This window comes from Arvicola amphibius, chromosome 2 (assembly GCF_903992535.2).
Source record: "Arvicola amphibius chromosome 2, mArvAmp1.2, whole genome shotgun sequence".
NCBI lineage: Eukaryota > Metazoa > Chordata > Mammalia > Rodentia > Cricetidae > Arvicola > Arvicola amphibius.
The window spans coordinates 114,118,640-114,261,998 of record NC_052048.2 but is presented as its reverse complement, the minus strand read 5'-3'; the positions used below and the strand labels follow the sequence as shown (position 1 = coordinate 114,261,998).

At 44.7% G+C, this 143,359-nt stretch overlaps 2 protein-coding genes and 1 non-coding gene across 3 annotated transcripts; all 3 read left to right on the top strand.

The window, feature by feature from the left end:
* Positions 1-46,224: 46,224 nt before the first annotated feature.
* On the top strand, positions 46,225-60,766 carry Epcam (epithelial cell adhesion molecule). The gene is made up of 9 exons (XM_038319451.1): positions 46,225-46,378; positions 49,418-49,525; positions 50,005-50,245; positions 51,805-51,870; positions 52,737-52,800; positions 54,207-54,308; positions 55,882-56,085; positions 59,973-60,017; positions 60,314-60,766. Exons 1-9 carry the CDS (start codon positions 46,303-46,305, stop codon positions 60,353-60,355), a joined length of 948 nt encoding a protein of 315 aa, XP_038175379.1. The 5' UTR covers positions 46,225-46,302; the 3' UTR covers positions 60,356-60,766.
* Positions 60,767-68,476: 7,710 nt separating this feature from the next.
* Msh2 (mutS homolog 2) lies at positions 68,477-122,839 on the top strand. Its single transcript, XM_038319068.1, has 16 exons — positions 68,477-68,747; positions 74,107-74,261; positions 76,441-76,719; positions 79,175-79,321; positions 83,989-84,138; positions 84,905-85,038; positions 89,262-89,461; positions 98,110-98,219; positions 108,429-108,552; positions 109,577-109,727; positions 111,004-111,101; positions 114,522-114,767; positions 115,907-116,111; positions 118,354-118,601; positions 119,824-119,999; positions 122,451-122,839. The coding sequence occupies exons 1-16, from the start codon at positions 68,537-68,539 to the stop codon at positions 122,616-122,618; spliced, it is 2,802 nt and encodes a 933-aa protein (XP_038174996.1). The 5' UTR covers positions 68,477-68,536; the 3' UTR covers positions 122,619-122,839.
* On the top strand, positions 101,844-101,947 carry LOC119808518. Its single transcript, XR_005284455.1, has one exon. It is a non-coding gene; the product is annotated as a U6 spliceosomal RNA (small nuclear RNA).
* Positions 122,840-143,359: the final 20,520 nt, after the last annotated feature.

Here is a 143,359-nt window from a genome sequence, read left to right as displayed (position 1 = left end):
TCACAGCCATAACTATAGCTCCAAGAACTCTGACACCCTCTTCTGATCTCCTCAGGCACCACACAAACACACATACACACACACACACACACACACACACACACACACATACTTGGAGTGCACATACATACAGGCAAAACAGTCCCATACATATCATGACTCTAAAAGACAAGTAAGCAATGTAATTCTTTATAAAATAGGTTCTATATAACCTTCACCTAACAAGATTAAATAAAATCTCAGAGATGTGGGGCTGGAGGGATGGCTCAGTGAGTTAAGAGCACTGGCAGTTCTTCCAGAGGACCTGGGTTCACCCACATGGCAGCTCACAACTGTTGTTTTTTTTAAAAAATGGGTCCCAGGCAGCAGTAGGCAGCAGAAATGCTGTAGGTCCTAAATGGTGGTAGCGGGCCATGTGGCGGCAGACAGCGGGTCCTGGGAGTAGCCAGTCCCAGGCAGAAACTGCTGCCAGTCCCAGAGTGGTGGCTGGTCCCAGGCAGGGAGACACATGGCAGGCAGGCAGGAGACAGAGACATGGATAGACACGACATGCAGGGGTTATGGAGAGGGAAGGGGGAAGGGGGAGGAAAGAGAGAAAGAGAGAGAGAGACAGAGAGGAGAAGAGGAGAGAGGAGAGAGAGATGGGGGGAAGAGGAGAAATGGGGAGAGAGGCAGAAGCGAAGCTGCCTCTCAGAGAGGAAGATGGAAAAGAGAGTGAGCTCAGGCCAGAAGTTGAAGATCAGCCTGCCTCAGTGGATAGGGAGGCAGTGGACGTGGCTTGTCCCTTAAAGGGACCAGGGACCAAAACCATAACAACAACTGTCTGTAACTCCAGTTCCAGGGGATATGATACCTTCATACCAATGCACATAAAATAAAGTTAAATAAATTATTTAAAAAAAATCTTAGAGATGCAAGTTCACACAGCCAGTAAGGAGCAGAGTGGACTTGCATACAGGTCTCTCAGCCTGAGCCATCAGACTTTACTACTCCCTGCTTAGACACAGAAGATATTTAGAAACAGGAAGCTCTTTCCAGGGACCCAAAGTCCCAATGCTGTAGCTGATCCCCACCAGCTCTCTCCTAGCTGTGCCCAGCCACACCCATCTCCCACACTCTCTGCAACCGCAGTTGCCAACCGTAGCAGTAAAACACGGACATGTGACCTTGGCTATTACAGAGCCTGGATGAAGCCTTGGATCTTAAAGTGTTGACGGACAGGTCCAGAGGTCTCACCCTCTTTTCCCTTGCCAGGTGACCTTGAAGTCTATCCCTGATGGGAATAATTAATGACCAGTTTCCCCGTGATTTTGCAGGAGACAAGGCACACGAGATCATTCACCCTGAATGTCACCTGACCAAGAATACAATGTCCCTGAACCAGTTAAAGGTGAGAACAAGCTGCGGGTAGTGTGCTCGTTGTTTAAAGACCATCTGATAACGCTAAGTCTTCAAGAACAGGGACGACTGTCAAGCCAGCAGGTGACGGAAGGGTCGGGATAGGCAAATGTTTATGAACCAGAAAATTTACCTAGCATGCAAACCCAGAACAGGTAGTTTGGGTGTGGAGGTGGATGTGGGAAAGCTGGAACTCCCTGGGCATGCCTGAAAGGAGCAGGAGCAGGGAGAGTCCCAGCCAAGGGCAGAATCCATGTAGCTGACTTTTCCTGGAACAGGCTGAGTTCCAAGCTAGTTTCTGGAATGGGAAGACACCGTGTAGGTTTTGCTCAAGTGTTGCTTTGCTCTCTTGGAGTTTGAAAAACAGATGAACCTGGGAGCTGGGAAGAGCGAGGAGGCCAAGGCTGCCCTTGGGATTCAGAATCCTGGGAATGCCCAACAGATTTCCGTGTCTGAATATGGCCCTCAGAATCTTCTGCTTGCTGCTCCATGTGTGATTTACTTTGTCTAAAGCCCTGTGATTTGAAATGGCAGATTCCACATCTGAGAGAAATGAGTCTTGGGCCATGTTTCTTCTGGGCTTCCACAGGCTCTTGACAATACTGCCTGTTTTGGATGACGGGACCTTGGAATGACCCACCCATGTGTACAGCTTTTCAGTCTCTGTAATCACTGTTGATCAACTAATATTTCTAAAGATGCTACTGAAGGCCTGCCATTGGGTTCAAGCAGAGGATTGTGACTTTGTTCCCAGTGGTAAACTCTGGGAGTTATGGGATGGTCGGTCACATTGGGACTTGCCAGGAATATAAGAGAGGGAAAAAAGAGACAGAAAGAAAATCTAGAGGGGGCTGGAGAGATGGCTCAGCGGTTAAGAGCATTTGCTTGCTCTTCCAAAGGTCCTGAGTTCAATTCCCAGCAACCACATGGTAGCTCACAACCATCTGTAATGAGGTCAGGTGCCCGCTTCTGGCCTGCAGGCATACACACAGACAGAATATTATATACATAATAAATAAATATTAAAAATAATAAAATATATAATAATAATAATAATGATGATGAAAATCTAGAAAATTCCTTCTTCTGAATCGGTTTAAGTGAAATGATACCCCTGATGGCATTTGCTATGCCTGGAAGTATTTACCCGGAGATAACACTGTGCGGCACATGCTATCACATTGATTGGCCTTCATAGGTTGTACTGTCCTGTAGAGTTCCAAGCATGAGGGGCGGGACAAAGAACACAGCCTGTCTCCACTGTGTGCCAGCTGCATGTTGGTACTCTCTCCTCCTCACCAGCAGCTGGGTGGGAGATGGCCTCATCTTCCCTCTGGAATGGACTGCAGCTCCGTGAAGGGCTGAAGGCCTGTGGCCCAGGTATTTGCAAGCCAATAGGGAAGCAGAGCTGTTTCCAGCCAGCTCATGAGGTACCTGGGGGGGGGGGGTTCAGGGATGAGACTTCCCCCTAGAGAGAGACTGCAGGGCTCCTGAAGGGCTGTGGTGAAAGTCATAGGAACAGATGCTTGGCAGCTCACTGGCAGCTGTGCAGGCCGTGGGAGGACATGACATAATGCACAGCAGAGAAAGTGGCCCGGGAGGGCACATCTGCTGTCCCTCCTCTGTCCTTGTGCATACAGAACAGAGGTCTCTGGGCTCCAGGCTGGCAGTTCAATAACCCATTTTACAATTTTAGATGCAAGCCAGTGGGCCCCGGGTTTAATTTAGATTATCGGAAGATGGCAAATTGGGCCAGATGAGAGAGGAGCTTGCCGCGTGGGCACAGCACTGGCAGGCTGCAGCTAGCATGAGCTCAGTCTGACACTGAGATCAGGGAGAGCCCAGGGTTCCGGATCCTTAGCCACTCACTCACTCACTAGTCATAAGACATCTCTCCCATGCGTTTTAATTTCACCGTTGGAATAAACTTCACAGCCAGATGGTGTCTCATAAATGCAGACAGCAACAACAGAAGAAATGTTTCATCTCCCCTCTCTGGTAGGATCTTTGCCTGCTGTTTTTAAAAGGTCAGCACATTCTTGGCGGTCCATAAACACTAGCAAGTGTCGCTCCTTGAACCTAGTTGCATCACCGGCATGGCATCGTCTGGCTCTTCCTTGTGGAACAATACTGCCCCTCGGTGGATGAACGTGGAATGGCAAGCAGCAAAATATTCCTGCCCCACCCTGGATTCTATAAGGTCTAAGTCAGATTTGCCCTTCAAAGAAACTCAAGCCTGTTCAGATGACAGAATCCTTTGTCCCTGGTACTATAAAAACTCAATTCCAGGGAATTCTGAACCTTAGGCTAAAAGAGAACATCACTTCTTTTATGTTTTTTTCTTCTCTCTGTTTTGTTTTTGTTTTTTTTTTTTTTTTTTTTTTTTTTTTTTACTTTTGAGACAGGTCTTACCATATGGCTCCATCTGACTTTAAATTCTTAATCCTCCTGCCTCTGCTTCCCAGATACTGGGATTACAGGTGTGTGCCACCACTCCTGGTGAGCCCACAACCTTAACTAGTCTAGGCACAACCTTTAAGACCTGGTCTGACCTCCAGCGCCCCCATCCACCTCTACCAAGAATAGTAGGAGTTGAAAGCAAAATGCCAACAACCAAACTTCCTACAGCAAAACAGAGGCCAGGCGGTGGTGCCTGCCTTTAACCCCAGCACTCAGGAAACAGGCAGGCGAATCTCTGAGTTCAAGGCCAGCCTGGTCTACAGAGCGAGTTCCAGGACAGGCAGCACTACACAGGGAAACCCTGCCTCAAACAAACAAACAAACAAAAAATCCAAAGCAAAACAGAAGAGAGTCAGAGGGTAGGCACCACTAAGAAACATTCAGTGGGCATTCCTAGGTCTTAAGTCCCATACTAGATTAGAAGCACAATGACAGGGAGTTGAGGGGGAGCTATTTAGTTGGGGTAAAATAGGAAATTAACCTTTAATCCCATCATGCAGGAGACAGAGGGAGGTGGATCTCTGAGTTCAAAGCCAGCCTGATCTACAAAGTGAGTTTCAGAACAGCCAGAACTACACAGAGAAACCCTGTCTCAAAAAACCAAACCAAAAAAGGGGGGGGGGACCAAAACATAGAAAAAGGGGACATTAGCAAAATCACCTAAGCACATATTCCAGTTTGTCATAAGGACCTGTGATGGAAGAGAGTTATCTGTCTATGTTACTTTCATTGGTTAATTAATAAAGAAAACTGCCTTGGCCCTTTAAGAGACAGAAAATTAGGTAAGCGGAGTAGACAGAACAGAATTGTGGGAAAAAGGAAGCAGAGTTGGGGAGACGCTTTAGGCAGTCGCCATAGTGAGTCTCCATGCTTTTCCTCTCCAAGATGGACGCAGGTTAAGATCTCTCCTGGTAAGCCACACCTCGTGGTGCTACACAGATTACTAAATATGGGTTAAAGGAAGATGTGAGAATTAGGCAATAAGAGGCTGAAACTAGGGGCCAGGTAGTATTTAAATGAATACAGTTTCTGTGTAATTATTTCGGGTATAAAGCTAGTCGGGTGGCGGAACACAGCCCGCCGCTTCCTTCTACAGATCTGAAGGACCTGAAAGAAGGTTTCCAGGCACTAGCTCCACCCAGGCCTTTGGTATTCCCATGAGCCCTGAGCTCTGTGCACACCATTTAAATGCTCACTGCTTTTGAAGGTAGGTGAAGTGACTCTCAGCTACTTACCCCTCCCCTTTGCAGACAGGCACCAAGAAGGCCACCAAAGCATGAATAGGGTTCCCAGAAGCAGGGTCAGCAGGGTCTCCAGGGCTAGGATACCACAGACTTATCTTTGAGTAAAAATGACTAGTACATTGAAATCACAGAGCAAGGTTTGATGTGGGATTCCCTCTGTATGCTATGAATATGTTTTATTACCATCGGTTAATAAAGAAACAGCTTTGGCCTATAGCAGGGCAGAATATGGCAAGGTAGGAAATCCAAACAGAGATAGAGGAGGAAAGAAGGCGGAGTCACGCAGACTCCATGTAGCTGCCCAAGAAGCAAGAGAAAACAAACCACATACCTCATGGTAAAATATAAAAATAATAGAAATGGGTTAATTTAAGATGTAAGAGCTAGCTAGAAATATACCTGGGCCATCAACCAAACAGAGTTGTGATTAATACAGTTTTTGTGTGATTATTCATGTTTGGGTGGTTGGGAAACAAAAAAGCAGTCTCTATTTACGAAGGTTAATGAGATAACCCAGCTGCTAAAAGCTCTTACTGCCTGAGGACTTGGATTAGATGCCTGGAACCCACATGGGGAGCACAGGGAACCAACTCCTGCGAGTTGTCCTCCGACTTCACATGTGCGCTAGTTCATGCTCACATGCAATGAGCACATGTAATGGGGGGGTAATTGGCAGCCGGGGTATGATCTGGGCCTACTGGCAAGGGACCAAAATACCCAGCTCTCCTTCTTCAGCTTCAGCACTTTTACATTTGAGCTCTGCCTTTCGGGGCATTTATGCTTCCAATGACCCAGCTTCCTACAGTAGGCACATTGGTCTTTTTGCAGACTATGCCAATTCCTGTTTTAGGCCTTTCCCTTCACATACTGAGTCTCCAAAGGCCAGTGCCTGTCATCTAACCTCTGGGCTGCCTGTTGCAGCTAGAAGGACTTTGGTGAGCTCCTGGAGCTGTCTTTTTAAACCTTTCATGAGCTGTCTGTCTTCTAGGGTCTCCCTATTATTGAATACTTTCTCAGCAACCGCATGAGTTCAACCAACCTCTTACTTTCAAACCCTTCTAGTCTGCACCTTACAGTGAATAATAAATGGTTAACAAAAGTCAGGCTAACTGCAGACTAGTTCTCTGGTGCTTCCAGATCCAAAAGGGTATTTAGGTCTTATAAGCTTCTATCAGCTTCTCTAAGAATGTTCTTGGTGTTTCTTCAGGCCCCTGGCATACCTGACTAACTTTGGACAAATTTGTGGGCCACTTCGCTGTAGCCCAGAGAACCCCCCACTAGAATCTGGCAGTAGACTTGCTGCCTCTCCCTACCTTTCTCTATGTTGAAATCCTAATTGGGTCATGTCACACCCAATATTTATAACCCAACATATCTGCATTGGTGGCTAGTCTTCCATCTGGGCCCAGAACCAATTTCCAAGTCTCTGTTCTGATCCAGTCCCTTTCCTCAGTAGTGAAGATGACCTGGAACAGTTAGAAACAGTTATCCCAGGGCTGGAGAGATGGCTCAGAGGTTAAGAGCCATCTGTGGTTGCTTTTCCAGAGGTCTTGAGTTCAGTTCCCAGCAACCACATGGCCCCTCACAACCATCTATAGTGAGATCTGGTGCCCTCTTCTGGCATGCTGGAAATGTATACTATATACTTTAAATAAATAAATAAATAAATAAATAAATAAATAAATAAATAAACAACCAGGTGTAGCTATCCTAATATCTAACAAAATAGATTTCAAGCTAAAATCAGTCAAAAGAGACAAAGAAGGTCATTTCATATTAGTCACAGGAAAAATCCATCAAGAGGAAATTTCAATACTGAGCATCTATGCCCCAAATACAAGGGTACCCTCATATGTGAAAGAAACACTTCTAAAGCTTAAATCATACATTAAACTCCACACACATTTTTTTATTTTGATATTTTTTGCTTCCTTGTCAAAGATTAGGTGTTTGAAGATGTGTGGATTGATATCCAGGTCTTCTGTTTGGTTCCATTGTTTCTCCTTGTCTGTTCTTATGCCAATACCAGGCTGTTTTCAGTACTGTAGCTCTGCAGTAGAGTTTGAAGTCAGGGATTGTGATGCCTCCCGAAGTTCTTTTATTGTACAGGATTGTTTTGGCTATCCTGGGTTTTTTGCTTTTCCAAATGAAGTTGAATACCATTCTTTCGAGGTCTTTGAAGAATTTTGCTGGGCATTGAGTTGAATCTGTAGATTGCTTTTGGTAATATTGCCATTTTTACTGTGTTAATTCTACCTACCCAAGAGCATGGGAGATCTTTCCACTTTCTGATGTCTTCTTCAATTTCTTTCTTCAAAGATTTAAAGTTCTTATCATACAAGTGTTCCACTTGTTTGGTTAGAGTTACTCTGAGATATTTTATGCTTGCTATTTGTGGCTATTGTGAAGGGTGTTAATTCTCTGATTTCTTCTTTTATTATCTGTGTACAGGGGGGCTACTGATTTTTTTTTTGAGTTAATCTTGTATCCTGCTACATTGCTGAAAGCATTTATGAGTTGTAGAAGTTCCTTGGTAGAATTTTTGGGATCACTTATGTAAACTATCATATCATCAGCAAACAGTGAGAGTTTGACCTCTTCTTTTCCAATTTGTATCCCCTTGATCTCCTTTTGTTGTCTTACTGCTCTATCTAGTACCTCAAGAACTATATTGAATAGATATGGAGAGAGTGGACAACCTTGTCTTGTTCCTGATTTCAGTGGAATCACTGGGAGTTTCTCTCCATTTAGTTTGATGTTGGCTGTTGGCTTGTTGCATATTGCCTTTATTATGTTTAGGTATGTTCCTTGTATCCCTGCTATCTCCAAGACCTTTATCATGAAACGATGTTATATTTTATCAAAAGGTTTTTCAGCATCTAATGAGGTGATCACGTGGTTTTTATTTTTCAGCTTGTTTATATGGTGGATTACGTTGACAGATTTTCATATGTTGAACCATCCCTGCATCTGTGGTATGAAACCGACTTGATCATGGTGGATGATGGTTCTGATGTGTTCTTGGATTCAATTTGCCAGTATTTTACTTAGTATTTTTGCATCAATGTTCATGAGTGAGATTGATCTGTAATTCTCTTTTAAGAATTTAGTATTGAGGCTGGAGAGATGGCTCAGTGGTTTAGAGCATCACCTGCTCTTCCAAAGGTCCTGAGTTCAATTCCCACCAACCACATGGTGGCTCACAACCATCTGTAATGAGGTCTGGTGCCCTCTTCTGGCCTGCAGACATACACACAGACAGAATATTGTATACATAATAAATAAATAAATATTTTAAAAAAGAATTTAGTATTGTCTTTCTGTGGTTTGGGTATCAGGGTGATTGTAGCCTCATAAAATGAGTTTGGCAATGTTCCTCCTGTTTCTATTGTGTGGAATAATTTGAGGAGTATTGGTATTAATTCTGAGCTGAAACCTTCTGTTCCTGGGCTTTTTTTGGTTGGGAGACTTTTGATGACTGTTTCTATTTCTTCAGCAGTTATGGTTTGTTTAATTTGCTTATCTGGTCTTGATTTAATTTTGGCAAGTGATATTTATCCAGAAAGTGTCCATTTCCTTTAAGTTTTCCAATTTTGTGGAGTACAGGTTTTCAAAATATGACCTGATAATTCTCTGTATTTCCTCCATGTCTGCTGTTATGTCCCCCTTTTCATTTCTGCTTTTGTTAATTTGGATATTCTCTCTCAGCCTTTTGGGTAATTTGGATAGAGGTTTATCTATTTTGTTGATTTTCTTCAGAACCAGCTCTTTGTCTCATTGATTCTTTGTATTGTTTTCTTTGTTTCTATTTTGTTTATTTTTGCTCTCAATTTGATTATTTCCTGCCATCTAGTTCTCTTAAGTGAGTTTGCTTCTTTTTGTTCTAAAGTTTTCAAATGTTCTGTTAATTCACTAGTGTGAGACTTTTCCAGCTTCTTTATGTAGATGTTTAGTGCTGTGAACTTTCCTCTTAACACTGCTTTCATAAATTTGGGTATGTTGTGTGGTCATTTTCATTGAATTTTAAAAAGTCTTACATTTCTCCCTTTACCCATTGATGATTCAGGTGAGCATTGTTTCATTTCCATGTGTTTGTGGGTTTTCTGGAATTAGTATTGCTGTTGACTTCTAGTTTTATATCATGGTGATCTGATAAGGTACATTGGGTTATTCCAACCTTTTGGTATTTGTTGAGGTTTGTTTTGTTGCCAAGTATGTGGTCAGTTTTTGAGAAGGTTCCATGAGGTGCTGAGAAGAAGGTATATTCTTTTCTGTTTGGATGAAATATTCTATAGATGTGTGTTAAGTCCATTTGAGTCATAACATCTGTTAGTTCTCTTATTTCTCTGTTCATTTTTTGTCTGATTGACTGGTCCAGTGGTGAGAGGGGAGTGTTGAGGTCTCCCACTATTGGTGTGTGGAGTTTAATGTATGATTTAAGCTTTAGAAGTGTTTCTTTCACATATGAGGGTACCCTTGTATTTGGGGCATAGATGCTCAGTATTGAAATTTCCTCTTGATGGATTTTTCCTGTGACTAATATGAAATGACCTTCTTTGTCTCTTTTGACTGATTTTAGCTTGAAATCTATTTTGTTAGATATTAGGATAGCTACACCTGGTTGTTTCTTAGGTCCACTTGATTGGTATTTTTTTCCCAACTCTTTACTCTGAGATGATGTCTGTCTTTGAGGTTGAGATGTATTTCTTTTTCTTTTTTCTTTTGGCTTTTCGAGACAGGGTTTCTCTGTAGCTTTGGGGCCTGTTCTGGAACTAGCTCTTGTAGACCAGGCTGGCCTCGAACTCACAAAGATCCATCTGCCTCTGCCTCCCAAGTACTGGGATTAAAGGCGTGCGCCACCACCGCCTGGCCGAGATGTGTTTCTTATGTGCAGAAAAAGGATGGATTCTGTTTTCGTATCCAATCTGTTAGCCTGTGCCTTTTTATAGGTGAGTTGAGTCCATTTACATTAAGGGATATTAATGACCAGTGATTGCTATCTCCTGTCAATTTAGTTTTCACTGTTGGTGATGTTAATTTGTGCATTTTTTTTCTTCTTTGGGATTTGCTATTATGAGATCATCATTGTCTGTGTTTTTATTGGTGTATCCATCTTCCTTGGGTTGGAGTTTTCCTTCAAGTATTTTGTGTAGGGCTGGGTTTGTGGCTAGGAATTGATGAAATCTAGATTTGTCACGGAATATCTTGTTTTGTCCTTCTATAGTGATTGACAGTTTTGCTGTGTATAGTAGTCTGGGCTGGCATCCGTGGGCTCTTAATGTCTGTATAATGCTTGACCATGACCTTCTGGCTTTCATCGTCTCCAATGAGAAGTCATGTGTAATTCTGATAGGTCTGCCTTTATATGTTACTTGGCCTTTTTCCTTGGCAGCTCTTAATATTCTTTCTTTACTCTGTATATTTAGTGTTTTGATTATTATGTGGCGAGAGGACTCTTTATTTGGACCCAGTCTATTTGACGTTCTGTAAGCTTCTTATAGCTTTATATCTTTCTTTAGGTAGGAAAAGTTTTCAATGATTTTGTTAAATAAATTTTCTGTCCCTTTGAGTTGAACTTCTCCTTCTTCTATACCTATTATTCTAAGATTTGGCCTTTTCATGGTGTCCCATATTTCCTGGATATTTTGGGTTAAGCTTTTGTTAGATTTGATGTTTTCTTTAACTGATGAGTCTATTTCCTCTATTGTATCTTCAGCGCTTGAGAGTCTCTCTTTCATCTCTTGTATTCTACTGTTCATTCTTGGGTTTGTGGTTCCGGATCTTTTTCTCATGATTTCTGTTTCTATAATTCCCTCAGCTTGTGTTTTCTTTATTGTTTCTATTTCAGTTTTCAAGTCCTGAATAGTTTCTTTTATATGTTTGAGTTCTCTTTCTTGGTTTTCTTTAAGTGATTTGCTGATATCTTCCAATTTTTTGTTATTCTTTTCTTCAATTTCTTTTTTTTTTTTTTTTTTTTTTTTTTTTTTTTTTTTTTTTTTGGTTTTTTGAGACAGGGTTTCCCTGTAGTTTCTAGAGCCTGTCCTGGAACTAGCTCTTGTAGACCAGGCTGGCCTCGAACTCAGAGATCCTCCTGCCTCTGCCTCCCGAGTGCTGGGATTAAAGGCGTGCGCCACCACCGCCCAGCTTCTTCAATTTCTTTAAGGAAATTTCTCGTTTCATCTTTAAGAATTTCAAACATTCTCTTGAAATTACTTTTTAGGTCATTTTCTTCTGATTAATCCATATTTGGTTGTTCAGGTCTTGCTGTTGTAGGGTCTTTAGGCTTTACTGGTTTTGTGTTGCTCTTTGTGGTGTAGTATGTGATCATACCTTTTCTATTCATCTTTTCCTCTAATAGGTGTGGTTGGGGCTATCTAAGATTCTGTTGAATAATCTGCCAGTGAATCCAAAGCTCAGATGGTTGTTCCTTATGGTCCAGTCGGTGTCACAGTTCTAGTTACCCCTTGGTTACTCCGTGCTCCTGGAGATAGCTCAGCGCTCCTGTGCCTTGCTCTGCTCACTTGCAGTTTGCTGTCTCAGGCCTACTTTGGCAGGCTTTGCCCTGTTTCTGTAAATCCTGGTCTGGATTCCCTCCTGCAGAAGTCCCTGGGTTAGAGTTGGACCTGGAAAGATTTCTGGATCTGGTCTACTGCCTCGGAGGTCCCAGGCTCAAGTGCGGCCAGACCTGCAGAGGACCTGCTTACTCCCTCAGAGGTCCCAGACTCATGCTCAGACCAGCAGAGGTTCCAGGTTCCTGCCTATTCCCTTTGATATCCCAGACCAATGCCCAGACCTACAGAGGTCCTGTCTCAGGCCTACTCCCTCTGAGGACCCAGGCTCACTCCTGGCCCTGCCAAAATGTCTGGTTCCTGCCTATTCCCTCGGAGGTCCCAAGTTCATCGATGCCCAGACTGGCAGAGGTCTTGGTTCAGGCCTAAATCCTGGGAGGTCCTAGAGTCATGGCCAGACCCACTGGGGTTCTGGCTTAGGTCTACTCCCTTGAAGGTCCCAGATTCACATCTGGACCGTCAGCGGTCTCTGGCTCTGGCTCACTAGCTCTGTGGTTATTCCCCTGTACCTGTTCCGGTGGAGATCACTGACTCTGGAACTGGTCGCTGGCTCAGTCCTGATCTGCCAGTGATCCAGGACTGGGTTGGCTCCTGTGACTGGATTTGTTCCTTGCTTCTGCTCCTGGTGGAGCTTGTTCCCTTTTTGTCCTAGGTAGCTGGCTCTGTTCCACTCCGGTTCTGGTGGAGATCGCTGACTGAGTCAGGTCTCTGGTTCAATCCTGGACAGCCAGTGTCCAGGGACTGGGTTGGCTTCCAGGACTGGATTTGCTCCTGGCTTCTCAGTTTTCCCTTATTTTTATATTATGTGTATGGTTATTCTGTCTGCATGTATGCCTGTGAGCCTTAGGCATGCATGCCCAGGAAAGTCAGAAGAGAACATTAGAGTCCCTGGTAGCAGAGTTACAGATAGTTGTGAGCCACCATATAAATGCTGGATCTTCCTGAAGAGCCACCCTAAATACAGAATGCAGTCAGCTGAGTACAGCTCTCCCTGCCTTCCACCATGTTATACCCAGTCCACAGGGACCCCAAAAGACTGGCTCACCAAAATGCAAAAGAAAGGTTTATTGTATGCACAATTACAAGCCAGCAAGGACCTTCTCAAAGCAACTGACGCAGCAGCAGCAGGAGGAGGTACCCGATCTTCTAGGGGGCATTATTTAAAGGTAAAACCAGAAAAGTTAAGTTACATTAGCAGGGTGTGGGGTGATGGGTTCAATCCTCGTTGAACCTTTCAGAAATTTTATTTTCTTTTATTTTTAAAAGATTTATTTATTCAGCATACAATTTACTGCAAGGAAGGCACCAGGCCTCATTACAGATGTTTGTGAGCCACCATGTGGTTGCTGGGAATCGAACTCATGACCTCTGGAAGAGCAGCTCTTATCCTCTGAGCCATCTCTCTAGCTCCAGAAATTTTATTTTCAAACCTCGCCTTTTGCTTGTCAAGTTTTCTTTTTGGCTGACCTTCAGGTGGGGACCTTTGTTATCTGTACTATCCAGACAACTACCCTGTTACTTTTGCCCCTAGCCATTTCTGAGGACTGGGATGTTTTAGGGGAAACAGCTTACACAAGACACAAAATGGAGGCAGAGGACAAAATGGAGGAACTTTGGTTCTTCACGTCACAGCCCTTTCCCTACTTGCATGGGGCTGGACAGGGAGGCCCAGGTCACGTGTACACTTCCATCCTGCCATTAATGCCCCTGATGCTGAAACCAGACTACTAAGGCTTGTTATTGGTGTGGCACTTTCTAGCCACACATGAATGATCTTGGATAGATTGCTTATGCCTTGATGCTCTGGTTTCCTTATTCATAACATTTACATAACAGTGGAGGCACAGGGATGAGCATACATGAGCCTTAGCTAAGTCAGCTATGGTTATTTATTTTTCCTTCCAGCCCAGCTCACCCATGCTTTTGCTTCTGCCCAAAACTTTGGGATATCTGCATAATTGGAAATTTATAAACAAAGCTGTCTCCAAATTTTTGTGTGTGTGTGTGTTTGTTTTAATGGTTGGGTGACTGATTAAATAGTTGGTTAGTTGATTAGTTGATTGGCCAGTTGGTTAGTTAGTTGATTGATTGGGTGGGTGGGTGGTTGGCTGGTTGGTTGCTTAGTTGATTGGTTGATTGATTGACTGGCTGGTTGGTTAGGTGATTGGGTGGCTAGTTGGCCAGTTGGTTAGTTAGTTAGTTGTTGATTGGTTATTTGCTTGCTTGCTTGCTTGCTTGCTTGCTTGCTTGCTTGGTTAGCTAGTTAGGTTATTGGTTGATTGGTTGTCTAGTTGGTTAGTTAGTTGATTGGATGGTGGGTTGGCTGGTTGGCTGGTTGGTTAGTTAGTTGATTAGTTGGTGGGTTGGTTGGTTGGTTGAGTGCCTTGGTTTTCCCAATGCAGACATATTAGTTACTTTTCTATTATTGTGATAGAACACCATGACCAGGAAGCAACTTAAGGAAGAAATTTTATTTTGATTTACAGTTCCAGAGGGTTAGAGTCCATAATGGCAGAAACAGCATAAAGCAGGTGCTAGAGCAAGGAGTTGAGAGATCACATCTTCAACCACATGAGGAAGCAGAGTGAAATGGAAGTGGGGTGAAGCTATGAACTCTCAAAGCCACCCCTAGTGGCATACTTCCTCCAGCAAAGCTCTGCTTCCTACAGGTTCCACAAGTTTGCAAAACAGAGTCACAGAGGGCCAAGTGCTCCAACGCATGCACCATGGTGGATATCTCTCATTCAAACCACTGCTGCTGGGGACTCAAACCCTGGGTCTCACACGTTTCGGCAAGTGCTCTACCACTGAACCACATCTCCAGCCCAGCATGTCCTTATATTTGGAATAATGGACATGACAGACACCTTCAGGCTTTTAAAATAGACTCTACTACTTTAATCCTCCAGTACCTTAGATAATATTAGAGCTTTGTCCAAGGAGTTGCCTTGATCCAAGGCTAGTTTCCCCATCTGTGGTGCCCTGTGTTCTGCCCTCTGTTCTGTCCTATCTCTTCCCCAGCCAGCTCCCTTAGGCATCAATGGTTAAAAGAGAGAGAAAAGACCTCTTCATTACCATGTACAAGAGTTTTAGAAGTCTCAAGCAGTATCTGTACTTACACAGAGAAATGCAATGTGTTGATTGTTTCTGCCATACGGGGACCCTCCAGCAGCAGAGTGTGCATGTGGGTCTCCTCCTCTAACAATGTGGCTATGTAAAGAAAGAGTGGATTACCAGCAGTGGTGGCCTATGTCTTTAATCCCAGCACTCAGGAGGCAGGAGGATCTCTGTGAGTTCAAAGCCAGCCTGGTCTACAGAGCCACACAGCTGTCACACAGAGAACCCTGTCTCAAAAAATAAAATAAATAAAAATAAATTAAATAAATACAAATAAAGAGTAAACTAGACCCTGGGGCCGGACGGATGACTCAGAGGTTGAGAGCACCGGCTGCTCTTTCTGAGATCCTGAGTTCAATTCTCAGCAACCACATGGTGGCTCACAACCATCTATAATGAGATCTGGCATGCAGACATACATGCAAGCAGAACACTGTGTACATAACAAATAAATTTTTAGAAAAAAAAAAGGCACTGTGGACAACTGGAGAGAGCCTTCCAGAAGTAATGAAGTCCTTTGATAGCAGTTAAGACAAGTTGGGGGAGGGGATGGCTCAGCATCTCAAAGCACTTGCTCTTGCAGAGGACAAGGTGAGTCACAACCATCCATAACTCCAGCTCCAGGGGATCTGACTCCTCCTTCTGGTCTGCACACTGCACATGCATGTGGTACACATACATACATGTAGACAAAACACTCAGCTATATTATATAAAATAAATAAATCTAAGAGAGAGGGAGAGAGGGAGGAGTTAGCCGGCAAGATTCCTGCACCCTTTGTCTGGGATATTTGAAAAGGGCTCAAGAGGACAGCTCATGATCTTGAAGTAGTAAATTTTATGGCACTTGTTGGCCCTTTGGCCCTTTGGAGTGAGGAACCACAGGGCTTTAATTGTTTGCCTAAGGTCTCAGGAGCCACTGGGTCAGGCCTCCAGGGCTTAGCGAGGAGTTTCGCTTTTTCTTCTGGCTCTTTTAATGTTGTGCTCTTTGTCTCTACAGAGAGTGACTATGAGGCAGTTACAGGCAAGGAGCATGTGGCACAGCCCTCCACTTGGTCACCTCCAGACCACGAACAACCCGAAGAACTTAAGAATCTCCAGGTGTGGCTTTGGGAGGCTGCCCAGGGCCTGGAATCCAGGAGATGGGTGGGGCTGGCAGCCATTGTTCTTTGAACATTCAAGTTCCTGGAACCTAATCGGCTAAACTCCAGCCCAAGAATTAGATGTCCCTGTTTAAATTCAAAACAAAAGACACCCGGAGTTGTTCTCCGAGGCTCTTTCCGTAATTGTCCTGTTTCTTGTGTGACTTTCTTCCCAGATTAGGGGTCAGGATCCCCGTCACGTCCCCCCCCCCCCGCCCCCGCCCAACCCCCGCACACTTTCCAGCTGCTATACCGCAATACGGCCAGCAGAGGGCAGCACTGCATTTCAGAACGGCAGAGAACGACCAGAGAGTTAAAAACAAGAACTGGAGGCCTTGGTGCCACGCTCTGGTTTCATAATATTGCCCAGGGGAAAGAGTCCTTGTTTTCCTCTGCTGCCTAAATCTGGAAATCCTAAAGCCAGTTGGAAGCGATTCTGCTGCCTCTGTAATACGGAAAGCCGCTTTATTTCCTCATAGGGACAGGCATGAGCAAAACCAGACTATCCCACACGACAGATGCGAAGACGCACTCGCAAAGACATCCACACGAGCGCACAACACTTCCTCTTCCTCTCTCTGGTTTCTCTTCCCATGCCATTTTAAGTTTGCCCTGCAAGTCTTGGTTCCCTGTTGAAGGAATGCTAGGAATCAGGGAGTAGGGCAGGGCAAACATTCTCGGGAAGTACCCAGCTTGTCCACCACACCTGCTCTTAATCCTACCTTGAAGTCAGGTCAAAACCAGTTCCTGATTCCGGAGTTCCTGGTCCCAGAAATACAAGCAGCTCTAATCTGGGGCCCAGTCTCCCTGCCTGGATTGCCCCACTGCTACCCGGCCCTGACCCCACTTCTCAGTACTGACAGTTCAGACTTGTTCCTAACCAGACCTGTAGCCAGAGCCGGGCGGGACTGCCCCACATAAGAGCCAGAAATTTTCCTGTGTAGGACATTCTCCTTTGTCCTTCCCCAGTGCCGCCTTTGGACCTTCGACACTGCTGTTTGGGGACTGTGAGCTCACTCTGGCCTCCCTCTGCCTTTTGGACACTTCTGGAACCTGCACCTTTTCACTGGCTCTTGGGGTGGCTAAAGGGGCATTTCCATTCAGCCTGCTTTCCTCCCGTTCGTCTTCTGCAGCTCAGGTGGCAGGGTATGCTCTCCGCTAGAAGTCTGAATGAAGAGGGGAGAGAGGAGGGGAGGGGAGAGGAGGGGAGGGGGAAGAGGAGGGGAGGGGAGGGACGGGGTGGGAGAGGAGGAGGGAAAGGGAGGGGGAGAGGAGGGGAGGGGAAGGGAGGGAACCCATTCACCATTCATGATGACACGTTCACATTTAATAAGGGGAAAGCCCCCGAGGCACCGAACTGTAAATCGGACTCCAGCTTTTGGAGAGTGGGTCACCCAAGTGTTTGAACCCAGAGAACAACAACACACCTGGCCGGGTTTGGTAGGCAGCCGCCTGCCAACCACTGTTTCTCAGCTCACTCATGGTGACCTCACTCTAGTGTCCGTTCCCAGACTCCCACGAAGCCTTCGCTTCAGCTCAGCAGCTCCGAGTGTACACTGGGCTGAACTCCATGGAGTTTACCTCAGCTCTGTTTCAGGATTTTTCTTTCCACAGGCGTGGGGCCCAAGGCCATGATACCTCACTTTGCTGGTGCAGCTCATACCCTTGACCTAGAACCTTCTGGTTCCACCCACTCCTTCCAGCCTCTCTCCGTGTTTTTCTCAGGGACTTGAATGGGCTCCATTGAGCTGCACTGCATGCTGGGAAGGCTCATGTCAGACTTTATTGTATGTCCCTGCTGTAAACTTCTCAGTGTGATATTTACGTGAGCACAGACTCTCAACAGGAACTCCCAGCCATTTATGGACGTCTCTGTCTCTTTTAGCTTCCACGGGAACCCTGAAGGTAGAAGGGGTTTATCATTCTGTAAAAGAGCGAGCTGAAGGGAACCTCTAGGCCTTCTCTGTAGAAGAAATAACCTTTCCCATCCAATTTTTACTCATGACCATTTACCTGTGCTTGATATGGAGCATTTTAGTTTGACAATCCTGAGACCCTTCCAAGGAAACTGCACTCTGCACTTAAGACAATCCTGAGTCAGACAGTGAGTTTGAGGCCAGCCTGGTCTACATGACCCTGTTCCACATCAACAAGAGAGAGGTTTTGAATGTTCAGACCACAAAGAATTATCTGAGATGGGAGTTATGCTAAGTGGCCTGATTTGATCATTACATGATTTCAGTTTGTTTGCTTGTTTGTTTTAGTGTTGTTTGTTTGTTTGCTTGTTTTTTTTTTTTTTAAATACTGGTTCCTGTAGACCAGGCTGACCTTGAACTCACCAAGGAATTGAACTCGGTCCTTGAACTCCTGATTCTCCTGTCTTTACCACCGTAACCTGACTACCGTTGTACACATGAACTAAAATGTCACACTGCTCCGTTCTGTGTCAGCTAATGAATGAACACAGGCTTTGAAGAACAGCTGCACTGAGTTCCGTTCCCAGCACCCATGTGGGGCAATTCACAACCACCTGTAACTCTAATTCCAGGGGATTCGGTTCCTTTTTTAGCTACCACAGACACCTATACTCATGTAAGCAAACACGCATGCATGTACAATAAGTAAAATAGCCAGGTAGTGGTATCTTACACCGTGTACTCAGGAGGCAGAGGCAGAGACAGAGATAAGAGGATCTCTATGAGTTTGAGGCCAGTCTGGTCTACAAATCAAGTTCCAGGACAGCCAGAGCTGTTACACAGAGAAACCCTGTCTTAAGAAACAAAATAAGGGGCTGGAAAGATGGCTCAGGAGTTCAAAGCACTGGCTGCTCTTCCGGAGGCTCTGAGTTCAATTCCCAGCAACCACATGGTGGCTCACAACCATCTATAGTGGATGTGTGTGTGTGTGTGTGTGTGTGTGTGTGCTGACCAGGTGTGGTGACACACACAAGGAAGACAGATCTCTGTTTCAGGCCAGCCTGGCAGCCTGATCTACACATTGAGTTCCAGGATAGCCAGGACTGTTACACAGAGAAAATGTGTCTGGAAAAAACAAAACAAAACCAAAAGAAGTAACCCTCCTTTTGCAGTAGGTAGCCATACTGCAGACTCATGACTGGGCAAGGTGCTGAGACTAAGTGCCTATCGAGTAGGAAGTCCTATAATAGCCCTCCAAGGCTCAGGGAACAGGATGAAGGAGTGAAGGGACAGAATTGGGGAGCTGAAGCCCAAGGTGGAACACGATAGAACTCTGTCTTCCCCTGTCACCAGACCACAACGATCTTCAACTCTGAGCCTGTGATTGGTTATCTGCTCCAGACCAACTGGAAACAGAGCCCGCAGGCATCAGGCTGTGGGGCGGGGCAGGGAGGGGCTCTGAGGCCTCCACTCATCCTGGGGGGAGGGGGATATTTTCTTCAGTGATGAGGTCATGGGTGAGGTGACCATGCTCAAATAAATAAACTGTCATCATCCATGCTCCTATGAGTCACCCTGATGAAACTCATTCAGCTTTGGGACACACACACATCAAAGAGTGATTAGCTAGGAGGAAAGTGATCAGCTACAACGGGAGGGTCGGAAGAGGGCTTTCATGGAGGGAGAATGTGATCAAAATTTTATATATCTATAAAAATGTCAAGGAAATTGTCATTATAATAATATAAAATGAACAGATAAAAATATTTTAAAAATCTTCCTTTTTCCAGATGTTCCCAGTCTTTACCAGGTCGAAGAAACGTCATGGTCACTGAAGTGAGGGGCTGGCAGACATCGGATCCACTCAGGATCTGACCGAGGAGAAAGCAGAGGACACAGCTGACTGCTCTAGTTTTCTCAGTAACTTAGTCAAAGGACTGAAATCTACAGGCATTGATCCAGCCCCGTGTGAGGCTAGCCTTGCTCTCCCGGGGGAAGCCAGATGAGTCAGCTGCCCTCTGCCCGGGAGGAACCCTTTCGATGGAGATTCACCTGTGCCAGGTGTAATCAGTCAGAAATTAGCCAAGATGGGAGCAGCAGGCTGTGAGGGTTCAGAATCAGGAGAGTGATTCATTCCACCTGGGGAAAGCATCGCATCGAGTCACTTCCCTGCGGAAGCGACATCTCACTAAGCAATGTCTGGCCAGAGTCCTTGCCTGAGAGGGCGGCATTATGTGTCATGCCATTGAGAGACAAACAGAGAAGATACCTACCTACCCAGGAGTGGTGGGGGCGAGGGAGTTCAAAGAGTGTTCGGCTGGCCATGAGTTAGTGCTATCTCCTAGGTAGGTCATGGTAGCACAGGCCTTTAATCCCAGCACTCTGGAGACAAGAGGCTGGTGGATCTCTGAGAGTTTGAGGCCAGCAGTCTACAAAGCGAGTTTCAGGACAGCCAGGGTTGTTACACAGAGAAACTCTGTCTCAAAAGAAAAATAATTATTTTTATTTTATGTGTATTGGTATAATCTCTGTATGTAGTCTGTGCAGTCCATGTGAAATAGTCTCAGAGGCCAGAGGAGGGTGTGGGGTTTCCTGGAACTGGAATCACAGAGGGTTGTTAGCTATTATGTGGGTGCTGGGAATGGAATCTGGGTCCTCTGGAAGAACAGCCAGTGCCCTTAATGGCTGAGTCATCTCTCCAGCGCCCTCAACTATATTTTGTTAAATGGCTGGGGGCTGGGGGAAGGCCTTTGTCTAACACTTTCAAAATATGGCTAGCATATCTAAGCTGTACCTACATCACTAAGAGCATCAACAACAACCACTAAACACTAAACACAGCTATTGGCCCCATTTGGGCCTTCCTGAGGCATGGCCCACAGTAAAGAGAAATGACCCAAGGAGGAGACCTTGTAAATCTTGAGAGTAGAGTTGACTCACGTAGAGAACTTTTGTGTCCAGAATGTGGTCTAGGGAAAGAGCACAGGCTGTGGTGGCCACGGTCCTGTTGACTCTTCCCGGGAGAAAGAACATGGCTAGAACAAGTATAAAGCAGACTCAGTGAGGCCTGGGGCCTCAAAGGAGACCCCAGTTCCCCAGTTCCAAGAACTACAAGGAAACAGTGCTAAGCTCCACAGAAACTGACATCAGTTCCTCGTTTTGTCCCGGTCACTAGACCAACGCCAATCAGTGCCACTACCCAGTGTGGAGAAATCCCTGGAGCAAACTTATCTGGGGCAGGACTTCTTAATCGAGGGACATTTGGAGACATTTTCTGTTGTGCCTGAGTTCAAGGATCCCCAAGAACACGACCACGGAGCCACACTTCCAAATGTAAAAGCAAGGTTTTGTTTATTAAGTACGGGCTAACAGGGTCTTCTGCCTCACAGTCTGACACAGCAGATGGAGGGAGAAGGACCCCATCTACTATTGTAAGGGGATTATAAAGACAAAAAACACAAAATAGTCACAAGGTTACAGTTTCAAAATACAGAATTACTTACCCTGTATCACCATTGTCTAAAGGAGAGGTAAAGCTCGGCTGTTAGTTCCTGATAGGCTGTTAGCATCTGAGGGGGATAGCATAGCCCCCCTGGTTATGTCCTCCAGACATCTGCTGACCCTGTGCTAACTGCAGGGGCAAATGTGGTTAATCAGGTACTACAAGGACCTTTGAAGCAAGCAGATGTAAACAGATGTCATTTGAGTACCCTGGTGGGTCACTTTGACCAGGGCAGACACAGTTTCTTGGGAACGTTTATGACTTTGCTGGACTGCATTTAGCCCCCTATTTATTCCCTATCTAAAATGGAGTTCTTTTTCAAAATGGAGTTTGTTGTGCTCCTTCATTTCCCACCACACGTAAGCCAGAAGGCTAACAGCATGGCTCAGAAGGTCAAAGCATGTATTGCCCTGCCTGACGTGATCTAAATTCAATCCCTGAATCCACATGGTGGAGGGCAAGAACTGACTCCCACTGTCCTCTGACCTCTACACACACACCATGACATATATGTACACACCTACAAACAGACATAAGTAAATAAACAAACAAAAAATAAATTTATGCTTTTAAAAAAGCATGAGGCTGGAAATATGGCTCAGTAGTTAAGAACACCAGCTGCTCTTCCAGAGGACCTGGGTTCAATTCCTAACACTCACCTGCAGCTCACAACTGTCTGTAGTCCCAGTTCCAGGGACTCTAACTCCAAAGCACATAAAATTAAGTTTAATAATAATAATAATAATAATAATAATAATAAAAGATGTAGTAGGTAATAGTCAAGAATCTTAAAAATATCCTACAATACTTTCCTAAAAGAAAGTCGGGCTGGAGAGTTGGCTTGGTGGTTAGGAGCACTGGCTGCTCTTCCAGAGGTTCTGAGTTCAATTCCCAGCAATCACACGGTGGCTCACAACCATCTGTAATGAGATCTGGTGCCCTCTTCTAGCCTGCATGTCTATCTGCATGCAGAACACTGTATACATAATAAATAAATAAATAAAATCTTTAAAAAAAAAAAAAAAAGTCCCCAGAGTTTGTTCCTGGGAACGCATCCACGTGAAGGTGGAAGGAGAGAACGGGAGATCTACGAGGAGTACAGGAGAGTAAGAGGCAGGTGTTGCGGGCCTAAGATCCCAGCACTTGGGGGGTGGGGGTGGGGGAGAGGACAAGGAGTTCACGGTTATCAGCTGTAGTTTGAGTTCCAGACCAACCTGGATTACATGAAAACCCGCCTCAAGACAAAAGGAGAAGCAATAAAACAATTTGATGGTGAACTTGGGACTGCACTGTCAGACTAGGGGGCCAGCCTTTGGCTGCTCCAAGCTCCAGTCTAGATTTTTTCATCCCCCTTTCTCGTACAGCTTTGCCACCCACCACACCTCCCGTTCTCTGCCCAGAGGCCGCTCTCCATGTGACCAAACCCTGAATGATTGATTGATTTGACTTCTACAGTGGTGGGGAGGAACCCACAACCTCACACAAGCCAGGCAAGTGCTCTACCACCAAGCTATACCCCCCCCGGGGGGGGGGTTCAATGAAGTAGAGTTGGACGAGGTTTTTAACATAGAAGCACGGGGGTTAATAGGGCTTTTGGTTTTTGTACCACCACACCCCACTCTGAATGCCACGGGAAAAAAGCTAACTGTCTGGTTTTCTCTGGAATATAACACGCAAAGGAGGCTTTATACAGTCTAGAATATTGTTTGAAGTGCTTTGGTTGCATGTAAAATCAGTGTACTACTTGGCACGACCGGTACCTGCTGAGGCCAGAAGAGGGGCCAGATGCCCTGGAACCAGAGTTACAGACAGTTGTGGGCTGCCATGTGGGTGGTGGAAACCGAACCCAGGTCCTCTGGTGGAGCAGCCAGTGCTCTGAATAGCGAAGCCATCTCTCCAGTCCTGCACTGTCTTCCCAGGTTGTTCTGTGTAGGGCAGGGGAGAATTTAGTCTTAGGCTGCCTGACCTCACCGGCCATGTTCATGGTCTGGGATGTATATTTTGAATATTTTATCAAGTGTTTCGGCCTCCCTCTGGCCTACCCAGAAGATGGTTTTCTAAGACTCAACCCTCCCTACCCCATCCCCAGGCTCACGACTTTAGAAACAGCATATTACAGCCACTTACTTCTTCCAGACAAAAATAACCAATAACCGTGGTCCACGCTGAGCCTGTGTCACATAACTAGTGTGGAGGTCACAGGACATCAGGGACATCGTACAGGAACCAGTTCTTACCTTCCACAGTGTGTGTGTCTTCCAGGGATCTAATGTTTTCGGAGCCAAACGTCTCAGAAAAAAAACTTTTGTTGGGGGGGGGGGGGGGCGGGAGAAAACGGTGGCGCAGGCCTTTAATCACAGCACTCGGGACAGAGGCAGGTGAATCTCTGTGAGTTCGAGGCCAGCCCGGTCTGTAGAGCGAGTACCAGGGCAGCCGGTACAGTTACACAGAGACTCTGTCTTGGGAGGGGTGGGTGGGTGTCAGGTCAGGTTGGTGGCCCTTGCCTGTAGTCCATCCCAGCACTCTGTAGGCTACAGAGTGAATTTCAGACTTTGGCGGGGGGGGGGGGGGGGGGGGAGGAGAAAAGAAAAAGAAGCACACGTCGATGCAGAAGGAAGGGGATCCTACAAGCGCTGTCTTGAGGCTTTTCCTACGAACACTAAGCGGTGTGCACTCTTCAACATCTGGGGCAGATACTACAAGAGTGTGAGCTTTAGAAAGAACTGTTCAAAAATCGCTTTCCCGAGTCAAACCTTCGTAGTTTAGCGCTGCTTTTTAAAAAGTTTTCACTGACCTTAAAACCACGGAGAGCTAAGAAACTGGTGTCTGGAGTTAGAAGGAAGAAAATCCCAGGGCTGCGATTACGCAGCCACATTAGCAACCAAAACAAAGGGGAAATCCAGGTCCCCAACACCCAGGAACCGCCGCACCCCCACCCCCGCGTGTCACGTGATCATCCTGGAGCCTTCCTCCGAGACAAAGACGAGGGAGGAGACTTGGGAACAAAGAGCGAGGGCTGTAGAAACTAGACCTGGCAGGGAAATTGTCACCCTGTCTGAGTTGGTCTTCGTGTTTTACCTTCCCCAAAGAATATTAAAAATTAACTCGAGCTGTGAAAGGGTTAACTGAGCCGCTGCACCTGCCCACAAGCCCACTTAGAGGAGAGGGGCTCCCCCGCCCGCTCAAGCCCGGAGACCAGAGCCTCCTGGGTGTCCTTCAATCTGTCAGGCTGTCGCCTCCCACCTCTGGAGCTGTCTGGGCTAACTTCCTCTCCGCCTCAGTCTTCAACATTCATATATTTGGAGAACTACATTGCCCTGTGACAAATGGTTGTCACCAACAGAAACCTTGGAAAAGAGATTTGATGTTGTTTAGGAAAATGCAAACAGAATAATGAGAGTTGAAAACTGGACGAGAATCAGGATCCGCCCCCAACAAACAGACACCCAGAGCAGAGAGAGGCAGACAGTGAGTGAATATTAATGAGTCAGGACCTGCTTTCATACTGAGACCCATGTCCTCTATTACCTCGGACTTCACATCTACCTTTTCCATTATCTAGAATGTTTGTGGTGGCTGTCATAATACAGTTCTGTACTTCGAAATGAATGCAATTTATTAATACAATCTGTTGAGCAGACTGAATTTAAATTTTTCAGAAAGGAATAAAAACTCATTTCTACAATTCAGTGTTGTGCTTAATCTGCCTTGCTGCCTTGTCTTTTTCTTTTTCTTTCTCTTTTCTTTTTCTTTTCTTTTCTTTCTTTTCTTTTCTTTTCTTTTCTTTTTTTTTTTTTTTTTTTTTTTTTTTTTTTTTTTTTTTTTTTTTTTTTTTTTGGCTTTTCGAGACAGGGTTTCTCTGTAGCTTTGGAGCCTGTCCTGGAACTAGCTCTTGTAGACCAGGCTGGCCTCGAACTCACAGAGATCCGCCTGCCTCTGCCTCCCGAGTGCTGGGATTAAAGGCATGGGCCACCACCACCCGGTTTATTGTTGTTTTCTTTTGCGGTGGGATCTTTCTGTGCAGCCCTGGCTATCCTGGAACTCATTTTGCAACCAGGCTGGCTTTGGATTCATAGAGGTCCTCCGGCCTTGGCACCCCAGTGTTGATATTAAAACCATGCACCATCACACCCACCCTAGACAGTTTCCTTGTGTAGCACTGGAACTTGCTCTGTAGACCAGGCTGGTCTTGAACTCACAGAGCTCCGCCTGCCTCTGCCTCCCGAGTGCTGGGATAAAAGGTGTGTGCCACCACCCAGTCCCATAGGCAGTCTTACTAGGGTGCTAGCCCATATGCAACACCAGGCCCACAGCTCCTCTACCTCCTAACAGAATTCCTCAAGTCTCCAGGGTCTGGGCCACACATAGGCCAGCTAAAGGAGGTCAGCATCTACTACAAGGTACCCACAACGTCAGGCTCTGAAGGAATCAGAGTCAGGCCTTGCCTAGAATCAGTCCTCCTGGCTTCCAGTACGTCCTTGCTTCCATGAGTCTGGCTGTCTTTCCTGGCTGCCAGTGTGATGACCTACAGTGACCAGGCTAAACAGAAGCAACACCTGCTGCTTTCCACAAGTTCCCCCAATGTTGTGATTCTACACAGTCCCGACAAGTTCGACAATCTCTGCTCACCATAGCCCTGCTTCTCCACTAATATTGCAGAAGAGAGAAGCCAGCAGCCATGTGGACAGTGCATGGGAACCCCAGCAGGCCGTAGCTTCCCCGCGCCCCACGTGCTAAAACGTTCAGGACTGAGACACCTCAGTTTCTCCCACACAGAATCCTGTTCCTCCTGTTTCCTTCCTCCCTGGACCACATCTGACCACTTCTCCTTTTTACCTCACTTTATGAACTTCCTCAGGCGTCCCCTCCCATCTCGGGCTTACACCCCTAGGACGTTACCTGGCCCATCTGCTTCCCTGCAGGCAGCCTCGGTGCTGGAGAGAACCCCAGACCTGAAGACAAAGCCAATGACCGCATGCCTCCTCAGTGTTGGTTGGCCTGGTTGGACAGGCTCACCGAGGGTTATTTGGTATCTAGAACAAAGAATCCCCTGTGACTTTGCTATTTCCTGTGATTATAGCCCAGATACCTGAAGTTACATGTTAATTTGCAGGTCTTCGTCCAATGGAAAAAGTTTTGTTTTGTTTTAAGATGGCCTCACTCTGTAGCTGAGCCTGACCTAGAATTTACTGTGCTGACATACTCCAGCTCCCAACACTACTTCAGCCTGCTTGAGCAGGCTTGCGTGTGCTGCTATGTTCAGCAAGATACGAATAATTACTATCTGGTGGAAATAGAAGCTATGTTTCTACTGTTCTATAGGACACTGGCCATTTTTGTAACTATTTTTATTTTTTGGTTTTTCGAGACAGGTTTTCTCTGTGTAACAGCCCTAGCTGTCCTGGAACTAGCTTTATTGACCAGGCTGGCCTTGAATTCACTGAGATCCACCTCTCTGTCTCCCAAGTATTGGAATTAAAGGCATATGCCACTACCACCTGGTCATATTTAACATTTTTGTTTGTTTGGGTTTTTGGTTTTTGTTTTCTGAGATGGGGGTTTCTCTGGAGCCTGTCCTGGAACTCACTTAGATCAGGCTGGCCTTGAACTCATGGAGATCCACCTGTCTCTGCCTCCTGAGTGCTGGGATGAAAGGCATGCACCACCACTGCCAGGCTCACCTGCCAATTTTCTTTTTCTTTTTTTTTTACCTGCCAATTTTCATTGCTCAGAGTCTGAATGTTGAAAAAGTCGGATCATTGCTTTCTGGCAACACCAAATGAGAGCAGGGGTAAATTAGAACCAAACTGTGAGGAGCGCTGCAGGACTCCCTGAGAGTAGCATGCACCCCTGTGCCCAACAGACACCTTAGCATCTCAAATGCAATGTCGTATGCCTCCCTAGTCTTATGCTGGCGTTTCTTATACTTTTGTTTGTTTGTTTGTGAAAAGTTTTTACATCTCAATAAACCTCTCTGTTGACACAACAATCCAAATCAGACCAAATCAAACTGAATTAGAAGAAGCCCCTGTTTAATGGATACTTGAGCTCCCAGGTGGCCTTCCAGACCTCAGAGAGGAGACAGGAAGGAAGACCAGAAAAACCATGTGTTTGTTCTCTAGGGGCAGTTTAAATACCCTGTGGGAGTGGTCTTGAGCATCTCTGGGAAGGGGTCGTCATTTGGCAGGCTTTCTCAGAGGAGGAGTCTGGACTGAGGCAACTCCCAGGGGAAGGGGCTTGGAATGGAACTTTCCACTTAAACATTCCAGACTCTTTGGGTATAAAGAAATTAGGGGCTGAGGTGATACTTCCAACCAAACAGTTTGTTTTTGGTTTTTCGAGACAGGCTTTCTCTGTAGCTTTGGAGCCTGTCCTGGAACTAGCTCTTGTAGACCAGGCTGGCCTTGAACTCAGAGAGATCTGCCTGCCTCTGCCCCCGAGTGCTGGGATTAAAGGCCTGTGCCACCACTGCCCAGCAAGCAGTGAGTTTTCATTACTTAGGTGTATTCATTTTCTTTGTTAGTGATTACAAACTTGGGAATCGGTTAAAATAATTTAAAAGACTATTATTGAATAAGGGGGCTGCATAATTAGAGGGTTTTTTGGGGAGGAGGGATTTATTTAATGTGTGTGCGTGTGCATGTGTGCGCGTGCATGTGGTCAGAGGACATTCGGTGGGAGTCGGCTCTGTTATTTCACCAGGTAGGTTCCAGGAATCAAGCTCAGGATGACAGCCTTGACAATGAGCACCTCTGCCCTCTGAGCATCTCACCAGCCCCATAATTATGATTATTAGGTGAGGAAATTTTGCTTACTTGTAGTAGCAGATATCATACAAATTATACACCGACACCACCACCGTCCCCAGTCAGCTTTCCTTAGTGTTTGTGTATTTAATGTGGTCCAAGATAGTCCTGCTTTGTCCAATATGCCCAGAGAAGCTAAAGTCCTGGGTGTTGAGAATTAGGGCTTCCCACTAGGAGCGGCGGGAAGCCACTGCTGTGGGAAGGGAGCCAGCATGTTCCCCTCTGGTCAGTTCCCCTCTGGTCACCGTGCCAAGCATGAGGTGTTCCGCCCATCTGAGGAGGAGGAAGAGTAGGGTAGGGCCCAATGAGGTGTCCTAGACACCTGACCAAATATGACTTTGTCTCGCACCCTTCACTCCTCTTATGGTCCCTCTGCTCCACCTTCGTGGCGTCCAAACCCCGCTTCTGCCTCTCCCCCAGCCCTCATTTCAGTACGTCACTGTTCATCTTACCTGCCGAACTGGCAAGAGCAGAGCTCTGTGTGGGGTTCTTTCGCCTTGTTCTTTGTTTCGCTATATCTGTGGGGCTTGTGGAGGGGCTCCTTCTGGATTTATTTATTTATTTATTTATTTATTTATTTATTTATTTATTTTTTTTTTTGGTTTTTCGAGACAGGGTTTCTCTGTGGCTTTGGAGCCTGTCCTGGAACTAGCTCTTGTAGACCAGGCTGGTCTCGAACTCACAGAGATCCGCCTGCCTCTGCCTCCCGAGTGCTGGGATTAAAGGCGTGCGCCACCACCGCCCGGCTGGATTTATTTATTTTTAAATTTCATGTGTACGAGTGTTTTGCGTGCGTGGGGCAGGGTGGGGGGGGGGGACGAGCACACACTGCTCTGATGCCTGGTGCCTGTGGAGGCCACAACAGGCATTAGATCCTCTGAAACTGAGTTTCTGGTGTTTGTGAGCCTCCGTATGGAACTGGGGACTGAATCCAGGCCCTCTACAAGAATAACAAAGAGCGGGGTGGTGGTGGCGCACGCCTTTAATCCCAGCACTAGGGAGGCAGAGGCAGGCAGATCTCCGTGAGTTCGAGGCCAGCCTGGTCTACAAGAGCTAGTTCCAGGACAGGCCCCAAAGCTACAGAGAAACCCTGTCTCGAAAAACAAAACAAAACAAAACAAAACAAAAAACAACAACAAAAAAAACCAAAGAACTCTTAGTCCGTGAGCCATCTCTCCAGCTCCTGTTTTCTGCTTCTGTTGTCGAGACAAGACTCACATAGTTCATCCCGCCCTCTAACTCACTGTGTAATTCGTTCCTCTTCTTGCCTCAGCCTCCAAAGTACTGGGATTTATTGGCATGTGCCACACCCAGGTAAGAAGTACTCCTCCTCCTCCCTGCCCTCCTCCTCCCCACCCCCACCCACCCCCCACCCGAGACAGGGTTTCTCTTTCTCTGTGTAGCAGAGTCTTGACTGTCCTGGAACTCACTGTGTAGACCAGGCTGGCCTCTACTTCACAAGTGCTGGGATTAAAGGTGTGACTGAGGCTACAGGCTTTTTTACCCTATCTTGCCTGCTTATTTGTGGGAGGTTTTTTTTTTTCTACATTTATTTTTATTTCTGTGTATGAGTGTGTGTCTGAAGGAATGTATACCACATGTGTGTGGGAGCTCATGGGTCCTAGAAGAGGATATCAATTTTCTTCTCTTTTTAGGAACTTAATTCATACATGCTTGAAACATCAGCCACAAATCTTAACTTCTACTATATCTAGCTATCTACTTATATTTAAGAATTTTTTTTTTTTTTTTTTTTTTTTTTTTTTTTTTTTTTTGGAGTCTGTCCTGGAACTCACAGAGCTCCATCTGTCCAGGCTGGCCTCGAACTCACAGGCTGCCATGCCTGGCTCCGATATAATGTCTTTCATCATGCCAGTATCTGTGTCTCTGTGTAGCTCAAGTGCCCCAGGCTCACTCTTCTCTCCAAGCCAGGCTCCTCTCCGTCCTTACTCCCTGTCCTCGTGAGTGGGACAATTTACAGTGTCACCAGATCTGGAAAGTGGGAGTCATCCCAAATCTCCTCTCTAAGCTCCTACACTATGGCAGCCATATTTCCAAACACCACTTGACCCTGGTCCCTGCTTCCATGGCCGTCTCCATACCCTGTTAGCTCAGGTCCAGGGAGCCTTCTCTCCCCTGAGTCAGTCTTCCATATTAATACCGAAGGGATTTCTCCACACATCTGACCAGCTACCCATCTCTCCCCAGGTGAGTCACCAGTGAGATAACAGTCAAGCTCCTGAGCATCCGCCCTTTACCCTGGGCCACATCTCTCATTTTCGTACACTGTAATAATCTAGCTGCGTCCAGCCACTTTCAGTTTCCCGAACTTGTCATAGTTTACCTATCTTCGGTTTTTGTTTTTTTGTTTTTTCTTTTTTGAGACGGAATATTGCTGCGTGGTGGAGTCTGGTTTCTAACTTGAGATCTGTGGTAAATTGCTTGTGACTAGCTCCATGGTTGATCTTAGGAGCGATTGGGCCAAGGCTGGTGGATCACACCCATAATTAACAGTGGAGGCGAAGGAAGCAGGCCAGCCCAGGTTACCTAGCAAGACCTTGTTTAAAGAGCAAACAAACAATAAAGACAGATGACTTGGATAAGTCAGAAAGCTTAATCAAGAAATGTAGCTTTTCCCTGTCTCAAAAAAACAAAAAAAACAAAAAAACAAAAAAAAAAAGAAAGAAATGTAGCTTTTGTGCCTGGCACAGCGGTGCATTCCTTTAATCCCAGCACTCCGGAGACAGAGGCAGGAGGATCTCTGTGAGTTCGAGGCCAGCCTGGTCTACATTGTGTGTTCTAGGACAACCAAAGATGTGTAGAGACCCTGTCACAACATCCCTACATGTATAAACCCCAAAAAATTATGTTTTGTTAATGACAAGGTCTTATTCTGTAACCCAGGCTACTTGGAACCCACTATGTAACCCAGGTTGGCCTTAAATTTGAGAAAATTTCCTGCCTTATTTTCCAGAATACTGAGATTACAGGCATGAGCCGGCATGCCCAGTTTTAGAAACTTACTACGAAACAAAATTGACCAATAAATAAAAAGAAACCTAGAGCTAAAGTCTCAACAAAGGTCAATTATAAAATGTCATTAGACTAAGACCAGAGCTCATCAACTAGACAGGCTTCCAATCAAAATCATGTTTATTGAGTTGACACACATCAAGATTATGCACACACTATATCCAAAGGATGCTCAATTGTGCCACAAGGACATGTGCTCAACTATGTTCATAGCAGCTTTGTTTGTCATAGCCAGAACCTGGAAACAACCTAAATGCCCCTTGATTGAAGAATGGATAAGAAAAATGTGGTACATTTACACAATGGAGTACTATACAGCAGAAAAAATAATGACAGCTTGAATTTTGCAGGAAAATGGATGGGGCTAGAAAACATTATTTTGAGTGTGGTAACCCAGACACAGAAAGACAATTATCACATGTACTCACTCATAGGTGGTTTTTAAACATAAAGCTAAGAATGCCAGCCTACAAACCACAATCCCAGAGAACTTAGATAACAATGCAAACACTAAGAGAGACTTACATAGATATAACCTCCATGGGAAGTACAAAGTAGAAAAAGACAAGATCTCCTGAGTAAATTGGGAGCATTGGGGACCTTGGGGGAGGGCTTAAGGGGGAGAGGAGAGGCAGGGAGGGGAGCACAGAAAAATGTAGAGCTCAATAAATATCAATAAAAAAGATTATACAAACATTGTATATCTCTTCTCACTTCTTATTATATCTTATTTACTTTGTATGTGCGCGAGTGAACATATGTCATGGTGTTCATGTGGAGGTCAGGGGACAGCTTGCAGGAGTAGCTTCTTTCCTTTCACCACAAGGGCCAGGGATTTAACTCCAGCACCTCTGGTGTGGTGGCAGGCACCTGTTCCTGCTGTGCCTGCTGTGCCTGCTGTGCCTGCTGTGCCTGCTGTGCCTGCTGTGGCTGCTGTGGCTGCTGTGCCTGTGCCTGCTGTGCCTGTGCTTGCTCTGCTGTGCCTGTGCTTGCTGTGCCTGCTGTGCCTGCTGTGCCTGCTGTGCCTGCTGTGCCTGCTGTGCCTGTGCCTGTGCCTGCTCTGCTGTGCCTGTGCCTGCTGTGCCTGTGCTTGCTCTGCTGTTCCTGTGCTTGCTGTGCCTGCTGTGCCTGCTGTGCCTGTGCCTGCTGTGCCTGCTGTGCCTGCTGTGCCTGCTGTGCCTGTGCCTGCTGTGCCTGCTGTGCCTGCTGTGCCTGTTTTGCCACCTCACTGGCCCTCGTGCAATATTCTGATACTTGTAAACATTGTATAATATTTGAATCAGGGTAAACGTATTTATCTCCTCAAATATTTTCATTTCTTTGTGGCAAAAAAAAAACCCAAAAACAACAACAACAAAATATTTAAAACATTTTCTTCTAGGGGTTGTAGAGATGAGTTAGTGCTTAAGAAGAACATTGACTGCTCTTCCAGAGGACCCTCTTCAGGTCCCATCACCCACATGGCAGCTTTAACCTTCTGTAACTCGAGTTCCAGGGATCTGATACTCTCACCTGGCCTCTCCTGTCAGGCACACAAGTGGTGCACCTTAGGAAAATACTCATATGTATACAAATTTTAAAAAGAAATATTTTCCCAGCTTTTAAAAAACATAGAATGAATCTATAAACCCAGCAATTCAGAGTTTGGGAACTGGTTAGTTACACCTATCAGACCTTGCATTACTTTTATATTTAGTAGAAATTTCTCATCCAGAAAGCAAATAACTATCGGTCACTCTTTTCCAGTACTGGAGATTGACATTAGGGTTTGGCAGAAGCTGGGCAAGGCTTCTACCACTGAGCTATGTTCCTAGTCCTTGTCTAGATTTTCTTGAAAATGATTTTGTCATTTGAGGTGGAGTTAGTATCAGAACATCGCATAGGGACTTTAAATCAATGACTTCTTAACCTGCTGTGTGGGGTGTAGCACACCTGTAATCCCAACCTTCGGGAGGCTGAGGCAGGATTGAGAGTTTGAGCCCCATGGGGACTGCATACTGACACCATAGTGAAACAAAAATAAATAAGATAAAAATAACCCACTGGGGGGCTGGAGAGATGGCTCAGTGGTTAAGAGCATTACCTGCTCTTCCAAAGGTCCTGAGTTCAATTCCCAGCAACCACATGGTGACTCACAACCATCTGTAATGAGGTCTGGTGCCCTCTTCTGGCCTTCAGGCATACACACAGACAGAATATTGTATACATAATAAATAAATAAATATTAAAAAAATAACCCACTGGGGGGATGTATGTGTAACTCAGTGAGAGCACTCACCTAGCATGCGCACACCCCGGGTTCCATCTCCAACACCACAAAAATAAAGAAATAAATCAGTAAATATACAGTCCATGTTTTCTAACACAATTACATGAACTATCTATCTCTTTCCGGCAGTATGAAGGTCCCTTTATAGAGACAAACAACCAGTAACAAAGTCCTGCTGGGATCGATCAGAAGTACCTCTGCTTATTTAATATACAAACATTTTCCAAGCCTTGACTACTTGAGACATCAATATAGGGTTGACAAGAGTATTAATTTAGTCAATATACACACACACCAGCCACGATTTCACAAATTACTGAAATGCTGTGCTCTTAGGCACAAATCGCTAGAAGTTACTAAATAGATGAATAGAAACTTAGAACAGTAACGATGATGTTTAATTATTAGCCAAAGTACTTTTCCAGCTGCAACGTTTGCTCATTGGCCGGTTGTGGAGACTTTCAAATAATAATTATTCTCTCTGGTGCTCAGAGGTGATGTGTAGTCAACCGAACTTTGGAGCTCTGAAAGAACTGTAGTTAACTTCCTCTGAACGCTCCTCTGGGACCTGGTTCAGACTGGTGTCTTCTCAAGGAACTCTGAGTTGGGCCCTACTATTATTGCTCTTAATAAATACATAGCTCTTTCTCTTCTTTTTGATGTTGTCTCACATATCCCAGGCTGGCCTTGACTTCCTCAGCCTCCTGCAGTCATCTCTTCAATGCTGGGATCACAGGCAGGTAATCCCACTCCGCACAGTTTGTCCTCGTTTCTTTTAAACCCTCTTGAGGGAAGGAGGGAAGAGGGCTGGCGCAAAGGCTAAAGTGCTTACTGCCAAGCCTGATGGCTTGAGCTTGATTCCTGGAAGTCACATGTTAGAGGGACAGAACTGCCTCTCACAAGATGCCCTCTGATTGTGTTGTGGCATGTGTGCGTGCACGCATGCGTGTGCACGTGCGCACGCACACACACACAGAGGTATACACACATAATAAAAAGTGCAAACATTTGGGGGCTTTTGTTTATTTTTTATTTTTATTTTTTTTGAGACAGGGTTACTCTGTAGCTTTGGTGCCTGTCCTGGAACTCACTCTGTAGACTAGGCTGGCCTCGAACTCAGAGAGAGCTCGAGTGTTGGGATTAAAGGTGTGTGCCACCACTGCCCAGCTTAATTTTGTGACAAATTTCTATCAGGGAGTTTAGGACAAGGATTATGTCCAAGGAAGGAGTCGGACAAAGTTGACCCCACTTCAGGGACAGTGACCCTGATGGGTCTGAGTCTACTTCCGGTATCTATGTCAAGTGACTCACAATTGCTTGTCTGAAGAAAGAAAAAGTAGAATCGTGTGGGAACGGTTGAAAAGGCCTCTGAGTGCTGGGGTCCATACACAGACACACTCATGTCTGTCTGTTCCCTGGGGAGGGCCGCCATGTTAACAACAGCCCTTGTGTTTTTCTGAGAAGGCGGAAGTCAGCAGCAATGGAAGGGAGTGAGCTGGTGACAGCCACCAGGCAGAATCGTGTGTCTTCCCACAACACTTAGCAGGAAGCAGACAGGGAAGGTTCCTATGGTTACAAGGGTTATTATTCTTTATTGCTTTCATTCTGACTTTTATTTTTTTTTTACAAGAGGTAAGCAAAGTCCAACTGTTTTATAGCCAAGAGGTCAGAGAGACTGATACTGACGGGTGGTTAGGAAGAGGAAAGGCTCTGGAGAAAGCTGAGCCCTGATCCACAAGCTCGTAGGTTCTGCTGTAGGTTAGGGGCTGGTGTGGATCAGACACACAAATCTCTCTCTCTCTCTCTCTCTCTCTCTCTCTCTCTCTCTCTCTCTCTCTCTCTCTCTCTCTCTCTCTCTCTCTCACAGCTGACTACCAAGACACAGGATTCTGGATTGGCAGCAGTGAGGTCACATGGGCTCGTGCCTATAGGCTTTATAGTCCACAGACCTAGGACCAGGTCTTGTCCCCATGCATCAAATAAAATAGCTTTGAAACCAGTTTTCTTGTGTCATTGGGAATAAATGATAAATGTTCACATTCTGAAGACCGAGATAGGGAAGGAGAACGCTATGAGAACATACCCAACACTTTCTTCTCCCGATTTAGAAATGCTCGGCTGAGTGGACCAGTTGCTTAGAAAGATTTCTGACCAGTAGCCAATGAGGCCCTGAAAATCCAGGGTCAGGGGATCTTTTTATTTTATTTATTTAATTTCATGCAGGTGTCCTGGAACTGGAGTTACAGACCATTGTGGGGTGCTCAACGTCAGTGCTGCTTAGCATGGGTGGCCACATGGGTAGCAGGTCCCCAGGAAGAACAGTACATGCTCTCACGTGCTGAACCATCTCTCCCACTCTGGGAAACTTTTTTCCTTTTAATTAACCTTTAGCGCATTTATTTTAATTATTGTTGTGTGTGTGTGTGCATGGCTGTGCTGCTGTGTGTGTCTATGGAGGTCAGAATGCAGCTTGTGGGGTCAGTTCTCTCTTCTACCAGAAGGGTCCCAGAAATTCAACTCATATCTCAAGCTTGGTAGCAATGGCCTTCGCCTGCTGAGTCATCTCACTGATCCCAAGGGCACGAGAATCTTTGAGAAAATCTGTAATAAAGGAAAGGAGTATGTCTCATTAAGAATTATAATTATTTTGGGATTGGAGAGATGGTTCAATAGTTAAAAGCACTGGCTGCTCTTCCAGAGGACCTGGGGTTCAGCTTCCAGCACCCACCTACCAATCATCTGTAACTCCAGTTCCAGGGGATCCAACATCCTCTTCTGCATACTCACAGTACACAGACTTACAGAACTGCAAAACACCCATGCACATAAAATAAAAATAAAAAAATCTTAGTAAAAAGAAGAATTATAACAGTCTAGAACTGGATAGCGGCCTGACTGATACCAATTCTGTCTGTTTTGTGCACTGGGGTCTGGCCACTGAAGCAACAAACTCCTTGAGAAAATGTATAAAGACAAGAATACCATCTTATTGAACCCCAGTCCCCACAGAACTGCTTAATTGCTCATTAAAATGGAAGCACTTCAAATAAAGGCACAGATCTATAATCCCAGAACTCGAACAGCAGAGGTAGGAGGTATGAGACTGAGAGGCTAGTACTGAAAAAAAAATTTTGGCAGGGCCTGGTGGTACATACTTATAATGTGGTGATACATGGCAGTACGGGGAAGAAACGTAGAACCTGGTAGGGTCACTTCAAGGTTGAGACCAACCTGGCCTATATAGCTAGTCCCTAGCCAGGCTGAACTCTTTAGAGTAAGACCCCCTCAGAAATCAAACAAGACTTCTCTCCAGACTCCCAGAAGTCCCTTTCTTCTAACAAACACACCTGCACTCTTGATGTCTTTCTCCTCTTCTCTCTCTAATTCTCTCTATTCTTTCCTAGTCCTAAGGACTACCCATCAGGGGCCAGGGTAGTGACAGACAGGCAGACTTCCAGGGACATTGCCAAGTGCACACATTGTGAAGCAGTGACGTTTCTGTGTGGTTATCTGGACTATGACATACAACTCTGGCCTCCTGAGGAACAGTGCAAACTCAGTTTGTGACGTTTATACTTTTTCTTAATTTATCTTCTTTTGTTTTATGTGCATTGCTATTTTGCCTACATGTATGTTAGTGTGAGGAGTTACAGACAGTTGTGAGCTGCCATGTGGGCTTGGGAATTGAACCTGCAACCTCTGGGAGAACAGCCTGTGCTCTTAACCACTGAGCCATCTCTCTAGCCCTGTGATGTTTATGCTTAACAAACATCTTGGTTTATAGGGACAGCTCAAGAATCGGGGCGGATTATTCCAGGAAGGACACTCATCTAAGCAAGTGTTTTATTTTTCTTGTCTCCTTATTATGGCTTTGCAAACAGGCTCTCAACCGGCTTCATGAGAAACCATAGGGGCAGAGTTCTTTGCTGCTACATGGCTACTGAGAGGGGCAACTTCCTTGTAGTTCCCTGTAAATGCATGGCAGCGATACCATTAAACATGAAAACTGCCCTGTCTGAGAGTGTCAAGTTCCCTCAGGGCACACGCTGTAAATGACCCTTCATAAAGACCCACCCTCTCCAACCCTGATAAGACAAAGGTGAAAGTCCAATTCTTTTCTGCACTCTCATTTCCTTCTGCCTAAGTCAGTGCGCTCTCTGGAACCAACTGTGTGTACTAGGTGCCCACGGAGGTGGGAAAAGGTTGTCAAGTCTGCTAGACCCAGAGTTATGCATGGCTGCGATCCACCATGCGGGCCTTAGGAACTTGGGTCCTCTGGAAGAGCAAGTGCCCTCAACTGTTTATGAAGCCTCTCCCTTTCTGTCCCCGTGCCCATCCCCCCACTTTTTTTTTTTTTTTTTTTTTTGACAGTCTTACTACGTAGCTCAGAGAAGCCTCAGACTGGATCCTCCTCACTCAGCCTCTTGCCAGGTTGACAGCAAATCCTTTTTACAGTGTTGAAGAGTTAAATTTTACACCAAGTAGATAATTCTTTGTTTTGTTATTTTGAAACAAGATCTTACTATGTAGCCCGGGATGGCCCAAAACTCATGGCGGTCCACCTGTCTCTGCCTCCTGAAGTGCCTGCTCTGCCACATCTAGTTTCAAAAACTCATTCCCTTTTTGTTATTTGTTTGATTTTTTTGCTTGTTTGTTTGAGACAGGGTCTCATTTTGTAGCTCTGGCTATCCTAGAACTCTATGTAGACCAGGCTGATCTTGAACTCACAGAGATCCTGCCTCGGCCATCTGTGTAAATGCTGGGATAAAAGGTGTGCGCGACCACGCCCAGCTCTAATCATTCTTTTTATTTATTTATTTATTATGTATACAATGTTCTGTCTGTGTGTATGCTTGCAGGCCTGAAGAGGGCACCAGATCTCATTACAGATGGTTGTGAGCCACCATGTGGTTGCTGGGAATTGAACTCAGGACCTTTGGAAGAGCAGGCAATGCTCTTAACCACTGAGCCATCTCTCCAGCCCCTCTAATCATTCTTAATGATCACACGTGACTCAACCTTTCTAGCTCACTAAGGTGAGCCATCACCAGCTGCTTTCCCAGTATCAGATGCTCTCGGCAAGCTCGCTTGTGTAGGTAGAAGCCACCATCCCAGTGTTCTGCAGCAGAGAGTCCAACCTTCAAAATCCCCCCAATTGAAGCAGATTTCCCATCCCCCTCCAACAACCTTTCATGCTAATCCCACGGTGCCATATTCCCTCTTGCCCTAGCTATTCCCTGAAGGGTCTTCTAGTTCTCCAATACCAGTTCTGCATACTTAACCTATTTCTTCCTCTAAACCGATAAAGTCCTTTCTGTTCCTCACCCAGACTCCCTCTGAGGCCTTGGTAACTCCAGATCTGTCACCACCACCCTTGCCCAACCTACTGCATGTTGCTCTGACACCACAAGGCACCACAATCCAGAGGCTTGCTTTTTCTTCCCCATCCTCCTCTGTCTCTTCTTCCTCCTTTTTGAGATATGCTCTAGCCGTGGAGCCTAAACTGGCCTTGAACTCACAATCCTCCTGCCTCAGCATCCTAAATGTGGGGATTATAATTGTGTCACCATTCCCAGATACAGAAGAATGCTTGCTTGCCATCTCTACCAATGCTCATGCCGAAGGGGCATCCTGTCTCTAAGAGGTCTCAGATTGCTGCTGTCTCTGCAAAACTCCAGACTGAATGCTCAGACTGTATGCTCAGACTGTATGCTCAGACTGTATGCTCAGACTGTGTGCTCAGACTGTGTGCTCAGACTGAGTGCTCAGACTGTGTGCTCAGACTGAATGCTCAGACTGTATGCTCAGACTGTATGCTCAGACTGTGTGCTCAGACTGTGTGCTCAGACTGAATGCTCAGACTGTATGCTCAGACTGTATGCTCAGACTGTATGCTCAGACTGTGTGCTCAGACTGTATGCTCAGACTGTATGCTCAGACTGTGTGCTCAGACTGTGTGCTCAGACTGAATGCTCAGACTGTATGCTCAGACTGTGTGCTCAGACTGAATGCTCAGACTGTATGCTCAGACTGTGTGCTCAGACTGTGTGCTCAGACTGTGTGCTCAGACTGTGTGCTCAGACTGTGTGCTCAGACTGTATGCTCAGACTGTGTGCTCAGACTGTGTGCTCAGACTGAATGCTCAGACTGTATGCTCAGACTGAATGCTCAGACTGAATTCTCAGATAGACTGCATCTGAGCTCTTGTCTCCTCCACCTTATACTCCTTTCTCCTTCAGCCATATCACTCCTGTCTCCACCTCCCTAGAATTGGGATTAAAGGCGTGTGATCCCAAGTGCTGGGATCACCTTTGTGTAAACTCTGTTTCTCTTTAGACAGATTGAACCTCATGTAGCCCAGGGTGGCCTTAAACTCACAAAGATCCATCTGCCTTTTTCTCCCAAGTGCTGGGATTAAAGGTGTGTGCCACCACTACCTGGCCTCTATGGCTAACTAGTGGCTTAGCTCTGCACTCTGATCTTCAGGCAAGTTTTATTTGTTAGATTACAAACAAAATATTATGACCCATTATTACATCAATCCACTCATGAGAAAACATGAGATAGACTCCAACACTGATATGGGATTCCCCTCTCTACGTTATGAATATGTTTTATTGCCATTGGTTAATAAAGAAGCTACTTTGGCCTATAGAAGGGCAGAATATAGCCAGGCTGGAAGAGATATATAGAGAGAGTAGGCAGAGTCAGAGAGACACCATGTAGCTGCCAAAGGAGACAGACGCCAGATCCTTACCAGTAAGCCACAGCCTCGTGCTGATACACATATTAATAGGAATGGGTTAATTTAGGATATAAGAGTTAGTTAATAAGAAGCCTGAGCTAATAGGCCAAGCAGTGCTGTAATAAATATAGTTTCCATGTTATTATTCAGGTCTGAGCAATAGGGAAATGAGTGAGCAGTCACCGACTACACAGCACTGTTCAAAAACGAAAGCTCAGGAAAGGATAGAAAAAGACTGAGAGTCAGACATCCACGGACTGGATATGGCAGTGATATACACGCTAACACACGATACATGTAGAGAGCTTGCTTAGCATGTGCCAAGCCCTGGGTTCACTCTCCAGCAGTCCCAAGTCATAGGTAGGAGGCAAGGTGGTTCATGCTTCTAATGCCAACAATTAGGAGGTTGAGGTAGGAAGGTTGCCAGGAGTTGAGTTCAACCTGGTACAGTGAGACCCCCTCATCAAAACGAAACTAAATGAACGTCTTTAATCCCAGCACTCCAGAGGTAGCGGCAGGCAGATTTCTGTGAGTTCAAGACTAGCCTGGTCTACAAAGTGAGTTTCAGGACAGTCAGAGAAACCCTCTCTTGAAAAAAATCCAAACCCTAACCAACCAACCAACTCCCCCCAAATTACCAAGGTCAGGTGCAGTGATATTTTGTTTGTGTTCTAACAAATGAAGTTTGCCTGAAGATCAGAGTGCAGACCTAAGACACCAGAGGACAGGGAGTGGTGGCACACACCTTTATTCCCAGGACTCAGGATAAAAAGTCAGACATACCTTTATTAGTTCAACACCACCCTGCGCTACACAAAATTGATCCAGTCTCAAAGAGAAACGGAGCCAGGTGGTAGTGGCTCACATCTTTAATGCCAGTACTTGGGAAGTGGAGACAGGAAGGGATATGGCTGAGCAGAGAGAGGAATATAAGGTGGGAGGAGACAGGAGCTCATTGCAGTCTGAGGTTTGGTGAAGACAGATGCAGTCTGAGGACTGTATAGACAGGATATTCTCTTCAGTCTAAGGATTTGGTAAAGGTAGGAGGTCTCTCTAGTGGCTGGCTGCACTGCTTCTCTGGATTCTCAGTCTTCACCCTCCAATATTTGACTACAAGTTTTTTGTTTGTTTGTTTGTTTGTTTGTTTTGTTTTGTTTTTTTCGAGATAGGGTTTCTCTGTAGCTTTAGAGCCTGTCCTGGAACTAGCTTTTGTAGACCAGGCTGGTCTTGAACTCACAGAAATCTGCCTGTCTCTGCCTCCCAAGTGCTGGGATTAAAGGTGTGCTCCACTGCTGTCAGGCTGACTCAAGGTTTTTGTTAAGAAATATTAGAATTCTTGCTACAATCAGGCATGCTGTGTTATGTCTGTAATCTCAGTACTTGCCAGCCAGAGGCAAAATATTCAAGAGTTCAAGGTTATCCTTGGCTACATAGTAAATTTATGGCCAGTGTGTGCTACCTGAGACCTATCTCAAAAAACAAGCAACAAATAAAGACAGGGATTCTGGATTGGTCTTGATGCAGGGGAGACTGGGATCCCCTCAGGGTCCTTAGACTCACTAATCAAAGAATTTAAGAATGAATTCAACCAGAAGCTCAAGGACACTTTTATTAGAGTTTAAAAGAAAAATATCCCAGGGCAGGCAAGGTATAAATCTTGGCGGCTTTCCATGGAGGAGTTGGAGGAGAGAGATGGAAAAAGCAATGCCTCCGAGTCAAGCCAGCATAGGGGTCAGCTGCATGGAAGTTGGCAGCACAAGGTGTGGAAAAAAAGGAAGTTCCAGGTCTCATGAAAAGCATACTTAGGCTCAGACCAGCAACAGAAAGAGAAAGAAAAAAATTACACGTTTACCCAGCAGAACCTCATGGTGACTTGGTTAGTAAGGACTGTGGACTAGGGAGAGGGAATTCTGGGAAGTAAAGTACAATATCTCATTAAAGGACTAAATATTCCACCTCTCTATTTAGCCATACTTAAAGTGAACCCCCACATCCTAAAGGTGATCTCTTGGCCAGGCAATTGGCCCAGCACAATTGGAACGGTAGATCTCTACCCAGGTCACTGATTCTCTTGACCAGAAGTTTCCCCTAAAAAGGCCTTTATTGTTACTTTAATGTGGGGATGGGGAAAAAAATAATAGTTAAAAAAAAGTTGGGGAAGTCTAAATAAAATCTATAGTAAGTAATACTGCACCAATGCTAATGTCTTAGTTTTGATAAAGCTGCATGGTTTTGTAAGATGTCAACAATGGGAATGAAAACTTTCAGTTGTCTGTATCACTTCCGGTTATGGAAACAACTTCATCCCTCCTCATCCCCACATTGTTTCCTCTGCTGCTAACTACTTTAGTAGAAAGGGAATCATGCAAGGCACTGTGGCACATGCTTGGATCCCAGTACCCGGGAGGAAGGGGAGGAGGGCTACCTAGTGAATTTGAGTGCAGTCCCCATACGTAAGACACTTCCTTGGGGCTGGGGAGATGGCTCAGCGCTTAAGAGCACAGAAGACCCAGGTTCAGTTCCCAGCACCAACATGGCAGTTCACAACTGTCTGTAACTCCAGTTCCAGAGGATCTGATGCTCTCTTTTGGCCTTTGTGGGCACTGCATACATGTGGGGTACAGACATACATGCAGGCAAAACATCCATACACATAAAATAAAAATAAATAAAATAGTAAAAAAAAAGTAAGATATTGTTTCACAAAACAAACAACAACGACAAAAAGCACATTGTCACCTGTTCAATCCTTTCTTATACATCAGTGGCAAAGTGAGGGACTCACTACATAACCCTTCATGGGAGGTGGATGTGTCTGCCTTTTGCGTGTTTGTTTTTGAGACAGGATATCCCCAGGTAGTCCAGGTTGTCCTGGAGCTTAATGTGTAGATCAGGCTGGCCACAAATTCGGAGACTCACTGGCCTCTGTCTCCTGGGTGCTGGGATTAAAGACCTGTGCCATCATGCCCAGTTTTGTTTTCTCTTTTGAGTCTCAGATAGCCCAGGCTGGGCTCCAACAGCATAACTAGGATGACTTGACTTTTCCCAGTGCCACCAAGCCTAGGCTGTAAAATGCGGGAGGCCAAACCCAGGGTTTCAAATGCAGAGCTTCAAGCACTCTAGATAAACACCTTTCTAAGTGATGCTCATCCCAGAGGGCTGGGAATGTGTTCAGCTTCTTCCGAGTTGTGAGTTGAAATTCTCCTTGAAATGCTATAAAGAATATTGCATACAAAATTTTATCCGCGCTCTATGTAGAGATATCTAGTCTAATACTTTCCGTAAAACCTTTCTTTTTCTCTCCATTTTAGTGGGGAGAACCACTGTACTGGTGAAGCTTCACCCCAACCCAAGGCATTCAAATACCCAGAGTCTGGAATGTTTTCGTGGAAGCTCCACCCCAAGCCTCCTCCCCATCTCTCTCCAAACCCTGTTGCATCTCAGAAAGCCCGCCAAATTATGACCCTTCCCCCAGAGATGCTCAAGACCACGCCCACAGTGTATTTAAACTGTACTCCAGGAAACAGACAGGTCTTCCGTTTCTGTCTCCTCTCTGGAGGGTTGTAAAATCATCAGTGAGTGTTGTATCCATTAAACCTGGGCTCTTTCTAATTCGGTTTGATTTGATCTGATTTGGATTATTGCGTCGGTGGAGAGGCTTATCAGGACACAGAAACTTTTCAGCCACATGAATCAAAGAACTGACTAATGGGATTGTCTCTGTCCTACCTGGTGGTCCCAGGGCCTGAATTTAGGTCATCGGGTCTCAGTGAGGAACTAGGAGTTAGAAGATCTTTGACTCACAGACATTTAGGGAGGGGCCACAAATAGAGGATGTAGATGGCAAACTTCCGGCTTTTTCCTCACTTTCCCGACCTGAGACAAAAGCCAGGCAGCCAGCAGAGGCCTGGCCTCCTTTTCCTCCCGCCAGTAGGCCCCCTTTGCTGGCGGACCGGTTTGACGAGTTCAAGACAGGGATCTGGACAGTTTGCCCCAAAGTTGTGAGCCTATCAGCCTCACTGTCTTTGTTCAAACTGACCAACCCCAAATTAGGGGATAAGGACCTCCCTAAAGATCCTTACAACCCAGCCCCGGAGAAGTAGGACTTGGTTCCCCTCGACTTTGTGGATGCGCTCTCTCTCTCTCTCTCTCTCTCTCTCTCTCTCTCTCTCTCTCTCTCTCTCTCTCTCTCTCTCTCTCTCTCTCTTTCCCTGATACTTCCCGTCTCTCTCGAGATTTTTTTCTGCCTTTAAAACCTTTAATTGGCAGAGAAAAATGAAGCCAATCAAGACCCCTAGCAGCAAGTTTTTAATCCACTGAGCCATCCTGCCTGCCCCTAAGGCATTCTCATTCTGGAAGAGATAGGTAAGAATGCTCATAGGCTAAGGACGGTGTACACCTGTGCTCCCAGCACTTGGGAAGTGGATGCGGGAGCATCAAAAGCTGAAGGTTATCCTTGGCGGCATAGTAAGCTGCCACGGGACTATATATACTCCTGTCAGGAAAACAACAACCTTTACTCTTAGCAGAGGCAAACTGATTGCCGGCCAAGGAAGGAGGATGGCTGGGAGTTGCTAAAGGACAGCCAGGGCTGGCCACAAAGAGACCCTATCTCAAAAAAATGAGGCGGGGCGGGGTGGGGCTGAGATGGCTCAGTGGCTAAGGGAAATGGTTGCTTTCAATTTCACAGCCCTCTGTAACTCTAGTTCCAGAGGATCTCTGATGTTTTCTTACCTCTGTGGGCATCGGGCACACAGGTGATGCACATAGATCCTTGCAGGAAAAACACTCATACACACAAAAAAAGTTAGTAAATCTATATATTTCCAATTCTACTTTATTAGAAATTTGAATTTTGAGAATGATTTTAGGACTATATTTGGGTATGAAAACTCACAAATATATTCATGTTTTAAAAGTTATATATTTTGGTATGTGTTTGTGTTTGCCTGAGGGTAACTGCATGCAGTGCCAGCAGAGGTCAGAAAAGGGCAGCCAGTCCCCTGGAAAGAGGATACATATGGCTGTGAGCCATCCTATGGGCGCTGAGTAGCAAACTCAGGTCTTGTGCAAGATTCTAGGCATTCACTCTCCCAACTGAGACACATCTTCAGTTCACGTATTAGCACTTCAATAGTTAATAAAATCATCAGGTCATTACAATCATTCTAAGACTGTAAAAAAGAGTCTTAAAATGTCTTTGACTTCATTTCCAATGAAATAAACTGTCCTTTGTTTCTAAGACATTCCCTAAATTTTAGAAAAAAAAAAAAGGTTTTATCAGCACTGTTCTTTTTAATACGTATAGACCATGACTCTGAAAGAGAGCAAAGAGGGGTATATGGTAGGGCTCGAGGGAGGGACAAGAAGGGGAAATGACGTAACTACCATAATTTCAAACCATAAAAGAAATAATTTTAAATGTATAATAATAAAAACTGAAGCACTTTGGTTTCAAGAACGTATCGGGCTGAAGAGATGGCTGGAGAGATGGCTAGGCGGTTAAGAGCACTTTTGCTCTAGGAGATGACCCCGTTCCACTCCAGGTACTCACAAGGTGGCTCGCAGCCATCCTTAACTCCAGTTCCTGGGGATTCTAAGCCCTCTTCTGACTTCCGCGGGCACCAGGCAAACACGTGGTGGGCATACATGTGGGCAAAACACCCTACACATAACATATACTTTAAAAGAGTTTGAATAAGTCCTGGAAAGTAAACTGCCAGGCGTAGCACAAAGACCAGGCAGTGTTCGTTATTATTGTCTTTCGGTCCGGGAAGCTCTCGGTTTGACTTGGTATCTCTTTCGGCTTCACGTCCAGTCTCGTCATCCAGTCCGCGACATCCGGTCCTTCCAGGGTACCCGGGCTTGTCCCCGCCTCGCGTCCCACGCTGGAGCGCCGGGCGGCTCACACCTGGAGAGGGAGGCGGGGAGCGGGGCGGGTGACTCACCGCGGGGCGGGGCCCGGGGGCAGCAAGTCCGCAGGTGGCTCCCCGCCCCGCCGCGCGCCCAGTGCGCTTAGTCCCTCGGCCGCTGCGCAGCGCGTCTGTCCCCGGAGCTTTCCGTGCCGCAGCCCCCGCGAGTCCCCGCCGCTCCGCGCGCAGCATGGCTCGCCCCCAGGCCCGAGCCTTCGGGCTCCTGCTCGCGGTGGTCACGGCGACGCTGGCCGCGGCTCAGAAAGGTAACTGTGAGGCCGGGACCTGCAGCGGAGGTGTGGGGGTCCTGTCGGGCCGGGGATGGGGAGGGGGCCTCCGGGTGGCCCCGAGACCCGACGGCTCGGACCAGACGTACGCTCGCATGGGCTGCGGGGTACCAGGCGGGGACCTGGGGCCAGGGTGATGGAGCGGCCAGTGGCCCGGGGTCTAGCGGCTCCAACTTAGGGTTCCAGGTCCCAAAGCGCGGGCCTTTGTCGCTGCGACCCGCCAGTTCTCCCTCCTTCCTCCCGTACCTGCGGCGGTCCCCGGATGTGGGCCCCGGGAGGGGACAGGTAGCTCCCAGAGGCCGCTATGCACCTGCGCGTCGGAGGCGGGCCTGCTGGGACTTACCTGCCAGAGGTGTGTTTTTCCTTTTCTAAGAATCATGACTAATGCCATGTTTATTGTAGGGAGGATAGATATAAACTGTAAGGATCTTTTAAAAATCCCATTATCTTTCCACTTTTAAGAATTCCTTCGTTAAAAATTGTGTATATTCGTGGTTTCGGAATATAAGTAGATTTATATCGTGATCCAGCATTCATAAAGGAAGTTTTCCACTTCCTTTTGTCTTTTATTTGTGTGTGTGTGTGTGTGTGTGTGTGTGTGCGCGCGCGTGTGTGCGCATGGAGTCAGACAACTTGGGAGCCAGTTCCTTCCACCACGTCGGTCCTAGGGCCCAAATTCAGTTGGTCATGGGCCTTTATCTCCTGAGCTTCCGCATTGCCCTCGCTTTCTTTATTCCTTAGGAACTGTACTTAAACTGTGAGCGGACGATCTGTAGAGAGGAGGACATGGAGTTTGATCCTAGTTGTTCTTACTATAGAGCTGACAGCGACTTATGATTTATTTCTAAAATGGTGTCTGGAAACGGAGACAACTGAACAAAGCACGCTGGAAAGAATTCTTCCTTTGGTTTCTTCCTAGTTTTTAAGTTAAATATAGTTTAGCTTTGTTTCCTGAAAAGGATTTCGTCCTCTACCAACAGAGGTGGCCTATATTTGCTAATTACACTTTAAGTAACACAGTTTAATCAATTTATATTTTTCTAACTTCAATCTGGGACTAAATTGTAGATTGGGGACTGGCTGTAGAGTCCTGTCTTAGCAGACCCTGGGCTTGATTCCCTAACGCCCCATAAGCCAGTGTGTACCTGTAACCCCTAGCACTTAACTAGGGGAAGCAGGAGCATCAGAAGTTCAAAGTCATCTTTAGCCTGGCAAGGTGATGTGTTCTAGCCTAGGCTATAGGAGACTCTGTTTAATGAAGAAAAGATTGAATAGAAACCTATTGGGCCCCAAGGCAGGCTTTCCTTAAGAAAATTGGGTAAGGGAGGGATAAGAGGGAAGGGTCCATAGATCTCAGACTTGGAACTGAAAAGTTAAAGGAACGAGTAGACCCGGGTGTAAGGAAAGGAGGAAGACACTGGAAAGGAAGCTTCAGTCCTAAGCCCAGCACTTGGGAAGCTGAGGCCAGAGGGCAGTAGTGAGCCTGGGCAGTAGAATTAGACTCTTCCAGAATGGGAGGGTGTTGCTGAGAGAAGAAGGAAGGAAAAAAAATTTTTTTAAGCGACTGAGCCATTAAAATGGCCCAGAGAGTAAAGTTACTCCTGAGTTAAATCCTCAGGACCCACATGTAGAAGGGGAGAACGGACTCCCCAAGTCAGCCTGACTTCCACATTGAACTGTGGCATGTGTGTGTATGTGTGTGCACACACAAAATATATAGCTAAATGCACAAAGTAAATAGGTAAATGTTAGCTTTAAAAACGAAAGCCTTGGATTGCAAAAGCAAGGCTGATAAGATCTTTAGAGCGCTGCATTTAAAGCTTTGTTTCTGGCTTAGCCACGGTTGAAAAAGGCCAGCCAAGACTGCATAGTCAGAAACAAATTAGCAGCTATAGTGGTGCATGGGTGTGATCCCAGTCCTTAGGAGGCTGAAGCAGGACACTTGTGAGCTTGAGGCTAGCCTGGGTTTTGTAAGCAAGACTCTGCCTCAGAAACAAAATAATTAAAAAGTAAAAAGAAATCTAGCAACAACAAACTTGTCCATGGGTAGTAACCTCTCTTCCTAGTACTCAGGAGGCCGAGGGTATTCTAGTTTGGGGACAGTGAATGAAGGTGCTGTGGATCAGCCTGCAGACCAGAGTTTATCCCCGGAACCCTAGAGTTTTTACAGAAAGAACTCTGGGAGTTTATCCTCTGACCTCTGTAACATACCCTGATCCCAATAAGTTAATAAATGTAATACATTTAAAGAAGACCTGGGCTTGACCTCGGTTGTCTCAACAACAATGAAATACAGGCCTAGGGTGTAGCTCATTGGGAGGGGTTAAGTTAGCATGAGTGGGGCCCCGGCTTTATCCTCAGCACTGCCCCAAATTATTCCTCCCTTGGGGCTCCTCCCAGTCTGGGGACTGGCTTTCTCTGTGTAGCCCAGGCTGCCCTGAAACTCGCTCTGTAGACCAGGCTGACCTCGAACTCAAAGAGACCTGCCTGCCTCTTCCTCCCAAGTGCTGAAATTAAAGGTGTGCAAGCCCCCCCTAATAAATTTTAATTCACGCTGCTCCCCCCAAAAAAACCAACATACAAAAAAAGTGGAAGTGGGAACACACAGGTTAGACATTCTAGCGGCACAGACTGGGGAACGTAGACACGTAAGCACTTAGAGTTTAACTGTTGTCTCCACCATGTGGGCCTAGAGTTGATCTTGGGTCATCAAGCTTGGTGGCAGGCACCGTTAGCAGAGCACCATCTCATCACCAGCCCCAGGTCTGCCTCTTCCTCCTCCTCTTGTCCGTTTGCTTGTTTATTTGGAGACGGGGTTTCTCTGTGTAGCCCTGAAACTTGCTCTGTAGACCAGGTTGGCCTCGAACTCAGAGATCCTTCTGCCTCTGCCTCTGCCTCCCAAGTGCTGAACTGAAGGTGTGCTCCTCATACCTGGCCCAGACCCACTTCCTAAAGGCATGACTGAATTTGAGTTGAGGGTTGTAACTACATTTTAAACTAAATCTTTACATTTTCTAGACTGTGTCTGTGAAAACTACAAGCTGGGGACAAGCTGCTCTTTGAACGAAAGAGGGGAATGCCAGTGTACTTCCCTCGGCACATCGAACACTGTCGTATGCTCCAAATGTGAGTAAAAGACTCTTATTGCCTGGACGTTTAATCTTGATATACTTTCTAAATTGAGGCACCTTAAAGTTTTTTGTTTTGTTTTGTTTTTAAAGATTTATTATGCATACAGTGTTCTACCTGCATATGTCCCTGCAGGCCAGAAGAGGGCACCAGGTCTCATTACAGGTGGTTGAGCCACCATGTGTTTGTTGGGAATTGAACTCAGGACCTCTGGAGGAGCAGCCAGTGCTTTTGACCGCTAAGCTTTCTCTCCAGCCCTTGAGTTGAGTTTTACTGGCTCTAATCCAACTGTAATTTTGTAGAAATTATCCGACTCAAGGTTCTTATTTCCAGCCAGTAAATTTGAGTGTGGGAAAATGGAAGGGACGGTGAAATAATCTTTGGCCTGGGATTATGACATTAAAATTAAAACATTTTCCCCAGGTGCGCGGGAAATTGTAGTTATTTTTCAGTTCGACGTTACGTTTTCTTTTCAGTGGCATCCAAATGTTTGGTGATGAAGGCGGAAATGACTCACAGCAAGACTGGGAGGAGGCTGAAACCTGAGGGGGCGATCCAGAACAACGACGGCATCTACGATCCCGACTGCGACGAGCACGGGCTCTTTAAAGCCAAGCAGTGCAACGGCACAGCTACGTGCTGGTGCGTGAACACCGCGGGGGTCCGGAGAACCGACAAAGACACAGAAATAACGTGTTCTGAGCGAGTGAGGACCTAGTGAGTGTTTCTTCTTGTTGCTGTTTTCATGCTGTTTACATTTGTTTAATTAAATCTAGGTTTGAATATGAAATAAGATTGTGTGGTTTGGAATTCAAAAAAAAAAAAAAAAGCTAGGAATAGCTGGCATGGTCACAAACACCTGTAAGCCCTGTGCTCTGGAGGTGGGGGCAGGAGGATGAGGAGTTCAGGGCTAGCCTTGTCTGCATAGTGAGTTTGAGGCTAATCTGGGGGAGTTGAGATCCTCTCTCAAACATAACAAGAAAGAGGGAAAGGGTATCCAGTGATAAGTGTGTCCGTCCTGTCCCATTCCTCATAAAACTGGTGCCACCAGTTTTCAGTTGAGTTTTATTGGCCCTAATTCAATTGTGCTAATTTTATTGGCGCTAGACCAACTGTGTTATTTTGTGGAAATTATCTGGTGCCTAAAGCTTATCTTGGGCAGTAATTAAGTGTGGGAAAATGGAAGGATGCATGAAATAATCTTTGGCCTGATGTGACTTTAAGGTTTTCCCTAATGCACATGAAACGGTAGCTATTCTTCAGTTTGACGTTGTTTCCAGAACCCTCTGTAGATAGGTGGCTCTTAGGTTTAACAGAGATGGTAACGTACTGATGCCATTTGCTGTTTGACCTCTGTCCTGCATTTTGAAGTTGGATTACTGTTAAATGAATATAAATGACTTAAACTGTATTTACTCATTTATTGTGTTTTAAAAATGAGCTGTTTGGGTGGGAGACAGAAGTAGTAGAAAAGCTGGAGGTTAACCCTAGCATGGTGGAGGGGATAGGAGAGAGGCCGATGAAAACAACCGGAACCCACTCTAGCTTGCTTAAGCAGAAAAGACTATTGGAAGGGACAGCGAGTGGAAAGGTGGCAGGCCCAAAGTCTGCACTTTGTTTCTTCTGACTTGGAATCTTGTGGTCAATTGTTTCTCTCTGTTTCTGTGCTCTCTCTTTCTCTCCCCCACCCCACCCCGCCATCTCTTTCTGATATGACTTCATGTTAGAATCTTGGCTTGCCTTGAATCTGGGTCATCTCTTGCCTCTGGCTCCACAGTGCCGGCTTGTACCACCATGCCCATCCATTTTGTCTTTTCTCTGGAACAGGGCCAGCACGGCCAACTTAGCCTTGACTTCAGTTGACCTCACATCTAGTCATTGTCACCAGCAGGTCAATATTAGAAAGGGTGTTAGTTGCTGGATGGTGGTGGCACAGGCCTTTAATCCCAGCATTGGTGAGGCAGAGGCAGGCAGATCTTTGTGAGTTCGAGGCCAGCCTGGTCTACAGAGGGAGTTCCAGGACAGGCCTCAAAGCTACAGAGAAAGAAATCGTATCTTGAAACCAGCCTTCCAGCCCCGCCCCCACCCCCCCCCCAAAAAAAAAAGAGAAAAGAAAAGAAAGGGCAGTCCTTCTGGGTGTGTTCTCTGAAGTATATTTACCATAACACTTTATTTGTTCTGTTAGCTGCAATTCTAATTTGGGATTTAAATATTTGCCTCTTTGGAAAACAGCATAAACGGTTGAGTTAAAGACTGTCAACAATTTTGTCTCACAGCTGGATCATCATTGAACTAAAACACAAAGAAAGAGAAAACCCTTATAACCTTCAGAGTCTGAAGACGTAAGTACTTACATATAGACTATGTATTTATGCACCTGGACAGTAATTACATACATACTATTATATATGTCCCTTGACAGAAAACCACGTAAGTGACATTGTGTCTTTCTCAGTACACATATCAGGAAATCACGATGTCCTTTGTTCCTTTACAAGCCGTGTCTGCCAGATTTCTCCACTGTGAAGTTGAGACCGACACTTAAGCAGCTCCAGGATCAACGGCTGGTGCTGGCGCAAACTACTTACCGCTATGATAGTTGGAAAATGATATTAAAATCATACAGCCTAGCCACTGTTGCACACCTTTCATCCCAGAGGCAGGGACGATCAGGTCTCTTGAGTTTAAAGCCAGCCTGGTCTAATATAGCAAGTTCCAGGTCAGCCAGGGATACACAGTGAGATCATCTCTTAAAAAAATAGTAATAACAACAGTCCTTTGATGTGGGATGTCCTTCTGTATAGGTGTTGCTAATATTGGTTGAGGAATAAAGCTATTTGGGCCAATGGCTTAGCAGAGTAAAGCCAGGAGGGAAAAACTGAACAGAGATATATAGAGTAGACAGAGTCAGGGAGACACCATGTGGCTGCCTAAGAAGCAAGAAGTAACAAACTGTGAGCTTTGTGGTAAAATACAAAAGAGTAGACATGGGTTAATTTAAGGTGTAAGAGCTAGTTAGAACTATGTATGAACCATTGGCCAAACAGTGTTGGAATTAATATAGTTTCTGTGTGATTATTTGGGTATGGGTGGCCGGGAAACCAAAGCAGAGTCTTCCTTTACAGTTCTTGTCTATCTTCCTAAAATGTAGAGGTTCTATTATGTGTTACAATTTTTTTCCCCAAAGAAACTTTTAAATTATTTGCAGTGCACTTCAGGATACGTTCACATCTCGATACAAACTGAATCCAGCATTTATCAAAAATATTCTGGTAAGTTTGTGTGTTTGGTTTTGCTTCTTGGTTAATAAGTTAGTTTTAGCAACAAGTTGGTAGGTTAGTATGGTTTGGGCATAAACAACAGCCACTGATCCCCCCTCCCCCTCCCCATAGGGTTTCTCTGTGCAGTCCTTTGCTGTCCTGGAAATCAGAGATCCTCCTGCCTGTGCCTCTGAGTGCTGTTGAAGGCGTGCGCCATCCCCTGAGACAGCCAGTGTTTTTTTTTTTTTTTTTTTTTTTTTTTTTTGGTTTTTCGAGACAGGGTTTCCCTGTAGTTTCTAGAGCCTGTCCTGGAACTAGCTCTTGTAGACCAGGCTGGCCTCGAACTCAGAGATCCGCCTGCCTCTGCCTCCCGAGTGCTGGGATTAAAGGCGTGCGCCACCACCGCCTGGCCAGCAAGTGATTTTTAAACTGTAGCTAAATAGATTTTAGCAACAGTTTAAATCCTGGGCACTTAATATGGAACCCAAGTTGTCTTCCTTCCACAGACTTTGAAAGCCTCAACTGCCCCTGAGAACCTGTACTGTCTCAACTATGCTTGACATGTGCTGTCCTTATCCCGTAGGGCCTTTCTGTGACTGCCTCAGCACATACTGCCATGGGCTGTCTTTACCCAGCGTCCTGCTTTCCTTTCCTGTTGCACTGATAAAATACCCTGAACAAAGCAAGTTAGGGAGAAAAGGTTTATTTTACATGTGTGCGTGTTGTGCCTGTATGTGTGTATGTATGTGTACCATGTGCGCCATGTGTTTGCCCAGTGTCCCAGGAGTTCACAAAGGAGGTGGTGTTACAGATGGTTAGTAGCTAGGAAGAACAACAAGTGCTATTAGCTGCTGAGCCATGTTTCCAGCCCCCAAAGGGTTTATTTCAGCGGGGAAGTCAGTGCAGGAGGAACGTAAGCAGCCAGCCCTGTCCGCAGTCAAGAGCAGAGAGAATGAATACACGCACGCCTTGGCCACCTCTTCCCCTTTCTTTTCATTCAGTCCAGGCTGCAGCCCGCAGTGAGTGTGGGCCTCACCACCTCAGTTAACATAATGAAGATAATCCCCAGACTAGCCTACAGTCAGCCTGATCTAGACAGTCCCTCGGTGAGACGGTCTTCTCAAGTGACTCAATGTTTGTTCTAGTTGACAATGACAGCTAACCATCCCACCCAGTTAGCCCTTTCCTTAACGCTTAAAAACATTGTTTGTATTGCTATTTTATTCTCTTAAGATAGATTGGAAGACCTCTCAAAGGTTTTTTTTTTAATTACCAGTGATACATTTAATTGTTCACCAATGAAAAGAGAGCTCCTTGTGAGTATAGATTATGGAAGATCAAATTCTAAATATTCTGATTGTTGACCAAAATTTTCATATATTTTAATTATATTAATTTCTATTTTTTACTCCCCCCAGTATGAGAATAATGTTATCACTATCGATCTGATGCAAAACTCTTCTCAGAAAACTCAAGATGATGTGGACATAGCTGATGTGGCTTACTATTTTGAAAAAGATGTAAGTATAAACTATGTTTATGACTGATTGTTGCTGTTTAATATTATTGTTTTTTTATTATATATACAGTGTTCTGTCTGCATGAGTGCCTGCAGGCTAGAAGAGGGCACCAGATCTCATTACAGATGGTTGTGAGTCACACCATGTGGTTGCTGGGAGTTGAACTTAGGATCTCTGGAAGAGCAGCCAGTGCTCTTAATCGCTGAGCCATCTCTCCAGCCCTTGTTTGTTTTGAGACAGGCCTCTCTATATAGCCCCTGGGTGTCCTGGAACTAAAGATATATATAGACTAGGCTGTCCTTGTAGTCACAGAGATCTACTGGCCTCTGCCTCCCGAGTGCTGGGGTTAAAGACATACACACCATGTCTGGTGTTTGTTCCTTTTTGAGACAGGCTCTCGTACAGTCCAGGCTGCTGAGCTCTGTGTAGCTGGCTTTGGACCCCTGATCCTCCTGCTTCCGTGTCCTAAGTACTGGGCCCTATTAAAGAAAAAAGAGAAGTAGCCATCCATGAAAGGAGGTGATGTGAGATTTGCTTTTCAGAAATGAGCTTTACAAGGCGAGGGGCCATGCAATCATGGGAGCTGTGACTGGGCTATGAGGTAGGAGTGTTAGGGGGGACAGTGCATCATTCCGGAAGCCATGGGGTGGGAGATCATTACATACAGACTTCGTAAAAACATTAGGTGTTAGATGGGGCTGGAGAGATGGCTTAGCAGTTAAGAGCATGTACTGTTCTTCCAGAGAACCTGCGTTTGATCCCCAGCAAGCGTATCAGGCAGCTGTCAACTGAAATTAAATTAAGAATAAAAATAAACCCAAAGCAAATGTAAAAGAAAAGAACAGATCTACCCTGGATGACACGGCATGGGGAGCAGGCCAACTCCTCTCCTAGGGACTGGGGAGTCTGGCCAGAGCTCAAAGCCAGTTTGGGAGGGTGGCCGGGCATCCGAGTTGTTTGTTAGGAACAACAGTGATGAGGAAGATGTCAGTCTCCGTTTTAAAAACATTTATGTAAAGCCAGAGGTGATGGTGCACACTGTGTCCTGGCACTTAGGATCCTAGCACTCTGGAGGTTGAGGCAGAAGGACTAAGTTCAAGGCCAACTATTTATAAGCATATGTTTTTATTTATTGTGGGTTTTCTTATTGTTCCTTTTAGTGTGTGTGAGACAGAATCTTACAGCAGCCCAGGTCGACCTAGAATTCATGGTAGAGGGTAGACCTCCTGCTTCAGCCTCCTAAGACTTGGGGTTACAAATGAAGGACATAATACCATGGTGTGAGACATTACAGTCAGATGTTTCTTTGAGGTTTACTTTAGAATGCTTGGGCATGAGAGATGAAGCGACAGAAGAAGGAACATTGTTGCTATGTTCTAGCTTGGAGGGTAGGACCAGGCTTCGTTTCCACTTTAGTGTATGACATTCCTGGAGTAAATATGTGCTTCAACATTTCACTGGCTCCGGGGGTCTCGTTAAAACTGGAATGCTTCTTGGCACTTTTCCTCTGGCATGTAATTTTCGGTAAAACGACTGCTTCTTGTAAACGTTTCCATTGTTTCCTCTGTTGTAGGTGAAAGGGGAATCCTTGTTCCATTCTTCTAAGAAAATGGACCTGAGAGTCAATGGAGAACAGCTGGATCTGGACCCTGGCCAGACCCTGATTTACTATGTTGATGAAAAGGCCCCCGAATTCTCAATGCAGGGTCTCACGGCCGGCATCATTGCTGTCATTGTGGTGGTGGCATTAGCAATCATCGCGGGGGTAGTTGTGCTGGTGAGTACAGAACCAGTCAGGGCTCGCTGGTTCTTACGGGTGATCGCCAAGAACTACAGCCATGTTTGCTGGGCAGCGCCATTCACGCCTTTAATCCCAGCACTGGGGAGGAGAGACAGGCAGATCTCTGCGATCTACAGCGATCTACAGCCTGGTCTATAGAGCAAGTTCTAGGACAGGCAAAACAGAGAAACCCTGTCTCGGAAAACCAAAAAGGAAAAAAAAGACTATCCATGTTTGAAAATGTTAGTGAAGGACTGTACTGCATTTCTGGTTTTTTTTTTACACAACAGCCACCTTCTATAGTCAGAAAGGATTGCTCACAAGAATAAACCACCTCATAGCCGAGTTCCAGGGCCTTCAAGCAGCAGATAGCCTTGAGTCCTCTGCAAGGAATTGGGCGCTCCTGCCAGAACACAGTAGAGAAACAGAGAACTCCCAAGTGTTCAGAGCTGGGCAACACAACACTTGTTTTCGTTTTCGGTGGTGCTGGAGCGCTGAGCTCAGGCTGCAAGTATTCCGGGCTATCACTATACCACTGAGCTGTGCCTGACCCCAAAAAACACAAAAATCAGAAGTAGTACATGTAGCAGTGATTCTAAATAAATAGCAAATCTGCACTGGGTACGTGGCCATAATCCCAGCATTGGGAGGTGAAAGCAGGAGTATTGGGGGTCTAAAGAAGGAGCTTTATCCCAGGGCTTTAAGGTTGCTTGGCATCAGGTGTTCTCATCAATATATCAGAATTCAGAAATCAATCTGAGTGGGGTATGATGACATAGTTGTGTGTTACAAGCCCTTGAGAAGCTGAGGCAGGAGGCAGTGGTTAAGAGCACTTGTTCTTGGAGATGACCTGGATTCAGTTCCCAGAACCCAGATGGGAGTTCACAACCATCTGTAACTCAGTCTCAAAGGATCTGACTGCTGCCTTCTGACCTTTGTAGGTACCAGGTAATAAAGGTACTCGGTACCATGCACACAAGTACGTAGAATAAAATAAGTAAAAATCCCAGGTGGGGGAGAGCATTAAGGGCAGCCAGAGTTGCATAGCAAGATCTTGTCTTAAAAAGCCCACTGCTGCCGGGCAGTGCTGGAGCACACCTTTAATTCTACCACTCGGGAGGCAGAGGCAGGTGGATCTCTGAGTGTGAGGCTAGCCTGGTCTACAAATAAGTTTCAGGACAGCCAGGTCTGTTACACAGAGAAACCCTGTCTTGAAGCTCCACTGCCCCCAGATAAAGAAAAAGATAGGGGCTGGAGAGATGACTCAGTGCTTAAGAGCACTCACTGGCTATGAGAGGTCCTGAGTGAGTGCTCGGTGACTCACAACCATTCGTAATGAGATCTGGCTCCCTCTTCTAGCCTGAAGGCATACATGCAGGCAGAAGACTGCATACATAATAAATAAATCTTTTTTTTTTTTTTAAAGAAAAAGCAAGATTTGACGGTGAATGACAACTTGATTTTAGTTCAGTATTGTTACCACACTTGTTCCCATCTGATAAAAAGAAACACTGAATTTCTATTTTACCCTCTGGGGGTTGCCTATGTTACCCACATGTATGGACAGGCGTGTGAGGGCATGGGGACATGAAAAGAGTTGGCCAATGCACTTCTGTTCAAACATGAATTCCAGATGAATTACTGGATAGAATGGAAAAGATAACATTAAGTTAGTGTAAGGAATGTTGATATTTTGCAGTTAAAAAAAAAGAAACCATGTAATGCAAGAACCTTAAAATCCATAAAAGGATACACTAATACATATTTTGAGAATTAGATTTTAGGGCCTCATATGGTAGGCAAGCGCTTTACCACTGAGCTATCTCAACACCTCCAGCTGTCTTTTTCCTTTTCTATTGACGGGACAAAACACATGACCAAGGCAACTCACAAAATAAAGAGTATATTGGGTGCTCCTGCTCAGAGTTCCAGAAAGCTAAAGTCCATGACCATCATGGTGGGGAGTGTGGCTGCAGGCAGGCAGGCAGGCAGGTGTAGCTGAGAACTTTCATCTGCTCCACAATCACAAGGCAGAGAGATGGTGTGGGCTTCAAAGCCCAGTGACACCTCCTCCTACAAGGGCACACCTGATCCTTCCCAGCCAGCCAGTTCCACCAACTTTGGACTACACACTCAAGCATGAGCCTCTAGGAGCCGTCCTCATTCAAACCTCACATCTGCCTTTTCTTTTTCAAACTCTAGCCCTGGTCAGCCTCAAACTCTAATCTTAAGCCTCAGCCTTCCAAGTGCTGGAATTACAGATGTGAGTCATAACACACCTAGCTTTTTCTTTGTGTATTTTTATTTCAGGGTTTGTTTGTTTTCTAGCAGTGCAAACATAGATTTAACAAAAAGGGCTCCAAGGGTAGAAATACCTTTATTTATGTGTTTGCTTATTTATGTTATCTTCTTATATGTATGTGTGTGGTATGCTTGGGTGTATGCATTCACGTGTGGTGTGACATTTGTGTGCAAATGCCCATGCCCTTGTATGTGAGTGCATATGGAGGCCCAGATTAATGCTGGGAATCTAGGTTGGCGTTGAATTCCTAGGTTTGGTTGATCATTCCACTTTCCTGGGACTGTAGGAATGTTCCTCTATGCTCAACTAAATATTAAATAATTTAAATAATTAAATATTTTAACATCTTGGGCTGGGCTTAGTAGCTCATGCCTAAAGTCCTGACCCTCAGGAGACTGATGTAGGAGGATTTGAGAGTGAAGTTGGTTTAGGTATCTACCAAAAGGAAAAAAAAAATCACATTTTCATGGTAAAGATATTGCAAAGTAAAAAAGTAGAAATAGCTGGCTATGGTGGCACACATGGTGGCACTCTAGAGACCAAGGCAGGTGGATCTCTAAACTCCAGGACAGTCAGAGCTACACAGAAACCCTGTCTCAAAAAAAAACAAAAAACAAAAAAAAAAAAAAAAAACAAAAAAAAAAACACAACAAAAATAGAAATAAGCCAGGAAAATATTTATGACGCATAAAGTAAAATGGATATATGCATAACAAGTTAAGAATTCTTACAAGTTGATAAGGAAACCTACAGAAATGGCAAGTGGGCTCAGGCCTGTGGACAGTTTAACCCTGATCTCTCAAGGTGGCAAATGAGAACTGACTCCTGAGGGTTGTTCTTCCGCCTCCATACACAGAATGGAAATAAATGCAACAAAGCTAGACATGGTGGCATATACCTATAATTCCAGCAAGGGGGCTGAGGCAGGAGAATTATGAGGTCAAGGTTCTAGGCTATGTTTTACAGCCTTGTCTTAAAACAACAATCTCCTCCCTTTCATTAAAAATTGGTAATAGGTAGGGATAGATAGTTTAAAGAAGAGGAACTCAGTTGGCAAATAAACAAATAGAACAGAGAGAAATAGAAACCAAAGTAGAAGTTCAATAAAGAAGCTTCACTGAGTGTGGTAGCACATGCTTTCAATCTCAGCGCTTGCTCAAGGAGGTATCAGAGTTTGAGGTCATCCTGGTCTCCATAGTGAGTTCTAGGCCAGACAGGGCTACATAATGAGACCTGTTTCAGAAGAACCAACCAGCCAACCAAAAACCAAGAAGCACATTCAGGGTTATATATTTATGTTATCTGTAACAACCTAGAAAGCAACCGGAGTGTTCATTATCTGGAGAATGGTTAAGTAAATGCATACATGAGACATTTTATCTGCGCTCGGTTAAAAGCTTTTGCTCCAGAAGGGTACTTATGGTATTGATATAGCTCTTCAAAGAATTGGTTCTGTACGATCAGTTTTTAGACACCCTGCCCCAAACTTGTACACATGTGCTTACATGGGATCAAAGCACAGATGTTCATTTTGGCCATTTTTGTCTGAGTAGTAGTTTCTAAAGCACTGTTTTCCTTTCAGATCATTACTACAAGGAAGAAATCAGCAAAATATGAGAAGGCTGAGGTAAGCTGATAATGGGATATGCTGAATGTCTGTTTTGCAGTAGTCACCACCTCTTCCTAATACTTAAAAAAAATGGGCGGTGGTGTCCCACGCCTTTAATCCCAGTGTTTGGGAGGCAGAGGCAAGTGGATCTCTGAGTTCGAGGCCAGCCTGGTCTACAGAGCAAGTTCCAGGACAGCCAGGGCTAGGTCTACAGAGGGAAACCCTGGAGGGAGTGGGTGACAAACAAAACTTTCCTGAATGGAGAATTGGAAGTTACTTAAATTTTCTTGCATGCTGCTCCCTTTCTGTTGCAGATAAAGGAGATGGGTGAGATCCATAGAGAACTCAATGCCTAACTGCTCTGCTTTGAGAATGGAACTACCAGAAGGAGAACTGGCAAAAGAACTCAGATTGCAAATGTACAAACAGGGGACAAGATGAAGACCTTTAAAGGGTTACTGTCCTGTTAGTTAACATCACGTCTTTGTAATAGTGAAATTTATACTCATAAATACAAGCAGCTTGACATTGGCATTACCAATCTTGAAATTAGACAGATGTCTTATATATGCAGGTCCAGTGTGGAGCTCAGAACTTAGCCTGCACAGTTAAAATAATTTATGCTGAATACTGAGAGTGTGTGTCACAGACATTCCATGGGAGAATATGATGACCAGTCTCATTTTCTGATTTAAGCTGCCTTTCTACATACCTGAGTCTTGTACATAATAAACTTTTTTTAATGAAATAAAACATTTTAAAACTGAGTTCTAAGTTTGTTTCAATCAAATTTCCTAGCATATGCATATATTAGAAAATAAAATTTAAAATTCTGTGTGCCAAGTGGCACCTTGCTCTTGGGAGGTAGATCCTAGAGGATTAGGGTTTGCGGTTCTGCTACATATCCAGTTAGGGACTGACTGGCATTGGCTATCTGAGACCCTATCTGAAAGAAATAAAAACCAAAACATGAACTCTGATGAGGTGTTGTGGCTCATGCCTAAATCTCAGCACTTGGGAGACTAAGGCACGATTGTGGTTTTGAGGCCAGAGTTCCAGGCTACACAGTGAGACCCTGACCGTCAGTAACTGTAACATGAAGGAAGCCAGGCCTGCTTGTTTGGGTTTCTGTCCTGCCTGGTACTCCACAGCCGGCAAGCCCCAAAGAAGTAACACAGAGATCTCTACAAGTTACAAAGCTGATTGGCCCATTAGCTCTAGCCTCTAACTGGCTAACTCTCACATCTTAACCAATTTTTCTGATCTATGTTAGCCATGTGGCTCAGTACCTTTTTCAGTGGTTGCAGATCACATCCTGCTGCTTTGGTGATCTGGGCAGGAGTGGGAGGAATCAACTTCCTCCTTCCCAGAATTCTCCTGTTCTCATTACATCATTTCCACGTCCTGTCTGGTTTTCCCGCCTATACTTTCTGCCTGGCCAATCAGCGTTTTATTTAAAACATGACTGACAGATGACAGACAATTCTCCGGCACCAAGTAACATTCCGAGAGAGTTGAGGTATCGGTATTCAGTGATGGTACATGCTTAGCATGTGAGAGGCCCTGGGTTCAATCTGCACTTGAATGTGTGCACACAGAAAATGAGCCAGGCTGCAGCAGTGATCACTGCTGACCGCTGATAGATTGCTAGCAGCTGCCTCTGGTTACCATCACTGTGATGGACTTGAGCCAAAGTGGACCTTTCCTTCTACAAGATGCTTTATTGGGTCTTTTTTGTTACAGCAATGGAGAAAGTGACTAAAACTCGTGCTTTTCAGTGCTTCGGAGAAAAAGATCAGAATACTGCCACTTAGCATGTGAAAATGATAGAAAACAGAAGCCAAGCTTCTTGGAACACAACTGCAGCTGTTCAGCGACAGCCAGCAGCAGAGCCAGTGGTACCCACTGAAGTACCGGAAGAAAGCTACAGGAAGTGTCCCACTATGAAAGCCACAGGCAAACTTCAGGCATGGTCCTGCTTTGATCCCAGCTTTGGGAAACAGACACATGGATCCCTGAGAGTTTGAGGCCAGCCTGGCCGCGAGAGAGCTACCTTTCTCCATCGACCCTTTCTAAAATAATAATAATAACAATAATTAGTTAATTAAATGGCATTCTATAAAACTGCACCAGCAGGTGTGCTGGAGAAGCTGCTGGCTGTGAGAGCTACAGAAGCCACAGGTCCGGTAGGAGCTGGATGATGAACCCACTGCAGGGCATCTTATCTGAACAAGGAACAACCCTTTTTCCCTGGCTGAGCCTCTCTAGTGCCCTCTGCTGACATAGCTCCATGTTTACTTGCGCAAACCTGGCCAGAAGGGCGAATTTGGAATTGGTACATTATTTAACAATATGGCTCAGCACTGATTGCTCTTCCTGAGTTAATTCCCAGCAACCACATGCTGGCTCACAACCGTCTGTAACAAGATCTGGCGCCCTCTTGAGGAAGAGACCTACCTGATCAGTCGTCCTCATCAACTTAAGACCATGAAACCTAATAAGAACAAGTTCAATAGAACCGCCATATATGGACTGCCTATGCATGCTTCAGCATTGCCAGGTCATAAATTTACTTATTTTTTTACATTATTTAACCCATTGCTTTCTATTCCAAAGCTATGGCTAAGGTCAACGTGTCTTTCTGCATGGTCAGTACATCCTCGGCAAGGCCTCCCATGGGGATACCTGCCTCTCTTCCCACCCAGAATGTTGTCTATATGTATATATGTTATCTATCTTTGGTTATTTTCTCCTGGCTATTTTCTGCTCTTACCAATTCTGAATACTAACGTTTCCAGGATTTGTTTCTCCCGCTGGAGGACTCTATCCATTGCCTTAGTTACCTGCCATCTAAACTTGGACAGCAGGTCAACAATCTCCATTTCTTAACCTTCGTACTAAGTTCTAAACCATTTCACAGAACTAGCCTTCAGGGATTCACTTCCTCCTGTCTTTACTTCTGGGACTGGACTCAGGCCTTGCATGTGTTAGTCAGGGGCACCACCTCTGAGCTATATCTGGCCTGTTTCCTCTCAACCACTTAATGGCAAGTGAGGCCTGGTGGCATAGACAAGTACCATTTGTGATACAGAACAAGATGATCTCTGTGAAGTTACAGCCCCTTTGGTAACACTGTAAACTCCAGGACTACCTAGTGAGACCGCCTCTCAAAAACCAAACACTAGCACAAAACAAAAGCAAGGATCTGTTGGTTGTGTCAACAAGAAGCAAGCCCCAAATTCTCTATAACCTACATTTTTTAAAGTCACTAGACTGTCGTTCTCCATCACAAATACATGTTCCTCTAATCTGTCTTCATTGATTCCTCTGCAATTACTATATTATTCTTTCTCTTGCCTTGTGTAAACACTGTGAAAAGAGGTGGTGTTCAATTTCAAGAAAAATCTCTCATTCCCGGAAAACACATGAATATTTTCCTTCATTAGCCTATCCTTTGCCCCTAATTTTTCACCCCATATTTTTGCTTAATTTTTAGGTAAGGTCTCTCTGTGCAGACCTCAATGGTCTTGAACTTGCAGCAATTCACCTGTCTTTGCTTCCAGAGCAACAGGACCACAGGTGTGGGCCATTTGCTCTTGGCTGGTTTGTTTTTCTTCCAGAGTAGCCCAGACTGTCCTCGAACTAACACCCCTGCCTCAGCCTCTTGAGTGCTGCGCATTTAGGGTTCTCTTAACCTGCATCTGTAACCTCCCAGCCCCCAGTTGGTTGAGAAGGTGGTTTGAGAGTTTTCTTCTGCTCCATTCTTGGGTTCTAGTTTTGTTTGTTTTGAAATAGGGTCTCTTGGGGCCCAGGCTGGGCCCAAATTCTATACATAGCTGAGGCTGGCCTTGAACTCCTGCTCCATCTGCTCCTACCCACCAATAATGCTGGGATTATTTCCTGTGTGTCCACACCCACCTGCCTTGGTTCGAATAACCAAGAGTAGAAAAGGGTAGACTTTTGTTTTGTTTTTTTGTTTTTCAAGACAGGGTTTCTTTGTGTAATAAGCTCTGGCTGTCCTGGAACTCAGGCTGACCTTGGAGATCCACTTGCCTCTGCCTCCTGAGTGCTGAGATAAAAGGTGTGTGCCACTATGCCAGGCTAAGGGCTAGACTTCTTGCCCAAGTGAAGTCTCCTTCACTGCCCAACTGCTGGTCTTGTTAGTGATTCCACAGCTTCACAGGAAAAAACCAGGCTTGAGTTAGAAATTGGTAACAACTTACAAAGGAGTTTATTAGCCGTTAATATTTGCATATTATTAGCAAAAAAAATGTTAAATGTTAAAACAACCTTTTAGAGTGGACACGTGCCTGTAATCCCAATATTTCAGGAAGAGGGCAGGTGTAACTCCTGCATTACTCTCTGTACAGTTTGCAAGGCACTGCACCGTTGGCAAGCCAGGCAAGGGCCTGAAGATTGAAAGAACACACAAGAGACCTGGGTCATTTGAAAGGAGATCAGCTGAATGCCATTCATTCAAGTTTAGGAAAATCCTTAAATACCAAGCTATTGCACAATGGAATACCTCCCAGGCAGGTGGGAAATTGCCACGCCCAAGGTGGAGTAAACAATGGCCCTATAGCTAATCACCAGGTGAGACAGAGGGAGCACAGGAACAAACAGGATGTTCAGTTGGCTGGAGGGAAACTGTCCTCAAGATGAACCCCAGGAGCAGGGGTAGACCCATGGGCCCTACAAGCAGGGATTCAAGGTTAGCCTAGGCTATACCTATATGTTGAGTCTGAGGCTAGCCAACATTCTTCATTTTATATCTATTAACATCTATCAGAAATAGTAATAAAAAGTCCCCGAACAAACATTAACTTTAATCTCAATACATGGGAGGCAGAGACAGGCAGACTCTGTGAGTTCGAGGCCAGCCTGATCTACAGAGCAAGCTCTATGACAGGCTGCAAAGCTACACAGAGAAACCCTGTCTTTTTTTTTTTTTAAATATTTATTTATTTATTATTTATTATGTATACAATATTCTGTCTGCCATGTATGCCTGCAGACCAGAAGAGGGCACCAGAGTCACCATGTGGTTGCTGGGAATTGAACTCAGGACCTTTGGAAGAGCAGGCAATGCTCTTAACTGCTGAGCCATCTCTCCAGCCTGGAAACCCTGTCTTAAAAAATAAAAATAAAAAAAAAAGAAAAGAAAAAAGAAAGGAAGAAGACTAGAAGACTAATTACTTGTGGGGAAACGGAGTAGGATTTCCTGTGAAGGCATTTGGACTGAGGATTGATAGATGACCAGAAGCTTCCATAAGAAAGGTCAAGAGAGGAAGGCTCTAAAGCACGTCAAGTGTGTCTAGGAAGCAGGGGAAGCTAAGCTCATGGCCTCGGATGGGTGTTGGGGGAAAAAGGCAAGCTTACTGTCAAGCTCCAGGAAATGTGGCTGGGGAGGTGGTCTGCAGCTAGATCATCTACGCTTCTGTGTTTTCCAATGTATATGGGGCCTAGTAGTGCCTAAATTCAGCCGGCTGTCAGAAACACACTGGGAAAGAGCCAGGCACAGTGGCTCATGCCTGTAATCCCACTGCTAGGATGGTGGAGGCAGAAGGATCAAAACTCCACCATCATTCTCAGCTATATACCGAGCTTGAGGTCATCCTGGGCTACACAGAACCTTGTAAGGAGTCAGGCCATAGAATTCAGCAGGTAGACAGTACCACCTGCCAAAACAAAAAACAAAGACCTAATCCAACCAAGCTGGAGTTCTGGAAAAATCTCTAAATGTACTAACCTTGCTTTTTGGCTTCTGTAGTTCCACTTCTTCTTAACTGCTCTTGTTAACTGAAGCATGTCAAGCCAGGACATGGTTTTTGTGCTTAAACGCTCACCCTGAGAAAGGCTCAGCTACACTGGGATCCTGAACACCCAGTGTAGTCAACAGTTAGCTAATAAAGACTTTCTATTGGCTTAAACCCATGTCAAGTAGTCTTCTCTGGTGGGTACCCCATACCAGGTCTAGGGATGGAATTCAGGTCATCAGGCTTGGTGCAAGAAACTTTACCCAGAGCCGTTTCAGTGGCCCTCAGGAAGTTTCATAGTAACAGAACAAAGAAAGTTATAAATCAAAGCATTTTTCCAATGTATTGGTTAAGCATCAAGTAGGCAAGTTACAGCAGGGGGCGGTGGGGAGGGGGATGGTGCTCTTCCAGGCTTTAGATCTTCTGGGATGACTGTTTTAGTCTTGAGTCAGTAGAAACTAAGGGGTCTGTACATTTTACAAAGTCTTTACCTGACAGTCACAAGGCTGTAAACACAGAGGTGGGCATTAAACAGTTCTCTAGGGGACCAAAATTAGCCCAGGATGATTAGGCTGGACCTGCAACAGTTCAGCTCTCTGCGATCACTTACATCTTAATCGGTTGATTAGCCCTGTAGAATATTTATAACACTGCAGGGCTTCCCCCTTGTAATAATTGTTCCGTGTCTTTAAGAGACAAGTCATGTCCACTCCCTCCCCCATCCGCTGAGGCAGGCTGATCTTCAGCTTCCGGCCTGAGCTAGTTCTCTTTTCCATCTTCCTCTAGGAGAGGCAGCTTCTGCCTCTCTCCCCACTTCTCTGCATCCCCCCTTCTCTCTCTTTCTCCTCTTCCCCCCCCTCTCTCTCTTTCTTCTCCCCTTTCCCCCTCCATAGCCCCCTGAATAAATATTCAACCTCACTCTGCAAGTCATGTCTATCCATGTCTCTGTCTCCTGCCCATCTGCCATGTGTCTCCCTGCCTGGGACCAGCCACTGCTCGGGGACCGGCAGCAGTCTCTGCCTGGGACTGGTTGCTCCCAGGGCCCGCTGTCTGCCGCCATATGGCCCGCTACCACCATTTGGGACCTACAGCATTTCTGCTGCCTACTGCCACCAGGGATCTTGCAGCATTTTTTTTTAAAAAAAAATAAAACCCCTCTATGTGATAATTTACAGTCTCATGGAGCTCAGACTGTATCCACAGATGATACTTTTTTTTTTTTTTGGTTTTTCGAGACAGGGTTTCTCTGCAGCTTTGGAGCCTGTCCTGGAGCTAGCTCTTGTAGACCAGGCTGGTCTCGAACTCACAGGGATCTGCCTGCCTCTGCCTCCTGCCTCCTGCCTCTGCCTCGCGAGTGCTGGGATTAAAGGCGTGTGCCACCACTGCCCAGCAGATGATACTGAGTTTAGGTTCTTATCTTGAACTTTAGTTCCTCCTACTCCCACCTCTTCAGAGCTGGGCTTTCAGGCATGGGTCACTACACTTGTTTCCAAAGTAGAGTTTTTCCTTTAAATTAGAAAAAATTAAAAATTCTTGCTTATGTAACACCCCCTCCCCCTGAGAATCTGGAGTGAGCTGCATAGGTGCTGGGGACTGAACTCAGGGAGGCAACTGTAAGAGCACTATGAGGTTAAAAAACTGCTCAGCCATCTCTCCAGTGCCCAAAAGTGTCATGTGTCATTTTGTCGTTTTTGTTCTCAAGTCAGGGTTTCTCTGTGTAGCTCTGGCTCACCTAGAACCCGTTCGTATTTGTTAGGTCAGGCTGGCTTCGAACTCAGAGATCCGCCTGCCTCTGCCTCCTGAGTTCTGGGATTAAGGGTTTGTGCCATCTCACCTGGCTTCCAAAGTGTCTTTTGAATAAATTAGTCAACAGACGTATGAAGTGAGAAACTGACTTAGTGGGAGGTTGTGGAGGATAACCCTGAAATCTTATTTATTTTTCCGAGATGGTGTTTCTTTTGTGTAACAAAACTCTAGCTGTCCTGGAACTGGCTCTTTAGAACAGGCTGGCCTCGAACTCATAAAAATCTACCTGCCTAGCCGGGCGGTGGTGGCGCACGCCTTTAATCCCAGCACTCGGGAGGCAGAGGCAGGCGGATCTCTGTGAGTTCGAGACCAGCCTGGTCTACAAGAGCTAGCTCCAGGACAGGCTCCAAAGCCAGAGAAACCCTGTCTCGAAAAAACCAAAAACCAAAACAAAACAAAACAAAAAAAACCTACCTGCCTCTGGCTCCTGGGTGCTGGGATTAAAGCCGTGCGCCACTACCGCCTGGTCACCCTGAAATCTTAAGGTAGGCAGTTTGCCGAAAAAGGAAAAGTACTGTGTCTTGTTACACACTCAAGACTGGGTTAAGGAGAAAGAGTAGCTGTTCTTTGTTTACAAGTTTTGTGTTTCCCTCCCACGTTTCTAGTCACTCGATGACCCCGCCCGCCCAAGTCCCCCACCCACCTGGGCACCTGCTATGCAGACCTCAAATCACAGTTGCTGGAAGGTGCCCGTCTTTAAGGATGCCTGTCAGCAGGGCTGCAAGTCCCAGGTCTAGCGAGCATGCGCAGGAGCTAGAGCACGAGAGAACGCGGGAAGCTGGGGCCTCGTTCGCTTATGATTGGCTACCGCGGTAGAGTCCCACCTACCTGGCCCAGTGCTGCATGTTGATTGGACGAATTCCACTGGGGGGGAGGGTCCGCCGTGGCCTTGCGGCGTGGGAGGGGAGGCGGGAATCGTCCCGGCGGGCGCACGGTCGAGTTGTCTCTGCTGTGGTTGTGTGCAGGGGTTCGGAAATGGCGGTGCAGCCTAAGGAGACGCTGCAGTTGGAGGGCGCGGCGGAGGTGGGCTTCGTGCGCTTCTTCGAGGGCATGCCTGAGAAGCCGAGCACCACGGTGCGCCTCTTCGACCGCGGCGACTTCTACACGGCGCACGGCGAGGACGCGCTGCTGGCGGCCCGCGAGGTGTTCAAGACCCAGGGTGTGATCAAGTACATGGGTCCGGCAGGTGAGGGAGGGTAGCGGCGGCAACTCACCGGCTTGGGGCGGGAGCGCGGCGGGCACCTTTGCAACGCCGAGACCCGGGGCCGGAAATCTGTGCGCATCCTGCAACCGGCTGGACAACAGCGGCGCTGCTCCCCCAGCGCGCGAGAGGTGGCTCCCCGGAGCCTCGCGTTTAGTGTGTTGTTCAGATCCATCCTCCCATAGCAGGTGGCAAGTTTGGCTAGGCCCGGTCGAGCACATGATCAAACACCGCCTGGTCCAGGCTGTCCTCGAACTTCCGACTCCTCGTGTTTCAGCCTCCAGAGTTGATAGGATTAAAGTCGTGTCCCTCCATGCTTAGCTTTTAATCTTTCACTACAGTCAGCGGCCTAGGAGGGAGGAGTGGTGGGCTCCTTGGGAGACTCATTTTCATTACCCTCATTTTGCTAACATATTATTTCTTTACCGTCCCGCTTGAGACCTTGCGAAGGACCATTGTTGAAGTGTTGTATAGCTAAGTGGTCAGTACCGGGGCGGGGCGGGGCGGGGCGGGGGGGGTCTGTCTTGGAGCTGAATTGCAATTTCTTTTGCAGCTCCCCCACGCCGCCACTGTTTGCTGTGTGCTGTTGGGCCTGTTGGAAAGCAATAGTGCTCTTAGCTTTCTGTCATCTGGCTCTGCCCCCTAGCATCGTCAGTCTCTAAAACAGTTAGCAGACCTCATTAGCAGGCTAGGTAGATAATCTGTCTACTCCCGCCCCCCATTGCTTTTTCTTTCATTTGTAATGAAAGAGCGTTCTAGGACACTTTGGAATTGTGAGTTTTAATTCTTAAGCTGTCCCATGCAAACGACGTGCCGGACAAAAGATAGATAGCCTTCTACTTCTACCGGGCCAGTGCTGGGTGTGTAGTCTGGTGTCAACACACCCAGTTGTATTTGCTTTTTAGACAGCTATTCCTTACCTTGAGTTAGAGTGACGCGTGCGCGCACACACACAGTCCTGTGTCCATTAGTTACTTGTTTCTGCCACAGTCTTCCTAGCCCTTGCCACTAGTTTATTTTCTGTCTAGATATGTTTATTCTGGGATGTAACATGGAAATGAAGTCATATTTTGCCTTTTATTTTCCCAAGGCTCTTCTATGTCGTCAGTATTTCATTCCTTTTAGTGGCTTAATAATTGTGTGGATTTCCCACGTTTTATTTAGCTCTTTGTTCATGGGAATTTGTTTCGTTTTGGCTTTTGTGAGACGCGGTCTCGCTATTTAGTCCTGGCCGGCCTGGAACCCAGTTGGTTTCTCAGGTTGTCTGAACTTCACACTGCCTCTGCCTCCCGTAGCGCTGGGACTAAAGGCATTCACCACCACACTCAAATGTGCATGCTTCTGGAACTTTTACTTTGATTTGCATGTGTACCCATTCTTCCCAGCAATGCAGCTGAAAAGTAAGTCAGCTTTTTGCAGTGTTCTGGATCCTATCCCATGGGCTCAGAAAGGTTTCTGCTGGGTTTTCATATTCCTCTGGAGCCTGTATCTGGCATTTATTTATTGACATTTTACCTGCTTAATTGTCATCATGAGATGATCCATTAGTATAAAACCTGTGGTTGGGGAGAGTCTCCTACTCCAGCCCTCACAAGTTCAAATGCTGGAATTCCATATGTACATCATCACAATTCCCGGTTTAACCCATTTCTTTTTTTATCGAAAAAGAAATGGCACAATTGAATGCAAGTGGGGGTTCTAAATTATTTTCAAGAGAATCTTGTACGAATTTGAGTGTATTCCTTCTGGGTAGAACATGGGTAGTTTTCAGTTCTGCTCCTTTGTTTCATGGCAGAACAATCAGCTCTGTTCCCTATAGAGGTTGGCTCTTCAAGAACAGGATACACACAGACAAGCCCTTCAGATGCTGGCCAGCAGGTGTGCACTACAAGTCAGTGTGTCACATATACTTCACCTTCTAGAGAAATGGCGTCTTCAGTGGACAGCCAGCTAGCATTTTCTGAGATATGGTCTCTAGCATAGCGCAGGATGGTCTCTGACTTCAGCCTGCTGTCTTAGCGTCCTGGTGTGCAGCACCTTGCCTGGGAAGTCTGTGTTTCTCTGTGATGCTAGGATTAGAAGAGAGGGTCACCCCATTTACCTCTTCACTCCCGTTCATTAGAAATCAACACACTTAACAGTGAGTTCAGTGCCTGTGAAAGACCAAGAAACAATTCTCTGGGTTCTAGCTAGTGACCGGTAGATGCACGGTAGTTAGGCATTAAAGCAGAGAAGCGGGGCGAGGTAGCACACACTTTCAATCCCAGTATGGGAACAGGTGGATCTCTATGAGATCAAGGCCAACCTGGTCTACAGACAGCCAGGACTACATAAAGAAGCCCTGTCTCAAACAAAACAACAAAAACCTTAGCTATAAAAAAGAACAGAGGGGCTTGTACGTCTGGAGATATGAAGCGATGAGCCTTCATGGCAGGGCTTCCAGAGCGCTGACCACACTGGGCAGTGGTGGTGCAAACCTTTAATCTCAGCACTAGGAGGCAGAGGTAGGCGGATCTCAGTGAGTTTGAGGACATCTTGGTCTACAAAATGAGTTTCAGGACAGCCAGGACTGTTACAGAGAAACCCTGTCTGGAAAAACAAACAAACAACAAACAGAGTTCTGGTACATGCTTGTGGATTGGTTTCATGGCCGTTCCAGAATTAAAACAACCATTTGTTTCTTGTAATATTTTTGCCAAGTTATACTTTGCATTTTATTGTCTAAATTAAAAGCTGATAACTTAAAATTTCTATTTATTTATTTATTTATTTTGGCTTTTTGAGACAGGGTTTCTCTGCGTAGCTTTGGAGCCTGTCCTGGAATTAGCTCTGTAGACCAGGCTGGCCTCGAGCTCACAGAGATTCGCCTGTCTCTGCCTCCTGAGTGCTGGGATTAAAGGCGTACGCCACCATTGCCCGGCATTTAAAAAAAAATTATTTTTATTTTTTTGCTTTGCTTTTGAGAATTTGCTTTTGAGACAGTATGTAGCCCTGGCTGGTCTGGAACTTAGCGTGATCACACAGTGGTCCACCCGCCTGTTTCTCCAGTGCTAAGATTATAGGATTCACTACCAGACTGACTTCTTAACATTGAGTTACTTGATTTTTATATGTATGTGTTGTGTCTGCATGTCTGTCTTGTCTGTGCACATGTGCATGCCTGGTGCCTGTGGAACCCAGAAGAGGGTACAGATTCCCTGGAACTGGAGTTACAGATTGTAAGCATCCATATGGGTACTGGGAAAATTAAGTTTTTATTTCAATGGATGGTGATTTTATTTTTTATTTATGTACTCAAATGTGTGTGTGTGTGTAGTACAGTATTTTAAGTTTTATGTGTATGGGTATTTTGCCTATTTTGTCTGTATACCATGAGTGTGCAGTGCCTGAGGAGACCAGGAGAAGGCGCCAGGTTCCTTGGAACTGGAGTTGCAGATGGTAGTTCTCTGTGGGTGCTGGGAACCTAACCCAAGTCCTCTGCAAGAGCAGTAAGTACTCTTAACCTCTGGGCCACCTCTTCAGCCCCAGATTTGATTTATTTTATAAAGTTCTTGGTATTTGCAGATCAGAATTAAGCTTGAAATGCTTATTTTCCATCTAAGACAGGTCCCAACCTTGGCACTGTTTATATTTTGGAGAGTGAATAATTCATTATTGTGGTGGCTCTTCTGTTCTGTTCATATTCACAGCTTGCCTGCTCCTGTCACTAGATCTCAAAGTGGTGCTGCTCCCTTGTGACAATTTATGTGCCTCCTTGTGTTATATGTTCCCCCAGAGGAGCAGAATTGCTCCCAGTTGAGATACTGATGAGAAAGTTTGAAAACTTTTTAAAAAATTTACATGTATGACTATTTTCTCTGCATGTATGTGCACTATCTGTGTGTCTGATACCCACAAAGGCCAGAAGAGGGCGTCTGATCCCCCAAGACCAGAGTTACAGGTGGTTGAGAGCCACCATATGGATGCTGGGAATTGAATTTGGGTTCTCTGGAAAAACAGCCAGTGTTCTTAACCACTACACCATCTCTCCAGCCCCCGAAAACTCTTGTTTGTTATTTTGAGACCGAGTCTTCACTGTGTAGCCTGGCCTGGATCTGGAACTATATAGACCAGGTTGCACTCACAGAGGTCTTGCCTGTTTTTGCTTTGAGTGCTGAGATTAATGGTATATGCCACATCTAGCCCTCTGAGAATTCTGTTTTGATTGTAGGAAAATAGATTACTCATAACTAAAAGATGCGTATAGCCTGACAGTTTATTATAATCATAAATGTAATAAAATTGGATTTTAGAACTCTATCATATTTTATTTGATAAAAGTTTACCACATTCAACCCATTGGGAAATGCCTGAAGTATTTCCAGAGTTCTTATGAAGTATTTCAAGATGCTGAAAAGATTGGAAATCACTTTGCATATCTACCAGTACATAAAAGCCAGTTATGTATTGTTGGAACAGGTTCCACACACATTAAACTTAGTGATGAAGAACAGTGTGTGTTCTGTGGTTATGTAAAAGGGAAGTACAGAGATTTACATTTGCCGGTCAGTATAGACCGAAGGTGTAGCCTGTAACCTGTAACTGCGGTGCGAAGGGGCAAAAGGGGGGCTTTGCTCTACTCCCTTGAACCATTAGCTCCCAAGTTCTGTGAACAGGCGGTGAGTGACTGGGTTTTGTTTGTTTTGTGTTGCTGAGAATCTAACCCAGGAGTCACCCGTGTTGGGAAAATGCTTTAATGCTGAGCCATAAACCCCAACCCTGAGCAATTTCGTTTTGTTTTAAATATTTTTATTTATTATGCATAGTGTTTTGTCTGCATGTTTGCCTGCTGTCCAAAAGAGGGTGCCAGGTCTCATTACAGATGGTTGTGAGCCACCATGTGGTTGCTGGGAATTGAACTCAGGACCTTTGTAAGAGCAGCCAGTGCTCTTAACCTCTGAGTCATCTCTCCAGCCCTAGCAATTTCACCTTAAATAACTCCAAAGTCCTTCATAAATTTATTTTTATTCATTTATTTTGTGTGCTGTGTATGGATTTAAACAGTGCAGTAGGTGTGCAGGAATTGGGTCTTCCTTCCACCGAGGGTACCAGGGGTTGAAAGATCACCTTGGTGACAAGCCCCGTGTTTATTTGTTTTGAGATAGTATTTTGCTGTTTAGTCCAGGCTGCCCTCCTGATCTGAAGGGATCCTCAGCCTCAGACTTCATGTAGCTGGACCTGTACCTGTGCCCGGCTTGTAGTGTGTGTTTGTTCATTTAACAATTTGTTGTGGAGCGCTCGAATGTGTGTTACCTCAGGGTCTCACCTTTAACATTTAATTGTATTTATTTATTGTCTATTTTAGGGGCAAAGACACTGCAGAGTGTTGTGCTTAGTAAAATGAATTTTGAGTCTTTTGTAAAAGATCTTCTTCTGGTTCGTCAGTATAGAGTTGAAGTTTATAAGAATAAAGCTGGAACTAAGGCCTCCAAGGAGAACGACTGGCATTTGGCATTTAAGGTAATTATATTTCTTTTGAATGTTTGTTTTAGAAAGTAAAAAAAAATGCATGTTTTACTATATTAACTAGGCTATGATAGCAAAATGCTTTGAGAAATTTTGGTATAGTTTTTTTTTTTTTTTGTTTGTTTGTTTGTTTGTTTCTCTGTGTAGCCCTGCCTGTCCTGGAACTAGCTCTGTAGACCAGGCTGGCCTCAGACTCACAGAGATCCGCCTGCCTCTGCCTCCTGAGTGCTGGGATCAAGGGCATGTGCCACCATTCCTAGCTTAGTGTTGGTTTTTAGTTTAATCATAATTTAGAAGTTCAGTGGTCCTTACAAAATGTCTCTGAACACTGAGCCTTGTCTCTCACTGTTCCTAAAATAAAACATAACTGTGGATGATAAATTGAACATAAATATTATTAAATAAGGGATTTACTTAATTTTTTAATGAAAAATAATAAGTTTTCAATGTGTATCAGGTCTGTCTCTGCACCACGTTCTTGCCTGTTGACAGGAGTCTAGAAGAGGGCGCTGGGCCCTTGGGACTGGAGTTAGAATCGTGCGCTGTGACTTAGATGCTCTCAACAGCCAGTGCTCTTGACCTCCGGTGAGACATCTCTCTGGCCTCCAGTTTTTTTTCTTTTGGAGGCAAGGTCTCACTGTAGCCCAGGTTGGGTTAGGGTTGGTCCATGGTGATCCTTGAAAAGTTCCTAACTTGCCCTCCCGTGTTCAGGGATTAAAGGTTGCCACTTTTTTATTTTCTTAGAAACGCAGTTTATCGTCAAACTTCTGGTTGTCCTGCCTCAGTTTCCTCTGTGCTGATGTGGTTATGGGCATGCTCTTCCACATTTGGCTTAGATTTTACTATTTCTGAAGTGTGTCAGACTGTTTTTATTGTCCCTGATCTCTCTCTCTCTCTCTCTCTTTCTCTCTCTCTCTCTCTCTCTCTCTCTCTCTCTCTCTCTCTCTCTCTCTCTCTCTCTCTCTCTTTCGAGACAGGGTTTCTCTGTAGCTTTGGAGCCTGTCCTAGAACTAGCTCTTGTAGACCAGGCTGGCCTCGAACTCACAGAGATCCGCCTGCCTCTGCCTCCCAAGTGCTGGGATTAAAGGCATGGGCCACCACCACTACCGCCCGGCCTAATCTTTCTTTTATAAATACTATAAAATATATACATATATATATATATATATGTATATATAAATATATATACTTTGTATATATATTTCTCATAAAAGGTGTAGATTCAAATAAACCTGGAATGTTTTTTTGGTTTGATTTTTTTTTTTTTAAATTCACGATGTATTTATTTATTTATTTGTTTGTTTGTTTGTTTGTTTGAGATAGCTCTGTCACCCTGCTGCCTTAGACTCTCATGTGCTGGGAAATTTGAAAATCACTTTTAGCAGAATAATTAAAAAAAAATTTTTTGTTGTTGTTTTGTTTTATTTTTTTCAAGACAGGGTTTCTCTGTGTAACAGCCAGGTTGGTCTTGAACTCAGAAATTAACCTGCCTCTGCCTCCTGAGTGCTGGGTTTAAAGGCTTGCGCCACCAACACCTGGCCTTGGCAGAATGGTTTTTAGATGTGTCGAAGTTACAAAAGCAACTTGGAGCCAGGCACGGTGTTGTATGTTCAAGGTAGGACAGTTCATTATTCTCAGGCCAGGCTAAGCTTCGAGGGAAGCCCATCTAGATAGAAAATGGTAACTTCAGTTGGGCTTTAATCCCAGCTATCAGGTGGCAGAGGCAGGTGGATCTCTGGGAGTTGGAAGCCAGCCTGGTCTGCAAAGTGAGTTCCAGCACAGCCAGGGCTGTTATCCAGAGAAACTCTGCCTCGAAAAATCACATACATGCAGGGCTGGAGAAATGGCTCAGTAGTTAAGAGTACTGACTGCTCTTCCAGGAGACCCTGGTTCAATTCCCAGCACCCACATGGCAGCTCACAACTGTCTGTAACTCCAAGATCCAACACCCTCACACAGACATACATACAGGAAAAACACCAATAAAATTAAAAAAAAAAAAAACACCTACATACACACGTGTGTATGCACGTTCACACAAACAAATTAAAGATATGCAGACAAGCATGCTTTTTTAAGAGAACAAAATTTCATCAAGTTTAGATATTTTATTCACTAGCAAAAAATTTAAATATGTTCAAAATTTCTTAAAATTTGCCTTGTTTTTGCTTAGGCTTCTCCTGGCAATCTTTCTCAGTTTGAAGACATCCTTTTTGGTAACAATGACATGTCATCGTCCATTGGCATCGTGGGTGTTAAAATGTCCACAGTCGATGGTCAGAGACAAGTCGGAGTCGGGTATGTCGATTCCATCCAGAGGAAGCTGGGACTGTGTGAGTTCCCTGATAATGACCAGTTCTCCAACCTCGAGGCCCTTCTGATTCAGATTGGACCAAAGGAATGTGTTTTACCTGGAGGAGAGACTGCTGGCGACATGGGGAATCTGAGGCAGGTAAGGGAATCCAGTCTAGGAAAGTCTTTAATATCCCTTACCCCATATTTACTGAAGCCAGGTTTCTGTGATTCCAGCTGATGACAGTTCATTTGTGGGGCAAGAAGCTGTAAATTTTAATTAAAATTGTGTTTATTTGGGGAACTACATTTGATACTTAGCTTTGAGAGAAACTTGGAATCCTTAATGTCTTCAGGATCAGTGTTTGGATAAGACTTGCTCTGGGGCTGGAGAGATGGCTCAGCGGTTAAGAGTACTACCTGCTCTTCCAAAGGTCCTGAGTTCAATTCCCAGCAACCACATGCTGGCTCACAACCATCTGTAGTGAGATCTGGTGCCCTCTTCTGGTCTGCAGACATACATGCAGGCAGAACACTATATATAATAAATTTTTTTTAAAAAAGAAAAGACTTGCTCTGCCTTAGATCTCTTCCCTCTCTCCCTTTCTGTCTTCACTTTAAGAAAATAATTATTACAGTAACTATTACTGTATTTAGCATGGTTTATAAAGAACATACAGTTATTTAGGATATATTTATTTTGCATACTTCTGGGAATCTTGGCCAGGGTCATGCCAAGCAGGTACTTATTGTAGTACTGAGCTGTATCAACCCAGACCTAGAGTTTTATTTAATTAAACAATTTTTTAAAAGATTTATTTATTATATAGTGTTCTGTCTATGTACACCTGCAGGCCAAAAGAGGGCGCCAGATCTCATTATAGATGGTTGTGAGCCGCCATGTGGTTGCTGGGAATTGAACTCAAAACCTCTGGAAGAGCAGCAGCTAGTGCTCTTAACCTTTGAGCCATCTTTCCAGTCCCAATTTTTAAAGTTTTTTTGAGTCATGGTCTTACGTGATAGTCCAGGTTATCCTAGAACTCAGCCACCTGCCTCAGTATTTGGGTTCTGGGATTACAGGTAAAAGCCACCACATATGGCTTCTGATTTTTTTTTAATCTTTATCAAAGTTTTGTTTGTGTCATTTGTGTGTGTGTGTGTGTGTGTGTGTAGGTGTGTGTAGGTGTGTGTAGTTTATTACTATTTAGATTTGCTTAAGATAGTGTCTCAAGTAGCCAAACCTAGCGTTGAACTTAAAAAAAAAATTAGAATTTTTTTTGTTTTGTTTTTTGAGACAGTGTCTTAGGGTTTCTATTGCTGTGAAGAGACAGCATGACTGGTAACTCCTATAAAGGAAAACATTTAATTGGGCCTGGGTTACAGTTCAGAAGTTTAGTCCATTGTCCTTATGGTGGGAAGCATGGCGGCACCCAGGCAGGCATGGTACTGGAGAGGTAGCTGGGGATTCTACATCCAGGTTGGCAGGCAGTAGGAAGAGAGACACTGAGAGTGGCTTGAGCATTTGAAACCCCAAAACCCACTTCCAGTGATACACTTCTTCCAACAAGGCCACTCCTCCTAATAGTGCACTCCCTGGTGTCCTAGCATTCAGACACATGAGTCTGGGAGCCATTCCTATTCAGTCCACTATATAGGGTTTCATTATGTAGTCCTGGCTATCCTAGAACTTGCTGTGTAGATCAGACTGGCCTCAAACTCACAGAGACCTAGCTGCTTCAGGGATTAGAGCTGTGCACCACCATGCCCAGCTGAACATTTCTGGGTATTTTACCTGAACACATGCATATGCAGCACATGAATGCCTGATGCTCATGGACGCTAGAAGAAGGCCTTGGATCTCTTGGAACTGGAGCTACAGGAGGTTCTGAACTACCATGTGGGTGCTGGAAATTAAACTGTGGTCCTCTGGGAGAGCACCCAGAGCTCTTAACCACTGAGCTATGTCCCCAACCCTGGTAGGTATCTTTTTTTAAGGGGATGTTTTATCTAGTAATTGTATAGTCCAGCCTGGCCTGCCCCCCAAGGGCTATAGGTGTGTACCGCCTTGCTGACCTGGTAACACCCACTGCCCTTGCATTGGTAAGGTTTCCAGCATGCCAGGCAAGTTCTCTAGTACTGAATTTATCCCTAGCATCTCTCAGAAAGGATCTCAGTCTGTTACTCAGGTTGTCGTCCCATTTGCTATCCTGCCTCAGCCTTTTAATTGCTAGAATTAAAGGTGTGCATCACCATACCAAGCAAGGAACTTTTTTGAAAGTTTTTCTCATAGCTGAATTAATAGTTCGTAGTTTTTTGCTTTTTTTTCTTTCTTTCTGTCTGTCTGTCTGTCTGTCTGTCTTTCTGTCTTTCTTTCATGAATGACTGGATCTTTCTTTGTAGCCCTAGCTAACCTGGAACTCTTGGTGAAGACTAGACAGGAATCTGCTTCTGCCTCCAGAGTTTGTTCATAGATTTAAAAGATGTTCATAGGGACTTGTATAGTGAACAAAACTTGGTAGGTTCATAGTCATAGTCATTACTTCCTATTTGCTGATGTTAGAATTTCCCTTTGCTCATTGATTTGCTCAGTGATTTGAAGTGTTTCCCATAAACAGGTTATTCAGAGAGGAGGGATTCTGATCACAGAAAGAAAGAGAGCCGACTTTTCCTCTAAAGACATATGCCAGGATCTCAACCGGTTATTAAAAGGCAAGAAAGGCGAACAGATAAATAGTGCTGTCTTACCAGAGATGGAGAATCAGGTATGTGGGGTATAAGCATGAATGTATTTGTAAATCATAACAATAACATTTTAAAAGACTAATTCAGTCACTTTAAAAAATTGCCTTTATTTATTACATGTGTGGTTGCATGTGTTGTTTTTAACAAATTCTCAGTCATTCAATTTTTACCAATAAAGGCCTGGGAGCCAGATGCTGGGGTGAAATCCTGCTAGCTCAGAGAGGCAGAGAAAGCCCCCAGCTGACCTTCCTCCTCAGCCAGTGTCCCAGAAGCCTCCTGCCTTCTATGCAGTCTCAACAAGACCTCCTTACTCCTCCTTACTCTCTGTGTTTTTTTTTTTTTTATTAATAATCCTATGTTCACTTCCTGTCAACTGGTGCTTGGTCTGCGTCTTGACCTATGGTTGATTTTATTCCATCCTGTTTGCAGTATTCAAGCAGAAAGCTCATGGATTAAAGGTGTGTGTGTGAAGGCTGAGCCGCACCACAGTCTCGGGGTTCACGGTGTGACCACACATCCTGCCGCACGTGGGCTCGTGTATATTCTCGTGCACACACACAGCATGCAGGTGGGCCTGCCGGGCTTGGCAGCGAGTGCTTCTGCTGCTGAGCCGGCTCGTTGGCCCTTGCTTGTATCACACCCATCTAAACGGCACATTGGCAACGCTCTTTATTTATGTACAATAAAGTTTGTGGGGAAACTCAAGAAAACGGCTAGGAAATTTTTAGCATAACCTGATAGTCTTATATTTAAGGATTTATTTTTAATTTTTGTCTGTGTGCGGGTGTTGTGCTGCCCTTGGAGGATAGACATGGAGTTACAGTGGATGTAAACCACCTAATGTGGGTGCTGGGAACTGAACCCAGGTCCTCTGGAAGAACAGCACAGGCTCTTACTGCTGAGCTATCTCTACAGCCCCCTGTGGTCGTACATGGCTCTTCTCTGTGGAGTTTCTTTATGGAAGGAGTCTGCCATTTGCGTGTGAGCCTGATATGGAAGCCTGTGAGCCCAGCAACTTGAAGGTGGGTCAGAAGTTTGTAGCAGATTTGAGGCTAGTCAGGTGATCTGAGATCATGTTTCCAGAGAAAGAGGGGAAAATGTTATTAAAAAGCTGATTACCGTCACTTGAGTAGGAGACATAGCCTAGTGTTGCGTGTCTCAGCTGTGCCGTGCACCAGTTCTGGGGTCTTCCATAAATCCCTTAGTCTTTTTAAGAGACAGTTTAATGTTCTGTTAAATGAGGATAAATATGTCTGCATTGAGGATTGTTATTGGAGGTGTTTTTTTTCTTTCTTGTTTTGGTGTTTTTTTGTTTGTTTGTTTGTTTTTTTTTATTTACTTTTTTGTTTTGAGACAGGGTTTCTCTTTATATCCCTGGCTGTCCTCTTAGACCAGACTGCTGTCAAGCTTAGAGATCTGCCTGCCTCTGCCTGCCTCCCGAGTGCTGGGACTAAAAGTGTGTGCCACCACTGCCTGGCTGTTTACTTTTTTTTTCTTAAAGATTTATTTTATTATGTATACAGTGTTCTGTCGGCTTGAATACTTGCAGGCCAGAAGAGGGCACCAGATCTCATTATAAATGGTTGTGAGCCATCATGTGTTAGTTGGGAATTGAACTCTTGACTTGGAAGAATAGTCAGTGCTTTTAACCTCTGAGCCATCTCTCCAGACCCCCCCCCCTTTTTTTTTTCTTAAAGAAACCAGCATGGTCAGGAGATGGAGGCAGTCTCAAATATATGCTGAGTTGGAGGCCCTCGTTAGCTATAAGAAACTTCCTCAAAAAGGCAAAAAAAAAAAAAAAAAAAAGAAAGAAAGAAAGAAAAAAAAGGATAAGTGAAAATCTCGGGTTAAAAACGGTCTTCCTTGCTAAGAATGAGAAGCTTGTTGGGATTTTGGAGTTCTTCCTTCCTTCCTTCCTCCCTCCCTCCCTCCCTCCCTCCCTCCCTCCCTCCATCCCTCTTTCTTTCTTTCTTTTTGAGACCAGTTCTTGCTATATAATCCTTCCTGGCCAGGAACACACTTTGTAGACCAGGTTGGCCTGGAACACTCAGATTTATCTTCCCCGAGTGCTGGAACTAAAGGTATATGCCCCCTGCTTGTCAGTTTATATATATTTTGTTTGTTGTTTTTTGAGACAGGGTTTCTCTGTGTAGCCTTGGCTGTCCTGCGCTCACTCCGTAGACCAGACTGGCTTCAGAGTCACAGAAATCTGCCCTCGTCTAGGCTGGGATTAAAGGCGTGTACCACCACTGCCAGGCCCAGGCCATACTTTCCTCTTTTATTTTTATTTATTCGTTCATTCACTCATGTATCTATCTATTTATTTAGTTAGTTAGTTTTTTGTTAATTTCTTATGACTAGGTGTGACTAGTCCTAGTACTGAGGAAGCTGATCAGGGAAGTTGCTGATCATAACAAGCCTGGGCCACATAGTGTCCCTCTGTCTCATCCAAAGAAGGTTCTTTGGATAGCCTTGTTTGTTAATTAGTTTGACACAGGCAATTATCGGTATATAAAATGAATCAGTGTTTTGAGACAGGGTTTCATACAGGCTGGCCTTGACTTGGTGATAGAGACAAGGTGGACTTTGAACTTTGATCTTGTCTTCATAGCCTGAGTCGTGGGTTTGTATGTCCCACTCGTCGGATATAGTTTATGTATTATTTGTGTGTGGTTGCATGAATGTGGAGGTCAGAAGGAACTTTCCTACAGTCCACAGAGAACTCAGTTCAGCAAACCTTGTGCTCCATGTGGAAACGCTTACCAGTGAAACATCTCGCTAGCCTTCACGGGCAGTTTGAACCACTGTTTGTCATGATTTGATGTCTTGAACTTATTACTGTTTTAATTTTTTATTGTATATGAGTAACATAGAATATAAATAATTTAAACTTGTTTATTTCTTTATTCTTGTATAGTCTTGCGTATTACAAGGTCCATGTGATAATTTGTAACTGAAATTCTTACAGCTTGTTACTAACTGGCGTCTATGACTCAGTATCATTAAGATTCTCTTATACTTCCCACTGGCGTGGTTTTGTTCTTTTAAGACTTCCTTGCCATCTTCATCTGCATTAGGGGCCTATCCTGGTTCTGACTTCTGACAGTATAGATTAGTTTGCCTTTATTTGTTTGTTTATGTAAATGATTTATAGGGCTATATTTTTATATTTTTCCCCCATTTTGATTTTAGAGATAGGGTTTCTATTTCTATGTATATTAAAAATACCAAAATAAATAATGGTGTGTTTTATTTATAAATGAGTGCAAAATAACAAGGAACAGTATTTTAGAAGTGTAGAAAGGCAGCCTGGTGGCAGTGGTGGCGCATCCTTTAGGCCCACGTTAGGCTCGGGGGGCATAGGTAGGCTGTCTCTTGCGTGGGAAGCTAGCCTGAGCTACAGATTGAGTCCTAGGACAGCAGGGGCTACGCAGAGAAACACTGTCCTGGAAAAAGAACAAAGAAGCAGCAAAAAGGCACCATTAACAGGACTGAATACATGCCTTTATTTCTTCCAGACCAGAGAATTGGTGTTAAATTATATAAAGATTAAAAAATTTAAGTTTTGTGACCTAAAAATATTTACTTAATAAAATTATATTAATTCAGTAAACTATACAAAGAAGGTAAGGGGACACACATGTATGCTTATAGAATTGCATGCTAGCCAGTTCAGCTCCTCCAGCGGGAATTCCCAGCATGACCTCATCATCTGTAAGGAAGGACACAGCAGTCCATGTTTAGATAGACACCTTCATCTTCTCCAGCTTGAGCTGTTCTCCACTTCTCGATGGTTTTCTTCCGCACAAGTGCATGCCTAGTTGTCTGTGTCTCAGACCATACATTTACCTTCCTCGTTCACCAGCTGTTGGAGGTGGCAGGGGCCATGACGATGCCTGTGCAGCTTATTCTATGTGGTTCTTGGTGGCCTTCTTCCATCAGACCTGGGATCAGATGAGCTCCCGTAGCCTCTTCCTTTTTACATCTTGTTGAAGCAGAGTTTTTGGGGGAAATAAAGGATAAAAGAAAAAGAACAGCAAATTCTGCTATTCCTTAGAAGATCTGTTATGAAACAGTCTGTCTGGGGACGGATTCCTAACACTTGTCCATTGAAGATGTAAACCATCTTCCCTCTGGGTCCCCATTCCAAGAGACTGGGTTTTTTCTACCTTCTGAGATAGAGTATCGCTGTGTATCCTTGCCTGGCCTGGAACTCACAGATCCCCCTGCCATTGCTTTTCAACTGCTGGAAATAAAGGCTTTACCATATTACCTGGCGAGTTTCACTTTGAACATGCTGAACATGCACATACATGTAAATATCAATTATTGGGTATGAATATGAGTGTATGGTCATTAGGGTGCCCAGCATGTATGTGAAGCTCAGAGGACAACCTCAGGAGTTCTCTTTCTGCTGTGGGTTTAGGGATCAAGCTGTGACCATGAGACCCATGGAGCCGTCTCACCAGCATGAGAGACAAAGTTTCTCTTTGTATTCTAGATTTGCCCCAAATTCTCTATGTATTCCAGACTGGCCTCAAACTCTTGATTTTCCTCTTTTGGTCTTTCAAGTACTAGAATTCCAGGCACAGGCCTCTATGCCCAGTTAGTCTTACTTTGCTTTTGTTTTGCCTTTCTAGTCTCTAGTCTTGGTGATGGAAGAATCTTACTTAATATTTATTTTTAGGTTGCAGTTTCATCATTGTCTGCAGTAATCAAGTTTTTAGAACTCTTGTCAGATGATTCAAATTTTGGACAGTTTGAACTGACTGCTTTTGACTTCAACCAGTACATGAAATTAGACATGGCGGCAGTTAGAGCCCTCAACCTTTTCCAGGTAAGAAAGACAACATGGGTTAAAAATTCTGAATAATCTAGCCGGGCAGTGGTGGCACAGGTCTTTAATCCCAGCACTCGGGAGGCAGAGGCAGGCTGTGACTTCTGTGAATTTGAGGCCAGCCTGGTCTACATAGTGAGTTCCAGCACAGCCAGAGATACACAGAGAAATCTTGTGTTAGGGAAGAAAAAAAACCAAGAAACTGAGTAATGTTTTTAAAAAGTTCCCTTTCACAAATAATGATCTATGTAAGGAATTTGTATTCTGTAACATTATTGTAGTTAAACTAGATAGTTTTTTTTTTTTAAATATTTATTATGTGTACAGTATTCTGCAGGTCTGCCTGCCTGCAGGCCAGAAGAGGGCACCAGATCTCATTACAGATGGTTATGAGCACATGTGGGTGCTGGGAATTGAACTCAGGACCTCTGGAAGAGCGGCCAGATGCTCTGAACCATCTCTCCAGCCCCCATAAGTTGTTTTTAATTATTGTATTTTATTTTGCTAGTCTCATACAGTATGTGTAGACTGTCCTGTGTTAACGCAGGGCTTTACAGTTCTGTTCTGAGTTCGTTTAGACACTGCAGTCACTGTGAGTCGGCTGAGGGTGAAATGTGTGTCTAATGCAAATGCACAGGTTTCGGCTTAGAGGAACTATTGTGGGCAGTTCCCAGTTTATATTTGGAGAGCAGTGCTCACTATTCCAGTTCTGTTTCAGGGCAGAATAAAGTCTTTGCTGATGGTTTTTCATTTCATGTGTCAATAGGGTTCTGTTGAAGATACCACTGGCTCTCAGTCTCTGGCTGCATTACTGAATAAATGCAAAACTGCTCAAGGACAAAGATTGGTTAACCAGTGGATTAAACAGCCTCTCATGGACAAGAACAGAATAGAAGAGAGGTACAGCATTTAGTGTGCGCTTTTCCTGCCTTTGTGCAATTCACTGTTAACCCTGTGTGATAATGCCACGTATTCAGATAGACAGTTTACACTCAGTTTATTTCTTGTTTTGTTGTGTTGTGGGTCCTGAACTGACCTTGAACTCACATTTAGTTGAGGATGAATTTTAACCTTTAAAAACATTTTAATTATATGTAGCGCGTGCGTGTGTGTGTGTGTGTGTGTGTGTGTGTGTGTGTGTGTGTGTGTGTGTGTGTGTGAGGGGTGCTTACAGGGTGTGGAGCGTACATCTGTAGAGTCCATTCTCCTTCTACCTTAATGTAGATTCCAGGGTTCTAACGGATGCAGCCAGGTTTCTCAGCGAGGGTCGTCATCCCAGCCATCCTGCCCCTGTCTCCCAGGCACTGGTGTATGTGGCGCCACCCCTAGGTAGGCGGTGCTGGAGGTGGAAGCTGAACTGGAAACTCAATCCAGGGTGTTGTACTGAGCTCTATCCCTAGCCCAGCTGACTTTTCTTCGTGTTTTAAAACTTATTTTTACTTATTATTTGTGGGGGGTAGAGGACAACTTTCTGGGTTCTTGTTATGCCTAGGCTTTGTGCGCCGTGAGGAAGGTGAGAGATACCACTTGAGGCTCCGGAGACCCTAATAATTCACTCCAGGAGCGGTCACTGATCGAGCAGGGCAGCAGGACAAGGACTCCGGAGCCTTGTTTCTCCCGGCAACCCCAAGCACGTGCAGAGATGGGGTTTATGAGCACAAAAGTCACAAACAGTTGTTACGGTTACAATTTTCACCTATCAGAAGTTAATGACTGGGGACTTTCCTTGTGTTTCCCATTGTTGTCAGCTGACAGACAGTGCAAGCCTTTCAGTCTGACCAGCCTTCTGTTGTTAGGAACAGCCATGATGTTTCTGAAAAACTAAGGACTGTTTCTGTGGTTTGGGGAGGAGGTTGACCAGCTCTCCTTTCTACAGCTTGGGAACTTACAGATAAGCTAGAATCTGAGGTTGAAACGATAGCACTTAGGCCCGGGTACTTTGCCTGCTCTCTTCATCCTGAGCATCGACTTCAGGTCCCTTTTCCTGCATGAGCCTCCCACTGCCACAGCAGCTTCTCTGAAAGACAGACTTGCTGTGTTTCCATTTATCTAGTTTATGGGTACGAATGTTTGTCTGTGTACCACATGTGTGCCTGGTGCCTGTGGAGGTCAGAAGAGGGCATCCGATCCTCTGGGACTGGAGTTACAGATGGTTTTGAGCTGCCATGTGGGTGCTGGGAATCCACCTGGGTTTTCTTTAAGAGCAGCCAAGTGCTTTTAACTGTTGATCTGACTCTCTAGCCTTTCCTGGTTTAAAAGAAATGATAGAATACTGTTGATTTTTGACACACTATGTAGGCCTAGCTTGACTGGAACTGGATATGTAGACCAGGCTGGCCTTGAACTCATTAGAGATTTTCTTACCTTTGCCTCCAGAGAGCTGATGTCAAAGATGTGCCCTATCACAACCAACCTTGGTTTTTTTTTCTTTTCTGGTTTTTATTTTTTTGCCTTTTTTTTTTTTTTTTTTTTTTTGAGACAGACAGGGTTTCTCTGTGTAGCCCTGACTGTCCTGGAACTATGTAGACCAGGCTGATCTCAAACTTACATAGATCTGCCTGCCTCTTGCCTCCCTAGTGCTGGGTTAAAAGCATGGGTCACTTAACTCCTGGTGATGGCTCTACTTCTAAATAAGCTTATTTGACATAAACCATCACCTTATGCAAACCTCCTGGTCCCTACTTTCCTAATTTTTTCCTATTTTTCATCACTGATGCTCCTCCGTGGGACCCTGTCACTGATCCAGGTTCTATCTGAGTGTATGTACGTCATGTATGTGTGAGTTCCTGAGGCCATCAGAAGAGGGGTGTCGGATCCTGAAACAGGTTATATGCAGTTGGACTCCCGAAATAACCACACAGAAACTGTATTTATTAAATCACTGCTTGGCCCATTAGCTCTGGTTTCTTATTGGCTAACTCTTACATGTTAATTTAACCTAGTTCTATTAATCTGTGTATCACCACGTGGCTGTGGCTTACCGGTAAGGTTCTATACATTGTCTGTCTCTGGCTAGGCTACATGGTTTCTCTTTGACTCCACCTCCATTCTCCCAGCATTCAGTTTAGTTTCCCCCACCTAGTTCTGCTCTACCCTATCACAGGCCTAAAACAGCTTCTTTATTAACCAGTGGTATTCACAGCGTACAGAGGGGAACCCCACATTACTGAGCTGGTACATGGGTACTGGGAATCAAACTGCTTTCTCTGGAAGAGTAGCCAGTGCTCTTGGCCGTTCTGTCATTTCTCCAGATTCCAGGAAACCATATGTTGAGTTGGTGAAAAGCTCAGGTGGTTGCTTCCAAGCCTGGTGACCTAGTTCATCCGAGGGAGAAAGCTGACTCTTGAACTTTGTCCTTTGACCTCCATGTGTGTGCTGTACATGTATAAGTACACACACACACAGAGAGAGAGAGAGAGAGAGAGAGAGAGAGAGAGAGAGAGAGAGAGAGAGAGAGAGAGAAGTGTAATTTTTTTTTGCTTGCTGCCATTCTTTATAACATTTACTTATTATGTATACAATGTTCTGACTGTATGTCTGCACACCAGAAGAGGGCACCAGACCCCATTACAGATGGTTGTGAGCCACCATGTGGTTGCTGGGAATTGAACTCAGGACCTTTGGAAGAGCAGGCAATGTTCTTAACTGCTGAGCCATCTCTCCAGCCCAAGTGTAATAATTTTTTTAAAAAAACATGTTTTATGATTGATTTCCAAAGAGTTCTGTTGGAATTTTAGGGATTAACTGACCCTAAAAATTTATTGTGCATTCCAGTTAAATTGTGATTTAATATAATATCTAATTTTGTGCAGCTGAGAGATTGAATTCAATATGACTGATAGGTGTACTCTGTTAATGCCAGTGGTAGCTTTGATATGTCTAAGTTTGTGCTTTTTAGAGTGGCATTGTCAAGGAGACGAAGTCTCTCCCTTTTTACTGTTACTAGAAATGTAAACTGACGCTGTGATTACTTCTGACGTGGTTGACTGCACAGGCTTCTGAACCTAGCAATTCAGTCTGGGCCAGACTGAAGGAGCTTTGCGATTGCTGTGTGCTAGTGCGTTGGTTTTGCTTTCAGGCAGGGTGTCATGTAACTCACTTTGTTAGACAGGGATAGCCTTGACCTCTAGGTGTTTTGAGATGGCTTACCATGCCTCTCTTAGGTTAGTTTTGTAGACATTCTCCCTCCTCCTCTTCCCCCCCCCCCCATTCTCTCTCACTCTTTTTCTTTCCTCTCCTGTCCGTTCCCACACCCCCACAGGGTTTTTTGTTGTTGTTTGTTGTTGTTGTTTTTTTGATTTGTTTATTTGTTTTGTTTTTTGGTGCTGTGTAGCCCTGGCTGTCCTGGAACTCTCACGTAGACCAGGATGGCCTTGAACTCACAGAGATCTACCTGACTCTACCTCCACAGTGCTGGGATTAAAGGCATGTGTCACACCACCCAGCTTTCTTCATTTTTCAAAGCTACTTCTTTTCTTTTTTTCCTTTTTTAAGTTAGCCACAGTGAGACCCATATGTAGTGCTAGTGTGTTGGTTTTTGCCTTGAGCCTGCCTCTGTCCCTCCTCTCCATCCCTCCCTCTCTTCCTTTCTCTCTCTCTCTTCTTTTCTTTTCTCTTTTCTCTTCTTTCCTTTCCTTTCCTTTCCTTTCCTTTCCTTTCCTTTCCTTTTCTTTCTCTCTTTTTAAAATTATTTTAACTTTATTTCATGTGCATCAGTGTGAGGGTGTCAGGTCCCCTGGAACTGGAGTTACAGACAGTTGTGAGCTGCCATGTGGGTGCTAGGAATTGAACCCAAGTCCTCTGGAAAAATAGCCACTGCTCTTAACTTCTGATAACCACTGAACCATCTCTCCAATCCCATGGCTGGCTATCTATCTATCTATCAAACATATATTATATATCTCTATATATTTTTAAAATACATATATGTGTGTGTGTTTTTTAATGTGTGTGTGTGTGTGTGTGTGTGTGTTTGGCATACTCCTGGAAGTCAGAGGACAACTTGGGTGTCAGTTCTCTCCACCATGCGGATCCCCTGGTGTTTGAACTCAGGAACTCAAGCTTGGTGGCAAGTGCCTACCTATTGAGCCATCTTATCTTTTACTCTAATATTTTTTTTCCAGATTAAATTTAGTGGAAGCTTTTGTAGAAGATTCAGAACTGAGGCAGACTTTACAGGAGGATTTACTTCGTCGATTTCCAGATCTTAACCGACTTGCCAAGAAATTTCAGAGACAAGCAGCGAACTTACAAGACTGTTACCGAATATATCAGGGTGTGAACCAGCTCCCCAGTGTCCTACAGGCTCTGAAGAAATACCAAGGTGATGACAACTTTGCTTTTCTTAACTCTTGCTTTTTTTTTTTTTTAAACTATTATTTTACTTTATGTGCATTGGTATTTCACCTGCATGTGTGTCTGTGTGAAGGTGTCAGGTCCTCTGGAACTGGAGCTACAGACAGTTGTGAGCTGCCATGGGGGTGCTGGGAATTGAACCCAGGTCCTCTGGAAGAGCAGTCAGTGCTCTTAACTGCTGAGCTATCTCTCTAGCCACAACTCTTGCTTTATTTATTTATTTATTTATTTATTTATTTATTTATTTATTTATTTCCTTGGTCCCGTTTTACTTCGCTCTCGCATGCTGGGCAAATGTACGGTTCTTTATGAAAGGCAGGTCTAGTACCCCCTCTGATGATTAGCTTCTCATAGGTTTGTATTCAGCTGTACGTTATGGCAGAAGCCGGAAGTCTTGAGATAATTTGGAATGTCTGCTACTTAGCATTCTGTGTGTGTATATTGCAATACTGGGGGGTTAGACATGACTTTGGCGCTTTTGAAATGAGTGTTCACCAAGACTGGTGGCTCAGTCCTGTATCCCAGCTACTGTGTAGCTTAGGCAGGAGAATAAATAGCAACTACAAGGCCTACCTAGGTTACAGAGTAAGTTCAAAACCAGACTGAGCATTTCAGTGAGATTCCTGCAGCTAAACAAACAAATAAGTAGTCCAGGACTCATGAAGAAGAGGCAGGTACATCTCTGTAAGTTTGAGACAAACCTGTTCCAGCCAGCCAGAGCTGTGCAAGCGTGACCCTGTCTCATAAAAAACAACCACCTAAATAAGCAGAAAGTAGGCCAGACATGGTGTGCAAGCCTTTAGATCCAGCACTCAAGAGGTAGAGGCAGGTGGATTTCTGAGTTTGAGACCAGCCTGGACTAGCCACAGAAGAAGACCCCATCTCCAAGAAAAGGAAGTAAAAAAGTAGCCTGGGATGTGGTTCAGTGGTCAAGCACTTGCCTAGCACACACAGTTTCTAGTACTTTGACCCAGTTAAAGAGCAATGTTACGTTACTGGGTTTATTATTATTAATGGGTTAGTCACATGGTAGCAGGCGGTTAAACAGTGCCGTTGCTGGACTCATAGGACAGTGTGTACAGTTGTAGCTGGCTATAGGAGAAGGGAACAGCCCAGCAGGAACGTGAGATATCAGGGTGTACATCTTGCTCTTTGGAGCCACAGAGCACAAGGTGGAGTCCTATGGGGACTTTTAAGATGTTTTCTGGGGGCAAAGTGATATGTCTTAAATGGTAGAATGCTTGCCTAGCTTGCACAAAACCATGGGCTCAGTCCTCAGCAGTGCGGAAGGAGAGGTGTGGAGGCACACTCCCAGAAGTCAGCAAAGGCCACCTTCGGCTGCTGAGAGTTTGAGCCTGGTCTGGGCTAGAGTTCTTGTCTCAAAGCCAAACAAACATTTATTTATTGTCCAGGGAGCATTTTCCTGTTTGATAACTAAGCCCCACAGCAGGGCTCTGAGAATTCTGCTCAGCAAGCTACTCTGAAATTCTACCACTTGTATGTTTACGTTTGTGTGTTTATTATAGTTAGGCTTTAACAAGCACACTTGCGCCTTAACAAAAGGAACAGGCAAATTGGGCTGTGCCAGAACCTGTGTTCCTAGTTCCTCTGAATGCTAGGTTGGAGGACTAACTGGGGTTTGAGTCCAGCCTGGCCATTCAGCAAAACCCTATCTCAACAGCAAGCCAACAGGCTGACTTAAGACTTGGTAGAATTAACTCCCAGTGCATATCCCGTGACAAGACAAAGGGTCTTGGTATTCTACAATTGAGGTCAGAATGAAGTTCTTAGCTAGGTGTGGTGGCATAAGCTAGCCAGTCCCTGAGTAGTAGAATCAGGAAGACCATGAATTTTGTGTGATCCTTGACTATATCGTGAGTGAAGGGACCGCGTACTTTGGGGTGCTCCTTATTGGACCCTGGGTTAGGCACAGACTGCACCCAAATACAAAGAGATCCTTTTTAAGCAAGGCAGAGGGTGATTGAGTCAGAATCCAGCAAATAGCTTTGCAAGTGTTAATTTTAAGAGGGAAAGAGTGGGGCGGGGGTTCTGCACTGGAATGAGCTGAGATGGGTTGACAAGTTCTGATGGGGTATTTAAACTAGGGTAGTCAAATGGGGATCTTTAATTGGTGAACCTTGGTGATCCATCTTAGGAATGAGTCAGGCATAAGAAAGGGGCGAAATAAGGGGATAGACCTTGTGACTAGCTTTAAAGTGATATAATCTAAGGGCTTAGCAAGGAAAAGGGGAGGGGGAAAGGGAAGGTCTCTCCGCCATGCCCCCGGACCTGCTAGAGCCTTTAATGTGAGTTCAAGGTCAGCGTAGACTGCACAGCACCCTGTCTCAAAAAAAGTTACTAACGTAAACAAATAGAATATTAGTGAGTAAGGTCAACTGACTTGACAAATGTGTGTGTGTGTGTGCGTTGTGTGGTTTATGGATGTAAACTCAGTGTGTGCACCCATGCATGCATGTGGCAAGAGCAACATGTCAGGTATTTTCTGTGCTCTCTGTCTTCCTTCCTGGGAACAGGGTTTCTCTCTGAGTCAGATACTTGCCTTTCTAGTGGGGTTGACTGCCCGTGAGGTGAGCTCTGGGGACCTGCACTACTGCTCAGTGAGGTCATAGGCAGGCACAGTCATGCCTTACTTTTTATCTGGGTGCTAGCATTTGAGCTTAACCCCCATGAAGAATAGAACAAGAGCCCTTACCTGTAGCTTTTACCCTGAAATGAATGTAAGTTTCTTTAGCATCAATTTCAGTTTCTATAGTGTTACTAAGTATCTAATATGTAAAGCATTTTAAGTTTCAACCAAACATCAACAACTCTGAGAATTATTAAAACAAACCCCTCGGGGGCTCAGTAGTGGAGGGTTTATGTGCCTGACTAGGTTTGAGTCCCAGTATTATGAAGTAGATCTTTTAGTATTATGGAAAATTTGGTTCTTTTCCAGATAGATTTAAATTCAGATTCATGATGACAGAATACACATTAAATTTTATCTTACCTTTAGAAACTTAAAATAGTTCTTGGGATCAGGCAGTAGTGGCACAAGCCTTTAATCCCAGCTGGCAGAGGCAGGTTAATCTCTGTGAGTTCAGGGCTAGCCTGGTCTACAGAGCGAGTTCTGGGACAGGCTCCAAAGCCACAGAGGAACCCTGTCTCAAAAAACCAAAAAAAGAAAAAAAAAGTTGTTGGGATGTCCCGGTTTCCATACTCTGATTAATTTCTGCTCTTTGTACCTCATTTTCCCCATTGTATAAATGAGTAGCATTTGGATTTCCATATTATATAATTTTGTCAACTAGATCATCAAACAACATAAGGTGATTGACAGGCATTAGGGATGCAGTAGGACTGTGGAGATAGTCTGTCTAAACAATAAAGTCAGCTATTTTGGACTTTGTTTTTTTATGTGTTTCTCACCTTATAAAGTAAACAAATACCCTTTTGTTTTCTGACAACTCAGCCCATACTTTTAAAAACATTCAGTTACCTAATTTATTTATTTTGGTCTTTTTGAGACAGGGTCTCATGTACCCTGGCTGGCTTGGAACTTGCTGTGTAGATCAGGCTGGCCTCAAACTTGCAGAGATGCCTGCCTCTGCCTCCTGAGTGCTGATATAAAAGGCGTGTGCTGCTGTCTATCTCTCTGTGTGAACTAGCACTTTTAAATTTTCCCATTTGCTGTATTTTCTTTCTTTTTCTTTTTCCTTATTCTGAGACAGGGTTTCTCTATGTATCCCTGGCCCTTTTGGAAATCAAGCTGTAGACCAGGCGGACCTAGAACTCAGAGATCCATTTTCCTCTGCTTCCTGAGTGCTGGCATTAAATGCCTGTGCCACCACTGCTTAGCTACATTTGCCCTGTTTTCAAAAACAGATTCTAAGGCTGGGCGTGTGGTGCACACCTTTAGTTCCAGCACTTGGGAGGCAGAGGCAGGTGGATCTGAGTTTTAGGCCAGCCTAGTCTACAGAGTGAGTTCTAAGACAGCCAGTACTATGTAGACAGATTCTGTTGCAAAAGACAAACAGAACCCAAACTCAGTCAATACAGAGTCTGTGTCTTTTTGATACCAATCTCTTTCTCTTCCTGTTTGAGTTTCTGAAAGCCTCTTCACCCGTGTGCTTATTTCCATCCTAGAACACGGGACCAGGCTGGCATTTGCTGAGTTAGCTGTTTGCTGCTAAGTCTGAAGAACAGATGCAGCCTCAGCTGGTAGATTCTCTGCTGTCATCTTGTTCTGTTGTGTTCCTGGTTTCCTTGTTCTGTGGGTAATTCTATCCCTGTTAGTTTTGAAACGTTCAGCACAGTTCCTTAGTTTCACAGAGAAAACCAAACAGACTAATTTGTAATAAAAGAGAATAAAACAAGTGTGATATTTTTAGAGCAAAGTTATGATTTTAAATTATATTAGCATACATTATTTCTAGAAACTACATATAACTTGTCATCTTGCGATTCCAGTTTTGATTAATTCTAGGCTTAACTGTCAGTCTAGAAAAAAAAGCCTTGAAAGTAAAGTCTATTCCCAGTCAGCAGGGGGCAGCAACGGTACGGAAAGTAGATTTGTGGGATTAAAGTTTTCTCTGTAAGAAATAGGCACTTGCTGACTTATTTGGAGGTTCTAGCAGGGTAATACAGCTGCTCAACACCCTTTACAAAAGAGCATCTCTCTCGGGGAAGGTGGCTGTGTAGCTTTAGTTGGGGTCCCATGGAGCGTGAGGGAAGGAATGACACCTGTCTTCGTTACTGTCCTGTTTCTGTGAAGAGACACCATGACCACAGCAACTCTTATAATATAGAGTGTTTAATTGGGGCTGACTCCCTTACAGTTCAGAGGTTTAATCCACTATCACCATGGTGGGGAGCATGATGGCGTACAGGTAGATGTGGTACTGGCTACATCTTGATCATAGACAACAGGAAGTGGACTGAGACACTTGGCAGTATCCTGAGCATAGGAAGCCTCCAAGCCTGCCTTCACAGTGACACACTTCCTCCACAAGGCCACACCCACTCCACCAAAGCCATAGCTTCTAATAGTGCTCCCTATGTGGTTATGGGGCCAGTCACATTCAAACCACCACAGCACCTGTCCAGCCAGACCAGTTCTGTCCTCAGAGTGACGTGCTAAAGCTAGGCCACTCTCACAGTCATCTCAGAAATGCTGGGTATAATCTAAGGGACAAATTTTCAGCAGGCTAAACAGCTCACCAGCTAGGTGTACAAATTATTTCATGCCCAAATTAGCCTGGATTTTTGTTTAGGATATTACTGCTATCTTAAAAAGTCTCGTTTTGTGTGTATTTTGCTTATGCATATGTTACATATACATGTGTCTGTATATGTACTGTGTTCGTGATGGGTGCTCACTGAGGTTAGAAACAGGTGGTCAGATCCCTTGGAACTGGAATCACAGACAGTGGGTGCTGGGGATCGGACCCTGATCCTCTGGAAGAACAACCAGTGCTCCTAACCATTGACCCATCTCACCAGCCAATTTTGATTGCTATTGCAATTTTGATGGAGATGAATTGAATCTTTAGGTTGCTTAATACACCGTTTTCAGTGTTCTGTCAGTCTACAAGCATGGGTGTCTTCAGTTCATCTCTCCACCCTGACACTTCACACTTCACCTGACAGTTCCTTTAGGAAGCTTACAGTTCCCAGCATGATCTCTGAAATCCACAATCCTCATTTGGTAACTGTAAGTGTCAAAGTTAATGGCCAGTGCTTGATTATTTCATGTTTCCTGTGCTCATGTCCTTTTAGCAGGTGACTACCAACTGTGCTTTGTGCTTACGGTACCACAAGACTGAGTAACAGTGACAGCTGTGGTCCTTTCTCTTGTGGAAAGTCCTTGAGAATGGAAGGGTAGAAGAGATAATAAGGAAATAAATAAGTGAGACTTTCATATGCGTTGTAAAATATGATAAAGAAAACTGCAGCCTAGGGAAATGCTAGGTGCAGTCAAAGGCATCTATGATTTTTTTTTTTGGTGGGGGGGGCGGGTTTCAAGACAGGGTTTCTCTGTGTAACAGCCCTAGCTGTCCTGGAACTAGTTCTGTAGACCAGGCTGGCCTTGAACTCACAGAGATCCACCTGCCTCTGCCTTCCAAGTGCTGGGATTAGAGGTGTGCACCATCACTGTCCAGCTTCTCTGTCAGGACTGGGGAGACAGCTCAGCACTTAGGAGCACTGGCTGCTCCTCCAGAGGACCTGGGTTTGATTCCCAGAACCTACTTGGTGGCTCGTAGCCATCTGTCAATCCAGTTCCAGGGCATCTGACGCCCTCTTCTGGCTTCCTGGGGTACCACATAGAAAACCCATATACTTAAGATTTTAAACTTTGAAGAAAGGAATTGCTGTTATGTGTAGTGGCTGACAGCTGTAACCCTTGATAAACTGAGGCAGGAGGGAGGAATGCCATGAGTTCAGAGCAGTTGGGACAGAGTGAGCAAAAGAGATTACTTTCTGACGTCGGACCAGGATGATGACACAGAGCCAACTTCTAAGATGTGAGAGGCTGGGGAGCTACTGTATTGGCCAGGGAGGCATTTAAGGCTAACAGGGTTAGATGTGTGTAAGGGGTGAACTAAGGGAAGTGGTTAGTTACTAGACAGTGACCAAGAATGGTAGGAATCTAGCGTGGTTCTCTCTCCTTAAAATTAAAACAAAAGGCACTTACTTTAAAGAAAAAACAAGACAAAACATTATTTTTCTTTTTCATTTTTGGTTTTGTTATTGTTTTTTAAGATATGGTTTGTTTGTGTAGCAGCCCTGGAACTGTAGACTGGGTTGGCCTTGAATTCACCGTGTTTTACCTGCCTCCGCCTCCTGAGTATTGAGATTAAAGGCATGTGTTACCCTATCTGTTGGCAGGGTGTTTGCTTTTTCTAGAGTCCAGTTTCAGTAAATTGCAGATTTGCACTGAGGGTTGGAATTCCGCCCACGTGTTTGTTGCTAGGCTTTCTTTCCTTTTAGGCACAGGCAGACCTTTTTTTTGTACCCTTCGTCTGCATATCTTAACATAGCGGAAAGCAAGGTGGACATTAACGCCCGAGATCTTTGTTGCTAAGGTTCGTTCTTGGTGGGAGTAGTTTTTGTTTTTTTGAGACAGGCTCTCATAGTATAGTCTAGGCATCCTCCAAACTTGTGATTCTCCCACCTTGGTGTAAAGTGCTGGGTTGCAGGGTCACACCGCTGTATCCCATTGAAAACATTAATGAAGTAGGGGAAGAAATTCGTTGTATGATCTAGTATCACTGTTTTGCTTGGCTGCCATTCATCCTTTTACCAGTAATTTCTAAGCCAAGGGGATAAAGAGCCAGGCATTGTAACACAACAGACACTATGTAGGCAAAGTGTTGTTTACAGTCTGTCTAAATGTCTCACACGTATGTACTGTTTTCTCAGTGTGTCAGAGGCTGTTGTGATTAATAATGAAACATGACTCCATGATAGCTTTCATAATTCTCGTTCAAGAGCTACTGAAATTGAAATTTATTACTTCAGTCATAAATTCAGTGTGCCAGGGAACACTTGCAGAATTCCTGTAAGAATTTATTGGCTATGAGGAGTAAAAAAATCTTTGTGTCCCAAGTCGTAATTGTAGATAGGGTTTTCCTGCCCTGGCTGCCTGCTCCCAGATAGTCGACACAGAGGCTTAGTATTATTTATAAATGCTTGACCGATAGCTCAGGCTTGTTAATAGCTCTTGCACTTAGATTAACCCACATTTCGTACCTGTGCTTCGCCACGTTGTTCATGGCTTGTTACCTCATTTTCTGTATGTCCTGCTTCCTTGGCGGTTGGCTGGCGTCCTTTCTGATCCGCCCTTCTCCTTCTTCGACCCATCCTTCTGAGTTTGGCTTTCCCGCTAAACTGTTCAGCTGTTATCCTGTCCAGTCAGCTTGTTTATTATACCAGTCATAGTGACATATGCACACCGTATACAGAAGGATTACGCCACACCAACCTATTCCTAGTGGTTGTGTACAGTAACTGCTCAGTGTGGAGTACTGCCTGGGTGCTGCTTCATGTACCTGTCCTCTGGCTGGTCGTCATTGTACTAACAGGGAAAGAGGGCTTAGGACACCGTCGCAGATGAGGAAGCCAAAGGGCAGAAAGCTTGGGGCTGGCATCCAGCTCTGTTGATCCTGTTCCCCTCCTCTCTTAATTCCCCAGCATGACTCTTACACATCCAAGTTCAGTTTAAATACTTGACTTGATTTAGCCTCTGTTAACTGGAACACCGTGTTGTTAATGGAAATTAGAAATGTAAATCAGAGGTCTTATTTTAATGGCTTTGACTTTGTCTTATTTAGATCTGCAAGAAACAGTGTTCATTTAGTCGTAATTAATGTTTCTGCATCACTTATGAAGGAGATGACAGACACGCAGGAAGGCAGTGCATCCGTGGGAGGCGTGGGCGCTGCTGCAGTATTTCCGCGTCTGTAGAATTCAGTGTTCATCTTGATTAAAACTTGAAAGTAGAATTACGTTTGGAGACCTGCACAGTTTGTGCTTTGCAGTCCAAATGGTGCTCGTTATTTTAGTTTTGCTGTGAGCTGTTATTGTGTTGTTATTTTTGTTTTCTCTTTGTTTTAGGAAGACACGAGGCACTGTTGTCAGCAGTTTTTGTGACTCCTCTTACTGATCTTCGTTCTGATTTTTCAAAATTTCAAGAAATGATAGAAACAACATTGGATATGGATCAGGTATGCGGTTTACATTTAATCCCACAGCAAAATACTTTTGTAAAGGAAAATAAGCACAAACAAAGCTAAAAAGAGCACATAAGAAAAAAATGTCTAATTTCTCTTGAGGTTTTTTTTTTTTTTTTTTTTGCTTTTAAATGTGGCACCTTTGGAAGCCAGTCAATGTAAATTTAAATGGCAGACAGGGAAGAAATGGATTCGATAGGCGGTCCTGGGGCTCAAGCCCAAGGCCTTGAATGTGGCGGGCAAGCGTCTTATCCCTGTGCTCCATCCAGCCCAGTCCAGTGATCACCTGAGTGAGGAGAAAGGCCGCGGCAGTGGCTGTTGAGTGTGGGCGGGCACGGGCCACTCTGTCCCCTGCCTCGGCTCAGTGCAGGATTAAAGGGTGCACTACTGAAAGAAGTTAGGGTCCTAAGTGACCCCGAATGTTCAACGAATTACATTTTAATTCTAAGATAGAAGGGATTTTAGTTGCTGGGGAAGTTGGCCATGGTGTTTGAGTTTAGGCGCAGTGTGGACTATAATGTAAAAAAGTAGAAGTTGGGGTAAACAAAAACTTTACTGTTTTTCTTGTAGAGAAGTTGTTTTTGGGAGGTGAGGTTAATTTGTGCTTAAAATGTGCATAAGTGGTTGTTTTGTTTTGTTTTTAAGACTTATTTGTGTTGTGTGTGTGTTTGCCAGCATGCATGTCTGCACTGTATATTCTGGCCCTCACAGGAGCCAGAGAGGTCATCTGATCACCTGAACTAAATGCAGATGGTTGTGAGTTGCCGTGAGGTGCTGGGACCCGAGTCTGGATCCTCTGTAAGAGCGTCAGGTGCTCTTAACCACTGATGATCTCTCCAGCCCTTCTTTGGGTGTTTTGAGACAGAATCTTATGTCCCGCTGGCCAAGGCTGGTCTCCAACTCAAGGCAGTCCTCCTGGCCTCCCATTTTAAGTGCTGGGAGTACAGGCGTGCAACGCACTATCCCTCTTGAAACTTTTCTAAACTTAAAAATAAAAACCTCAAACACAAAATAAAAAAAAAAAAACTTGGGCAGTGCTGGCGCACGTCTTTAATCCCAGCACTGAGGAGGCAGAGGCAGGCGGATCTCTGAGTTCAAGGCCAGCCTGGTGTACAGAGTGAGTTCCAGAACAGGCTCCAAAGCTACAGATCCCCCCCCTCCAAGACCTAAGCTAAATTTCCAATTATTTGACCATGCAAGAAATTTGTACTCAAATTATTGATATCCAGGTAATGCAGGTAATGATTTGGTTGGCTAAATTGTTAGTCTATGGTTCTTAGTACTTGTAGACTTATTTGAGTTAATAATTTACCTATGTGATCTTGATTTATTTTGGTTGTGTTAGGTTATGTTTGTTATTTGTATTTATGTGTGTATGCAGGTGTGAGAGCGTATTCTAAAAAGAGTAAAATAGCAATTATAGTTTAAAAAGGCTAAGATAGGATAGATTTTAATTAGAATTGCTAGATCCAATGAAACCCTGGTTTCATGAACTCTATAATTTTAATTTAATCAAAGCCAGTTTCCTTTTTGGCCCTAAAATGGTTCCCAGGAGCTGGTGAGCCAGCATCCTGAGCCCTGCCATGCACCATGATGGGGCTGTTTGAAGCAGTGGTTGTGTGGAGTAATGGTGATTATTGCCTGCGCTAAGCATGGTTGCTTACAATGTTGGCTTCCTCCAGAGGGGGTGAGGACTGTTGTGCCCGGTCACTGTAACTGGAGGCGCTCACGGTTTGCACTCGAGAGCGTACCTAGTGTCCACGTCCACGCCTCTAACCTTATCCCAGGTTATAAGGCAAATTCAAGCTTTAACCGTTAACACAGATATTTGTAATGATTTTCGGCATTTAAATTACATTTTTAGAACCACTTTGAGAAATCCTCTAGGGACTCTTCAACTTTCCTATCTAATCTTTGAAAGCCTCACTGTTTTCCAGCTGTGCTCTGAGTTCATGTGATGAAGGAGGCTTCATTTACTCAGTATGCTGTGCCCCCTCCCCGCCAGCTTTCTAAGTGTTTCTGTGGCTGCTTTCCATAAGTCCTCTTTTTTTCCTACTTTTGAAATAAATGTAGATCAAAATTATCCTAAGCCAAGATTCCAAGAAGGCGTTGATTTTTCACAGAACTAAACACTTTTCCTTTATTGGTGTTTTAGTGAATTATATCAGTTCTTTTAAGATTTTTTTGACAATTTTGACCATGTATACTATTTATCTTAAACATAATGCAACCCAAGTCTTTCCACTGTCATGTCTTCTTCATTTTTCCAATGACTATCTAGTTAGTCCTGCCTGCATGCTCGTGAGTGTGGCGCCATCCAGTGGCAACCTACCAAAGGCCACAGTCCAGAAGACAAATGACTTTCCCTTCCCTCCGAGTCTGTAGAGGAGCATCATGCACCCCTTGTGTCCGTGCTAGAATGTTTACTGGCTTGACCTTATTACTTAGCTAATTATTCTCTCTCTCTCTCTCTCTCTCTCTCTCTCTCTCTCTCTATATATATATATATATATATATATATATATATATATATATATAGTGTGTGTGTGTGTGTGTGTGTGTGTGTGTGTGTGTGCGCACGTGTAGACATCAGAGGACAATTTGAGGGAATTAGTTTTCATGTGTGTCCTGCAGCTCAAACTCAGGGTGTCAGGCTCGGCCACAAGCACCTTTGCTTTCTGAGCTGTCTTCCTGACCCCAGTGGTTATTTTTAAAGATGCTGCTGTACTTGTTGAAGATGTGTTGTCCCTCTCCCTGGAGTTCAGGTGTTTGGAGAACTTAAGGCTTGAATTCTTCTGAGTCGTCTTTCTATTTCATTGTTTTCAAGCGTTGCCGATTCTGTGCCCTCTTCTTGTTGTTGTTGTTTTACTTCGAGTGTGTTGTGTGTGCAGGTGTCCAGGGAAGTCAGAAGAGGACATGGATCCCTTGGAGCTAGAGTTACCGGTGGTTGCGAGCCACCTGCTGTGGTTACTGGGAACTCTGGAAGACAGCGAGTACTCTGAGCCACTGAGCCATTTCTCCAGTCCCCTTTTATTTGTGTGGTGGGGGAGTGGGCTTGGCGTGTCTGGAGGTTTATTAAGTGTTTGACATTTTACTTCCCTTCAATGTTTCTGTTTAACTGAATGCATTCCTCAGGTTTAGGAAGGGATGATTTACTCGTTTTGGTTTATTTCCATTACCAGTTATTTAGAAGAATGCTGATCTGTGCTTGATCTGTGCCCATTTTCAAACGTTCTTTACCCGCTCAAGATCGAGCATGTTTCTAGCTTTGGGGAAAGTAATGTGGGTTTGTTTTTCTTTCCTTTTTTGTTATTTTTTTGGGGGGGGGAGGTTTCGAGACAGGGTTTCTCTGTAGCTTTAGAGCCTGTCCTGGAACTAGCTCTTGTAAGAACAGACCAGGCTGGCCTCGAATTCACAGAGATCCGCCTGTCTCTGCCTCCCAAGTGCTGGGATTAAAGGTGTGTGCCACCACCGTCTGGCTTAATGTGGGTTTCTTACCAGTTGAACTTTCATTGTTATTTAGGTATGACATCTTGAGTGATAATTTTTGTCTTGGATTTGATTTTGTGTAATAGAAAAGATAGCTTGGTCTATCGCATGATAAAGAATTTCCCCTATGTGGTCACTTTGGTAACACATATACTAAAATTGGAATGATACAGAGATTAGCGTGGCTCCTGTGCAAGGATGGGGTGCAGGTTCAGGAAGCGTTCCATATTTATAAGCTTGGAAACAAAACCCAAAGTTTCTGACTGCTTGTGTAAAAAAAAAAAAAAAAGGATTTCTCTGCCTTTGTGAATCTTTAGGGTTTAAGTTACAAAGCTTCTGCCTCGATATTGTTTCTAGAGTTAGCATGCTCTTCTGTTGGGCAGTGCTGGCTGCTGTGTCCAGGGTCCTGTGTAAATAAATACACACTAGACAAACTCCACCACTGAGCTGGGACTGTAGCCCCACTGTGCCCCTTCGGTAGCATTTTAGCCTACTGACATATTTTGTAGTTTCCCTAATCTTTGAATTTGCATCAGATTGTTTTTTTGGTTCTTCCTTACCCATTGTCTCCCTGGAATAGTCCCACAGTGCAGCTCAGGCTGACTGTAGGCTGCTGCTTTAGCCCACGGTGTGGGTTACAGGTGTGTACACAGCCCTGGTCTTACTTTTGCGTTGATTGGGATTTCTGGGTTTGACGCTGGGAGCTGGTGTATAGAGCCATCGGTTTCTGAGAGTCTGCTACTCAGGCTTTTTTATTTGCTTGAAAATCTGCTTTTCACTCCTGAATTTAAGGGTCCTTTAGGTACATGGTCCCAGGTTTGTAGTTCTCCCTTAGTTGCCGTAAGTATACTGTGCTGTGATTTGTCTTACTGATCGTAGGTTTTGTTCCAGATGTTATTTCTGTACACCCAGAGGTTTCTTTCATTCTCTTTCTTTATATTACATTTATTCACACACACGCGTGCACACAAAAAGCACGTCATAGTATGCATGTGGAAATTAGAGGACAATTTGTACAAATCTTATTTATTATGATTTTGATTTTTCGAAACAGGGTTTCTCTGTAGCTTTGGTACCTGTCCTGGAACTAGCTCTTGTAGACCAGGCTGGCCTTGAATTTACAGAGATCCACCTGCCCCTGCCTCCTGAGGGCTGGGGTTAAAGGCGTCCAACACCACCACCCAGCTTTTTTTTTTTTTTGGATACAAGTCTTATTTTAAAAATACATGTATTTACTTAATTTAGGTATACATGTGTGTCTGAATTCTATGTGACATGTGCATGCAGGTGCTTGAGGAGGCCGGAAGAGGGCTTTCCATCCCCTAGAAATGGAGTTAGAAGTAGGTGGCTGATGGGGTAGCTGACCAATCCCTTGCCTGAGGGGCATGGCCTCTCCAGGGCACAGAATACCTTTAAAAGATCCGTGGTTGGGTAAGCTCCTCTCTCTTGGTTCCCTGCTCTTCGCTGGAGCCCTGGCTCTGTAAGTTTCTCCCATTTCCTTCCTTTATTAAAGCTGATTATTTCGGACAAGGCTAGTTTGGTTATTTCCCATTGCCGGCTGACCACGCACGCTACAGGTGGCTGTGAGTTATCTGATGTGGGTGCTCCAGACTAAACCAGGCTCACCTACAGGCCCATCCTGAAGAGGGCCTTTTCTCATCACGGTTCCCTCAGATGACGCACACTTGTGTCGAGGTGAGAAACTAAGCCACACAGCTGTCATATGTTGAACACTGTTCCTCCTTCTCATTTCTGGACTTCTGCTGGAGCATGCTGGGCTGTCTCTTCCCTTGCCAGAGATGTGTTTAGTCCAGCAGTTTTTCCGTCCAATGGTTAGTGTTCCAGTTCAGTTTAGCTTCCTATCATCTCAAGTAGTAGCTGCTTTCTCACCGTTGCCCTGAATGTCTTAATATTTAATTTTCCTTATCTGAAGTTAATTAAAGTGTGTGTTTGGTGTTGGGGAAGTGCATTGTAGATGCTCTGTTGACACTCTCTGCCCGCAGTGGTGCCTGTAGCCTTCTTTGGGTCTTGGATCTTAGGCTGTACACTGTTTCCTGTTGAATCTCTGTACGTGTGTGTGTGTGTTGGCGTGTGTATGTGTGTGTGCATGTGTGTGTGTACATGGTTGTCCTGTTGGCTTTTTCTTCATGCATTTCACGAGTGTAGATGGTAAATTTGTATTTAGCTGGATTTTGTATGAATTGTATATATCTTCCCTGATTTCCTTGAAGTCACCCGCCCCGAGTTGCCTACCTGTACTCCCGAGAGTGACTAAAGGCACGTACCACCATGCCCATCCCCAGAGAAGCTTTCAAGCTTTCCTCTCGGCCTGGGCGTCCAGGTTTATTCGGGTGAAGATTTAGCGGTGACTGAAAATAGGAACAGTGTGAGTAGGGGTGGCTTGAACAGTGGCGGAGTGGTGGTGCCGTGCTGAGATGAGGGCGTCAGCACCGCCTAGTGGGGCAGACTGCACCCCTGTGGCAGGACCTGGCTCCTGTCTTGCGGCCCCACCACTGCTGAGCTTGTGTCTGTCTTCAGATGCAAGGGGACTCACCGTCTTTCCAGCCCGTCAATGTGTCTTTTATTTTGGAAATGGAATACATGGCTTTTGCTCACATTCTCTTGGCCTGGATTGATTCAGAACCCCACACCTGGTTCTGAGGGAAGCTAGGAAAGATTATTTTTGATCTCAGTTATATGTTTTACTAAAAAAGATCATTTCGACCACAATAGCAGCAGGGGCAGTGAAAAAAAGCCAGCAGCTCACATGGTTTTGTTTGCCGGCATACATTGTAGGTCGTTGTCATCCAGACTCCATTATTGGTAGAGGGCTTCTGCCTTCACTCTGCTCGATGCTGAGTGTTAGTCAGGGCTGTATCGCTGTGGTGAAACACCATGACCAAAGCCACTTGGGGAGCTTCATCATCAAAGGAAGGCAGGACAGGGACTCAGGTAGGGTAGCATCTTGGAGGCAGGAGCTGATGCCATGGAGGGGGCTGCTTACTGGCTTGCTTGCTATGACTTGCTCAGCCCATCTTTTTCTAGAACCCAGGACCACCTGCCCAGCACAGTGGGCTGGGCCCTCCCACATCAATCACTAATTCCCTACAGCTGGGTCTGTCTATCCCCTGTCATTCTCATAAGTGTTGGTACTTATTTCTGAATAATCATCATCATGTGTGTAAATGACTATTGATACTCTGCTCTATTGATAAAGTATTATGCAGATATTGTATCTTCAAGTGGTGCTGTAGATAGCTGTATGGAGATTTTATCTAGCTGTTTATGTTTATTTTTGCTTCTCTTTCATTGTTTCCGTAGATTGAATTTCCAGGGGTAGAATTGCAGTGTCAAAGAGAGTAACAAATGCCCTGAGTCTTAGTGTATTTTATTATTTATACAGTGTTCTGCCTGCAGGCCAGAAGAGGTCACCAGATTTTATTTTATATACAGATGGTTGTGAGCCATCATGTGGTTGCTGAGAATTGAACTCAGGACCTCTGGAAGAGCAGCCAGTGCTCTTAACCTCTTAACCTCTGAACAATCTTGAACCATCTCTCCAAACTTTTGGGTTTGTTTGTTTGTTTTTTGTTTTGTTTTGTTTTGTTTTTCCAAGACAAGATTTCTTGTCACGCCACCCCCTGCAGAGTCTGCGTGATCTCTCACGTAGGCTGTGGCACGAGCTTCAAGGACGAGTGCCCACGGAGAACGTGTATGTGCTGTGCTTCCTGCATTGGAGCCCTTGCATTTTTTGGCATTACCTGCTTATGTTCTAAGGAATACAGTTTGGTTTCTTCTGGAAGGGAAGACAGTGTGTTTAAGTTTCCAGAGTCTACTGATGAGCCATGGCCATATACAGGAGTATATGATGCTGATGGAGGAAGATGGGTTAACATTCAAGGAAAAAGGGTTTCCAGCTTTAATCTGGTGCTTAGTAAATAAAGAACAAAAGGCAAACTTAATTGAACAATTAAGACAGATTCAACAAAGATGGAATAAGAATAAAAGAGAGAGATGATGCCTATAATCCATGAGATTGGTTTTGGGGAAAGTTTAAAAAGGAGTTAAAAATACGGAAAAAAGTTCTTCTATATAGATTACAAAAATTTAAAAAAACTATAGACTGCTTGCCCGCAGCTCAAAATGTCATAAACTCATAACCTAAATAAAGATTTATATCAAAACTAATGCCAAGCCATGTCTAGCATGACCAACCACAGACTCACACTGGGGACATCTGTCTAATGAAATTCTATTCTCGTGTATCTGATATAATGATTCTAAAAATAATCTGTATCACATAAAAAAATACATGCAGTTAAACAATTTTTTTCTATAAAAAGGATAAGTCTCATGCCTAATAAAGATGCATTCAGATGCAATTCCTTTGAGTCTTGTGTCTGTCATTCACCGACTCCTTACCCACCTATTCCTGAGACCCTGTCCCATACGTCCCAATACCCCGGCCGAGCTGCTCCATCACAGTTTCTCCTTGTAGCCCTGGCTGCCCTAGAACTTGATCTGTATGTAGACCAGGTTGGCCTCAAACTCAGCGATCTGCCTGCTTCTGTCTCCTGAGTGCTGCCCAGCTGCTGCCCTGCCCCTTTTGAAAGCAGTCTCCCAGCGTCCGCTCTCAGCAGAGTGTGGTGTCTGCTGCGGTTTCTTGTTCAGGGTGGGGGCAGGGGCAGGAGGTGGGAGGAGAAGCTGAGGTGGGAGGAGAAGCTGAGATGGGAGGAAAAGCTGAGGTGGGTTGCTGCGCAGCGGGAGCTTGGACAGTTACTCCGTATCACAGCGATTCCCTCTCCCTTACTTTGCTGCTCATTTTAGGTGCTTATGCATGCTCACTTAATGACCTTAATACATAATGTGCAAAGACCCGCCTTGACAAAAAGGAATTTTATCCTTTATGTTTTTATATTTTTGGTAAAACTATAGAATTATCTTTCATCTTTAAAAACATGTCTTCAGAATTTTAGCTTTTAGTATTTTATATAGTTGAAACATTTTATTTTAAATATTTTATCTATTTTCTGCTAGCTTTCTCTAATTTGATTTTTATTTCTTATGTAGTTCACTTTAGGAATGTGAAGCTGTGCTCTGATTAAGTGGATAATAATTAGGAGCAATTTGTTTCAGTCTTATTTAGTGAATATGTTTTTGTCATCTTGTTTTAGAAAATTGACTCACTCTCCTATTAAGCTTTTATGTATAATTGTCTATTTAATAATTTTAATGCCTGGTACAGATAGACTGCTCTTTAAAATGTTCCTTTATAATTTTATTTGTTGAAATTTTAGTCATTTGTTTTTTAAAAAAGAACAGTCATTAGGGTTGACGAGCTCTTAGCATCTGATTTAAGTGCCTGTTTCCATGGGGCCCATCACTTGAAACCAGTTCCACTTAATCTTCAAACAAATTGCCTTTATAAAGGTCTCTCATAATAAAGACTTGACAGTTTCATGTATGTCTTTGCTCTTATAAATTATAGTCATTTTTCATTACAGCTTCTTGTTAGTTAATAATAGGTGCAAAAGCCAGGCATGGTGGTGCACACCCTTAATCCCAGACCTCTGGAGCAGAGGCAAGCAGAGCTCCACAGTGAGACTCAGTCTCCAAAGAAGTAATGTAGGAGCAGCTTACAACAACGGTGTTTAAGAATGCCGTGACTGGGTTTGACCCAGCGTTCACTCTCTCCCCACCCCAAAAATGTGTTTTAAAATAATGAAATCTGGATGAACTTTGGGGACTTGTTTTGAGCCGGGGTCTCGTTTAGCCAGACTGCCCTCCATCACAGGTGTGCCCTGCCATGTCCAGCTGCACTGTATCTGACTGATTTTGTGTGTATGGTGTGGTATATATGTCGATGAGCTCCAGGGCTGCTGCTGGCCCTGCCTCGGGTTATAGGCACACACACGGGGCTGGGGACTCAGAATGTGTTCTTATAACTGAGTCATTCCTCTAGTGCCGCAGCTGAACTTCAATTTGAAGAAAACCGGTTTTTAATTTTTTTGAGATAGAGTTTCACTATGAAACTTTGTCTGGCCTGGAGCTCACTGTGTAGACCGAGCTGGCTTTGAACTCACAGAGAGCTTCCTGTCTCTGCCTTCTGAGTGTTAGGAATAAAGACCAGTGCCACCATACCTGGCAAGTGTAAAGGTTGGGGAGGGGGAGTATTTATCTGTGGGAGGGCAGCACAAATGTGCTGGTCAGAGGTCAGCCTTTGAGTGGAATCCAGGAGCGGCGCTCAGGTCTCCAGGCTTGGCCTGTAACGTGTAGCAATTCTCTTACCCACTGAGTCATCTTGCCTGCACTCGCTAGATAACGGTTTCCTAAGCGTGGTCGTTGTGGGTGATTGGGAATGGGGTGCTGTGCCGAGTTAGAACTGTTATTTGAGATTCTTCTGATCTTTGGTTTGGGAAAGGCTGCAATTTGATGATGGTTCTGAATATTGAACATTCTTTAGTAGGAAGGGCAACATTGGGTGTGTGTGCATCTTGTTATGTAGCTGTTTCATACGGGTAATTCCTGTGTTTCTGGAACTCTTAAGCTATTAAAATGTTAATGAGTAGAAGGTTCTCAGTGTTGTCTGAGTGACTCAGGGGTGGCCAGTCACACTATTAGCACCTTTACGTAGGTGGAAGAAATGGAATGCTTCTTAAAATCCGTCTTCACCCCTTTGTTTGTATGACTCGGCGACTCCTTTTCTGTTTGTAGGTGGAAAACCATGAGTTTCTTGTAAAGCCCTCGTTTGATCCTAACCTGAGTGAACTAAGGGACGTGATGGACAGCCTGGAGAAGAAGATGCAGTCTGTGCTAATAAGCGCAGCCCGGGAGCTTGGTAAGAATGATCATTCTTAAAGTGTTCACACTGGTGCCCGAATCCTTTGCATTGCCACCCCGCGAGAGCACTTGCTGATGGCACATGGTAACTGTTGGACATTGGAACATTCTAAAATTCTGTTATTAACCCTAGTTTTATCTGCGCACGGCTCTCTGCTGTCCCATCTCTGCAGATGAGATCTGTCCATCGTTGTTGCTATTAAATTCAGTTGCTGTTCTTCAGCCAACAAATTTCTGTATAGTATTTTTGGTTTTTAGTGTGGTTTAATAATCACTTTGAGAAAAATTATGAGCAGAGGCCATGATAGAAAATTTTACAAATCTTCCATACATAAAGTTTGCTTGCTCTGTGAAATTTACTCTGCTTAACAAGAATAAATCCTGGTTCTAGACTTCGGTTGTCCAGCCGCAGTTTTGTTTAGAAATTGCATTTGGCCACTTTCAGTTCTACCCCAATTTTCAAACATTCTTTGGTTAGAGAAGCCTGGCCTGGGATGGTAGCTTAGTGGTTAAAGACACTAAACCACCAAGCAGCCTGATGGCTGTCCTGGGACCCACATGATGGAAAGGAAAACTGACTTCCATAGTTTGTCCACTGACCTTAGCACACGAACTGTGTGACACAGTTCCACACACACACGCATGTGAAAATAAGCCAATGTGAAAAAGAAGCCCTGTGTAAAACTCCTTAAGCACAGACTGTACCATAACCATTTCCATTGGCATCCAACATCTGGAGCTGTGTGCTGCCCACGACTGGTCCTCTGCCCCCTTGGGTGGGTTTACCCATATAAAGAGCATCTTCCATGTTAGAGGCCAGCATTCGTAAGAAAGGTTCGGATTCCATAGGTATATTTTGCATGGTTTCCCAGGGAAGTGGGATTCGCATCTTTCCCAGTGAGATGATAATTTCCGGTGTCTTGCCCTGTCATAAGTGTGTTGCATTCAGATGCAGTGACTTTGACCATCTACACTGAAAAGAGTATGTGTTTATGACCTAATTGCTCTTTCTGATCATAAAGGATTGGACCCTAGCAAACAGATTAAGTTGGATTCCAGCGCACAGTTTGGATATTATTTTCGTGTTACCTGCAAGGAAGAAAAAGTCCTTCGCAACAATAAGAACTTCAGCACAGTGGATATTCAGAAGAACGGGGTTAAGTTCACCAACAGGTCCGAGAACACGATGTTCTCTCAAGCTTTTGGTAGTTGATGGGTTCTGATAAAATTGAATGTTTTTGACAAAGAGTTTTTATTTTTTACTTTTATTGTTCACTTTTTTTAAACAAAAACTAAGAGTCAAGCTTTGCTTTCTTCCAAGAAGCTTATCATATAGTCAGCTCTGCTAGCTAGGAGGCCTGCTTGTGTCTGGAGTCCCAGTTCCACAACGGCTGGGGGATCGCAGTGAGTTCAAGTGATGAATGAGATCCTACCCAAAGCAACAGAAACAGACTGTTTCCCCCAGCTGTCTCATCATTTTCTAAAAAATCCAGATAGCTTCCAGGACAGGCTCTAAAAAAAAAAAAAAAAAAAAAAAAAGCTGCAGAGAAACCCTGTCTCGAAAAACCAAAAAAAAAAAAATCCAGATAGGTCAAATAATTAATTAATGTTTCTGTGTCCATTGAGCTAGTTCCTCTTGTGTTCTGCTTTATTTTTGTCCATTTTTCTTTTTTTTTTAAAAAAAGGTTTATATCTTTTTTTTTAAGTTATATTTTGGTATGTGTGACTGCAAATGGGTATGTACATAAGGATCCAGGGGCCTTGGGTCCTCTGGAGCTGGAGTGTTAGGTGACTATGAACTGCCTAACGTAGGTGCTAAGAGTTAACTCTGGTCCTAGTAGAGCAGCAAGCGCTCTTAAATGCTGAGCCATTTCTCTGGCTCCTTATCTGTCTATTTTTCTAGGAAAGTCTCAGTATCGTTTACCAAGTAGAAATAAAAAAAAAATCTGATATTTCAGCTGAATGTATACATTAGTGAAGGGAGATATTTAACTGCATTACTGGGGCTGTTCACTGTATATTATAGCTATTTTATGTTTGCTGCTGAAAAAGAACAATTTTTTTTCTTTTTTTTTTTTTTTAACTGATCTTAGGAAGTTTTGGATAGACTTATTCATAGGTAAAAAGTTTTTCGTTTTTTGCTTTTTTATTTTTTATTGGATATTCAAGACAGGGTTTCTTTGTGTAGCCTGTTCAGGAAGGAGCTTACTATGTAGACCAAGCTGGCCTTAAACTCACAGAGATCCTCCTGTCTGTGCATTTTGGGTGCTGAGATTAAAGGTGTGCATTCCAACACCCTGCTTGGTTGCCCATTTTTCTACTTGTATTTCCAGTTTTAATTTTCATTGTTCAGATGCTTCATAGACAAATATGAATATATTTTGCGTAATGCACATTACTTCTGACAAACATTTTGATATTTTTAATAATGCCATGTTTTGATTTGCAGTGCACTGTCTTCTTTAAATGAAGAATATACTAAAAATAAAGGCGAATATGAGGAGGCCCAGAATGCCATTGTTAAAGAAATCGTCAATATATCTTCAGGTAAACTTAATAGAGCATTGAATGCTTTCAATATCACGTTTTTTTCTTCTTTTTTTAATAGAAAAGCATCAGGACGTTTGAAGATCGTTTTGCTTATGTTTTCATTTTTTATTGTTATGTTTATTTAATCTGTATTGTAGATGCATGTGTGCTTGTGGAGGCCAGAGGACAACTTGCGGAGTTCGTTCTCTCTCCTGCTGTGTGGGTCCAGGGACTGAACTCTAGTGATCAGGTGGTCAGGCTTGGTGGCAGGCGTTTTTCTGCTCAGCCATCTCCCTGGCTCTTACTTATTTTTTAAGGCAGTATCGCCGGTCACAGCTCGTCTCGTAACTCCCTAGCTGAAGTGTCCTTTCGAGGGCTGAGATTGAAGGTGTGAGCCACTATACAATGTTTGTGTTAAATCTGTCTGGAGGTTCACACCATAGGGTATGGAAATGAATATCACTGAAAAGTGAATACAGGTTATATAAGACCAGCTGTTGGGAATTCTGTGTGCTGTTTCATAGATTTTCATAGTCCTGTTATGCCATTGGGGGTGGTATTTTTTTATTTGAAGGGACAGTGTGACTTGCTCTGTGTTACCTGCCTAGGGAATGGCGTGAGTCTGTGTTTAGTGTTTGGTGGGTGGTGATGTGTGTTAGTTTGAAGGGTTTAGACATAAGCTTTGCAGAAATATCCAGGAGGTGAGTGCTAACAGCAGCAGCTGTGGGAGATCTGGATTGTGGGGCCATCTTTGTCACTTGTGGACTCTTTACAAATGGTTCTTTCAAGGGTCATAAAAGGGACAAACAGGCTCTGTTCAAGATTAAGGGAGACCTGAAAGGACAGTCTAACTGAGTCAAAGGCCCAGAGGGGCAGTTGAGAATAGCTGGGCAATGGGAACACTACTATAAGATACTGTGACACCATCGTGGTCTAGCGCATACTTACGGCGGGATGGAAAAACAGGAAAATGTTTTTTCTGAGGGCTGTGTACTGAATTGTTTAGGAGTGATGAATCTTGAAAGACTGTATACATATTTAATTCTGTAAGTTGTTTTACTTTTTGTGTGTTTATAATAAAGCAAAAGAAACAGCTTAAGGTTTATTTTAATATGCTGCATATATTGGTGCAGAAATGAATGGGGTGGTTTATGAAGATTATATTCTTGCTTGATGATATCAGGTAACTGAAGCACAGTAATTAAGTTGATTTGTGTTCTTGAATCTAATTTGCATTTTGAAGAGCACTATAGATACTGTTTATTTCAGCTGTGAGTCTTCCTCCAAAATGAAACAGAAGCTGTTCTTCACCTGGCTGGGAAAGGCCTGGTTTTAGTCTCTGAATCTGGGGCTCCGTATCATTTGCCACCAGCCCGACTTCTTTAAAATGTGGTGGACAGTTTTAGATTTCCTTTTTCCTTTCCTGTCCCTTTCTGTGGGTTCAGTTTTTGACCCAGGCTAGCCTCAAAGTTGAGAAAAGATGCTTTTGCAAAAATTATTGGGTTTGTGAAATGGCTTAGAGGATAAAGGTGCTTGCTTGAGGCTGTGTGACCTGGGTTTGATCCCTAGGCCCCACACGGTGGGAGGAAAGACGCCAGAAGTTGTCCTCTGATGTCCAGATGTGTGCAGTGGATCGTGTGTGCACATGCATGCTCACACAATAATAAATGCCTATTTTTTAATTATAAAAATTTTATTTTGTTTTAAAATAGTTTAAAGATATTTTTAAGATAGTGTAAAGTTTGAAATAGTTTATACATTGCAGGCTACCCTCTTGCCTCCCAAGTGTTGAGATTACAGCCCTATTCAACCCATGCATGCAGGTGTCTGCAGTGGCTGGAAGAGGGCATTAGGACCCCTGGAAATGGAGTTGTAGACAGTGTGCTGCCCTGTGTGAGTGCTGGGCACTGAACTCAGGTCCTCTGCTGGAGCAGCCGTTGTTCTCGACCACAAAGCCACCTCCTCAGCCCCAGTGTGGTTGAAATCTTAACAAGTTTAAAATAATAATATGGAGTGGGAGTGTAGCACAGCTATAAAGAGCTCGTCTAACACGCACAAAGCCCTGGCTTTGTTTCTACCACTTCAAATTAAGTGTATTTTAGTAAGTTCTACATTAATGGTTAATTAATTTTTAGAGGTTCTTACTGCTTTCTGATAATACAGTGTGACACTTTCATTTCCTTCCAAACAACAAAGCAGGAGTATAATTTTATAATATGAGATGATTATTTTATTTGGCCATTTTTAAGTTAATTATCACCAAAACATTACTTTTGTGTAGAACAAGATAATAAAAAAATGTAATGTTGGGGCATGGTGGCACATGCTCTTTTTTTGTTGTTTTGTTTTTGTTTTTCCAAGACAGGATTTCTTTGTTTAACAGCCCTGACTGTTCTGAAACTCGTTCTGTAGACCAAGTTGGCCTTGAACTTGCAAAGATTCTCCTGCCTCTGCTTTCCGAGTACTGGGATTAAAGGTGTGCACAACTACAGACAAGTTAATTTCATAACTCGGGAGACAGAAGCAGGCAGATCTTCGAGTTCAAAGCCAGCCAGCCTGGCCTAGTAAGAGCATAATCAAAAAAGAAAAAAATTGAAGCAAATTTCCAGCCATTTAAACAGAAAATCTTATGTATTCTTAAAGATGAGCTTTTTCCTGGACTCTCCAAAAGCACTGCCCTTGGTAATCACATGGTTATGAGATATTTGGATTGAGTCACATGATAGGTTATGAGATATGCGGATTGAATCACATGATAGGCTATGAGATATGTGGATTTGCTCTGTCAGCCACTCCATTAGCATTTAGAATCCATTCTGAAATTTTGGTCATTACTGTCTTCACGTCTGTTTCCTAGCCCATGCTAGGGAGTTGTGTGTGATGGCTTTTAGTTCTAGTGCAGTGGCAGAGTGGGAACTTAAACGTGTGCTAAATGGCTATCAGGGGTCAAATTACGGAGAAATCCTCTGCGTACCAGTTGAACAATTGAAACTCAGCTAATATTCTTACAGTGGCTGGCACATTTCTTGTGGTGATCCTAACACCATCATCGTGGCTTTCCTAAGTTTCCCAGCATTTAGGGGAACGTAAGGCTAGAAAAACATTTGACACTACATTGAGTTTCAGACTTTTGTTTAAGATTTATTTATTTATTTCATGTGCATTGGTGTTTCGTCTGCATGTGTGTGTGTGAAGGTGTCAGGTCCTCTGGAACTGGAGTTACAGGCAGTTGTGAGCTGCCATGGGGGTGCTGGGGATTGAACCTGGGTCCTCTGGAAGAGCAGCCGGTGGTCTTCACTGCTGAGCCAATTCTCTAGCCCCAAGTTTCAGGCTCATTTCATTATAGCAAACTTGTCAATTTTTTAAATGGTCTTCAGCTAAACTTTCATTCGAGAGTGTATCTTTGCTGTTTGATAGTCCTGTTTCGTGTTTTCACAGGCTACGTAGAGCCAATGCAGACGCTCAATGACGTGTTAGCTCAGTTAGATGCCGTAGTCAGCTTTGCGCACGTCTCAAATGCAGCACCCATTCCTTATGTACGGCCGGTCATCTTGGAGAAAGGAAAAGGAAGGATTACACTGAAAGCCTCCAGGCATGCTTGTGTTGAAGTCCAAGATGAAGTTGCATTTATCCCGAACGATGTGCACTTTGAAAAGGATGCCCAGATGTTTCACATAATCACCGGTAAGGTTTTTGTTACTGTTTTTGTTTTTCAAGGAAAGGTTTCTTTGTGTAGCCTGACTGTCCTGGAACACAGTTCTATGGCTTCGAACTCACAGAAATCCACCTTCCTCTGCCTCCTGAGTGCTGGGATTAAAGGCGTGAGTCACCAATACCCCGCTGGTAAAATTTCTTTAAGGAGGGGAGAAAAGTCACAAACCAAAAACCTATTTTTGGGGGCTTTGTGTGAAGAGTTGACACTTCTTTAAAGCATTGGAATGGAAATAATGTGTTATAAATGATGAAGGAAGTCTCTGTCTCTGACGTTAGAGAAAGAGTGCATTCTTGGGTTGGTAATACTTTCAGATTCTGATTAGAAGGAAAACTATGGGGTGACTAAAGTTTAGGAGACAATATTGTTCCAATAGAAACCTTCCGTTTCAGTTGTTCAGAGCATTTAAAAGAAACGTTGTTTCACCCACAAACCTTACCATAATCAGTGTGTGCAAGATTGGACCTGTTTGCTGGAAAAGCTTGTGGTAGCTCCATCTAGAATGGAGCTGAGCTGTCTGGAGAGAGAGTAACTAGATCCGGAGTCTAGAAAGCAGTAGGGAAGGAAGAGTACCACAGGTACTGGGCAAGTGATGACTCCAGCCTGTCACCTCCCTAAGTGGGCATTTCAGTTATGTAACCTAACCCAAACAAGGAAACCGTACATTTGCCAAAAAAAGGGTTGTGTGGCATGGAGTTTAAGTGATATGAGGAGTTTACCCAGGCCGATCATTCATTACTAGCCCACTATTAATGACAAATACTATTGACTATCAGTTGGGTCTACTCTTGACATCATTAAATTAGTCTGCCGGAATCTTTAGCCACGGTAATAGATGTAGATTTATTTGCTGCAGTCAGACTCCAGGTTAGCTGTATATTTCGTGAGCTCTCTCCTGTTACAGGGCTTGTGTAGGCTTGTTAGTAGAAACGGTAAGAACATTGCGTTTGAAGGCTGTGGACAGCATCTTTGTGCATGTGTTCTTGATGACTTTTGTGTCTGCTTTGGGTATCATTGACTTAAGTAATCTTCAGTTATAGTTTTGAACTACTAGTGTCTTGTTAGTGAAAGAAATCAAAAGTCTTGCTTTTTGATATAATTCATTTTATAGGTCCCAACATGGGAGGTAAATCCACATATATTCGTCAAACTGGGGTGATTGTACTCATGGCCCAAATTGGATGTTTTGTGCCATGTGAGTCAGCAGAGGTATCCATTTTGGATTGCATCCTGGCTCGAGTTGGGGCTGGTGACAGTCAGCTAAAAGGTGTCTCCACATTCATGGCTGAAATGCTGGAGACTGCGTCTATTCTCAGGTATGTGTGTGTCCTTATCCCCCGAAAATGGAGACGCGTGGCCCCATTCTGTGTGATGTACATTTATGGATTCATCTGTAAACGAGATAGGCATTCTTAGTTTAGCGATTGTTTGCCTGTGAGCTGTATGCACTTTATGTGGTCTTAAAAGGGCGATTGGAGCTGGGACGCCTGCTGTCCTGGCTAATCCGGAGACAAGGAGTGACTCAATCTTGGTTGCTTGAGTCTAGCTTGGGCTCCATAGCAAGTGTCCAAAAACAGAACAGGGAAAGCAGCTTGTAGTCTTTTAAAAACAAAGTTCTTGGACCAGAGAGATGGCTCTCCAGTTACGAGTACTTACTGCTCTTGTGGAGGAGCTGGTGGCTCAGAGTCTGTAACTCTGGTTGCAGAGGTAATACCTCTAAAGCCTCTGGCCAGCATGTGTTCCTGTGTGCCCATGGTGCACATAATACACTCCAGCACATACAGATACACTACATAAAATAAATACTAAGTTCTTACTGTTCCGAGTGGTCGCCTCTGCTTTCACCTCCACTGTTCACAACACCTAGAACCTTCTTGTCCTCTGTTCAAATCCTGTCTCTTCTTTAAAGTTCTTTTGTTATGTGCATGTTGTTTTGCCATGTGTGTCCGGTCCCCTGGAACTGGAGTTACGGACAGTTGTAAACTGCCATGAGGGTGCTGGGAATTGAACCCAGGTCGTCTGGAAGAGCAGTCAGTGCTCTTAACCACCGAGCCACCTCTCCAGCCCAGTCTTTAACATTCTAATGGTGAAAATACTTCTTCCCTGATGGTTTTTACAGTCATGGTTTTGTTTGCTGTGTTTCCTACTGCTGTTTTAAAGGGTACCAGAATACTTTGTGAGGTTGCAGTTTAACACTAATGAGTGGTTTGGTAATTGATCAATACATCTATAGCTACAACTTTAAAAAGGAAAACGAGACAGCTTTTGACAGAAAAGGAGGTAAACATAGGGAGTGGTGGTGCACACCTTTGATCCCAGTGTAAAACTGTAAGACAATTCTGAAGCCATTGCTGACAATTCTCAACCCTCCCAGTCTCAGCAGTAATGCTCCCCCCTTCCCCCTGGGAACCCAGGACCTAACAGCTACGCATGCGCGTATGTTCTCCAAAAATTGGGGCAAGATAACCTTTAAGATGTTGACTCAGGGACTGAAGAGATGGCTCAGAGGTTAAGAGCATTGCCTGCTCTTCCAAAGGTCCTGAGTTCAATTCCCAGCAACCACATGGTGGCTCACAACCATCTGTAATGGGGTCTGGTGCCCTCTTCTGGCCTGCAGGCAGACACACAGACAGAATATTGTATACATAATGAATAAATAAATATTTTTTTAAAAAAGTTTGCTTTTTTTTTTTTTAAATGTTGACTCAGTTCCTGAACAGTTACCCACACACGTATGTTTTGACTCAGTCCCTGGGAAACGGGGTCAAAGTGACCTCTTAACCTCATCTGATCTGGCAACCACTCTCCAGCCAATTATTGGTAATAGCCCTTTTGAATAAGCCAATCATAATAGTCAAAGAACAACTCCCAGACACCCCCCTTTAAAAGTAGCCTATACCAGCTATTCGGGGTCTTTTTGGCTTCCTGACTGCTGAGAGACCCTGTCATGACAGAATTAATAAAATCCTCATGCTTTTACATCAGCTGTGGTGTGAGAGATGGTCTCTTGGGGCGACTCCTCCTCTGTGATTGGACTCTAGGGTCCAACACCAGCACTTGGGAAGCAGTGGCAGGCGGATCTCTGTGAGTTTGAGGCCAGCCTGGTCTATATAATGAACTGTAGGGTAGCCAGGACTACAAAGGCATACCCTGTCTCAAAAACCGAGAGAGAGGGTGTGGGGAGAGATAACACACATATCAAACTCACTGATGTGGCTTCATGTGTGCTATATCCTGTGTTCAACAAACAGTATTCTGCTGCAGACACCCAAGACCTTTTTGTCGTCCCTCTTCTGTGATGATCCCTGAGCTACATTGTGTGTGTGTGTGTGTGTGTGTGTGTGTGTGTGTGTGTGTGTGTGTGTGTGTGTGTGTGTGGCTTTTTGAGACAGAATTTCTCTGTGCAACAGCTCTGGCTGTCCTGGAACTCTGTAGACCAAGCTGGCCTTGAACTCACAGGGATCTGCCTGCCTCTGCCTCCAAAGTCTAGGATTAAAGATGTGTGCCATCATACCAGGCTTCAAACTACATTTTATGTCCTGTAATTGTGCATTTCAGATCAGCAACCAAAGATTCCTTAATAATCATTGATGAACTGGGAAGAGGAACATCGACTTACGATGGGTTTGGATTAGCATGGGCTATATCGGAGTACATTGCAACGAAGATTGGTGCCTTTTGCATGTTTGCAACCCATTTTCATGAACTTACTGCTTTGGCCAGCCAGATACCAACCGTGAATAATTTGCACGTTACTGCACTAACGAGTGAAGAAACCTTAACTATGCTTTACCAAGTTAAAAAAGGTGGGCACACGCAACTCGAGGCAGGAACTTACTGCCTAAAGGGGTATCTATCTGTCACATTATTTATTCTCTATTGTTATTGTTGTTTTTTAAGGACACATTTACTGTTGGTTGAAGTATGTGTGTGGAGGAGAGAGGCTGTTGACATGATTTGTTTTCAAAGGATCTACGTTCTTTTGAACTGTATGCGTGTGCCTTGTCTGTGTATGGGTTAGTGCATATGAATACAGGCACAGAGTCCAGGAGAGGTTGGATGGCCTCCAGCTGGCATTGGGACTTGTGCTGAGAACTGAATTCATGTCCTCTGGAGGGGCTGTCCATGCTTTTAACCACTGAGCCCTCTCTGGCTCTTGATGTTTTTAAGGTTGTGTTCTGGAAACATGCTCTTTTGAACCTGGTGAGTCAGATTCACTGACAGTGGTAGGAGTGGCTCTGTGGTGTTCATCTGCTGCTGTGGCATAGGTTTAGAAAAGCTGGTGGGTGTGGTCCCCCCTCCATGGTGCTGACCTCCCGTGAGGCATCAGGAGGCTTCTTCATCATAGTGGATGGTTATTTCACCAGTCACCAGAATAAGGTTTCTCACATGTCTGACTTGACTTCCCATGAACATGTTTTTGTTCTTGTTACTGCTCACATAGTCTTGATGTTGTCCTCTTTGTTGTTTTTGCTGAATAGGAATTACTTTGAGTTACTGTGTTTGCATTATTGATATTTGTTAGAGAAGACAGTGTTTGTAGTAGATCTAGCATTCAGCATAAAACTCTGGTTCTGCTTTTGTTATCTGTGTGCTGTGCACTACAGAAGTGGCTACAGAAAGAGAAGTAAGTTCTCCCTTGTGGGTGTGCTAGCAGATCTTGTTTACGTCCAACTGAGCAGTCTGGCTTTAGGTAGTGTGTGAGATAAATAAGTAGACCTAGTTTTTTCAAACAGTTGGTGCATAATTGAGGCGCTGCAGCTTTGTAGTGGTAGCCTCACTCGTCCTTAGTGCAGCCGCACAGCCTCTGAGCTCACTGAGCCTCTGAGCTCACTGTTCCTCACGGCGAGTGCGCTCAGCGCCGCCGTGAGAGTGAGGATATGGATCACGTCATTGAAAGTTTCCTCCGAGTGTCCTGAGCTGCTTGGCTGATGCACTTAAAATAATCTGAAATACATTTTCTAACAGGGCAATGGAAGGACACTCCATTGGCATAACTGCTCTTTCTTTCCACCCCATGTCCTGCAGGTGTCTGCGATCAGAGTTTCGGGATTCACGTGGCTGAGCTTGCTAATTTCCCGCGGCATGTAATAGAGTGTGCCAGACAGAAAGCTCTGGAGCTTGAGGAGTTTCAGAACATTGGAACCTCTCAGGGACGCGATGAAATGGAGCCAGCCGCCAAGAGACGCTGCCTGGAAAGAGAGGTCGGTCATCTGGGCTTTAGTCACTGCCCCTCTGTTGTAGATGCCGGGGCCACAGTGAGCTGGGCCTTCCCCTAGTGGGATTTCAGTGCTCTTTGATCGGTCTTAACTAACTCTCATTTCTTAGTATAACCAAAAATATCACCTGAGTTGGTTGTTGTTTGGGTCGTTTTGTTTTTTGAGTCTCACCATATAGCTTTGGCTGGAATTCCCCGTTTAGACTGGGCTGACCCAGAACTCACAAAGACCCACCTGCCTCTGCCTCCAGAGCGCTGGGATTAAACATGTGAACAACCATATCTGGCTCCCAGATTTTCTCTCTCTTTTTATTTAATGTGCCGTCATCCTTTGTATGATGGACGTACAGGAGCTGGAGAAGGAGTCTCTGGAGCCAGCCCCTGTCACCGCACTGCCCCCCAGCCCCTGTCACCCCACACTGCCCCCCAGCCCCTGTCACCCCACACTGCCCCCCAGCCCCTGTCACCCCACACTGCCCCCCCCAGGTCCTGTCTCACCATACTGCTCCCCAGAATCAAAGTACTAGATTTGATTATAGAAATAAGGAATATAAAGAAGAATTAATTTATATGTTAGTTTAGATTAAGTTTTACAGCCGTAGATGTCCAGCTAAACTGAATAAATAAAACAACAGAAAGAGTTCCTGCCCTTCATTTTGTTTAGAATATATCTAAGCAAGTAAGAGAAATGGCTGTGTCTCCGACTTGTTAAGGAGCTGTTTGTGGGCAAAGTGTTTGTTCCCAGAGTGGCTCTTGTGTTGAGCCTTCTGAGTTGGTGGTCAGATTTAGATGCTCACACAGTGCTGTGGCTGATGTCTGACTTGTCTCTGCTGCTGCCTCTCCTGGCAGCACTACAGTGCTGTATATTGGGGAGACTCTGACTTGGCATGTCTTTAGTTTTTACCCAGCGTGGTTTTTTAGGGATAGATAGTGGCTATACAAAAAAGAAAACCATAACTTGCTCATAATTTTAAATGTGGAAAGCTGCCACCCTGAGCATGGAGTGGTTTTGAATCCACCTTCCCCTTGATGTATCAGACTCACAGATTCTGGTGGTTGGAACCAGGCAATCTGCTCCATGTAATTCCTGGTTTCCAAGAAAACCAAAACCATGTACTTCTGTTAATAAGATATGCTTTGAAAAGTTTTAAAGCTAAAGGAGACAAATTCTTACTGCTGATAAAAAAAAAAAAAAAAACTGTCTTTGTTTTTTAGAAAGTACGTGCAGGAGTTTGAATTCCCCTGGGGCGGGGTGGATGGTGGTGAGGGAGACAGAGAGAGATTGTGTGTGCCCTGGTACACGTGTGCAGGTCAGGGGACAGCTGACAGGGTTGGCTCTCAGCTTCTACAATGTAGGTCTCAGAGATCAAACTCAAGTGGCCAGGCTTGCCTTTGCCCTCTGCGGCATCTTGCCAGCTCCTTCTACGTGATTTTTAGTGGAGAAGGGTTTCTTTCTTACTAGTGAGACATCTGCCGCTTACCTATAGATGCTTGCTGGTGCCTGTCTGGTAGCCACTGTGTGCCGCTCCAGCTCTAGTAAATGACACAGTGCCTCGCCTGCCTTCAGACCTGCTGTCAGTCACTTGGCTCCTCAGGACAGATGTATGATGTTGATAATAGCTGCGTTTTATAGATGGAGAGTGTGACTTAAGGAGCTTGCCTTCAAAGTAACAACCATGTCCCTTGTACAACATTGAGCAGTAAATAGAAATGGAAACATCCTGTGTACATGCATGTGTGCACATGTGTGCGTGTAAGAGAGAATTTCAGGTTTATACTAAAGTGTGCCTTATAATCCTTAAATTCTTTTTCCCTGAGATTAAATTCCATGTCAGTTAAAGCAGAGGACTTGAAGAACTACTCAATCTCAATTCCTTATCATCAAATATCACTAGGCCTTTAATCCCAGCATTCAGGAGGCAGAGGCAGGCGAATCTTTGTGAGTTCAAGGCCAGCCTGGTCTTCACAGCAAGTTCCAGGACTTCCAGGGCTACACAAAGAAACCCTGTTTTGAAAAATAAACAAAAATCAAAAAGTATAAATGTCTTATTAATGACTTGCTGGAGACATTCATAACAACCAAGGGTTTTGTGATTCTAAGAATTGCTTGCCCACTTAATATGATAAAAATGTTTGCTAAACATTGAGTAGTTCATTTAGATCAAAGTTAAAGAGTTCATTGCTCTGGCTGGCTGGAGGAAGAGTGCTTGCTGCTTTTCCAGAGGCCCCAGTTTGGTTCCCAGCACTCACATGAGTCATGACCTATAAATCTAGCTCCAGGAGACCCAACACCATCTTCTGGCCTCTAAGAACACTTAGGGACGTATGTCATACAGACATGTGAATAAGAAGAAATCTTAAAAGAAAAAAGTTCATTACTGCTGAAAGCGACTTTAAACAGACGTTTTAATGATGGTGGGACATGGATGTTTTTCAGCAAGGTGAGAAGATTATTGTGGAGTTCCTATCTAAGGTGAAGCAAGTGCCCTTTACTGACATGTCGGAGGAGAGTATCATGCTGAAGTTGAAACAGCTGAAAGCCGAGGTGGTCGCAAAGAATAATAGTTTCGTAAATGAAATCATTTCACGAATAAAGGTCACATGAGAAAGCGCCAGCGGCACGAAGAGAGTAAGGATAAGCTCGCCCGTGTGTTGCTCTGCTGTGCTTACCATCGGGACTGGGAGAGCAGTGTACCCAGTTTTTAATGATACTTTACCTGAAAACATTTTCAAATATTCTCAAGTTGAGATCTGTAACTGGGTCTAATGGGCACGGGCAACTTTAAGCAATATGGTGAATTTTATAAAGTCATGTAGTTTGTAGAATTGGTGGTGCCTTGTATTTCTTTGCAATATGACTTGTATACATTTACTCTACTGATATTACCTATAGGCTTTGTACAAAAAAGAATCTCAAAACAGAGGCCATGAATATCTGTACACACATAATAATAATTAAAAAAAAATTAAGCCGGGTGGTGGTAGTGCACACCTTGAATCCCAGCACTCTGGGAGTTTAAGACCAGCCTGGTCCACAGAGCGAGTTCCAGGACAGCCAGGGCTACACAGAGAAACCCTGTCTTGAAAAACAAAATAATAATAATTTTAAGCCTAGCATGGTGGTGCACACCTTTAATTCTAGTATGTTGAGGGGGAGGGGGTTAGAGGCAGAAGGCTCTCTAGAATTGGAGGCTAGCCTGGTCTGCATAATGAAATCTTGCCTCAGAAAATTCCTATGTAACTGATTGACAACAAAATAGGCAAGGGATCTGCATAACTGTCTGTCCCAAGAAATGGTAATGGATGATAAGCCAGTGAGAAGGGACAGATCTGAGACAGAGTGAAAACCACGCGAATGGCCTGGACAGTCTATGGGGCCACTGGCAGTGGGACCAGGATTTATCCCCGAGTCCTTGAACTGGCGTCTTGGAGCACATTCTCTCTGAAAGGATACCTTGCTCAGCCTAGATATGGGGAGGGCCTTGGTTCTGCCTCGAAGTGAAGTGTCAGACTTTGTTGACTCCCATGGGAATCCTTACCCTTTCTGAGGAGTAGATGGGTAGGTGGGGAGGGGGAAAGGTAGAGGAAGCAGGAGGAAGGGAGGGAGTGGGAACAGGGACAGCTATGTAAAATGAGAAAAGATTGTATTAAAAATTCTTGGGCTGCAGAGATGGCCCAGTGGTTAAGAGCATTGCCTGCTATTTCAATGGTCCTGAGTTCAATTCCCGGCAACCACATGGTGGCTCACAACCATCTGTAATGAAGTCTGGTGCCCTCTTCTGGCCTGCAGACATACACACAGACAGAATATTATATACATAACAAATAAATATTTTTAAAAATTCTTAATTAAAAAAAACTGATTCACTTGACTATGAGTTGGGATGGTTAGAGTCAGGTGAGTATTGGCAAGGGCGTGGGGGGGGGATGGAACTCTTGTACACCCGTGGGAGTGGAAAAGTTCCACCCCTTTGGAAAAGCAGTCTGGTAGGTCCCCCAAGCAGTAAAAAGCTGGTTCCTGTCCTGGGTGTCTGTCTAAGAGAAAGAAAAACATCACAACAAAAATTGGCATACAAACATCAAGAGTTTCATTTCTCACTGTAGCCAAAAGTGGAATCCGTCCCAGTGTCCTAGCACTGGGTGAATGTGTCAATAAAATGTGGTCTGGCTGTTTGATGTTAGTCTGTGTTAAGAGAAACAGTGATACATGGGTAAGATTGGGCGAGTCCGAAAAATGCCGAGTATGAAGCCAGTCACAGGGGTTCATACTTGGTCTGTTTGTACATTGCCAGAAATAACTTGATAAGCAGTGGTCTGGGGCTGAGGTTTGGGCTCAGCATTTGTGAGGTTATAAATGGGTTATAAATGTGGAATGGATAATCATGGTATCTGAGCAATATCAATAAAGGTCACTTCTCCCAGAAGACAAGGTAAGTAGACAGCTGTAAACATAGAAGGGTTTTCGGCTGGTCGTGGTGGCACACGAGGACAGGCAAGTGGATCTGAGTTCACAGCCCGTCCTACATAGTGAGGCCAGAGCTACGAGATCAAACTCCCTCCCCCAGTGTTATAATTACCAGACACAGAATTCCATGCCAAGTTAACTCCTGCATCCTCCCCCAGACGTGACTAGTTCCAAGTGGCATTGCCCACTGTTGGTCAGGATATGTGGGGGCACTGTTGCTGGGCATAAGCTTTGTAAAATGAAAATCATGCCCTAGCATTCTATCTAAAATGTCCTCTTCCCAGGGGACATCAGAATGTTCATGCTACCTGAAAGAGGGTGATTAGCTACAGCCCACAAAGGAGCAACAACAGACCTTGAAACAGAAAAGAGCACTCGCCCTGACTTACATGAAATGTATTCATTATCATTTGTTTATTGTGTGTGTGTGTGTTGTGTTTCTACTGCATGGATGTCTGCATCACATCATGCCTGGTGCCCATGGAGTCCTGACAAGGGTGTTGGATCCTCTGACTCAAGCTCCAGACAGGAACCACTACGTGGGTGGGAGCTGGGTCCTCTGGAAGAGCAAGTGCTTCTAACCATTGCACCAACCTCTCTAGACCAGCGTAGGATGCCTGAGTGAAGTGTGGAAGTGTGCCCACTGCAGGGTGCAACGAAAGAAACAAACGGTCAAGTGAGCCCCGAGCGCCATGCTGGCAGAGTGGGCCTTTGGGCCAGGGCGTCTGGAGAGAGCGCGCCCTCCAGTATGACTTTGCAGGTCTTTTCTCTTCGCTGTTCAGTCGTGCAGTTTTGTTTCAGACATGTAAACCTTAGTGTGAAGAGAAATTGAAAATGAAGCCTAACCTTTAAAATAGTTTACTGTGCTCTTTTTTCTTCATCGTTGATGGATGCTGGCTTTTCCTTTTTTGAATACCAAAAGCTCGGGAAGAAGGCCAACTTGGACAAAATACGTGTGTGGCTTGTATTTTGAGACGAGAACTTCCAGGCTGGCCTGGAACTCTAGATCTTCCTGCCTCAACCTCCCAAGTATTACGCCATGACCAACTGTAGAGCCTTTTTTTGTTTTGTTTTGTTTTTACAACGGTCTCACTATGTAACCCTGGCTGTCCTTGAACTCCTAGAGATCCATCCACTTCTTGAATGCTGGGATTAAAGGCATGCGCCACCATGCCTGGCTCAGCCAGAAATTTTTACGTAATTCGAAAAGCAATTTTTAAACTGAGCTGAAATATTTTCATCCCTCAGATGGCTGCGAAAGGGTGTTTTTAGATTGCTGTACAGAAGCGTGTTGAAAATGGAAATCAGCTATGATGGTTTTAGTTGTTAGGACTACAAGAGACGGAGAAGCCGGTACTGAGTCCAAGAAAACATTTAGTCTGTCAAGCTCTAACAGCCAGCCTCCTTCCATTTATCTAAAAGAAGCTTCGTTTTTAGTTTTAAGACATTTTTGAAAAATGATTAGGATGCCGGGGACTGGGGCTGGACTCCTACACATGCTAACAAAACAACCTGGCCTTTGCTTAGAGGCCCCTTCCTTTTGGAAGCTAAAACAACCTGAGTTCTCACCCGTCAAAGACTGCATTGCGCTGGAGAGATGGCCCAGTGGTTAAGAGTGCTGGCTGCTCTTCCAGAGGATCTGAGTTCGACTCCCAGCACCCACATGGAGGCTCACCACTGCCAGCAATTCCAGTTCTAGGAGTTGCTAGGCCTCTGGCCTCCTAGGGTACTGCACTCATGTCTGCATACTCTTACAGATAACGTACACATGCACAATTAAAAAATCATAAAAGTAAATCTGTATTTTTAAAAGGTAATTCATATACATGTTTAGCTGTAAATTTAGTGGGTTCCCTCCCCCCCACAGTTGAAATATTAACCAGTAATTCCAGAAGAAAGCAAATTTATTAATGTCTAAGATTAGACAAACCCAATGCTAATTAGCTGGAAATCTGTTAGCATATAACCATGTCTCAGAGAAAACACAGTAAAATTCCTTCCTAAGAGCTTGATGGTGGCGGCACACTCCTTTAATCCCAGCATTTAGGAAGCAGAGGCAGGTGGATCTCTGAGTTTGAGGCCAGTTTGGTCTACAAAGCGAGTTCCAGGACCACCAGGGATACACAGAGAAACCCTGTTTTGAATGCCCCACCAAATCCATCTAAGATGTAATTTTGTAATTGATTATACTTTCCTCAAAAAAAAATTTTTTGGGTTAAATATAACGAAATGGATAGTGGAAGATGTGTGTGTGTGTGTGTGTGTGTGTGTGTGTGTGTATTTAGATACATTAAGTTGCCAGCTGTACCAACTTGGCTGGCCGGGTGACAAGGGTAGGTATATTTAAAGAATAACTTGTTCCCCTCAAAGTCTCCGTGTTCCACATACTAAGCACATCCTGTGATACGTCTTGAGTATTAAATACATCTTCTATCCTTGGTCTTTCTGCATTTAGCTTTTTTGGGGAAGTGTGTTTTTACCCTTAGCATATGGTATGAGCTGCTGATTCAGTATTGAATGGATCTGTAAGCTTGTTAGTTACATTCTGTTGATTAAAATGGTGTGCAGAATAGTCAGGAAAAGCCTGTCCCTGGTCTGAAATAAACATTGTTAATTAGCTGTGGAGAACAAATGAGTAAAGAGACTTTTCACACAGATTCTGTATGTTTGGGTTAAGGGTGGGGGTGTGTGTGGTCAGGCAAGAGAACGGAAATGCCCAGAATGGCAGAGCGTTAGTGTGAAGCTGGAGTGCAGCCCAGCCTGAAAGAGCAGCTCCTGCCCGATGCCCCTTCTCTGTGTCCGACAGCTTCTATTGCTCTGCTGTAGAACATATACCTAGGCTGTCACCCACCCAGTACTGAGAAGGATCCTGAGTTTGAGGCCAGCCTGGATTTATATAGCAAGATTAGGCTAGCCTGGATTATATAGGAAGTTTGAGGCCAACCTGTGTTTATACAGGAAGTTTGAGGCCCCTCAAAGACCAGCTTTGACAAAACTCACATGCTCCAGGGTAGGAACATGTGGATTACAATTATTAAGCAAAAGGAACAGAGATATAAGAGAAATAAGAGACAAAAACAGAACAGCATCAAGAGGGACAATGAGTGACTACTGAATCCACCTTGTTTATTTTCCATACGCTCCATACTTCACTCCAAAAGGGGAAGAGGCGGGGAGGCAACACGCTTTGTTAACATGATGAAAGGAATAGAACTTGAATTCTCCGACCTTTGGTCCAGGTAGATGGACCCATCTTTACACCCAAAATACCAATTAACCACACCCCACGTCAGAAGCTCTCCTGTTGTCAACAACTTTGAGAGAGCGAAAATAAGCTCAAACTCCTCCAGTCAAGATGGAACAGGCTCACTCACACACGTTTGTGACCCTCACAGAGGCTAGCCAGAGCTACATGGTGAGACTGTCTCAAAAGACTAAAGCCAGCCAGGCCTTGCTGGCACACGCTTTTAATCTCACCACTTGGAGGGCAGAGGCAGGTGGATCTCTGTGAGCTCGAGGCCAGCCTGGTCTACAGAGTGAGTTTCAGGACAAGCCCCAAAGCTACAGAGACCCTCTGAAAGCCTCTCATCATGCACAGCCCATAAAGCATGTACGGGTGGTAGCTCCTTTTACACAGCCACTGTGGCAATTCCTCTTCCTGTTTGCTCAGGAGGGAATTAGCCTTGCTTGCACTGGGCAAAGCATTTCCTTCCATCCTACGGTTTACGACAACGTTCAGAACATGATCAGATTCCAGTCAGCACGGTTTTCCTTTAGGACGTGGTTTGACCAGTCTGAAGTGTCCTCCTGCACATAAACAGCCATATGGGACAGTCAGGAGAGCGAGAGCCTTATGTTGGTGGTGGAATTTTGCCTAGCTTCATATGGACGGTCCTAACTTATTTTCTTGAGCCCACACTGGCCTCTGACTTGAGACCCTCCTGCTTCAGTTTCCCTAGTTCTGGGATGATAGGTGTGAACCAACATGCCTTTCCGTACCCAGCCCACTCATCGTCTAGACTCGGTGACCAGGACACTATATTCTATGATGAGACAAAAAAAAAAAAAAAAAAAAAAAAATTAGAAGAAAAAAGCTATCTGTAAATAGTTCTGATTCTAAAGAGGATTTCCGTAGCAGATTTGATTGTCCAGAATCTACTGGTAAATGCAGCCTTAATAAAATTTACAAATTATCTTGGATGGCGGTATCTATAGCCCAGTTGAGAATAATTAAATCTAAGACAGTTTAACCTTTCAGTTCAGCCACTGACCTTCAGGTTTAAAATATACCACCAGGACACCTTTATTTATTCATTTATTATTGACCTAGAGCTTCATGTAGCCCAGGCTAGCCTCAAACTTGCTGTGTAACTGAGGATTGATAGGTTTTGAATTTTTGGTTATTCCGCTGCCACTGATGTAATAAGCTGATTAAACCAAACTAATACACCCAGGCTTAATGAACAGAGCAAAGCACTCCTCGGTGACCCTCAGGAGTGCAGGTGGAATCACATGGCAAATATGGTGTCTTATATATAGCCTCTAGGTGTGGTCTTGAGTAGCCCCAAAGAGGGACTGACTTTTGGCAGGCTTTCTCAGGGGTAGAGTTTGAGGAGGGCAGCTCCATGAGGGATGCTGCTCAGGGTGCTGAGGGTGAGGTCTTGATGTGGGATGCTGGAAATATGTTTTATTACCATTGGTTAATAAAGAAGCTCCATTGGCCTATGGCAGGGCAGAATATAGCAAGGTGGGAAATCCATGCAGAGATAGAGGAGGAAAGAAGACAGAGCCAGGAAGACACCATGTAGCTGCAGAAGGAGACAGACACAGAACCAGTAAAGCACAGCCTTGTGGTGATACAAAGATTAATAGAAATTGGTTAATTTAAGATATAAGAGCTATCTATGTAGAAATATAGTTTCTGTGTTATTATTCAGATCTGGGTAGTCAGAAAATGAAGGCACCATCTCCGCTTACAGGGTCTGGAATGGGGTTCCGAGCTGGAGAGTCCAAACATCCCAGAGTTTTTGGGCATATATGGATGTCAGTAGGGCTTCCACCTAAACAAGGATGACCTTGTACTTTTTTCTTCCTCTACCTTCCAAGCAATGGGGTTATAGGGTTATGCCACCAGGCCCAGCTGTGTGGTGCTGGGGACTGCACATTTTGTGTGTGCTAGGCAAGAACTCTACAGCTGAGTGGTGTGGCCAGCCTCCGCTTTTTACATAATGGTTAGGTTTAGGTTTTAATTTAATACTTATTATCAAGAATACTGGGATGTTTTATTACAGAACATTGTCTAGCTCAGTTGTATTTATCAAGAAAATGACTCTCCATGCTGAGTCCTTAATGTCATAACATGGATTCACAATTTGTAGAAACTGGTCACAGTAAATACTTCCCAAGGGTCTGGGAAGGACTCTAGCTGTTTAGGAGGTTCCTATGAAGACTCCTTAAGCAATAGTCTTAGTTACTATTGTCATGACAAGACACCATGACCAAGGCAACTTATAAAATGAAATACTTAATTTGGGGACTCACAGTTCCAGAGAATCAGAGTCCATGACTATCATGATTGGAAGCTTGGCAGCAGGCAGGCAGGCATGGTGCTGGAGCAGTAGCTGAGAGTACATTTTTTTTTAGACAGAGTCTTAGTACGTAGTTCTGGGACTCAACTATGTAGACTAGCCTGGCCCCATATTCACAGAGATTCACCTGCCTCTGCCTCTCAAGTGCTAGAATTAAAGGTGTGTGCCACCATACTCAGCTGAGAGCTCACATCTTGATCCACACGCATGAGGCAGAAAGAGCTAGCTAGGTGTGAATGGTGTGGACTTTTGAATGACACACCTCCTCCAAAGCCACACCTTCTAATCCTTCCCAAACAATTCTACCAACTGGGGACCAAGTATTCAAATACATGTGCCTATGTGGGCCATTCTCATTCAAACCACCACATTCAATCCCCTGGTCCCCATAGGCTTGTGGCTATATCATAATACAATATACATGCCTTGGGGGGGAGGGAGTGGGTGTGACTTGTCTCTTAAAGGGACAGGACGGACCATTACAGCAAAAATACAATGTTAGCAGTGTTTGGAGCAAGACACAGAGATCTTTGGAGGCCATGTATGATCTTCCTCAAGCTTAAGAAAGCTTCAACCGGCCTGGAGGGAGTTGTCCAGGCCTTCTTATAATTATTCTGCTTTGAATATGTGCAACTGATGTCTGAGCCACATTAGCCAGGGCACAGCAGAACTAAAGAGAGCAGTAGTGGAGCCTGTTCTGAAGACTGCCTTGGTCTGCAGTCCCTGCTTGTCTGGGTGACTTTTAAACTTGTCCCCACCCCCTTAGTTTTCTTTTCTCTTCTGTAACCTAAGACTGGATGATTAGGGTTCTCAAATGCCATTCTTTCAGGGCTGAGTGAGTAAGGGGCAGAAAGTGCCCAAACCTAACAGCAATTCAGAAATGTAAAACAGCACTAGCCAGACATGATGGCTGTTCTTGGTTGTCAGCTTGCCTGCCTACTTATAGAATGAACTACAATCCAGAATTGGAGGGCACACCTGGGAGGGATATTCTGCCTGGTTTGAGGTAGATGAATCCATTCCTAGTCTGAACCTTTGAGGTAGGAAGACACAACTCTGATTTGGATCTGGAGGTGGGAAGACACAACTCTGATTTGGATCTGGAGATGGGAAGACACACCTTTAATCTTGGCCACACCTTCTGCTGGCAGCCTATGGAAGGACATGGAGGAAGGAAGGTTTTGCTCCTTATTTGCTGCCCTTGCCTTGCTAGCACATCCATCCCTTCACTGGCATTAGAGCCCATTCCTTTGGGATTCCAGCATCTGCTGAAGACCAGCTGAGACACCCAGCCTCATGGGACTGAGCAACTACTAGATTCTTGGGCTTTCCGTTCACAACTAGCTATTGTTGGATTAGTTGGACTGCAGCCTGTAAGTCATTCCAATAAATTCCATATGTATGTATACATATATATGTATATATATTATATATGTATATATATTATATATATTCATTTCATAAGGTCTGTGATTCTAGAGCAGCCTGATTAATACATTAGAATTGAATTATAGGTTCTGGAATACAGCCTTACATGAGATTTTTAATTCATTCCCCAGCTTCACAAAATAAAACAAAATAAAAGCCCATTAGCCAAGAAAATGTACCTTCTGTCCTTAGTTTGATACCTGGGAACCAGACGGTGAAAGAGAACAGACTCCAGCAAGTGGTCGTCTCATTTTCCTGTGTATGTACACACACACACACACACACACACACACACACACACACACACAAAACTTAAAGGAAACCTGAACCCTAAATAATAATAAAACATATAAAGGATATGTTAAAGCAGAAGGTGATCTTTTCATGCGTGTATGTGTGGGTTATATGTAAATGATACTAAACATAGGTGCCCATAAAATTTTTCTGGACATCAGACCCAGGAAAGCATCCCTCCTCTGAACTACATCCCAAGTACTCATCCTTCCTCTGTGATGAACCACTCAGAATCATTTCTTCCAGCTTTTTGAGATACAATTGCTTCGAGATATGCAGCCCACAATTGCTACGTTCAGTCCCCGTGCTGTTGAGGAGGGCAGTAAGCTCTTGCTTATCAACTTTGTCAACCTCCCCCAGTTCTTTCCTCCCTCAAACCTCCAAGCCGCTGGTCACCACATCCACTTCCGTGAACCAGCTCTATTGTTGGCTGGGAGTGAAGCCACCGGAGACTTTCTCTCTCTGTGCCTCCATTGTTTCCTTTATAACAATGGCGTCTGGTTTGTGGTGAGCCTGGGCCACGGTAGCGGTAGCGTACTCTGCACGTGTCTGCTGTGAGTTCTATTCATTTGCTCACAGAAATGTAAATATCAGCAAGTGTTAGGATAACAACTACACTGGACTGGGGGAAGGGTGTGAGCATGCAAATCTGCTACTCTTTGTAGGAGAATGCCTAAAATTGGAAAACAGCCACATATGCACGCTACTGAAAACTAGAGATAAAAAGCAAGAGGGCTGTGGGGAGAGAGTTGGGAGTGGCTCCCTTGGGGACAGTGAAGAAGAAGGCAGCATTGGAAAGGGGCTGTGCTTTCCACTGTGTGCTTCCCCAGCATGCTATTTGTGTGTGCATATGTGCATGTGTGCGCATGTGTGCATGTGTGCACATGTGGGCCTGTGTGCATGCATGTGTGCAAGTGAGTGCTTGCTGTTTGAGTGTTTGTGCATATGTAGACAGGCATGCAACACAGGCTAAGGCCCAAAGAAAGGGCTTTACATGTGCTAAGTATGTGCTCGTCCACTGAGCTGCCTGTCTTCAAACTCGGTCACAATAAGGATTCAAGAGGACCGATGGCTCTGCGGATAAAGGCTTTCATTGCCAAGCCTGACAGCCTGAGTTCTATTCCTGACGCCCACGTGGTGGAAAGAGAAGTAGGACTTCCAAAGGTTGTCCTTTGACCTCCACATACCCTCGACTTCTGCTAAGGCTCAGGACACATTCTGGATGAGGGGGCAGAAAGACCGTTAAGAACTAGAGGACAGGAAGAGGGCTGTGAAATGCTGTTTCCCGGACACGCCACGGCCACTGCCTCGAGAGCTCACGCAATTATACTGATGGGCACAAGACCAAGCGAGCCAGTCAGGCAGCACCCGTTGGACTCAGCGGGTTACAAGCAAACAAATGGAAAGGCGTGATCTAGGGAGGGGCAGGCTGGAAGTGCCTGCAGGGAATGGAAGTGGGGAGCTGGGGATGGATTTGATCACGATGCGTTCCTTACACATTTGGAAGTCACCTCGTGGACAAGACAACTTCAGGAAGTCCATCCAATGTCTCCACATTTTAGACCTTTTCTGTTTTAGGCAGGGACTCCTTATATAACTCTGTCGTCTTGGAACTCACTGTGTGGATAGACCAGGCCGACCTGGAAACTGCAGAGATCTGGCTGCCTCTGCCTTCAAATCCTGGGATTTAAGGCAGGTGCCACCACTTCTGGTCCCACCCACATTTTAGAACATGGGAGGCAGGCCGCACAAAGATGTCCTTCCTCCTGTTACAGGCACAAAGTTGTCCCCAGTGCTCTCACTTGCCTCTTCTCTGGTTGGAGATACTGAAGCATGGGTCTGCCCTGATAGAGTGACTGTTGCCAGACAGAATGCTGGCCCAGGGGATGGGCCTTGGGCTGGCTAGCAGGCGAGCTTCCAGTGCCTGGGCTCCTGGCTCCACCATAAAGCTTCTCAAACCCCAATTTCAGGCATATTCTCATCAGACAGGGCCTTTAAGTACAATGAAAATGGATAATAAATCTTCATGTGTTTGGAAACTGCTTTCTCCCCTCCTTTTGAGATCGATCAACTTGGCTGACAGCAATGAGTCTGAGCTGCCTTTTTGAGCACCAGGCCCAAGTGGTAATTACTGAGTGCATGCCCTATTTATAGGTCAGTGAGAAGGACCCCAGCCCTCATTAGCAGGGCCCCTTCTCCCACTTTCCCAGTCTTCGCCTGTATGAGAACTGACGGGCTGGAAGACAAATGACGATGCCAGCTGTGTCACGCTTCGAAAGGGCAGTGCTAGGAGCTGTGAAATCCATCCTCAGCATTTGGGAGGCAGAGGCAGAGGCAGAGGCAGAAGGATCTCTGGGAATTCGAGGCCACCCTAATCTATATAGTGAGTTCCAGGTTAGCCAGAGATGCATACTGAGACCTTGTCTCAAAAACAAAACAAAATAAAAACAAAACCTACAAAAAAAAAACCCAACCCCCCCCCAAAAACAAACAGAAAATAAAACAAGCAGCAGCCTTTATATACACTAACAATATACTCACAGAGAAATTAGGAATACTATCCCACTCAGAATAGTCTCCCCCACATTAAGCACTTAGGAATATACTTAACTAATGAAGAGAAAGCCTTGGGACTGGAGAGATGGCTCAGCGGTTAAAAGCACCGGCTGTTTTAGAGGACCCAGGTTTAATTCCCAGCACCCACATGGCAGCTCACAACTGTCTGTGATTCCAAGATCTAACACTCTCATACAGACATACATTCAGGCAAAACACCAGTGCATATGAAATAAGGATGAAGAGAGAGAGAGAGAGAGAGAGAGAGAGAGAGAGAGGAGGGGGGGGAGTCAATAACAGATGATGGAAAGACCTTCCCTGCTCCTGGCCTATTAACAGCATTAATGCTGTGAAAATGGCTATACTACTAAAATTAGTCTACAGATTTAATACAATATCTATCAAAATTCCAAAGTAATTTTTCACAGATCTAGAGAAACTAGTCAAGAATTCATATGGAACCACAAAAGACCTCAAATAGCCAAAGCAACACTGTGAAGTAAGAACATAGTTGAAGGGATCTCCATGCGGGACTTCAAATTACACCATAAAGCTCAAGTGAGAAAGACAGCTTGGTAGTGGCATCAAAACAAACAGGTGGACCCGTGGAGCAGACTCGAGGACACACATATAAACCAAGAAAGCTATGCCCACTTAATTCTTGACAAAGGAGGCAAAAAAAATCTACACTGGAAAAAAGCCTATTCTACAAATGGTTCTAGCAAAAACTGGGTGTCCACCTGCAGAGAGTGAAATTAGATTTGTATCTTTCACCTGGTACAGAAATCAATTCTCAAAGGACCAGAGAGTCTAATTAAAATCCTGAAACAGTAAAAGTAAATAAATCTTTAAATAAAGGGGTGGGGCAGTCCCTCGCCAAGGCAGGTGATTTCCCCAGGGACAGCTAAGTACAAGAGCTGCTGGGAGCTCAAGGCCTCAGCTGGATTCCCATGACTGCAGAGCTGCAGGGCTGGTCTTCTCCCTCTCAGTCCCGTTGTGCAGCACTCAGCTAACTAGGGCAGCATGATGATGGGCCCTCGTTCTCACTGTGGCAACAAAATGTGAAATTTTCTCCTGCATCAGCTGCAAACTAGCGAGTAATATTTTTCTTTTCCTCTCAAGGAAAAGGGTTGACTGAAGAGGTGGGGAGATTTCTAGGGGCAAAGCGTATTGAATAATCCCTTCCTGGCTTCTTGCCTCTTCACCACTGTGTGCAGGAAACACAGACCCATGGAAATTGTCTTTAACGTATCCATCATCTCCTTGTTTAGACTGTTTTGTTAGTTTCTGGATTCCTCATGACAGGTCCAGTTAAAATTTTGGAAGAAACCTGGCTCTGGGCATTGTCCTCAGAGGAGTGACTAAGCATTGAATACAGAAAATGAAGGTGAAGGCAAAGCCGTTGCTCAGGTTAAGATAATTAGAATGTGAGGCATCTTTCTTGTATTAAAAAATGTTCTGTGGTTTTCATTAGGGAAAGAGAAATTTGCGTCAGATAAGATGCAACCGTAGCACTTATTTTTGCGTAGGACTTGAAAAGAGGCCTGGGAGGGTTTAGTCATCCAGTGCAGTTTCTGGGTCTCTCTTAAGACACTTTCACTTCCTGCCCAGTTGCTCATTTCCAGCTTGGATATTGAGTTGTTGCCTCTGGGATGTGTTGTCCTGTCTGCTTTGATGAACGACTTGCGGTGGTGTGTATGCTAGATTCTCAATAGAGATGTGTGATGGGAGTCATGTGATGGCTCAGGGGGTAAAGCTCTTGCCCTGCAAGTGTGAGCTTCTGAGTTCCAGTTCCCAGGACTCACATAACAGCATAACATGAATATCTGCAACCCCAGAGCTCCAGTGGGGAGAGGAGAGGTGGAGACAGCAGAATTCCTATGAACTTGTGTGGCATATGAAGTAGAAAACAACAAAGAGACTGTCTCAAACAAGGTGGAAAGCAAGGATTGATATCTAAGGCTGTCCTCTGACCTTCCACACCTGTACCACATACATTCATGTTCACACACACACACACAAAACATTGATATAATGCACATATTGGTGGGTGGTTGGAGAAATGGATGGGTAGATGAGTGAATGGCTGGTTCAATGCATATATCAGTGGATGGAAGGATCACTGGATGGTTAGATGATGGATGGATGGATGGATGATCACAGGATGGATAATAGATGAATGGATGAATGGATCACTGGATGGATGGATGGATCACTGTATGGATAGATGGATGGAAGGTGGATGGATGATAGATCACTGGGTGAATAGATGAATGAAGGACAGATGGATGGTGGATGGATCACTGGATGGATAGATGGATCACTGGGTGGATAGATGGATGAATGGATGATAGATGAAAAGATGATGGATGGATAGATCACTGGATGAATAGATGAATGGATGGACAGATGGATAATGGATGGATCACTGGATAGATAGATGGATGGATGATGGATGGATTAGTGGGTGGATAGATGAGTGGATGGGTGACTAGTTCTGAATAATCAGGCTTGGTAAAGGAAAGGACTATGAATCCACAAGGAAAAGAAGAAAGGAACTCATTGTACTCATTGTGCTGGACACTGTTTGGCACTTTATAAAGTTCACTGCAGACAATCCTCACACAGAAAGAGTTGGATAGGATTGTGTTCTCATCTCAAGATATTAAAACTGATTGCTGGGCAATAGTGGTGCACTATTAATCTCAGCACTTGGAAGGCAGAGGCAGGTGAAACTCTGAGTTTGAGGCCAGCAGAGTTCCAGGATGGCCAGGGTTACACAGAAAAACCCTGATTTTAGAAAGCTAGTGGGACTGTGGTCTGAATCAATGTGAATGAAAACACCCACTATATTATAGCTTAAACCTGCAGCGTCTCCTCCCTCCCCAAACATTGCTACTTTACATCATATTGTGGAGGAAATAGATTTCTGTTATCAAAACAAAGGTGGACTCGTGGCTTCCTGGAGTTGACATTACACTTTTGCATGTGCCTTCTTTGGGAGATGGCTGAGTACGACCCCTCTTTGGGAGGCCCCTTTGTTTCTGTGACAGGCCCAAGTAGGCCAGGAAGTATATTTGTCCTGATGCTGAGGTATATTTGTACAAGGACCTTGGCCTTTGAAGTGGATGTTTGGTCATTGAGCACATTCTCAAGATGGAGGACCAAGGCTGCCTCTTCCTATCCTAGGGAGTTGGTGTGGCAAGGGCCCGCAAGGTCCCAGGCTCACAATCCTTGCATTGGATCTTGGAATGCACAGAGGAGAGGTGTTTCTCCGGCAGGCTGGAGAATGATGGGATGGCCTGATCCTTGGCAATCTTTGTTTACCTCTACCTGCAATTATGCAAATGGCTCTTTGTGGGTTCCCCTCTGCCACTGCACTCCACAGTGAGTGACTGAATTGAAGGGGCATAAAGTTCTGCTTTGTGTCTTTCAACAACACCTAGGCCTAGGCTTTTATATAGCTGTGTGGAGTGTGTGTGTGTGTGTGTGTGTGTGTGTGTGTGTACTTGGGCCAATGCTGGCACGTGTGTAAACATACATGCCCCACGGTCTTGGCAGCTGTGGTGGGAGGGCATTCCCATTATACACGGTCATGTCCCTAGACTATGGATTTATACTCATGTAAATTGATGGGTGACCAGATACTCTGGCTGTGGGGTATGGATGTGAATGTATGGATGCATATGATGAACAGTGCCTGGGACTCTCCTGGGGACAAGAGAGAAGTTGTTTGGAGGTAGAGGAGACCACAGTAGGATGTGAGGGTTGGAGCAAGACATCTACGTCAGCTCCTCCGCCCCGAGGTTGCCCCTGAGCTCAGGTTTCCGATCTCTGGAAAGACAAACACACTAACCTGTGCTGACCAGGAGCTGGCACTGTCGCACATGGTGCCTTACAAAGCTGCTCAAGGGAGAAAGTGTATTTTGGCTACGGTGTGTGGGTGCCAGCCTCTTAGTGGGGAAGTCCTGTTAATAGGAGTGAGTGGCCCTAGTTGTACTGGTCAGAGTGACAGTCACTGGTCACATTGCAGTCACACTGGGGAAGCAAGAGAGAGGTGACTGCTTATTTGTTTTCTCATTTTGATTCTACCCAGGACTCCAGTCTGTGGGATGATACCACCCACATTTGTTCACCTTCTACAGACGTGCCCTCTTCCCTTGGCCATCAGAGCTTTAGGGCGACAGAGACCAAAGGCCAGCCCCTTATTTTGCTGACATGAGAAAAGACCCCTACTCTAGTCCACTCTTACAATCATGTAGAGGCAGAGCCAGGTCAGAAGAGTTGATGTCCCTTGCCACCTGGATACCAACAGTGCTCTGTGAATGAACCCCTCAAAATGAAGCAGTGTGCTCTCAACAGTGGACTAGAGAGGGGTATCAGGGGAACGATGGCTCTGTAGTTCCTGTGGAAGCTGAGGCACCCCGAGTCTAAGTGCTTACAGCAGCCTGTGTAACTAGTGAGACCTTAGCTTCATAAGAAACCGTGTAACATAGGGTAACAGCCTGTGTAACACAGTGAGACCTTGTCTCCATAGAAACTGTGTAACATAGGGTAACAGCCTGTGTAACACAGTGAGACCTTGTCTCTATAGAAACTGTGTTACACAGTGAGACCTTGTCTCCATAGAAACTGTGTAACATAGGGTAACAGCCTGTGTAACACAGTGAGACCTTGTCTCTATAGAAACTGTGTTACACAGTGAGACCTTGTCTCCATAGAAACTGTGTAACATAGGGTAACAGCCTGTATAACATAATGAGACCTTGTCTCCATAGAAACTGTGTAACACAGTGTAACAGCCTGTGTAACACAGTGAGACCTTGTCTCCATAGAAACTGTGTAACATAGTGAGACCTTGTCTCCATAGAAACTGCTGACCAAATAAGCACTGGGATGTAAACCATCTTTGCCTCGCGGTGGCTAAGGTGTCCTAGCGGAGTGGTGTGCCACACACACACATAAATCTTTATCATTTATGTGTATGTGTGTGTCATTCTGTGTGTATGTTTATACATGTGTGCAGGCACCCACAGACGTCTTCTGAGGGTATTGGATCTCATGGGTCCAGAATTACAGGAATTTGTGAACTACCCAAATGGTGTTTGGTATATATTTTATACCTGCTGCCTGTGGTGGTATGAATAGATATGACCCCATAGACTCATGTGTTTGAATGCTTGACCCATAAGGAGTGGCACTATTAAGAGGCGTGGCCTTGTTGGAGGAAGTGTGTCACTGTCGGGGCAGACTTTGAGGTCTCATATATCCTCATGCTACGCCCAGCACACAGTGTCTACTTCTGCTGCCCGAGGTTCAAGACGTGGAACTCTCAGCTCCTACAGCACCACGTCTGCCTGCACACTGCCGTGCTTCCTGCCATGACAATAATGGACTAGACCTCTGAACTGTAAGCCAGCCCTGATTGAATAGTTTCCTTTATAAGAGTTGCCATGGTTATGGTGTCTCTTCACAATAGAAACCCCAATTAAGACATTGCCTCTAAACTGTTTTTGCTTTACAAAACAGGTTTGTTGTTTTTTTTTTTTTTGCCTTACAAAACAGAGGCTAGAAGCCTAAAAACTACATTTCCCAGAATCCCTTGGCAGTTTCCTTCCAGACAGGCTTGTTGATAGGGGCACAGTTGCTGGGAGAAGAGACGGTGACAAGACAGACATTGGGTCTGAATCCCACCAGCAATAACAAAGAGCCACAAACTTGGCTTTGCCATGAGCTCTTAGAGACCCTGCCGCAGCGGCACAGTGTCCTCCCCTCCCCCCAGCAGGTCCATGGCTAACTTGAAGAAAAGGAGTTTTCAGATCCGCTTGCAGCCATGTTAGGTCATATGACAAGTTTGGGTTGATAGAGAATGAGTGACATGTGTTGTCTCGGGGCCATTCCCTTGAAGGGAGGCATCTGTCTAGACCTTTTCCTTGCCTGGAATGTAAGGGAGTGGTCTTGGACCACAGAGCCTTGGCCCATGGGATGGTGTGGGAATAGGTAGGTATGGCAGGGACGCGGATGCTGAGGGGCTCTGTGCTGGAACTCCTTCCTAGAAGAAAATAAACCTCTTACCTGTTGTTAGCTAGTAGAATTATTATTTTGAACTTCTTCTAGCAGAGTCCAATTTGCTCTCTAGCATTTATGAGGTATGACCCCTGAAAATTAGGTATGGCAACCCCCTTCCCTGGGTAGGGCCTGGCTTCAGCACTTTTTCACGTATACTTTGGAGGATCAAGTGGGCAACCAGGTTTGAGAGCACAGTTGTGGTTCAGTTCATACCCTGACTCTACCAACCTCAGCTCAGGCTGGGCCAGGGATAGCTCTGATTTGGCAGTCATATGTCTGGAGAGGCTTAGAGAGGCAGTGTGAGCAGGAAGTCAGGAGGAGGGGCCTGGACAAGCAGTGTGAGCAGGAAGTCAGGAGGAGGGGCCTGGACAGGCAGTGTGAGCAGGAAGATGAGCTCTGACCAGACAGAAAGCAAACAGCACAAAGGGTGGCAGGCTGCTTTTTATTCATCAATAATTTAAATACCCTTTAGTGTTCTCTCAGCAAAGTGCTGCTCAGAGGAGAAAAGTGTTGTTTCCAAGTGCTGTAGGCTCGCCTGCATGCTGGAACCTCTCCCCAGAGAACGCAGCATAAGGAATGAGCTGTAAAGCCAAGGCCAGCTTCTTTGGGAGGAGGGACGGGGGTCTCTTGTCAGGTTGGTGCAGAAAGGCCATCGCTTCTCCTCAGTGCACAGTGAGGCTGGCTTTGCTCTGCATTAAGTGACATCACACGGCAGGATGCCTGCTGGTGCCAGGGCTTCTGCAGGGTCACCAGGTCCAGGCCACATGTCTGTGGGGCCAGGAATGGCTTCAGAGGTCCTTCCCCCTTCCCACTCTACAGGAGGAGCCTTCAGGGTCACCCAACAACCCTAGCAATAGACAGACAAGCCCAGCATCTCTCCTGGATGCTGAAGTGCCCTGAGCTGCTGCCTGGCAGGGCCTCCCAGACACTGATAGAGAATTGTGCTTTTTTTTTTCCCTAAGAGTGTAAAAGGTTACACTAAGATAGACCCAGATGGCCCACAGGCCCTATGGTAGCAGACATGATGGGGTGCTGTTGGTATCAGTCCCCCAGAAGCATCTCCTCTGTTAATAAGGGCACAGGTACCCTCACCCTAGAACCTGTAGGAAGAGGAGCCTGCTGGGAGTCTTGGTGACCAGCTATTTTTAGAGGTGGGCTTGGGGTGGGATGCTGGCTTCTGTGTAACACATAAATACATGCACACTGTACACAAACTTGACACAGAGAGGAACAACACCCAAGAAGATCTCTAGAGAATTAAACAGGAGGGTCCCTTGAGGAAAGGGCTAGGGGCTGTTTGTAAGGCTACTGTGCATGGGTACACCTGTGCGTGACATGCAATGGCCAGGGCTCCCTGTTGCTGCTCAAGGGCTAAAGGCCTGCGGCTGCCTAGCCCTTAGACCATCCCACCAGGACCTTGGGCTTCATTTGGAAGACACAGGGGCTGACTATGTGGCTTTAGCGAACAATGCCATGGACAGTGGCTTCTTATCTATCTGTTCAACTTTAAGAGGGCCTGGGGCTCAGCCCCTGGCTTCTGTGTTCTGTGCGGCCACAAGGAGAAGACAAAAGATTATGGGAATCCTACTGTGTCTTTACAGGAACCCACAACCCAGGACACTGTGAATGTGGACCTGAGGTTAGGCAGGTGAGCGGCAGCCCACAGGAGTTGAGAACATTGGTGAGCTGCCAGTCATGGGTCAAACTAGACCATGGAAGAGATTTTGCCATCTAAGGACATGGAGCCCTTCTTAGGAAAGGGGTCCTTAGCAATGTCATTGTTTCCAAACAATAGGAGAGCCTATTCTTGCTTTTCCGAGTTCTCTTAAATAAGAGGTCACACCACATAACTCTATTGCTCCATCAAGTCCCCTGACCTGGGGAGCCCAGCTCTTCAGGAGCCCCCAGGCATCTGGGCCACTGAATCCTTTGGTCTGGGCAGAGGAGAATGATGGGTGTCATACCACATAGTGGGACTGAGACTGGTGTGTGATGGGTCCAGAGGGACAGGGGCAATGATGTACATGTGTCACTGGATCCCAAGATACTTGGAGGACAGACATTTCTCTGGGACGTCATGAGAGGGAAGGGAAAGAGAGGCTTCCTTTCCCTGCCCCCTCCAACCATGCCTATGCTTCCTTGAGAGGCTTTGCTCTAACCGCAGCCAATTGCTTTCTTCCAAAACCAATGATGCATAGGAAAGGAACTGAAAACCGCTAAGGCTGTGCGGTATAGGCAACTCAGGGGAGCCTCAGAAGCATGGTGACAGAAGAGGCTGCTAAGGAGTGCTTGGTGTTCTCTCCCCTGGAGGAGGATCCTGGTGGTTGTTCCCCTGCTCCCAAGGAGGCAGGATTCTGTGCAGTGCTATGCACTTGTCAGAATGGTAGTTTGGATGTCTTATTACACGGTGACTTGGTGGCCGAGCCTTAGTCCCACTGTGCTGCTACCAAGCTCCCTCCCAATGAGCAAACTGCTATTTTGTCTGGTCCAGATGCCTTTGCCATGGGAATCTCTACATCCCCCTCTGGATGGCTCAGCTCCCCAAGTTATTTCCCGTTGCCTAGGTGACATCTCTAATTGAATGCTTTTTAATCTGTTTCTCTTTTAAAGAGATGAACCTGGTGCCTTATGTCCAGGTCCTGTCGGAAGCTCTATACTGGAGACTTAAGTCTCCTAAGAGTGTGTAGTTACTTCTTGGGACCAAAGCCATTATTCAGATGTTAGTTTATGGGCTGGTTCTGATGGACAGTCACAGTAGATCCCGGAAGGATGACTTCTGGAGGGGTCTCCCCCTTGAAACTTTAGTAAGACTGCCTCTCTCCTGCCAGTCCTACCTCACTGGTTTTTTTACACCAGAATAAAGCCCGTGTTTAGAGACCAACCCCAAACCAGACTACAAATTACCCAAACTAAACTAAACCCCCGTGCCCTGTTTTTTTTTTTTTT

What these genes read in the sequence shown, in the direction of transcription:
- Epcam (XM_038319451.1), top strand. Translation starts at nt 46,303, where the DNA reads ATGGCTCGCCCCCAGGCCCGAGCCTTCGGGCTCCTGCTCGCGGTGGTC. An exon ending in CTTACTATTTTGAAAAAGAT is followed by an intron (nt 54,309 to 55,881) that starts GTAAGTATAAAC and finishes CCTCTGTTGTAG; the next exon opens with GTGAAAGGGGAATCCTTGTT. An exon ending in CAAAATATGAGAAGGCTGAG is followed by an intron (nt 60,018 to 60,313) that starts GTAAGCTGATAA and finishes TTTCTGTTGCAG; the next exon opens with ATAAAGGAGATGGGTGAGAT.
- Msh2 (XM_038319068.1), top strand. Translation starts at nt 68,537, where the DNA reads ATGGCGGTGCAGCCTAAGGAGACGCTGCAGTTGGAGGGCGCGGCGGAG. An exon ending in GAGCCCTCAACCTTTTCCAG is followed by an intron (nt 84,139 to 84,904) that starts GTAAGAAAGACA and finishes ATGTGTCAATAG; the next exon opens with GGTTCTGTTGAAGATACCAC. An exon ending in AATCGTCAATATATCTTCAG is followed by an intron (nt 111,102 to 114,521) that starts GTAAACTTAATA and finishes GTGTTTTCACAG; the next exon opens with GCTACGTAGAGCCAATGCAG.